General features: G+C 40.7%; 1 protein-coding gene, 3 long non-coding RNA genes and 92 other non-coding genes across 96 annotated transcripts in view; 41 read left to right on the top strand and 55 right to left on the bottom strand.

Annotated features, from left to right (window-relative positions):
• Positions 1–10428, top strand: part of LOC114139542 (uncharacterized) — a 19426-nt gene extending 8998 nt beyond the window's left edge. The window contains exons 2-3 of the long non-coding RNA XR_003594469.1: positions 6433–6435; positions 10416–10428. This is a non-coding gene — a long non-coding RNA (uncharacterized LOC114139542). The remainder of the gene's footprint in view (positions 1–6432; positions 6436–10415) is intronic.
• A 17310-nt stretch (positions 10429–27738) lies between these two features.
• Positions 27739–34564, top strand: LOC114138661 (uncharacterized). Its single transcript, XM_028008043.1, has 10 exons — positions 27739–27947; positions 28537–29726; positions 29831–30044; positions 30293–30874; positions 31033–31245; positions 31350–31612; positions 32089–32214; positions 32746–33008; positions 33252–33509; positions 33598–34564. Exons 1-10 carry the CDS (start codon positions 27830–27832, stop codon positions 34382–34384), a joined length of 4014 nt encoding a protein of 1337 aa, XP_027863844.1. The 5' UTR covers positions 27739–27829; the 3' UTR covers positions 34385–34564.
• A 1412-nt stretch (positions 34565–35976) lies between these two features.
• Positions 35977–36049, bottom strand: trnaa-ugc (transfer RNA alanine (anticodon UGC)). Its single transcript has one exon. It is a non-coding gene; the product is annotated as a tRNA-Ala (tRNA).
• Positions 36050–36172: 123 nt separating this feature from the next.
• On the top strand, positions 36173–36254 carry trnas-gcu (transfer RNA serine (anticodon GCU)). Its single transcript has one exon. It is a non-coding gene; the product is annotated as a tRNA-Ser (tRNA).
• Positions 36255–37288: 1034 nt separating this feature from the next.
• On the bottom strand, positions 37289–37361 carry trnaa-ugc (transfer RNA alanine (anticodon UGC)). The gene has a single exon. It is a non-coding gene; the product is annotated as a tRNA-Ala (tRNA).
• A 123-nt stretch (positions 37362–37484) lies between these two features.
• trnas-gcu (transfer RNA serine (anticodon GCU)) lies at positions 37485–37566 on the top strand. The gene has a single exon. It is a non-coding gene; the product is annotated as a tRNA-Ser (tRNA).
• Positions 37567–38600: 1034 nt separating this feature from the next.
• On the bottom strand, positions 38601–38673 carry trnaa-ugc (transfer RNA alanine (anticodon UGC)). Its single transcript has one exon. It is a non-coding gene; the product is annotated as a tRNA-Ala (tRNA).
• A 123-nt stretch (positions 38674–38796) lies between these two features.
• Positions 38797–38878, top strand: trnas-gcu (transfer RNA serine (anticodon GCU)). The gene has a single exon. It is a non-coding gene; the product is annotated as a tRNA-Ser (tRNA).
• A 311-nt stretch (positions 38879–39189) lies between these two features.
• On the bottom strand, positions 39190–39262 carry trnaa-agc (transfer RNA alanine (anticodon AGC)). Its single transcript has one exon. It is a non-coding gene; the product is annotated as a tRNA-Ala (tRNA).
• An 890-nt stretch (positions 39263–40152) lies between these two features.
• trnaa-ugc (transfer RNA alanine (anticodon UGC)) lies at positions 40153–40225 on the bottom strand. The gene has a single exon. It is a non-coding gene; the product is annotated as a tRNA-Ala (tRNA).
• Positions 40226–40348: 123 nt separating this feature from the next.
• trnas-gcu (transfer RNA serine (anticodon GCU)) lies at positions 40349–40430 on the top strand. Its single transcript has one exon. It is a non-coding gene; the product is annotated as a tRNA-Ser (tRNA).
• Positions 40431–41421: 991 nt separating this feature from the next.
• On the top strand, positions 41422–41503 carry trnas-gcu (transfer RNA serine (anticodon GCU)). The gene has a single exon. It is a non-coding gene; the product is annotated as a tRNA-Ser (tRNA).
• A 311-nt stretch (positions 41504–41814) lies between these two features.
• Positions 41815–41887, bottom strand: trnaa-agc (transfer RNA alanine (anticodon AGC)). The gene has a single exon. It is a non-coding gene; the product is annotated as a tRNA-Ala (tRNA).
• An 848-nt stretch (positions 41888–42735) lies between these two features.
• Positions 42736–42817, top strand: trnas-gcu (transfer RNA serine (anticodon GCU)). The gene has a single exon. It is a non-coding gene; the product is annotated as a tRNA-Ser (tRNA).
• A 310-nt stretch (positions 42818–43127) lies between these two features.
• Positions 43128–43200, bottom strand: trnaa-agc (transfer RNA alanine (anticodon AGC)). The gene has a single exon. It is a non-coding gene; the product is annotated as a tRNA-Ala (tRNA).
• Positions 43201–43808: 608 nt separating this feature from the next.
• Positions 43809–43890, top strand: trnas-gcu (transfer RNA serine (anticodon GCU)). The gene has a single exon. It is a non-coding gene; the product is annotated as a tRNA-Ser (tRNA).
• A 311-nt stretch (positions 43891–44201) lies between these two features.
• trnaa-agc (transfer RNA alanine (anticodon AGC)) lies at positions 44202–44274 on the bottom strand. Its single transcript has one exon. It is a non-coding gene; the product is annotated as a tRNA-Ala (tRNA).
• A 166-nt stretch (positions 44275–44440) lies between these two features.
• trnaa-ugc (transfer RNA alanine (anticodon UGC)) lies at positions 44441–44513 on the bottom strand. Its single transcript has one exon. It is a non-coding gene; the product is annotated as a tRNA-Ala (tRNA).
• A 609-nt stretch (positions 44514–45122) lies between these two features.
• Positions 45123–45204, top strand: trnas-gcu (transfer RNA serine (anticodon GCU)). Its single transcript has one exon. It is a non-coding gene; the product is annotated as a tRNA-Ser (tRNA).
• Positions 45205–45514: 310 nt separating this feature from the next.
• Positions 45515–45587, bottom strand: trnaa-agc (transfer RNA alanine (anticodon AGC)). Its single transcript has one exon. It is a non-coding gene; the product is annotated as a tRNA-Ala (tRNA).
• Positions 45588–45753: 166 nt separating this feature from the next.
• trnaa-ugc (transfer RNA alanine (anticodon UGC)) lies at positions 45754–45826 on the bottom strand. Its single transcript has one exon. It is a non-coding gene; the product is annotated as a tRNA-Ala (tRNA).
• An 848-nt stretch (positions 45827–46674) lies between these two features.
• trnas-gcu (transfer RNA serine (anticodon GCU)) lies at positions 46675–46756 on the top strand. The gene has a single exon. It is a non-coding gene; the product is annotated as a tRNA-Ser (tRNA).
• A 549-nt stretch (positions 46757–47305) lies between these two features.
• trnaa-ugc (transfer RNA alanine (anticodon UGC)) lies at positions 47306–47378 on the bottom strand. The gene has a single exon. It is a non-coding gene; the product is annotated as a tRNA-Ala (tRNA).
• A 123-nt stretch (positions 47379–47501) lies between these two features.
• On the top strand, positions 47502–47583 carry trnas-gcu (transfer RNA serine (anticodon GCU)). Its single transcript has one exon. It is a non-coding gene; the product is annotated as a tRNA-Ser (tRNA).
• A 310-nt stretch (positions 47584–47893) lies between these two features.
• Positions 47894–47966, bottom strand: trnaa-agc (transfer RNA alanine (anticodon AGC)). The gene has a single exon. It is a non-coding gene; the product is annotated as a tRNA-Ala (tRNA).
• Positions 47967–48132: 166 nt separating this feature from the next.
• On the bottom strand, positions 48133–48205 carry trnaa-ugc (transfer RNA alanine (anticodon UGC)). Its single transcript has one exon. It is a non-coding gene; the product is annotated as a tRNA-Ala (tRNA).
• A 609-nt stretch (positions 48206–48814) lies between these two features.
• On the top strand, positions 48815–48896 carry trnas-gcu (transfer RNA serine (anticodon GCU)). Its single transcript has one exon. It is a non-coding gene; the product is annotated as a tRNA-Ser (tRNA).
• Positions 48897–49684: 788 nt separating this feature from the next.
• Positions 49685–49757, bottom strand: trnaa-ugc (transfer RNA alanine (anticodon UGC)). The gene has a single exon. It is a non-coding gene; the product is annotated as a tRNA-Ala (tRNA).
• A 609-nt stretch (positions 49758–50366) lies between these two features.
• trnas-gcu (transfer RNA serine (anticodon GCU)) lies at positions 50367–50448 on the top strand. Its single transcript has one exon. It is a non-coding gene; the product is annotated as a tRNA-Ser (tRNA).
• A 310-nt stretch (positions 50449–50758) lies between these two features.
• trnaa-agc (transfer RNA alanine (anticodon AGC)) lies at positions 50759–50831 on the bottom strand. Its single transcript has one exon. It is a non-coding gene; the product is annotated as a tRNA-Ala (tRNA).
• Positions 50832–50997: 166 nt separating this feature from the next.
• Positions 50998–51070, bottom strand: trnaa-ugc (transfer RNA alanine (anticodon UGC)). The gene has a single exon. It is a non-coding gene; the product is annotated as a tRNA-Ala (tRNA).
• Positions 51071–51236: 166 nt separating this feature from the next.
• trnaa-ugc (transfer RNA alanine (anticodon UGC)) lies at positions 51237–51309 on the bottom strand. The gene has a single exon. It is a non-coding gene; the product is annotated as a tRNA-Ala (tRNA).
• A 123-nt stretch (positions 51310–51432) lies between these two features.
• Positions 51433–51514, top strand: trnas-gcu (transfer RNA serine (anticodon GCU)). Its single transcript has one exon. It is a non-coding gene; the product is annotated as a tRNA-Ser (tRNA).
• A 310-nt stretch (positions 51515–51824) lies between these two features.
• On the bottom strand, positions 51825–51897 carry trnaa-agc (transfer RNA alanine (anticodon AGC)). The gene has a single exon. It is a non-coding gene; the product is annotated as a tRNA-Ala (tRNA).
• Positions 51898–52309: 412 nt separating this feature from the next.
• Positions 52310–52382, bottom strand: trnaa-ugc (transfer RNA alanine (anticodon UGC)). Its single transcript has one exon. It is a non-coding gene; the product is annotated as a tRNA-Ala (tRNA).
• Positions 52383–52505: 123 nt separating this feature from the next.
• trnas-gcu (transfer RNA serine (anticodon GCU)) lies at positions 52506–52587 on the top strand. The gene has a single exon. It is a non-coding gene; the product is annotated as a tRNA-Ser (tRNA).
• Positions 52588–53136: 549 nt separating this feature from the next.
• Positions 53137–53209, bottom strand: trnaa-ugc (transfer RNA alanine (anticodon UGC)). Its single transcript has one exon. It is a non-coding gene; the product is annotated as a tRNA-Ala (tRNA).
• Positions 53210–53332: 123 nt separating this feature from the next.
• On the top strand, positions 53333–53414 carry trnas-gcu (transfer RNA serine (anticodon GCU)). Its single transcript has one exon. It is a non-coding gene; the product is annotated as a tRNA-Ser (tRNA).
• A 310-nt stretch (positions 53415–53724) lies between these two features.
• trnaa-ugc (transfer RNA alanine (anticodon UGC)) lies at positions 53725–53797 on the bottom strand. The gene has a single exon. It is a non-coding gene; the product is annotated as a tRNA-Ala (tRNA).
• A 362-nt stretch (positions 53798–54159) lies between these two features.
• trnas-gcu (transfer RNA serine (anticodon GCU)) lies at positions 54160–54241 on the top strand. Its single transcript has one exon. It is a non-coding gene; the product is annotated as a tRNA-Ser (tRNA).
• A 310-nt stretch (positions 54242–54551) lies between these two features.
• Positions 54552–54624, bottom strand: trnaa-agc (transfer RNA alanine (anticodon AGC)). Its single transcript has one exon. It is a non-coding gene; the product is annotated as a tRNA-Ala (tRNA).
• Positions 54625–54790: 166 nt separating this feature from the next.
• On the bottom strand, positions 54791–54863 carry trnaa-ugc (transfer RNA alanine (anticodon UGC)). The gene has a single exon. It is a non-coding gene; the product is annotated as a tRNA-Ala (tRNA).
• Positions 54864–54986: 123 nt separating this feature from the next.
• Positions 54987–55068, top strand: trnas-gcu (transfer RNA serine (anticodon GCU)). The gene has a single exon. It is a non-coding gene; the product is annotated as a tRNA-Ser (tRNA).
• Positions 55069–55379: 311 nt separating this feature from the next.
• Positions 55380–55452, bottom strand: trnaa-ugc (transfer RNA alanine (anticodon UGC)). The gene has a single exon. It is a non-coding gene; the product is annotated as a tRNA-Ala (tRNA).
• A 609-nt stretch (positions 55453–56061) lies between these two features.
• On the top strand, positions 56062–56143 carry trnas-gcu (transfer RNA serine (anticodon GCU)). The gene has a single exon. It is a non-coding gene; the product is annotated as a tRNA-Ser (tRNA).
• Positions 56144–56454: 311 nt separating this feature from the next.
• Positions 56455–56527, bottom strand: trnaa-ugc (transfer RNA alanine (anticodon UGC)). The gene has a single exon. It is a non-coding gene; the product is annotated as a tRNA-Ala (tRNA).
• Positions 56528–56940: 413 nt separating this feature from the next.
• trnaa-ugc (transfer RNA alanine (anticodon UGC)) lies at positions 56941–57013 on the bottom strand. The gene has a single exon. It is a non-coding gene; the product is annotated as a tRNA-Ala (tRNA).
• A 123-nt stretch (positions 57014–57136) lies between these two features.
• Positions 57137–57218, top strand: trnas-gcu (transfer RNA serine (anticodon GCU)). Its single transcript has one exon. It is a non-coding gene; the product is annotated as a tRNA-Ser (tRNA).
• Positions 57219–57528: 310 nt separating this feature from the next.
• trnaa-ugc (transfer RNA alanine (anticodon UGC)) lies at positions 57529–57601 on the bottom strand. Its single transcript has one exon. It is a non-coding gene; the product is annotated as a tRNA-Ala (tRNA).
• Positions 57602–58211: 610 nt separating this feature from the next.
• trnas-gcu (transfer RNA serine (anticodon GCU)) lies at positions 58212–58293 on the top strand. Its single transcript has one exon. It is a non-coding gene; the product is annotated as a tRNA-Ser (tRNA).
• A 310-nt stretch (positions 58294–58603) lies between these two features.
• On the bottom strand, positions 58604–58676 carry trnaa-agc (transfer RNA alanine (anticodon AGC)). Its single transcript has one exon. It is a non-coding gene; the product is annotated as a tRNA-Ala (tRNA).
• Positions 58677–58842: 166 nt separating this feature from the next.
• trnaa-ugc (transfer RNA alanine (anticodon UGC)) lies at positions 58843–58915 on the bottom strand. Its single transcript has one exon. It is a non-coding gene; the product is annotated as a tRNA-Ala (tRNA).
• A 166-nt stretch (positions 58916–59081) lies between these two features.
• Positions 59082–59154, bottom strand: trnaa-ugc (transfer RNA alanine (anticodon UGC)). The gene has a single exon. It is a non-coding gene; the product is annotated as a tRNA-Ala (tRNA).
• A 413-nt stretch (positions 59155–59567) lies between these two features.
• Positions 59568–59640, bottom strand: trnaa-ugc (transfer RNA alanine (anticodon UGC)). Its single transcript has one exon. It is a non-coding gene; the product is annotated as a tRNA-Ala (tRNA).
• A 123-nt stretch (positions 59641–59763) lies between these two features.
• trnas-gcu (transfer RNA serine (anticodon GCU)) lies at positions 59764–59845 on the top strand. The gene has a single exon. It is a non-coding gene; the product is annotated as a tRNA-Ser (tRNA).
• A 310-nt stretch (positions 59846–60155) lies between these two features.
• On the bottom strand, positions 60156–60228 carry trnaa-agc (transfer RNA alanine (anticodon AGC)). The gene has a single exon. It is a non-coding gene; the product is annotated as a tRNA-Ala (tRNA).
• A 412-nt stretch (positions 60229–60640) lies between these two features.
• trnaa-ugc (transfer RNA alanine (anticodon UGC)) lies at positions 60641–60713 on the bottom strand. The gene has a single exon. It is a non-coding gene; the product is annotated as a tRNA-Ala (tRNA).
• A 123-nt stretch (positions 60714–60836) lies between these two features.
• Positions 60837–60918, top strand: trnas-gcu (transfer RNA serine (anticodon GCU)). Its single transcript has one exon. It is a non-coding gene; the product is annotated as a tRNA-Ser (tRNA).
• Positions 60919–61706: 788 nt separating this feature from the next.
• On the bottom strand, positions 61707–61779 carry trnaa-ugc (transfer RNA alanine (anticodon UGC)). The gene has a single exon. It is a non-coding gene; the product is annotated as a tRNA-Ala (tRNA).
• Positions 61780–61902: 123 nt separating this feature from the next.
• trnas-gcu (transfer RNA serine (anticodon GCU)) lies at positions 61903–61984 on the top strand. The gene has a single exon. It is a non-coding gene; the product is annotated as a tRNA-Ser (tRNA).
• Positions 61985–62295: 311 nt separating this feature from the next.
• On the bottom strand, positions 62296–62368 carry trnaa-ugc (transfer RNA alanine (anticodon UGC)). The gene has a single exon. It is a non-coding gene; the product is annotated as a tRNA-Ala (tRNA).
• A 609-nt stretch (positions 62369–62977) lies between these two features.
• On the top strand, positions 62978–63059 carry trnas-gcu (transfer RNA serine (anticodon GCU)). The gene has a single exon. It is a non-coding gene; the product is annotated as a tRNA-Ser (tRNA).
• A 549-nt stretch (positions 63060–63608) lies between these two features.
• trnaa-ugc (transfer RNA alanine (anticodon UGC)) lies at positions 63609–63681 on the bottom strand. The gene has a single exon. It is a non-coding gene; the product is annotated as a tRNA-Ala (tRNA).
• A 123-nt stretch (positions 63682–63804) lies between these two features.
• Positions 63805–63886, top strand: trnas-gcu (transfer RNA serine (anticodon GCU)). The gene has a single exon. It is a non-coding gene; the product is annotated as a tRNA-Ser (tRNA).
• Positions 63887–64878: 992 nt separating this feature from the next.
• trnas-gcu (transfer RNA serine (anticodon GCU)) lies at positions 64879–64960 on the top strand. Its single transcript has one exon. It is a non-coding gene; the product is annotated as a tRNA-Ser (tRNA).
• A 310-nt stretch (positions 64961–65270) lies between these two features.
• Positions 65271–65343, bottom strand: trnaa-agc (transfer RNA alanine (anticodon AGC)). The gene has a single exon. It is a non-coding gene; the product is annotated as a tRNA-Ala (tRNA).
• A 166-nt stretch (positions 65344–65509) lies between these two features.
• trnaa-ugc (transfer RNA alanine (anticodon UGC)) lies at positions 65510–65582 on the bottom strand. The gene has a single exon. It is a non-coding gene; the product is annotated as a tRNA-Ala (tRNA).
• Positions 65583–66191: 609 nt separating this feature from the next.
• Positions 66192–66273, top strand: trnas-gcu (transfer RNA serine (anticodon GCU)). The gene has a single exon. It is a non-coding gene; the product is annotated as a tRNA-Ser (tRNA).
• Positions 66274–66822: 549 nt separating this feature from the next.
• On the bottom strand, positions 66823–66895 carry trnaa-ugc (transfer RNA alanine (anticodon UGC)). The gene has a single exon. It is a non-coding gene; the product is annotated as a tRNA-Ala (tRNA).
• A 123-nt stretch (positions 66896–67018) lies between these two features.
• trnas-gcu (transfer RNA serine (anticodon GCU)) lies at positions 67019–67100 on the top strand. The gene has a single exon. It is a non-coding gene; the product is annotated as a tRNA-Ser (tRNA).
• Positions 67101–67410: 310 nt separating this feature from the next.
• Positions 67411–67483, bottom strand: trnaa-ugc (transfer RNA alanine (anticodon UGC)). The gene has a single exon. It is a non-coding gene; the product is annotated as a tRNA-Ala (tRNA).
• Positions 67484–67853: 370 nt separating this feature from the next.
• On the top strand, positions 67854–67935 carry trnas-gcu (transfer RNA serine (anticodon GCU)). Its single transcript has one exon. It is a non-coding gene; the product is annotated as a tRNA-Ser (tRNA).
• Positions 67936–68245: 310 nt separating this feature from the next.
• trnaa-agc (transfer RNA alanine (anticodon AGC)) lies at positions 68246–68318 on the bottom strand. Its single transcript has one exon. It is a non-coding gene; the product is annotated as a tRNA-Ala (tRNA).
• Positions 68319–68484: 166 nt separating this feature from the next.
• Positions 68485–68557, bottom strand: trnaa-ugc (transfer RNA alanine (anticodon UGC)). Its single transcript has one exon. It is a non-coding gene; the product is annotated as a tRNA-Ala (tRNA).
• Positions 68558–69166: 609 nt separating this feature from the next.
• On the top strand, positions 69167–69248 carry trnas-gcu (transfer RNA serine (anticodon GCU)). The gene has a single exon. It is a non-coding gene; the product is annotated as a tRNA-Ser (tRNA).
• A 549-nt stretch (positions 69249–69797) lies between these two features.
• Positions 69798–69870, bottom strand: trnaa-ugc (transfer RNA alanine (anticodon UGC)). Its single transcript has one exon. It is a non-coding gene; the product is annotated as a tRNA-Ala (tRNA).
• A 123-nt stretch (positions 69871–69993) lies between these two features.
• trnas-gcu (transfer RNA serine (anticodon GCU)) lies at positions 69994–70075 on the top strand. Its single transcript has one exon. It is a non-coding gene; the product is annotated as a tRNA-Ser (tRNA).
• A 310-nt stretch (positions 70076–70385) lies between these two features.
• On the bottom strand, positions 70386–70458 carry trnaa-ugc (transfer RNA alanine (anticodon UGC)). The gene has a single exon. It is a non-coding gene; the product is annotated as a tRNA-Ala (tRNA).
• A 610-nt stretch (positions 70459–71068) lies between these two features.
• On the top strand, positions 71069–71150 carry trnas-gcu (transfer RNA serine (anticodon GCU)). Its single transcript has one exon. It is a non-coding gene; the product is annotated as a tRNA-Ser (tRNA).
• A 310-nt stretch (positions 71151–71460) lies between these two features.
• trnaa-agc (transfer RNA alanine (anticodon AGC)) lies at positions 71461–71533 on the bottom strand. Its single transcript has one exon. It is a non-coding gene; the product is annotated as a tRNA-Ala (tRNA).
• Positions 71534–71699: 166 nt separating this feature from the next.
• Positions 71700–71772, bottom strand: trnaa-ugc (transfer RNA alanine (anticodon UGC)). The gene has a single exon. It is a non-coding gene; the product is annotated as a tRNA-Ala (tRNA).
• A 609-nt stretch (positions 71773–72381) lies between these two features.
• Positions 72382–72463, top strand: trnas-gcu (transfer RNA serine (anticodon GCU)). Its single transcript has one exon. It is a non-coding gene; the product is annotated as a tRNA-Ser (tRNA).
• A 549-nt stretch (positions 72464–73012) lies between these two features.
• trnaa-ugc (transfer RNA alanine (anticodon UGC)) lies at positions 73013–73085 on the bottom strand. Its single transcript has one exon. It is a non-coding gene; the product is annotated as a tRNA-Ala (tRNA).
• Positions 73086–73208: 123 nt separating this feature from the next.
• On the top strand, positions 73209–73290 carry trnas-gcu (transfer RNA serine (anticodon GCU)). The gene has a single exon. It is a non-coding gene; the product is annotated as a tRNA-Ser (tRNA).
• A 310-nt stretch (positions 73291–73600) lies between these two features.
• trnaa-ugc (transfer RNA alanine (anticodon UGC)) lies at positions 73601–73673 on the bottom strand. Its single transcript has one exon. It is a non-coding gene; the product is annotated as a tRNA-Ala (tRNA).
• Positions 73674–74282: 609 nt separating this feature from the next.
• On the top strand, positions 74283–74364 carry trnas-gcu (transfer RNA serine (anticodon GCU)). Its single transcript has one exon. It is a non-coding gene; the product is annotated as a tRNA-Ser (tRNA).
• A 310-nt stretch (positions 74365–74674) lies between these two features.
• Positions 74675–74747, bottom strand: trnaa-agc (transfer RNA alanine (anticodon AGC)). The gene has a single exon. It is a non-coding gene; the product is annotated as a tRNA-Ala (tRNA).
• A 166-nt stretch (positions 74748–74913) lies between these two features.
• Positions 74914–74986, bottom strand: trnaa-ugc (transfer RNA alanine (anticodon UGC)). Its single transcript has one exon. It is a non-coding gene; the product is annotated as a tRNA-Ala (tRNA).
• A 123-nt stretch (positions 74987–75109) lies between these two features.
• trnas-gcu (transfer RNA serine (anticodon GCU)) lies at positions 75110–75191 on the top strand. Its single transcript has one exon. It is a non-coding gene; the product is annotated as a tRNA-Ser (tRNA).
• Positions 75192–75502: 311 nt separating this feature from the next.
• On the bottom strand, positions 75503–75575 carry trnaa-ugc (transfer RNA alanine (anticodon UGC)). The gene has a single exon. It is a non-coding gene; the product is annotated as a tRNA-Ala (tRNA).
• A 602-nt stretch (positions 75576–76177) lies between these two features.
• On the top strand, positions 76178–76259 carry trnas-gcu (transfer RNA serine (anticodon GCU)). Its single transcript has one exon. It is a non-coding gene; the product is annotated as a tRNA-Ser (tRNA).
• A 311-nt stretch (positions 76260–76570) lies between these two features.
• On the bottom strand, positions 76571–76643 carry trnaa-ugc (transfer RNA alanine (anticodon UGC)). The gene has a single exon. It is a non-coding gene; the product is annotated as a tRNA-Ala (tRNA).
• A 413-nt stretch (positions 76644–77056) lies between these two features.
• On the bottom strand, positions 77057–77129 carry trnaa-ugc (transfer RNA alanine (anticodon UGC)). Its single transcript has one exon. It is a non-coding gene; the product is annotated as a tRNA-Ala (tRNA).
• A 123-nt stretch (positions 77130–77252) lies between these two features.
• trnas-gcu (transfer RNA serine (anticodon GCU)) lies at positions 77253–77334 on the top strand. The gene has a single exon. It is a non-coding gene; the product is annotated as a tRNA-Ser (tRNA).
• A 22257-nt stretch (positions 77335–99591) lies between these two features.
• Positions 99592–128407, bottom strand: LOC114138806 (uncharacterized). Its single transcript, XR_003594309.1, has 3 exons — positions 128369–128407; positions 116533–116538; positions 99592–99709 (listed from the first exon to the last, which is right to left on the bottom strand). It is a non-coding gene; the product is annotated as an uncharacterized LOC114138806 (long non-coding RNA).
• LOC114138805 (uncharacterized) lies at positions 99596–117010 on the top strand. The gene is made up of 3 exons (XR_003594308.1): positions 99596–99707; positions 101652–101654; positions 116999–117010. It is a non-coding gene; the product is annotated as an uncharacterized LOC114138805 (long non-coding RNA).
• Positions 128408–135278: the final 6871 nt, after the last annotated feature.

Raw genomic sequence — 135278 nt, 5'->3', positions numbered from 1 at the left:
AGGGGATCAGAGAGGGTTCAGGTTTCTGAAGCCAATATGTTCCATTTGGGCTCCACTGGGTTGGAGTGTACAGCAGTATGGAGGCAGGGAGATGGAAAGGAAGCAGAGGGCAGAGAATAAGCAATTGACTAAATTCTATCTCCCATCTCGGAAACGGGCTCAGTGATAAGAGTCGTGTCTGGATTCAAACCGGGCAAATTTACACATCCTCTTGTGGACAAACCCTAAAGAACATCCGACAGGAGTGGAAACATCAGGTGCTTGCATTATCTAGGAGCGGGGGAGAAAGGAAATCAAAATGAGAAGTGACGTTATTTAAACGGCGAGTGCGATTTGGTGTATTTTACAGACGCTTGAGTTTTGGGAGTTAAACACTGATGAACAGTAATAGTCTATCAGGCGAGCAGTAGGAGGCAGAACTTCTTATTTTCTCTCTGGGACTTTGTTTGTATGCGAGCCTCAGACAACAACAAGCTCCTGAACATTCACTCCATTTTTCTGTGAGTAAGCTGAGACACCAGGCGCTGGTGTTTAACGCGTCCCCTAGGGAAACTAACAGAGGTGTACAGATCACTGCTTGTTCAAAAACTTTCCTTCCTTTCCACTCACACACGCACACGCCTGTGCATGTGTGTGTGTGTGTGTGTGACTCATGCTATTTGTGAACCAACGTGGAAGTGTTGCCACAGGTGTGTTTATAGTTTCTTTACCTACAGCATATATCAACCACCTGCTAGGAGCTTTTTTTTTTAAGTGTGTGTTTTCAGACTGAATATATTGTTTGCTTGCGTGCGTCTGTGGTTAGAACAGCCTGTGGCCCAGCGGGTGTGTGTGTGCGTGTGCGTGTGCGTGTGTGTGTGTGTGTAAAGAGAGGCATGTTTCGCCCCAGAGAGTGTTCCTGTGACTTCCTACTGATATGAACTCTTAGCGACACTCGTCCCCTTCCGGCTCCACTCCTCACTCCTCCACTCTCCCATCCAGTCGTTTCTCATCTCTACAATGAGTCATTTCTCAAGGTTGGCCTCTGTCCTGTATTGGTGTTAAAGCTATTTGCACAAATGGACATTCTAACATGTTGTTTTATGTCATGTGTTCATTAGATGCGTGTCTCACTAATTTAATATTTTGTGTCTGTTTAGTTTGAATAGAACTTTAAAAAAAAACCACATTTACCAACTAATTTCTCAGATGTTCACCATGGAGAAAGACCCAAAGCGTTACATTTCCTTTGTTAGCTACTAGGCTAACAATGACTTGTCCTTTTTTCCAGTTTGGTAGTTTTGTTCAGTTTGTTCATTTTATATTACTAATTAGTCAAATAATTAAATAACCTAATAAAATAAATAACCTTAGTTTTAAGGTTATTTTTTAGTTTTCTCCTCCCTTTATTAAAATACACTAGTTAATTGATTTTATTTTTGATTTTTAACCCTTTCCTCCATAGCGGTCACTGCAGCAGACAGCTATCTACAAACCATTTTCTTCTGTTTTTTTGTGGATTTTTATATTATAAATGCACACATAGCTCTGAAGTGGGCACTAAAGCGTCATACAATACACTGCCAACTACTGGCCATCCGCTGCAAGTGCATGACATTTTTTGTTAAATCCAATATGGCAGACGGACGAAAAAGCAACTCAGAAATATCCAGTCCCTCCTTCTACTGTAGACGACTCTTGCAGGTAAAAAAATAATAATAATTGCGACATCAAGTAACCCCCAAGGACTAATAATATTGATGTATTTTCCAAATAAGTATATTTGGAGAAAATTACAACTGATTACCTTTTATACAAATTTGTTTTCCCAAAGGAAGTGAAAGAAAATCCTTAAGAAAATCAAAAACACCTTGGAAATAAATCCTGGCATAAAGAATCATAATTCATGCATGAAAGGGTTAATTGTCTGTGGACTAGTTGATAAACTGCATAATTAATAGTTCTGGTATGGGAGATATTGGTTGAATATTTTGACTGAAAGTTAATCTGTATTCTCATGTTTATGACAGAATTTATTTGTGCTTATTCTGCTGTAAGTGTTCAGTGTTGACGATCCAGTGAGGCTGAATTCATTCCTTTATGAGAGACATTTGGCTAACAAATCCTGATTTTCCAATAATGCCATGACTTTTTTCTTTTTTTCTTTTTTACAAAAAGAAATCAAATAATCAAATAATAATGAATTCTTAATCATAATTATTATTAGTTACATAAGCCAAACATTGACGCAACCCCTGTTCCACAGAGCAACTTGGGTGTCAGTGCAGTTCATTTATACACTGAAAAATGAAAACAAGTGATCCAACCGGGGGAGGGGGGTCGTTAATTTGCTACAAGCAATCATGTTAAGTTTACTCAAGTAAATACATTAAGGTTATTAAGTTGTGTCGGAAAGAGCAGACGCTTCTTAAAGAGACAGAGGCCCAAGTTCATGGTGTCAAATTACAAAGTCAAACCTTTTTAAGTCATGTTTGATATATACATGACTTTTATAACAACTGAATGTAACATAGTTGCTTCATTGTGATGTAAAATGACTCTATGTGCCTAGAAAATGTGTAACGTTGCTTTTTTCAGCTGTTTTTATGCAAATGAAAACAAATACAAGATTGAAATTTATCATTCTGTCTGAAATGAGTTTCTATTATGAGTTTCACTTTTTGATACACTCTAATTTACCCAGATGGATCTGCAGCTGTTCTCTCTATGAAATAGTTTGGATGCAATCACCTTCTTTTGATTGACTGAAGCGAACAATCTTAATAAATGTTCTGTTCTGTCTGTCCTGAAATAAATTTCATGAGCACCTTTGAATCAGAAATGCTGTCATCAGAAATAACCAAAGATTGTGGCATTGTCTTATCTATAAGGAGACTTACTGTGTGTGTGTGCGTACGGGTGGGGGGGTGTGTGTGTATGTGTGTGTGTGGCCTACTCTCAGCGGGTGGTCCTGTGGATCACTTTGGGCAAATTTAAGACAGCAAAGCAGACTTCTGCATTAATCATCAAAGTCTCGCTCCCCTCCCTCTTGGCCTTCTTTGTATTTTTTTTTCTCTGCTGCTCATATTCACTCTGTTTTCTTCTCATTCTCTTTCACCTCCTTCCTCTCATTTCCTATATAGCTACCCTTCATCCCCTTAACTCCGACTGTTTCTGGTTATTGGAACAACATGGCTAATTTTAGCGAGACAAACAAGAGGGGTGGGGATGAACTCTTGAGTTTTGACACACGTTTCCCAGTTCTGATCTCAGCTCTGCGCAGAATGAGTCGGCAGGTTGGCGCGCAACGCTTTCCAAATGACAAATCCCCCCCTGCATGAATTTTGTTATCAGTGATGTCATAAATTCTTCCCCTCGTCTTTGTAACAAGATTACTGGAATCCAATTTTGTGGGAGCCATTATGAAATGCAAATGCGCGCGGCCGGTGAACTACCTCAGATTTCTTTTTTTTCTTTTTTTTTTGGCTCGGCCTTTCGTTTTTAGAGAATAATGTATGAGTGGGTCAAGCGCTGATTTGTTGGAGGTTGGCGGGAATCTGTTCAGGGGAAGGAGGGGCGGGGGGGGGGGGGGGCTAGAGCAGGGTTCACAATGAGGAAGAGGAACAGATAATGGAAATGACGAGAAGAATGTAAATGAGAAATGCAGACAAATGTGAGCCTATAATTCTGAGAGAAGCCTTACGCTGGTAATACCTTATAATGTCTATAAAACGTTCTCCTCCCCCTAGACATTTTACCCTTTTTGGGGGGATTTTACAAGTCAATGACGTCTAAAAACAAAAGTGAAAGTGTTTCCATTGCAGTTTTGATGCGGCTGAAGAAAAAAAAGACACCTCTCCCAAGCACCAAAACATTTTAGAAAAATCTTTTATCGAAATTGCCATGTTTCGATTAAGCAAATTTATTTTCGAAATATCAGATTGCACAATGGAAACACAGCTACTGTCAGCTCCGTAGATGATAGGCCACAGCGCCAGGCCTTTGGAGTTGTGGGAATGAGACACATGGGGGTGTGATTTAAAAAAAAAATAAAAATTGGTTGTGAGCTGAAGCTTACACCCTCAGTCTCTTTCTCTCCAGAGGACGGTTTATTTATAGGCGGGAATATGTCAGGAGGAAGGCAGAGAATGGATTAGGAGCATGGTGAACTGCCGAAAAGTTTTATTTTTATTGAAACTATGTAGCTGCGAAGAAAAATAGGATTTTATTCCTAACTTTCAACAATGCTAATAAGATTGTAACTTGCCTGAAATGAGAGTAAACCTTCAGCAGCCAGGCAATCGTCTTGTAGTGACTAACCGGATGCCTGTGTGGTCCTCTGTCTCTCACCGACTGAAACCTTTCAACATTTTCATTGGTTTATTGTTCATATCTCATGGTCCAGTGTGGGAGCCTCACTAAAGGCTTTTCAGGGAAGGAGCATTTTGGCAAACAATTTCAACTAATTTCATGTTTTCAGGTTTGTAAGCAGGTTTTTTTTTCATTAAAAAAAAAAAGGTGTGTCTCACCACCATGGATTGTGGGAGCCATTATAAAATGTGGTATGTTATTTACAATTTCATATTCTCAAGTCTGTTGGACGAGTTTTTTACATGATATATTGTTGTTCCAACGTTAGTGCAAACCAGTACACACAGCAAGGACCTCACCAGTATAGATGAGTAAGCTGGAAGTTTAAGAACTTCACACCTTCTGGTTGAATTGGAGCGAAGATTGTGAACAATGCCTTCTTGTCCAACATCAGTGTATTTCCTCACAAACACACTAATGGAAGAATGGTCAGAAATTGTCCTAAGCACAGTCATAACCCTTGTGTGGTACAATAACCTGATGAACTGAAGTGACATCCCGATCTTAATCCATGTGTGAGTGACAACAGTCAGCAAGTGAAGACTTTGGAAAGTTCAACCGAGGTCTTTTCAGCCACCCTGTTTGACAAGCTTGAAATGCTCAAAGGAAGCAGAGGTTTTATTTTTTGAATAATCTGTGGAAATGCTTTCATGTTAAACCATGAGAGTATAAATCCCATCATTGCCCCTGAATTTATGCAATATTAGTGCTCAGCTGCAGCGTAAAGTCCTCAGCAAATGAATGATTTCATCTTTTATCACCACTTTTCTTTCAACAGTCTGAAGCGGGATGAAATAAAATATATACGTATATATATATATATGAAGTTGAAAAAAGCCTAAGTATTTTTTTCAACGGGGGCATGTGTTCAAACAGATTATTCACTGATCATTTTACTTTGGAGCAGAGAAACCTTTAAGAAACGTATTAGAATTGTGGGCCACACTGAAGGAAAGCTTAATTTCCAAGCCTAATTAATCCTGGCACATATTTATAACCACTGTGACTGATTCTCTGCCAATTTTAATTTGTTTTTAAATAGGTCATTTTTCTTTTTTTTTTTTGTTGTAATTTTTCCTTATCGAGTTCATCGAACGGGCTAGGGTTGTCCTGGCCTCATTTGCATAGCAGGAGTTGGTAAACTGGGTGAATAAAGTAAATATTAGCCTCTGTTTTTCATAGAACTTAAAATCTATTGGGAAAAGCAATAAGCAGTGTTAGAGTTTCCCTGATGTTGGACAGTTACAGGATTCTACTTTACTCTTTCTTCCTCTCCAAGTCCAAAATTTGTGGGTTTTTTTTTTTTTTCAAATCAAGCTGTGAGACTATTCTCTATCTTTCCAGGTGTGCTATGGAATTGAAAAACAAATGTTGAATAAGTCTATATTTGGGGAAATCAAAGGAATATTTCTGAACATTTAGTCTTTTCACATGTTTGAAGTATTGCCATTAAACTTGTCTCTTTCTGAAAAGCGTGGGTGCATAAGTATCAAGGGTGTGGACTTCAGTGTTCTGCTGTCTCAAGATGAGGTCACATTGAGTTTGCTAAAATGTCAGTCTTATTTTATGTTTTTTTATTCCTATACAGTGTTCATACAATAAACAATACACTGAATGTCTAAGGACTTATTTGTCCGTAAGTGGTCGGAAACTTCTGAAAGGAAATATTCAGAAAGTAAGTCGAGTCTCATTTTCACTGATCGTTTCGAGCATCTGGCATCCTGAGGAGAGCGACTTTTCATGAGTGAAAAATACCACTATGCAGCATCAGCCTTTGTAATGGTATTATTATCATCTGGGGCATTAAGTTTCAAAAGTCGTTTTAAGAAGACGCTGTGGGGAGACTGGAAACTGGCAAGAAACCCATCAAACATCTTAGATTTGAAAGTGAGGATTGGGGTAAACATTCCTCAGACTGATGCTGCGTTCCAGTTACATTGGAAGTCACAGATGGGTTTGACTTCACACAAACTTATTTGTCCTTAAGTGGTCGGAAAATTCTAAAAAGAAATAACAGCGTTCCGGTTAACATAGTCAGAGTAGTTGGGATTTCAACATGGCGACGCCCAAGAACCCTTCGAGCACGTTTGAGAAATCTTTTAATCTCCGTGGCAACCATTCAGCTGCACCAAAGACCTGGTTGGACCTAGCTCTGTTGTTTGCAGAACCTGGTGTTCTAGGCTGTACTTTCCGAAAGCACCACCACTTTTAATTTGCTCAGTTTATAGTTGCAGGTGCTGCATGTTACATTGATTTTCAACGCAGTCTTACAGGTGTAAAATAGACATGTTTCCACAACTACTGTTGATGAGAGGAGCGTCCATATGGAAATGTAAAGTCGGCCTTAAAAATCCTGACTTGGGGGTCGTTGGAGTTTCTCCGACGTTCCAAGCCTGACGCAGGATTCAGTGGCGTTCCAGTTGATTTTTATCCAAATGGGAACTCAGAATTTGAGTTTCTACTGCAAATTGAAGGCAGCATAAAGTCAGAGACTGATAGATGGATACAGGAAGTTATGTCACTGATCCGTTTTTGTTTGTATTTTGTGTTTGATCAGTAAAACAAGATACATCTTGGATGAAAATGGCACCCATTTGGTGGAAGCAACCATATATTTTGTTGTTTGATTGCAAGTAAATCACCTTAGAACTACATGAAAAAAGAAGATCCCTCATCAACGTGTGAACATTTCTTTAAAAAGAACTGAAGAGTGGAGAAGTGACTTCAGGATCTCATTCTGCTGGTTTGTCAGAAGAATAAGGAACAACAATGGTGAGATAAACGATCAGGACTAATGAAAGGCTGCAATAAAAGGAGTTAGATTAACAAGTTGAAAAAGCAACATACCTTCATATAACATGTATATAAGTGGGAGTATTTGCATAGGGGGGAGAAAACAGCATGCTGGAGTCACGTTCTCCTTTTATTTTCCTGCTGTACTAAAAATAGCCACACCCAAATCACATTACGTACAGAAACAGACTCCATCACACCTCTTCGCCTTTGATTTAAGACCCACGACTGTTTGACAGCTTGGCCAGAGGGTCATTTTTCACCCTGAGTTTGCCATGTTGGGATATATATGCAAGTTTTTTAGCAAAAGCTCAACTGGGTGACACACATGATATATTCAGCAATATCCACCGTGATACAGAAATATTCTTTCCATTTTGAGGGCGAGATTGTCTATAACTGAAGACAAACACACACACACACAAAAAATATCTCTTTCTCCCATTTGTAAATGTTTGATCGTACGTCGTGCAGAGGTATTCCCAGTCTTCCCATTAAACCCGGAAGGGAATCACAACCCAGTCCTAATGAGCAGCAGGAATAACATCCAAACAGCTGAGAGAAGAAGAGAGTCTGCCCCAGCAACAGACTTGACATCCTACATCTCTGGGAAGTAAACAGTTGTGTGGGAGGCAGAGACACCGACGGGAGGTTTAGTTCTTACAGTCTTAGACCCTTGTTTTTGGGGTTTTTTCCCATTTCAAGAAAATGCAAGTAATTTTCTCTAATGGGACATGTGGTTTGAGGCGAGATGAGCTACACAATAAACTCTGAATCTGTTCAGTGAAACATACAAGCTACATGAAAGAAAACTCCCCTTTATGGGCGAGCGGAGCTTTTAGTCTCTACTCCACAATGAAATTACTGAAGCAGCGATCGTAATAAACTTTCTTGCTTTCACTCTCATTGGTGGCTCATTGGTGCTTTTGTTAAAATATCATTTGGCCTTTGAATGAAGCTGGAGCTGCTGCAGAGTGGATAGGCAAAACTCAGCATAAAGAAAATTGTTCCACAATTGTTTTTCCATTAGAAAAACAAAGTTATTATTATCTATTGGGATTTTATGTGATAGACGGATACAAAGTATAGCAGACCTCCTCACTATGAAACCCACTTGCAGGTATGAAGATGTTCTCTGAAGGCCTCAGCAGTTCGGTAGAGAACAAACAGCATCATGAAGACCAAGAAACTCAGCAGAAAGGTCAGGGAGAAAGTTGTGGAGACGTATAGCATAATAATCACAGAAACAACCAAGAGTCCTTCTGTAAACCTGAAGGAAGAAGAAGAACTCAGGAGGGGGAATCTGTTCTCAGGGCCTTGTGAAAGAACAGCAAGGAGAAACCTGCTCTGGTTAGATTATACTAATATTATCCTTTTTGGAAAATATGCAAAATGAAGAAGTTTGTGGTGGAAAACTACAATTAAAACAGAACATCACACTGAAGAGAACATTCCTGTCATAAAATATAACCTTTCTACTGTCCCACTTTCAAGTCTGTAACAGCCTTTCTTTCTGTTTAACTCTTAATGATTTTCTTTTCACAATGCTGAAATTTAAAGGGGCAGTAATATATAAAATCAACTCCTTCTTTTTTTTTAAAGCTTTACGTCGTTAGAATGTTGTTCCATCATCAAGAACATACCTGGAGTGTTGCCTTTATTTCTTCGTGCATGTTTGAGAAATCTTTTAATCTCCGTGGCAACCGTTCAGCTGCACCAAAGACCTGGTATGACCCAGCTTTCCCTTTAAGGACGAAACGTGTTTCTATTAAGCGTTTCGAGTCATACTGAATGAAGTATTGCACTTTGTGCTAAGTTACACAGCTTCTTTCCAGAAGAAGTTGGTTTTATAAGTTCTCCACCTGAATTTATCATTCTGCAGGAGCGTGGCCAGAGAGTAGTAGTTATAATTAATTGATCATGGGGCTCCTCTCCGCTCGCTGCCAGCTGTAGGTGGAGTCCATCTGCATGTAGAGATTGTGCCCTGAGCGACAGCAAGGCGCCAGCTGGCCGGGACTCACATGCAGCCCTGGACATCGCCCAGCAGCAGGAGAAGGAAAGGCCGCGCCGGGTGGTTGCATAGGCAAGCTCCTGATTTATGTGTTCATCGGTACGACTCACAAACCATCACTGTCACAGTCACACGCGCTCCGTCTTGGTTCAGCTCTTAATACCTGGTTTTATGTAAGCCACCTATACTGGCGCTACGGCCGTCTGAGAGCAGCCGGTTTGATTTGGATGTGTTGTGTTTTGACAGCGCGCCTCGGACGCAGCTGGCTTTGCGGCGTTGTTTTGTTGGTCCACAAGGGCCGTAACTGTGGAATTACAGACCTTCCAGTGTCTTACATGGATCAGCACTTTTGTTTCTCACCTCATCTAATTTCAAAAGATCCGACTCCCAACAAACCTCACAGTTATGCATTTCCACAACGTGATAAGGGAATTCTTCTGAATAGTTTTACTCAAACCCAGCAACAACATACAGTCAGATCAGAACATTAATAATGTTTTTTTTTTATTTTTTTATGAAAAGCAAGAGCAAGAGCAGTGTGAGGCTGAGTCCATATTTATCTCTAGGAGTTTAAAAAATTCCAAGAGAATGCTGTGAATGCCAAGTAGAGGAGCTAAACTTGCTGAATTCAGAGCAAACTTTGGGGCCAATGCCATTGATTTTTTTTTGCCACTGTTTTAGAATTGTGGGCCGCTTATGCAGGGTTGTAGTTTGACAACGGCAGCGGAGAAAGTGAATGAAAAGGTTCGGTCCACGTTGGCAACGCTCCCAATATCAAGCAATTAAAGTCGCAGCAAGAGGAATGCTTGGCAGGTTTTACTGCTGGCAACGATGTGGTGGCCTTACTCTCAACGGGGTTCTTTATAGCGCACGCAATTTCCGGTAAACTTCACAGTGTGGCTTCCTTCACAGTCTACCCGGCGTATTAAATATGTCACCACCAAACGTTATTGATTGGGTAAAATCAGATCTAGTCATTTCTAACTCCTACAAAGCAGTCGTTTCTCAATAGCAAAGCATAGTAGAAGGGCTACCACTATCCCTGGGATAATAGCGTAGTGACTGAGCGTGTGTGTATGGCGTTCATCCTTGTGTGTCTTTACATTGGGTGTGTGGATGTGATTGTCTGTGTGTGCATGACGGTGGGAACGTTTGGTTATTTTCCTTCAGCTTTACACCTATGCAAAAATATTGTGTCGATCTTTTACATAATCGATTTGATAGTCTCAACTCGGCAGAAGGGTAGGGTGTACATGTACAGCAGAGTCTGTGTGGGCTTTGATAGGTTTAGCTCGCTGTGAGTAAAGCAGCTGCGTAAGGAGAGCTGTCAGGGTTGTCAATCAGCCTAACCTCATTGAATTCATTAAGAAGTAATGAAGTAATTTGGGCATGAAGCCCTTGAGCAACACATCCAGCAACAAAGTGATGGCCCAATGGAACATCAACGCAATGTGAAGCAGCTGACAGATGCTAATATGAAGCTGTCTTCTCATTTGAAATCAAATAAGCTAAAAAATGTATGTGTTTTATGTAATATATGCCAAGTTCTTGCATGTTGGGTTTATGCTGATTAGCCAGTAACCAGATAACTACCTGAAATCTTTGTGATCATGTCGACTGGAATTATTAGTCCATGTTTGGACAAATTCTTGCACATAGCCAAAGTCCATCAATGGCTGATACCTGGGCATTGTGTCTGCTTTTCCAAAATTTGGTTGATAAACCTATGCTAAGGAGACCAACCTGTCGGCACTATCTTGTAAACCAAAAGCTAAAGGAAGTTATTAATGTGGTTGAATGTTGTGGTGGAAATAAGCAGGTAAATTTGATCAACCCAAACGTCACAGCAGCAGTCTGAACATGAGATCAGGGTTTGGTTTCTACAAGTGACCAGTAGGGGGAAAAAGTGTGTTTCCAAAAACAAAACCAATCGGAAATGGGAAAGAATAGACAACGTGAGCTGGCAGACCAGTTTGTTTTTTAAAGCAACTTGTTACTGTTTCAGGGAATTTTTTTTCTCTTTGGAGTATCAGTGGGTGCTGGCCACGTTACCCTCTTCTATTGCCGATGATTTTAAAGTAATTTTCTACCATTTATACATGCATGTGGTAAGGAAATGTGTTTATTTGAGGAGAGAGTCCTGGGAAGTGTTGTTGCTAGATTAGTGGCAGGTGTAGTAAACTCTAATGACTCAGAGTCTGTAGGAAGAGGAAATGACAGAACAAAATAATCAAAATATCTTCAAAATAACACAATAAAAAACTAAATACAATGTAAAATTTATTAACCATTTACATGTATATGAGTTGGCTTCTTCCAGAGTTCTGCATACCTAATCATATATAACATGGCTACTGGTAAATAGGCACAACTAGTTCTTGTGGTCTGGTCTCCACTAATACTTATGTTGATATTTTCCTGTGTAGAAAAGAAAAAAGGAAAACTTCAAATAACTGCATCATGGGAAAGGCTTCATGTTGCTGCTTGTTACCTGAAGCAGAAACATATTTGTACATTAACCTTGCTCTGAAGTGTAATTTGTTTCAGCTCGCCCCTTCCAAGCAGGACTGTTGAGTTGCACTTCACAGGCAGAATCACACACACTCACCCCGCTCACACGCCCACACACACCCCCACACACACACGCTATAGATCACTTTCTCTGGAGCAGTTGCTCGGTTTGCATCTTATTTTCCTTTGGTATTGAGCTCTCGCCTGGCACGGCGCCCCGCTCCTCCCTCGCCACGATGCCCACTCTGCCCCTGGACGAGGCAGGAAACCAACCAGCACAACTATTAGATCGGAGATTCTTTCTGTCCGGAACAAACAAGAGCTGGTTGGTTACCTAAAGCTGATGAAAATGTTCAAACAAACTGAAACCTTCCCTGTTTGCCCCCAATGTTTCTCCTCTTCCTCTGGACTAACAAAAAAAAAACTGTTTTGGTGGGAACTGAGCAGCAATAGAATCATAGAAATTAAATCCAGTCACATGTACACTGAGAAGGCCTCTGGTTACGGATTCTGAGCTGTTGCAGGCAGCAGTGTGTGAAACGTCCCAGGGGTAATTGCGGTGAAAACAACATGCTGGTGTTTTACACACACTGTAAATAAAAGAACAAACGCCAAAACTTGGCTTGCTGCTGAACAATCCACAGAATGTTACGGGCTGTGAATTACTGTGAATTTTGTCAACAAATATAAAATCAATCATAAGGCCATTTCAATATTTTGAAATGCACATTTGAGCAGAACACAACAATAATGACAGGCATATTCTCAAATTATTTTGCTATTCAAAGCAGGTTTATTCAGTAAGTGTTTACCATTGATGTGTTTTTCCATTGCACAATACTTTTACTGCAGCTTGTAACAGTCACCACAAGAATAAATGTAATATCTATCATTTCTGCTGGCTACAGTTTTACTAAGCTCACCTTAATTCAAGAGTGCTACTTAAAAACTACCTACGGCAGTAGTTGTAATTGAATGGCTGGTTTTACCCCTTCCCCATTAGTAAGATATGGATGGCGGTATTTCTTCAAAAAAGATATTCCGTAATGATACCTGGAGTCCTACAATTGTTATTTGATCTCACTAAAGGTTGCTTCATTACCCAGAGAAAGAATCATCTAACCCTGAAGGCTTCACTGAGTGAAGCAGGATTTCTGTTTTTTCAATCAGCTCAGCAGTTATTTCTGTCTGCTAACAGCCAGGAGTAAAACCTTTTTTTTTTCCTTCGGTGTTCAATCATACCTATGTGAAAATGCATACAGTGAAATGTGTAATTACATATTCGGGAATGTATTATCACACAAGAGCTGCAATTAACTGCCAAGACCCACGTTGTCACTCGGCCGTCTGTCACAATGAGAAGGCCTGAAGGTGGGCAGCCTGTCTCTGTTCACACATCCACCGTCTTCTTACTGGAGCAGGTAGAGAAGTCCTCTGAAAGCAGCTACAACTGCCTATTTTAATAGTTCAAACACCAAATATTGCCTCATGTGCATTGATGCACACAGTGGAAGTTGTCATAGCTGAAAACAAATACAACTTCATGCAGAAGACAAGTTTGGATGTGTTGTTGAGAGTTATTATCAGATCATAAACAAGGTAATAGGCATTAAATAAATACAATCAGTTTTACTGTTGATCAGAATTTTACTCGAACTTTGAGTCGGTGCAAACATCTTTTTTGTAAATGAACTGTGTGTCTTTGCACAAGTAATTGCATGTTTCTTTAGGTGATTATATTTTTAAATTTACTCTTTAATAAAAACTAAACAGTAATAGCTAATGGAGCAGCTTAATTTCACTGTTTTATGGACGTGCAGCTGCTAGCAGCTAGCTCATAGCTTCTGAAAAACACACAAATCAAAAGCACACAACTGCAAAAGTGGTTATTTTTGTTGTGAACATAGAAGAAAGTAAAAAAAGTATATATAAGCAATTTAAATGAATAATTAATGAATATTGATTTTCTAATAAAATACACCATAAACAAACATTGTCAGCATAAACAGTTCCAACATGTCACTTTCAGAACAGCTATTTATGGTTTACAGGCCGTAAATATGAACAACTTTTATCTCCGTCTGTTATTTGCTGTTTCCTTTAAAGGGAGCCGTCTGGACTCATCTTCATTTGTGCGGCTGATTGAAAATCTTTATTTAATCACTTTTGTATTTACTCTTCCTCCCCTGTGATATGTGCCAGCTGACAAAAGTCTAATTAGCTGAGTGGAGCAAGCAGTAATTGTTCTTTTTTTCCCCATTCTAACCTTAATAAAGATAAAGGGGCTTATAATGCGTTGAGACAAATGAACAACAAGTGCAGCGGATCAAACTAATTGGTATGAAGTTTTCTCTGCTGTATTGACTCAGAATTTCAGCTATGACCACTTCAGCAGTGTGTTAGCTTTCTTCTGACATTGTTGAAACCATAGTTCAGCCAATCAGAGGAGCAGTTGGCATCTTCTTCTGGCCTTGGCGCAACAAGCCTGAAGCATGTGTAGCCCTTGGGAGTGGCTACATTTTGGAGGAAACTGCAGTCGGCCACTTTACAGAAGAGCTGGATTCAACACATTCGAATGACACACAACTTTTTATGAGCTGTGACGCGGTGAGAGCTCTGGTGGAGCCAGAGGCATGTCGTCCAAAACAGACAAAAACAAACCATCATACTCCTAACACTTCCTGTAGTCTTCTTTGGCGTTTCATCCAGTAGTAACATCCGGCTGTTGATGGCGTGACTTGTGTGACGTGAAAACGGTTTTGCAGTTGCAGTTTTGAGAGATGCATCCATTTTGATAAGGCTGAAAAACCACTTCGTCCTCGCGCAGAAAACTTTTCATACGTTTTTTTCAAAATTGGGAATTTATTTTCATAGCTTCAATTTGTGCAATTTTGGGGTTAATGGAAATTCAGCTACTAACAGTTATGGCAATACGTGACATGGCAACCTGAATCCATGTGAACTTAACCCTGATATGAATTTATTCTCGTAACAATCTTATAGCTCAACTCCTGGGTAGAGAACGATAAACCAACCTCCTTCCTGCTGGACAGCAGAAAGGATTTTCACTTTACTGGAGCTGTTTCTTCATTATATTAGGATATAACTGGGAACTCTGAATTCAGACACGTCTAATTAAAACATGCGTGAGCTCCAGAGGGCTTTGAACTGTAAACATGCTTCTGGTATTCAAAGATTCTTACTGAACCGGCCCTACATGTCTGTGGGTGGCGCTTTGTGAGAAACGTGAACCCAGTGTTATGGGACATGCGTTCTCACGAGAGGCAACAAAGCAAGAAATTAAAGAAAGTCGGGCGTCAGTGTGAGTTCAGGGCTGGGATGAAACGTCCAGCTGTCACGACGACGCGAGACGGAACAGAGACAGAGTAGGAGGGACGAGAGGCATCGGCGCAGACCCAACTAAAACACCGGGGCTCGGGAGACTTCACGCAGGGAAGAATTAAAGACTGCTCTGTTGCTCAAGTCAGAATTCAAAGGATGATGAAAGGCCTGCCATTTTGTCCTTTTACTCCATCTTGTTCCTGCTTAGGATGTACTAACAGGAGAGTTAGAAAGGCTAATGAGGAGAGTCCTTAACCCTGCAAAAGCCTTTTTTTAGTCCCCACTTATTTTTAGCTCTGTCTATAATTGAACCCCTTGTGACACATGCCTCCTGAGGTTTTATGAAATCTATTTCTTGCAGTAACCTGGCGACAGTGAAACAAGATGAAAGAATTGTGACCGTGTGCAGCCTGAGCCACAGGGGGATTATTTATACCTAATCCTTTGCTGCCTATCAGCAAACTTTGGATTTTCACCTGGCTTGTCGTCCTCCTCGCTGCGTGGGGTGCCAAGTTATTCTTGGGTCTCCGTCCAGCTTTGTTCCAATTGTTTTAACCTTTTTAAGGTATTGCTGCAGCTGCGGACATGGGCAAAGTTAAGAACGACTTAAAGAGGTGCCGTCATTTTCATCCATGTGTTCATTTTGTTAGATCGAGTGTTGAACCACAGTTCAGCAGCAATGTCTGATTTTCATTGGTTAATTTTCAGTAAATCTTAACTTTTCTTGTTGGTTTCAAATTATTTCAGTGATCTATATGGGTTTTTTTGCATCATTAAAGGGGCAGTATTTTTTAAAATCTGTTTTTTTGCGCTTTACATCGTGTCATTCCCTCATTAAATGCATACCTGATGCGTTGCTTTGATTCTTTCATGCATGTTTCAGAAATCCTATAAACTCCCGTGGCAACCATTCAGCTGTGCAAAACCTCACAGAGCAGCCTGTCCCCGCCACTCCACTCCCCCACTCAGCTCCTCCAGACTAGCCAGCAGCAATTAGCAAACACCTGGTGAAACTGCACATCTGCTGAGCTCATTATAGGAGCTACTTTTCAATGCAACACTGGTCAAAACATTGTTTAACAATGTTAATATAGAAGAAATGTTGTCATGACTCCCTGAAGGCGGAGTTTCAGAAAGAGCAGGAGCTTCTTAAAGACACAGAAACCCAATTTCAAGGCGATAAATTGCACAGTCAAATTTCTTTTACGTCATATTTGACATATACAGCATTTGAATAACAACTGTATTTAACTGAATAGTTGCTTATGCTATAAAGTGACACTATATGCCTGGAAAATACACAACACTGTCCCTTTAACAGAGGCAAAGCAGCAGATTTTTTTTATATGTATTCTGGCCACAAAACTCTCTCTCACTAGGTATGTTTTTCTTTTTAGAACATAACAGAGAAGCAGTTTTCACATCACTGCATCTAGAACACTCCTTCAATATTTTTTGTTCATATTTTTTCTGCTTTTTTTTAAAACTCCAGCAAGACATCTTACCCAAATATCTCTAACTGCATTGAGTTGGTGACATATAATTATCTGATGCACTATTTGAGATAAATAATAAGAAGAATAAAATCAATTGAAATGGTGTATCTTATAAAATGGCCTGTGAGTGCATTTATTTTTAACTGAAGTTTATCTGCAGAGTAGAGCTTGCTGCTTCTCATCGGTCATTATGGAAATGACCTACTTAGGCTTGTTGTTTTATGTCATTAGGACCTGAGCCACAGAGATATCCGCACTCATTTACATGACCTGGCCAATTTTGCTTCTGATTCAGGCAGATTTTATTTTATTTCATTTATGAGGTGCCTCACCACTTTATTAAGAGAGGATTTTTTCCGTCAATTTCATCTCTGGTACTTTTATGCACACATTTCATAACACCAAGTCTTCTTTACACATATTTCTGTCATACTCTCCTAAAAAAAAACTACTTATTCATTTTCTACCTCCAGCTAAGACCTTTCAAACTCACACCACGCTGTGAACAGAGGTTTCAAGGCTTTAGAAAAGCCAAGTTGTCTTTATTTTTTAGTTTTATTTGTACTGCAACTTCCTCAATCGGCAGTGTGGTAGAGTTTTAGTGAGTGAAAAAAATGTACTCACAGAAGGTGAAGACGAATGATGAAAGTTGCTTTTATTGAGACTTTTCTGGCAAAAGTCTTCAGAAACAGAACCTTCCTTCAGTGCTCATCCATTCAGGCACATTTACTGAGATCGTTCTCAACTCTAAAAAGTGCAACCTGAGTTGTCTACATGGTTCAGTTTTTTCTTCCGAATACTCGTTGTCTCTCAAGCTGATCTTCTCATTTTGAATAGGTCCTCACCCAAGATTGTATTATTTACGCTTACACTGAAAACATAATGAGGCAATGAATTGCAGTTATTGCCTAGGTAAAATATCTTCTGGAACGTATTCTCCTTTGGTGAGAAAATGATTCACAAAAGTCTTGGAACGACAATGAATCAATGGTTCGCATTGATCAGGAGGATTCATTAGGATTCGGGACTGTTTATGATGATGATCATGGACGAGCCCGAACAGTAGATGAAGATTGAATATTTGATGAAGGCACTAAAACTGAATGGCTTTCCGACAAGGCTCTGTGAAAAGGCTGATCTCATTATTCAGCAGTCGGTTGAAAGAAAGGTACTTTCCAAAGGATTGATTGTTGCCCATTTCATTTATTTTACGGCTACGCAACCAAACAGAGACACACTTGGTGACATATGGTTGTGACTGACAGCAAATAGTTAAAGTGCCACCCAGATTTTTATGCTTTTTAATTGGAATCTTTGCACCGAGTTCAAATCCAGCTCTGGGTGGGCGTGGTTGCTTGTTGTGTGTCTGCAATGGAAATTTGACTTTTCCATGTCGACCTTTGGTTCATTAAACATTGATGACCCCTGACCTCGCACAACCAGGCCTGGGAGGGTGGAAGGTATAAACACTGCATGTATAATTATTATTATTAGGTTCATAAGAGGTCCCAAGGTGAAAGTGTGTTTATTTCATTGAAAGTATTTTTGATTTCTTTGTTTTCAAGAGTAGAGTAAAAATTTTCCACATCCCCAGTTCAGTTTTGAACAACATGTAAAAGTTTCAGTCCAGGTTTTGCTAGACCATATGTTGGATTTTTTTCCATTTTTAATGTTAATGTCCTAATAAGAAATTATTCAACATTTTCTTGTACTTCCAGAAATATAATAGAAGTTTCAAAAATATTCAGGAAGCAATCCAGTTGAGGTTGGATCCAGAATTTATCACTCAAGTTTATTTGTGTGGCACATGCCAGAAACACGGCAGTTCAAAGTGCCTTACACCATGAAAACATAAAAAAACATTTAAACACATCATGCGGTCACCAATTGTGAAAACCAATAACATACATTTTGTCATGTGCTATTATTAAAATCATCAATTCTAATCAAATATGTTGACCAATGTTCTGTTTATTATGCTTCAAATGCAACACGTTGGGTTTTGGTCTCGATTTAAAGGAGCTTCCAGCTGTTTTGTGGTTTTCTTGAAATTTGTTCCCGATTTGAGGTGCAACGTAAACATGAAACATGTTCAACTACATATAATCAAATGCAGCTTAGGTTCATTAAAAAAATGTAATTAGCTTTTTGATGAAGTTCAGATAGCAAGCAGATTCTAATGTTTGCACCACAGCATTTTTTCTTCTTTTGGTGTAAATAGTGCCATTTAAAAAAAAAAAAAAAGAACAACTGTGACACAGGTCTATGAATGAGGAAATTGAGATTTTAGTATAAAAACAATTCTTGTCATGTTTTTCAAGTATCTGTTTCTCTTTTGATTTTTGTGAAAACCTTCTTTATACAGATATTAATGGGTTTCAGTTCATAATGTTCTATGGCAGGATAACCGGGTGCCTCACTTTTCCCTGACTTGACTTTAGTTTTATGATCTGTGAGTTCCCCCAAGTGGTCTAATAATTATTAGCCAAATAAATCAGAATGGGACATAAATTAATGTTCACTCTCAGTTTCAACCATCTCGTGTTCCTGGAAGGTAAAGTGAGAGATTATTGGCTTGAGGCTCTCCAACACTTAATCTAATATATTGGAGATATTTATCAATATATCTAAGTCCCAACTTTTATAGTCAAAGTAGAGCGCTTGGCATGAATTGCTGACTGTTCACTTCCACAACACAAATTTTACAATTCACACAGAGTATCATGAGGGCTAAATCTTTGTGACAAATCAACAATGTGGCCCCTGCGGTTTTCTACATGCTAGGTCAAAGTTCGTCAAGTCTGTCCTCTGAAATCCTTGATTTAATAAGTTCTTACATTCTGCGAGTCTGGCGCTCTGAAACATCAAAGGGGGAGTCTTTAAATTAAAACCTGTAATTGCGATTAGCATACCTTCATGTGGGGCTTTCTGAATTAAAAATTTGACTGAGGGCCATGCAAATCCTGAAACAATCCACACAGCACCGCAGGTAGCAGTCAGGCAAAAACAAAAGACCAGCGACAGAAGGTATAAAAGTTTCTCTCCTGACAGAGCTATTACCATATGCTTAATTAAATATGAGTGCACTTTGAATTAAAACACTTAGTTACACTGTCTATTAACAAGCTTCCAGGCAAGAGACTGACAACACTGTGCAGGGTAATTTGACTTGCAAGTAGAAAAAGGCATAAAATCAGAAGAATGACAGAGTCGCTTTCCTTTCCACACAACTTCAGATAAGAAGCTGAACTTTTCTCTTTAGTTTTCTATTTTCATATATGCGTTAAATAAACGGAGTAGTGTGTGAATCGTTTAAAGTAAAACTTGCAAAGCTGAGCTGAGCTAAGTACAACTGGAGATAAACCCACTCGCTCATATAAGTTTGAGAACGAATTTGCCGCAGGCAATCCTGTGGGAGTTCCTAACTAGAAGGAGCAAAAACTTTTCATTTTCTGCTTCAGAAACGTGGCAGGCAAACATCAACGTAACCTCGGTGATGTAACAGCTGAGGTAAAAGGACAAAAATACATAAATAAATAAATCAAAGTTGGAAGGAAATTGCACCTTTAGGTTTCTCTTAAATAATTTCACGTTGCAGATTGATATTTTTCCAGAGAAATAGTTTCTTGTAAAGGAAATTAGCTTCATCATTACCCAATGCACGTTTGTCGGATTTAAAGTTTATCCTTACGATTTGCAAAACTGTCAAAGTAGCTCAGGAGGCAGAGGTTCATCCTGTACCTGGAGGGTTGATGGTTCCAACCCCTGCTAAGTCCGTCTGTTACCCTGACATCGCAGGCTGCAGTGACACTTACCGCTATCAGTGTGTGAACAAATGATCCAAATACCTCAGAATGAAAAGGTTCTGTAGTTACCTGCTGACAAACATTTATTGGTTCAGGTGTGCTGCATCTATGAAATAACTAAGCAATGCAGGCCCTTGAGGACTGACTTTGGACACCACTGCTGCCACACAGAGTAAAACAGTTTTGAGTTTCAGATTCTCTTTGTGGAGTTTAATGTTCTGCCCATCCATTACAGGGGGTTTCTTTGCACTTACTGCTCCAGTCAAGACTGTCAGATCTGACTGACAGCTTCCAACCCAAAAACAAAGTAAAACTGAGCCAACTCAAAAAAAAAACATCCCAAATCTCAACCTGTAATGAAACTCACATTAAAAGCGCCAAAATAGGGCGTGCCGTGGTGCCGTAGGGGTTGGCACGACCCATATTTGGAGGCCTTGTGTCCTTGACGTGGCCGTCGCGGGTTCGACTCCCGGACCCGACAACATTTGCCGCATGTCTTCCCCCCTCTCCTTCCCTGTTTCCTGTCAGCCTACTGTCATATAAGGGACACTAGAGCCCACAAAAGACCCCCTGGAGGGGTAAAAAAAAAAAAGCGCCAAAATAGACTTGTGATGTTTTTGATGGTCTGTGTGACGTTCTGACCGGAACCAGATCTGGGACTGCAAGGATTCTTTTAACACGAAACTTGAGTTTTTTGTAGCACTATGTGTTTTTAAATTATGATGTAAGGAAATGGTGCCTTACATCAGTTCACTGTGATGTCTAGGATTTGTGCTTTACAATACTAATACATAGTGACGCTTGATTAATCAATGGCTAAGCATTGATGATGCCACATTCAATGGCTAGACGTTTCAAAATGCATAAACTAATAAGATAAAATGCAATAAGACTACATTTTATTAAGTGTTTTCTGTTTCTCTGCCATACAGTGACAACTATTTTGAATGAATTTTTTGAACACTTTCTATAAACTACATCAAATGTGAAAAGCAGCCGAGATTTCAACAACTCACCCAAAGCGGCTTGTTCAAAACCAGCCCGATTGAGCAGAAACACACCCAATCTGGCAACACTGTGCTCTGGCTTCCTCTCACAATTAAAAAAAAATAAAATAAGGTATGTTAGGTCAGTCCTACACATAACAGGCAAGATCTGCATGAAAGATTACATTGTGCAACTCCCAAACTCAACATGTTGAAGTGAAAACCCATTCAAATGAAGTCATCATTACTGTCAAACCATCTTTAATCAAGTTGACTGTCAGCGTGACTTTCTTTAGGTTTAATTAGGACAGAATGTAAAAGCATAAAACTGTCAACTTTCATATTCTCATACCTGCCCTTTGTTCACATTCAGCAACAAAACATGAGTTAAGTTATTAGGAGCGATCGCTGGTGCCTCCCTTGGTTTTCGAATCATAACCCTCAGTGTTTTTCAGATCAATGCAATGTACTGGCATTGATCAGCAACAGGTGGGGGAGGGACAACACCATGTGCACAACACAGCTAAAAGGAACTCTGCTTACTTCGGTTTGTCCTCTGGCTTCTTACTGAAAGGTTTTTAAGTCACAGTAATGATCCATTCTGTGGATTTAACACCTTTGTATACCTTGATATGGTAGAGTCAGTTAGTGGACTAATCCTTTGCTATCCACTAAACTATCTGTAGTCGGTCAATAAAACATGCTGCAGAGATGGTATCTCATCAACATATGTGGGAATTGATAAGTTTCTTATGAAGTATTTGCTGACTTATCATAAAACAGAATAGTCCTTTGTACCAGAAAGCACATAGATTACATTTTAAACAACAGCTTATTACATAATTTTAGAAATCTTTCACTGTTCCTTCTGTAGCAATTTATTTATTTATTTTTGTTACAGTCTCAAACCTTATAAATCAAGTTCAATATGTTCTTCATCCCTCGTTGAACTTGGAACTCATTGACACTCAAAGTGAAAGAGCCATTTCTGTTTTACCTGTTTCCTTTTGGTCCTGCCGCTTTATGGGTTTATGAAGTACCTTTGCGTTTGTGAAAGCATAAGCAGCTCTCATGACACTCTGCACAATGCAGTGAAAACAGCTGATTTACAGCCATTTAGCTGCTGACTTGTTTAGCCAACGTGCTTGTGCCGACTGCGAACGATTTGTCCGAAAACAAGGTGGGGGCTTAGGCATCAGGAAAGTCATTAGTCAGGTAGTTATGTGCTTTATAAAGCAGCTAAATCTCAATATGCAGACATCCGCACTATCTGAATGTGCAGGTACTCTACAGCTTTCACACAAAAGCAAACATCATCATCAGCAACATCCTTTGGTGCTTAGCTGTTGAGGACGCACTAGCGTAGCATATCGAACAGCCCGGCGCAACTTTATTTAATGACTCTCCATTTTGTTTCTGTTTCCAACAGGCAGGTAAAGCTTCTCCGACGAGAAGCAACTGCTGATAACAGATCCCATGGCTACAATGCAGGAAATCACTCAACAGAAAGAACATATTGAAATGAATATTGAGAAGGATTGAGATGTCCATCGTTGGAAAACGAATGGTTATGAGCTGCACATGAATCTTACAGTGAGCATGCACGTGCATTTGTCTAGGAGGAAACATAAAGTGTGTACATTTTGCGTGCGGATGTGCCTCATGTCTGTGTGTGCCTCGCTGATGGATGCGGAACAAATCAAACATCACCGTAAACGATTAGGAAGTGTTTGCGGCCGACTGCCGTATGGCACGCTCACGCGTTTGAACAGCTTTGCAGAATAAACGAGGCTGCATTTAGCTGATGATGCTGAGAGACTGAACACAGATGTCTTAAAGCCTCTCCATTCAGGTGCCGTTAATCAACTCTGGCTTTAATATTAGTGTGGAAGTTGTGTGAAGCTCTGTGGCACAGCATACTGTACGTAGTGAACGCATTACAGCTGGTGCTTATGACTCCAGCGCATATGGCCGACACCATGCAGAGTCAGTTGTTTTGACATTTCGACTAATGACGGTGCACATTCAAGACCTTTTTCTCCCTTTCCTCGGCGGCGGTCTTTGTGATCATTTTTACCGCGCACATTATTGTGCTGTTCGGTCGTTTCATTACATTGAAACTCTGTTCTTTCTTGTATATGTTGAAAGGCCCTTTGAGAGTCTAACATCACTTTTCTTCTCCATGTGAATTCGCACAGTAGTTGTTTATCCAGGTAAAATACCAGCGCCGAAGCGGAAGCTAATTTTAGACACAATGCTAAGTCAGACGTGGTTCCAACATATTCAGGAAAATAACCACATTTAAAGAGCATCTGTGAGGTTCTTTTAAATAGCAGAAAAACATTGTTTGAGGTAAAACAGTATAACTTTTAGTTCTAAATACCTAGTAAGTATTTACAAATCTTAGTGGGACATGATTAGTTGTGAAAATAGACTTCATTTCAAAAAGATTTATTTCACTTAGAAAATGCAGTGCAGTAAAAGTATTGAAGGCTGTTTAATTTTTATAAATTCAAATAATAATTTGTTGTTTAATTTGCAGTGCATCCTGGGTAAATGACGTATGTGAGGTGCTAACGGCACTAGCTCCGACCAATCTTGAGACACTGCCTACCTTTGTTGCCACGGCGACGTAATAGGCGAAAAACTACGCCCCAAAAGAAAAACCCCAGGCACTCACTGAAGGCAAGATGACAGAAGCCGCTGCATGCACCCCCACAATTTGATATAAAATATGTTATCAAAGTGTGCAGCTTGATCTCAAGTGGGGTGCTATTAACTCTGTTGGCATTTCGAGTTACCCTCATGATGTAATAGGTGACAATAAACTATTAAACTATGCCACAAAACCCGAGTCAAGTCAATAGGGTCAGATTTTGAAGAATCCTGAAAATCCACTTTTTTTTAAGGACTCGCTGTGCCATCATGGCTTCACCTAGAAAATGCCATTCAACTTTTAGTTTGTAGATACGTCTGTGCTCTGTACAGACGTGAAGACAGGAACTCAGTACTGTTTACAATTTTTCCACAGCTTGCCTCTAAGTGCACCAAAGTTTTTGTTTTTTTCTTAAATTAGAGTGTAACTGCAGCTCAACTATGGGGTGAGACAGCCTGGATTTCTGACTGCTGAGGATTTTTCAACTCGCCCTCATACCTACAATTATTGCTCTCTTGGCCTGAAATATGTTTATGATTTTTTTGCCGAGGGTCTACTTTCATAAAATCTTTTTTAAAATTGCTCTAGGACTCGCATTTTTCTGTTAAAGTGCTTCAGAGTGTACTAAAGTCAGAGGGAAAACACTGAGACCTGCCATTCATTTTCTTCTCATTGTCAAAAATTCAAATGGGCGGTACACACACCCTTTCTCTCTCAACTGTGCTTTCACTGTGATTGAGATACAGATATGAATCTTGGTACTACTGAAGAAACCCTGGCACACGCTTCAAACTGTTTTTTGATCCGTCTTAAGCTTTCTGACAGGGAAGGACCTGTTCGGACTGCTTTTTTTCAGTGAAATTGGCTATTTTGTCTCCCTCTGTGTCTCACTCTCATGTCAGCTGGCTAATTGTAATTACCATAGCAACTCAGCACTGAGGAGGACAGCAGATCAAAGGAAGTCAGTTCCTTAGGATTAATGAGACTTGAAGCTCCTAAACTGACAACCACACTAGACCTACAAAGAGAGACACACACACACCCTACAAAATAAAAGCCTTGATATTTTAAACAACAGCAATTTGCTGATTTAGACTTTATAAAGTTAGTATAATCCAACAATCACTGTTACACATTAGATTGGTGTGGTCAAGTAAAATTAAGCTTACTGAAAATGTTAAAATAAAAGACTCGATGTTCTTTACATATTCTCTACATATTTAAAAGAGTTCAGTGGGCTATTGGCGTAGGACAAAAACTCCATAATTGTCATTCCACAGATCCAGCCACACTGGACTTTCAAAATAAGATCCACACATACTCTACGAAATAAAAGTTTTGATATTTTACACAACAGCTAATTGCATATTTGGCCATTATAAAATTTGTGTAAGCCAAACAGTTACACATTGGATCGGTGTGGCCTTTTAAAATCAAATAAACTTACTGAAGTTTTCAAAATAAAAGCCTCATTGTTACTTAACTGCTCTATTAAGCTGAGAAAAGAGTTCTATGGGATATTGGCTCAGGACAAAGACTCCATGATTGGCCTTGTACACATTCAACCACACTGGACTTTCAAAATAAGGCCCACACATGCCCTACAAAATGAAAGCATTAATATTTTACATGATTGGTCTTAATAAAATTTGTATAACAAAAACACTGTTACGCATGGTATTAGTGTGGCCTTTTAAAATCAAACTTACTGAAATTTTCAAAATAATAGCCGGATTTTTCCTCACCTACTCTGTATTTTACCATACCCATGTATGTATGATGGGAAAATTACAATATCTTCAGGTCCAATACCTTCAGCTAGTTGTTGGAAGACCAAACTCAGCAGTGGTCTTTTACTGCTGAGCTCCAGACAGATATGGTTAATACATGTTCATGTTGGGGTTGACAGTTTGTCTGGACATAGAGCTCATCAATTTTCAGCACAGAAAAAAAAATCAACATTTTTCTGGCTTGAAAGGGACTTGTCCAGCTGGAAAGGCAAAATTTCATTTGAAAATTGACATTTTGCAATTTGGAGTTAATGTCAACTAACTCCGTGATTTGCAGTGACAACTTCTGTGAGGAGAGTTAAAAAGGGGAGTCACGTGAAAGGACAAAAGATAGATTTCAGAGGAAAGTACCGAATAGGATTGAAATGCCCTGCAGCGGAAAGTGGAAAGAACGTCGCTGATAGAGAGCAGTGACAACAACAATGGGAACTCCTTCCTATCGCAGCTGAAGAAACTCCGGAGCATATTTCCATCTTTCTAACGATACATTTTACGCCATCTATCCATTTAAATTATTTAGTTGTCTGGTTTCATTTGTTGAATGCATACAGTTCACCTCTGTCAAATTAAACCTTCCATAGACTTACAGTGAACCCGTGAAGTTAAACTGAAAATGATTGAATTTTTCACATTGAAGATACGTATTCATCCTGGACAGGATAATATATGACAGAGTTAATGACAAAGACAGCAACCAACATCCATCTACAGCCAAACAATAAAAGATAACAAATTTGCATTAATTCAAATCTTTAATAAACAATGCCCAAATGAACAAACGTACAGGTATCAGAAAAACTTGTACATTAATTAGAATTCGGGATACAACTGTGTTGACTTAAAACTGTTTTGAAAGTCATTTCTCCCTAGTAAACACAGATGAGCTCTATGACTTTTCAGTACTTATATGGAACAAGAGCTTTATACATTTTTTTTAGTATTGACACAATTGTAAAAAGATTTTGTAGGATAAGCAGCAAAGGACACACAAGATAAGTTTCAACCAATGTCATCTGTTGTATTATCCTATTTGCATTTAGGATATTGTCAGTCAACAGGGTAAATATTGGCCAAACTCAACAAAATGGATACTGGGCCTAATACTCAGCTGTGCTCTGTGAGAGCAATAGAGCGTGGACAGCCAACTGATTAGTCAAGTGAAAAAAACTATGCATGATCTGGCCTTGAAGTTTAAAAGGAATACAAGTACAACATACTGTGAGCTGTGCAGGACATGAAAAAATCAAAACTGAGGCCAGTTTTAAAAAGAGGCTGATAGCACAATTATGTCTAGTTGAATTTAAGAAAGAGGTTAAAATTAGACCTTGAGCGAAGATGCTGAAGCTGATGAAGCTGGCAGAATGGCACAAGAGTATTTTGCAGACATTCTTTACCATTTCTATTTTGTCAAAAAACTATTGACTGGATCTTGGCTGGAGAATTCTCTCATGAACTGTTACAATGTCAAGAAAAGAGCAAAGAACACAAAAAGGATCAGAAAATCTCAGGATTTTAACTAGGATCCGTTCCAACAAACATCGAAAGACTTCTTTGCAAAACTTGATCATCTCCCCTTCACTCAATGAGGAAAGCAAGGACGAGGTGGCCCCCGCTGCCGACTGGCCGTCAATCCAGTTCCTAACAAATTTCTAACATTCCTAACAAATTCCTAACAGTCCTAACAAAGTCCTAACAAGTTCCTAACAAAGTCCTAACAATTCCTAACAAAGTCCTAACCAATCCGAACAAACTCCTAGGATTTTGCGTGTTACGTCATCACGTATGACATGCGCAGTGACCTGCGCGGAAAGAAACGAATGTTGTTGCTCCTCCGTCTCCTACTTTTTGACTGTTTAATCGAGGTAAAATGAGTATTTATGGTTAATAGTTTATTTATATGGTGGATAGTTACTGTCCACCATAAAAAGATACTGTTGCTTGGAATATTATTCTAACATCTGCTGTGATTTGTACAGTTTTAAAGATGACAAAGACAGGAAAACCGGACTCTTACTGGGCTGGTGTTATGCAGCTGTATGCTCAGGGCAAGTTCCGATTTACCACCGGGAAGAGACCTGGAGCCAGAAGATGGAAATCTGTCATCCAGCGGATAGACACATGCCCACTGACTCCTGCCTTCAACCAAAAAGTCAGGACAATCGACATATTTGGGAAAAAAATTCCCTGCAACTGTGGTTATCATACGGTAAGTTAATTTCTTTTATTGTATACAATAGATTAAAAAAGGCTATGTTGCATACCAGTGACTGTTGACATTTTTAAGTGTTTCACTTAAGTTTTTGTTATTATTTTGTTACCTATCTTAATATGTAAGACAAAAACAGACAATAATTCGAAATGGCTATAGAACACCGGAAAGAATTTAATGATTTATTACACAAGTTTATTCAATGTTGTTTTTCCACAGTCAGCTGAGCAGGCAAATACAACAGGGATTGAAGCAGAAAGCATGCCAGGTGCAGGGAGCAGCACAGATGTACCTAGGGCTGCTGCAGATTCAAGCCCACAAATCAGTTCAGCTTTAAAAACAGTTAATCCTGCTATGCACAGGAGCTCAAGCATAGTTGAAGCTGCAGCAGATCCAGCCACACAAAACATTTCAGGTGTAGGCACAGTTCCAGCTGACCAGACAGCGCAGAGGAGCTCAAGTTCAGGGAGCTGCCAACTTCCCACTATGTCAGTCAGTCAAACTCCAAATCAGATAAAGTGTGCATTATGTAGTGAAGATGTCAATGTGGAACTTTTCTCTGAACATTTGTCTGACTTTCATGCAGAGCAATGTTGTGAACATTGTGGGAAAAAGGTCATGGGTGCAGTTGGTTTGCTTCATCATATTGAAGAAGGTCATGAGCCACCAGGCAAAACATCACCATCTATGCCAGACCAACATCAAGTATTTAAACTACATGGGATACCAGCAACTTCACCCCATAAACCAGCAGCATCTCCCCAGAAACCAGCAATACTTCCCCAGAAACCAGCAGCATCTCCCCAGAAACCAGCAACACCTCCCCAGAAACCAGCAATACTTCCCCAGAAACCAGCAGCATCTCCCCAGAAACCAGCAACACCTCCCCAGAAACCAGCACTTGAGCCACAACAGTGCCTTGCAACAGTGCAACACCCCCAGCCAACTCCTTCAGTTGCTTCATCTATTCCCCACCTTAGGCCTCCGGAGGTGAATTGGGTCAGCTTTCTTCCCAAGCAGTTTTTGCGGGTCATCAAGCCAGCAGACCAGCAATGGATTGCACAGTGCCTTTATAATTCTACTGGACAGTTTAAACAACACTTCTCACAAAACTGGTTTCATCCACCCTCTCTACCAAAGATAATGAATGCACCTCCAGATCCCCTGGTCTACTTCAGGCAGAGGATGTTTTTATGGGCACCTATGCGGATGTGGGGTATTTCTCTTAAGTGTCATCAATGCAACACCAAGATGCATCACTCTGGGATCTACACAAAGGTCAGAGAAGTTATAGATCTTGATTCAAGATATTATTTGATTGGGGGAGATTATCCACGGTGCAGTAAATGCATGATTCCTGTTTGTCCATGGAGCACAGAGGTGCTAAATCAGTTAGATCCTGCCCATAGAAACAGGTTTCCAGCCATTCTCACCACACAACTGGCTCTGGACAAAAGGTGTGTGACTTTGCTGAAACCACGCACTGTTGGAAATAGCTCCAGTTACGTGCAGCAAGCATTAGAAGAACTGCACAGTGAGGAGTGGGCAAAACGCACCATCGATTATCTGACTGACTGTGAGCTTCACAAGAAGAAGAGCGCGTTAAGTAGGATCCATGAAGTGGTCTATCAGAATCCACCAGAGTTTAGCCCCCTTCCTCTTGCACAGTGGTTTGAGACTGTGCATGCCAATGAAATACTCTGTCACTTGTCCGAGATGAAGGGTGTCATCACGTCAACATATGGAAGGATTTTAAAGCTTGATTCAACCAAAAAGGTACAGTAAAACACCTCTAACATATGTTGTTATTCTGATTATAATTTGCATTCCAAATTCTAATCAGATTATAATTACCTTTTTTTTTTTTTTTTACCAAACAGATCACCAAGAAACTTGCTGGTGGAATTTCTGAGACCGCTACATGGATGACAAACATCACCAATGAATATGGCCAGGTTCTGAACTGTGTGCTGACCACAGGTGAAGGAGCAGGGTTGGAGGAACTGTGCCAAGGAATTGTCATGCGCTTCCGGAATGCTGGGGAACCAGAGCCACAAATCCTTTATGTTGACAGAGACTGCTGTAGTGAATCAGGTTTGTGATTTTTAGACCTCGTTGCACTTCACTGTAACATTTGTTTACAGTTCAAAGTTTAAAATATTTTAGGGTCACTTTAATTATTTTATTAAGAAATGTATTTTGAACAAGGTATTGTGATCTATGTAGCAGTTATGTTTTATGTAGCAACATTAATACAATCAGCTGTGAGTCATAAGGTAAATTAACTGCTGTAGAATTGATTAATTTGTGTTTTATTTATATATTTATTTTTGCTTAAACAGGTGTGCCTCCAGTGCTTGAGTGGTTTCGACCATGGAAAACTAAAGTGAGGCTTGACATCTTTCATTACATGAGACGATTCACAACCGGTCTCACCACAGAACATCATCCTCTTTATGGAACTTTCTGCTCCAAGCTGTCCTGCTGCATTTTTGAATGGGATCAAGATGATGTCAGCTGCCTTAAAGAAGCAAAGAGGTCAGAGCTGAAGAAAAAATATACTGGTCATCCTCCCACTGACGCCCAAGTTTTGGCCAACATTAATTCGAGTGAGCTTGCTAAACATTGCAGAAGAAGGACAAGAGGGGTAGAAGAAACCCGGAACCTCATTCAGGAATTATTAAACTCCATGTGGGAACTGACTGACACCTTAGGTCTCCGCCTGATCAACCCTGAGAGCATGACTCATGTGTGGCAAGTGCAGCAGAAGCACCTGCCATGCATCCAAGATCCACCTGGTGTTGAACTGTACACCAAGCTTCGCTCAACACAAAAGGGAGACAAAGAAGTTCAAACCTTCAGATGTAGCAGGGGCTCGTCTTCAGTTGAAAGCTTTCATCGACACCAGTGCTCCTTCATACCAGGTAAATTGTGAATTGGTATATTTGATGTCATTCATTTTTGTAACACCAGAATTTTAACCTTACATCTAAAAATGAGAGTAAGCATAATTTCTGAAAAAAATTCCATAGAAGTTATCATTTCATAAATGCTGCCAATCTTTGCAACTCTGTTTTTTAAGGATGGAGAAGCAATGCCATGCACACTCAAATGTATATGCTTGAGGGTGGATCCAGATGGAACATGAAAAGAACCCAAGAAGCTTTAGATATGAGTCGCAGATCGCACAGTAAACTCTATGATGTTCGTCTGATGTCCAACCTCAACACTCTGAGCAACAAAGTGCTGGGTCATGCCCTCTTGCCAGAGTTTGTTCCCCCAGGCTGTCCCACAGGTATTGGACATTTACCTAACAAATTCCACAAAAATGCTGATTTTTGTACAGCAAATTTGCCACTTTCAAATACAATTGTCAAATGTCCTTTATGTTCCTTGAAGGTGAGCGGATTGCTGTGGAGTATCTTCTTGCACAGTCAGACAGAGGAGACCTCTTAGGTCCCCAGCAGGACAGCGAACTGGGAGTTATTTTGCCAGAGATGCCAGCTAACGCTCAGGAGGACAGTCCTGATGTCACCATCAGTGACGTCACTGACATTCTCTCAGAGAGCCCCCACGACATCCTACAGTGTGAAAGCCAGTTGGAAATGCCATCCCCTAACATTCTTTTTCTCCAGGAAGAATCTTCTCCCATGTCATCTCAGGTAATGCTTTAATTACATTACACTTGTATTTAGTGAGTAATTTGTCTTATTAACAGAGCAAATTACCCTCATGTGTTCCATGCTTCTACATTGGCATTTACAATCTATTGTTATAATTTATGAGATTATCATCAGTAACTGAAGATGGTTGTTATTGAATAGTTTGGTGATGATCATGTAAATGAGATGAACAAAAGCAAAAAAAAAAACATTTCAAACTTTTATGTTATAAATACTGTAAGAGCCAAAAATTTCAGTTTGTAACATTGTTTATTATTGTGTACGCCATTTTCATATTTAGATATTTTCTTAAAAATAAGATTCCATTGTCACGTTAATATAGTGGTTTACACTGAAACAAATAAGCAGCCACTATAAATACCTTGCCATCATGAGTGCAGAGAAAAAGGTTTTTTTGGGGGGGTTTTTTTGGGGCGATATAAGGAACATTTGCTGTCGCTTCTGTGTGTTTACAGGAAACCAGTATCGACTCAACCCCTGCCTCTCCCACTCATGCTGCTGCTTCAGTCGGAGGTCAGCTTACTGATGACCACTCCTTTAGTGGACCAAGTAGCTGTTCCCAGGTGGACCAAGTATCCCAGGTAGAGTGAGACCTATGTGGGTTCATTTTGTTTCATTACAGCATGCAACACTTTGTTTGGTTGCTGGATTATGTTCAATAGACAATTTTGGGATGTAGTTGTTGTTATAAAATCATATTTCCAGATTAGGCTTTGGCTTAGCTTGATTTACTTTCCCTTTTCCATCTTTCTCAGCATCTAAACATTTTTTCTTAATAAATCTGAAACAGTACTTGATTTTATGCTTTAATCTACTTTATTTAAACCAGTAGTTCCCTTACCTGGTCCTCATGTACCCCTTCCCTGCATGTTTTTGGTGTCTTGCTTGCAAACAGCTTATTTAAATGATTAAAAGGCTTCTGCAGCACTTGTTTGGGACCACTGTTTTAGACTAAATTATTTCTCTCTTTTTCTTTTGTGGCATGTTGGCCTTTTTCTTTGGTAGAAATACGGATTATCCAATCCGATCAACCATCAGTTCCAGGAAATTGTTTCAGATAACATAAAGAAATGACTGTGTGCATATCTGTATCTATGTATTTTTCTTTTAAGGAGACCCGGTGTGACTACAGAGGTTTTCCTGGATGGGAGGCAGTTGACAGCTTGGCAGAGTACCTTTTGAGCCTCAACAGAACAATAACTGCATTGTCAACAACAGAGGTAGAAAATGTCTTGCAGCTGTATTCTAACCTGCATGCTATGGACAAGCAGCCTGCCAAATACACCTTAAAAACCAAGAAGAGCACGTTACCAGGACCTTGGAGGGCTTCCCGGAAACGAAGTGGCTCTGCACCTGGTCAGCAAGCAGCTGAAAGGTAACCTGTCTAATATTTGACACAATGGATAACTTGATTGCATATTCACTGATGGAAGCCAAGTCATGAATTGCAAATACAATATTTTTTTCTCTTAGCATTAAGCTTAGGAGATTAATATGGGTTTGCTGAACTCATCAAAATGAGAAGAACTTTTCTACTGCATTTCATTACTGCTCCAATCAAATCAGTGTTAATGAGCTTGTGTTTTTCTGCTATTTGAATGACCTGTTTGTTACACAGACTCTTCATGACCCATGGCCAGGCTGCCCAGAGACCTGACGCAAACAGAGTGTCTGAGTGCGTTTGCCTCAAGCTGTTGAAAGAATATCAGCAAGCAAGAAACCGACCAAAAGACAGCAAGGGGAAGGTTTTACCCATCCCACAATCTATTGTTCAAACGTACTGCCACTTTAAACAACTACTTGAGGACTCCAGGCCCATACAGGACCAGACCAACTTGTTGTTGGTCACCATCAACAATACCACTGTGTGTGCTTGGTAAGATGTCCTTTATTTTTAACAGATATTGCACTTTAAAGATGGCTTGATTTTGAAAGGAAACAATTTATGTTGTATTATCTTTCAGGCTACATGAGCGGCAGAAGAGAACAGACAGGGACACTCTTCTCCAAGGTGTGAATCTTCCTCCGAAGGTGTCCGTGGCTGACGCCTCCTTTCCAGAAGCGAGACAGCTCCCCTCCCTTCCTGTGGAACATGGACATAAAAGCATGGAGTTTAAGGAACCTGAAAACAGAGAAGGCGAGGCACTGATCCGTCAACGGGTTGGTGGTAAAGCTGGCTCCGCCCAGCAATGTCCTCCTTCATACCAGCCAGGACTCTTTTCACAGGCCCCAGTTCCTGCCAGCTTCCTGTGTCCACAGACTAACCAGCCACCATCATCTGCTTGGTCCTACTGTGAGCAGAACCAGATGCCACAAGCGCCATCCACTTCTTTGGGTTTCTGCTACGGTCCACCAGCTCCAGTTTTGACCTCATTTGGACAAGGACAGTTCCCACCCCTGCCATCTCCTCTGGGTCCATTATATCAGTACTATAAACCACCACTTCACTCATCAATCCCAGCAGCTGCTGCTGGTTCAGCATCATCATCACCATCAGATCAGGCTCCAGCCAACATGAATCGCTACAGGAAGTGGAGACAGAATAGGGCAGAATTAGAAGACCAGGAACGCCTGGCAAGAGGGGAGCCTCCCAAAAAGCGCCAATGGAAGCAGGACTACCACTATCAGTGTTCAGTTTGTGGCCAGGCGAAAAACAAACGCACTGGCCATACACAGATTAAGGGAAAATGGTACTGTCCAGCCTCTGGACAGACCATTTTGGAATGGAAAGAGTCTCTTGGGAAGCAGTGACTGTTTGAAAGATTTTCTTTTTAGTTTTCATCTTTTAATATCTCATCATTTTTGTTCTCTCTGTTGCTATCTGTATGTTTTTAGTGAGCCTTTAGGTGCTGCTTTATACATGTTGAGGTATATTGTTAGTCCTCTGTGAATGTAGTTGTGTAAGAGTGAATAAATGTCACTGATCATTTATTTGTGTGTTCTATAATTTTGTTGGCCCTCTCAAAAGTGATACTATCAACAGTATAGTAATTCAGTAATTCAGAATTAACAGTAATGTGGATGTTATGCTATATTGAACTTGAAATTAGTGTAAAAAATGCTTTGTGGAGCATAAAACAGGTATTATTACTACAATAATACAATAATATCTGAAGCATGAACTTAAGAAGAAGCTTCAGATATTTCCTCTCTCTTTTTTCTTTTTCCCCCCCTTTCTTTCCCCTCTCCTTTCTTTTTCCCCCACCTCTAGCAGTCCCTTTTGCCCCATTTTTGGCCGAGTGGTTAAGGCGATGGACTGCTAATCCATTGTGCTAAGCACGCGTGGGTTCAAATCCCATCCTCGTCGGATACTTTACCTTATGAAATACTGTGGCATAAAACAGACATCAACTCTGCTGTCTGTGTTAATAGCCTACTTTGGATACTTTAAAGACTATCTCAAGGGAATGTACGCTATTGGTGAAGGCTGCATTGCTAGTTCTATTAATTCTCTCATGAACTGTTACTATGTCAAGAAAATTGCAAAGAACCCAAATTTGATAGCATACATTGTGGGTCATGAGTCTAGACTCTTGAGGAATACCCCAGTACTTCACGACATACTCAATCTTCATTGATGGGACTGATAAATGTAAAGGAGGATAGTAAAGGACATTCTGGAGAATGCGGGTATCGATCCCGCTGCCTCTCACATGCTAAGCGAGCGCTCTACCACTTGAGCTAATTCCACACATGCTTGCATAAAAAACGATCAGAAGATCTCAGTATTTTACGTAGGTTTCATTCAACACAATATGAAAAGAGCTCGTTGTAAATCCTTGACCCAATCTACGTCAGATTGTGGTACTTGAAAAGTTACTCGATCTTAAGAGATAGTTGCCTTGAAAAGCACTTTCTGGAGAATGCGGGTATCGATACCGCTGCCTCTCACATGCAAAGCGAGCGCTCTACCACTTGAGCTAATTCCCCACATGCTTGCATAAAAAAACGATCAGAAGATCTCAGTATTTTAAGGAGGTTTCATTCAACACAATATGAAAAGAGCTCGTTGTAAATCCTTGACCCAATCTACGTCAGATTGTGGTACTTGAAAAGATACTCGATCTTAAGAGAAAAGAGTAAGTTGCCTTGAAAAGCACGTTCTGGAGAATGCGGGTATCAATCCCACTGCCTCTCACATGCAAAGCGAGCGCTCTACCACTTGAGCTAATTCCTCACATGCCTGCATAAAAAATGATCAGAAGATCTCTGTATTTTAAGGAGGTTTCATTCAACACAATATGAAAAGAGCTCGTTGTAAATCCTTGACCCAATCTACGTCAGATTGTGGTACTTGAAAAGTTACTCGATCTTAAGAGAAAGTTGCCTTGAAAAGCACTTTCTGGAGAATGCGGGTATCGATCCCGCTGCCTCTCACATGCAAAGCGAGCGCTCTACCACTTGAGCTAATTCCCCACACGCTTGCAAGAAAAAGGTTCAGAAAATCTCAGGATTTTAACTTGGGTCCATTCCAACAAACATCGAAAGACTTCTTTGCAAAACTTGATCATCTCCCCTTCACTCAATGAGGAAAGCAAGGACGAGGTGGCCGAGTGGTTAAGGCGATGGACTGCTAATCCATTGTGCTAAGCACGCGTGGGTTCAAATCCCATCCTCGTCGGATACTTTACCTTATGAAATACTGTGGCATAAAACAGACATCAACTCTGCTGTCTGTGTTAATAGCCTACTTTGGATACTTTAAAGACTATCTCACGGAATGTACGCTATTGGTGAAGGCTGTATTGCTAGTTCTATTAATTCTCTCATGAACTGTTACTATGTCAAGAAAATTGCAAAGAACCCAAATTTGATAGCATACATTGTGGGTCATGAGTCTAGACTCTTCAGGAATACCCCAGTACTTCACGACATACTCAATCTTCATTGATGGGACTGATAAATGTAAAGGAGGATAGTAAAGGACATTCTGGAGAATGCGGGTATCGATCCCGCTGCCTCTCAAATGCTAAGCGAGCGCTCTACCGCTTGAGCTAATTCCCCACATGCTTGCATAAAAAACGATCAGAAGATCTCAGTATTTTAAGGAGGTTTCATTCAACACAATATGAAAAGAGCTCGTTGTAAATCCTTGACCCAATCTACGTCAGATTGTGGTACTTGAAAAGTTACTCGATCTTAAGAGATAGTTGCCTTGAAAAGCACTTTCTGGAGAATGCGGGTATCGATCCTGCTGCCTTTCACATGCTAAGCGAGCGCTCTACCACTTGAGCTAATTCCCCACATGCTTGCATAAAAAACGATCAGAAGATCTCAGTATTTTAAGGAGGTTTCATTCAACACAATATGAAAAGAGCTCATTGTAAATCCTTGACCCAATCTACGACAGATTGTGGTACTTGAAAAGATACTCGATCTTAAGAGAAAAGAGTAAGTTGCCTTGAAAAGCACTTTCTGGAGAATGCGGGTATCAATCCCGCTGCCTCTCACATGCAAAGCGAGCGCTCTACCACTTGAGCTAATTCCTCACATGCTTGAATAAAAAACGATCAGAAGATCTCTGTATTTTAAGGAGGTTTCATTCAACACAATATGAAAAGAGCTCGTTGTAAATCCTTGACCCAATCTACGTCTGATTGTGGTACTTGAAAAGATACTCGATCTTAAGAGAAAGTTGACTTGAAAAGCACTTTCTGGAGAATGCGGGTATCGATCCCGCTGCCTCTCACATGCAAAGCGAGCGCTCTACCACTTGAGCTAATTCCCCACACGCTTGCAAGAAAAAGGTTCAGAAAATCTCAGGATTTTAACTTGGGTCCATTCCAACAAACATCGAAAGACTTCTTTGCAAAACTTGATCATCTCCCCTTCACTCAATGAGGAAAGCAAGGACGAGGTGGCCGAGTGGTTAAGGCGATGGACTGCTAATCCATTGTGCTAAGCACGCGTGGGTTCAAATCCCATCCTCGTCGGATACTTTACCTTATGAAATACTGTGGCATAAAACAGACATCAACTCTGCTGTCTGTGTTAATAGCCTACTTTGGATACTTTAAAGACTATCTCACGGAATGTACGCTATTGGTGAAGGCTGCATTGCTAGTTCTATTAATTCTCTCATGAACTGTTACTATGTCAAGAAAATTGCAAAGAACCCAAATTTGATAGCATACATTGTGGGTCATGAGTCTAGACTCTTCAGGAATACCCCAGTACTTCACGACATACTCAATCTTCATTGATGGGACTGATAAATGTAAAGGAGGATAGTAAAGGACATTCTGGAGAATGCGGGTATCGATCCCGCTGCCTCTCAAATGCTAAGCGAGCGCTCTACCGCTTGAGCTAATTCCCCACATGCTTGCATAAAAAACGATCAGAAGATCTCAGTATTTTAAGGAGGTTTCATTCAACACAATATGAAAAGAGCTCGTTGTAAATCCTTGACCCAATCTACGTCAGATTGTGGTACTTGAAAAGTTACTCGATCTTAAGAGATAGTTGCCTTGAAAAGCACTTTCTGGAGAATGCGGGTATCGATCCTGCTGCCTTTCACATGCTAAGCGAGCGCTCTACCACTTGAGCTAATTCCCCACATGCTTGCATAAAAAACGATCAGAAGATCTCAGTATTTTAAGGAGGTTTCATTCAACACAATATGAAAAGAGCTCATTGTAAATCCTTGACCCAATCTACGACAGATTGTGGTACTTGAAAAGATACTCGATCTTAAGAGAAAAGAGTAAGTTGCCTTGAAAAGCACTTTCTGGAGAATGCGGGTATCAATCCCGCTGCCTCTCACATGCAAAGCGAGCGCTCTACCACTTGAGCTAATTCCTCACATGCTTGAATAAAAAACGATCAGAAGATCTCTGTATTTTAAGGAGGTTTCATTCAACACAATATGAAAAGAGCTCGTTGTAAATCCTTGACCCAATCTACGTCTGATTGTGGTACTTGAAAAGATACTCGATCTTAAGAGAAAGTTGACTTGAAAAGCACTTTCTGGAGAATGCGGGTATCGATCCCGCTGCCTCTCACATGCAAAGCGAGCGCTCTACCACTTGAGCTAATTCCCCACACGCTTGCAAGAAAAAGGTTCAGAAAATCTCAGGATTTTAACTTGGGTCCATTCCAACAAACATCGAAAGACTTCTTTGCAAAACTTGATCATCTCCCCTTCACTCAATGAGGAAAGCAAGGACGAGGTGGCCGAGTGGTTAAGGCGATGGACTGCTAATCCATTGTGCTAAGCACGCGTGGGTTCAAATCCCATCCTCGTCGGATACTTTACCTTATGAAATACTGTGGCATAAAACAGACATCAACTCTGCTGTCTGTGTTAATAGCCTACTTTGGATACTTTAAAGACTATCTCAAGGGAATGTACGCTATTGGTGAAGGCTGCATTGCTAGTTCTATTAATTCTCTCATGAACTGTTACTATGTCAAGAAAATTGCAAAGAACCCAAATTTGATAGCATACATTGTGGGTCATGAGTCTAGACTCTTGAGGAATACCCCAGTACTTCACGACATACTCAATCTTCATTGATGGGACTGATAAATGTAAAGGAGGATAGTAAAGGACATTCTGGAGAATGCGGGTATCGATCCCGCTGCCTCTCACATGCTAAGCGAGCGCTCTACCACTTGAGCTAATTCCCCACATGCTTGCATAAAAAACGATCAGAAGATCTCAGTATTTTAAGGAGGTTTCATTCAACACAATATGAAAAGAGCTCGTTGTAAATCCTTGACCCAATCTACGTCTGATTGTGGTACTTGAAAAGTTACTCGATCTTAAGAGAAAGTTGACTTGAAAAGCACTTTCTGGAGAATGCGGGTATCGATACCGCTGCCTCTCACATGCAAAGCGAGCGCTCTACCACTTGAGCTAATTCCTCACATGCCTGCATAAAAAACGATCAGAAGATCTCTGTATTTTAAGGAGGTTTCATTCAACACAATATGAAAAGAGCTCGTTGTAAATCCTTGACCCAATCTACGTCAGATTGTGGTACTTGAAAAGATACTCGATCTTAAGAGAAAAGAGTAAGTTGCCTTGAAAAGCACTTTCTGGAGAATGCGGGTATCAATCCCACTGCCTCTTACATGCAAAGCGAGCGCTCTACCACTTGAGCTAATTCCTCACATGCTTGAATAAAAAACGATCAGAAGATCTCTGTATTTTAAGGAGGTTTCATTCAACACAATATGAAAAGAGCTCGTTGTAAATCCTTGACCCAATCTACGTCAGATTGTGGTACTTGAAAAGTTACTCGATCTTAAGAGAAAGTTGCCTTGAAAAGCACTTTCTGGAGAATGCGGGTATCGATACCGCTGCCTCTCACATGCAAAGCGAGCGCTCTACCACTTGAGCTAATTCCTCACATGCCTGCATAAAAAACGATCAGAAGATCTCTGTATTTTAAGGAGGTTTCATTCAACACAATATGAAAAGAGCTCGTTGTAAATCCTTGACCCAATCTACGTCAGATTGTGGTACTTGAAAAGATACTCGATCTTAAGAGAAAGTTGACTTGAAAAGCACTTTCTGGAGAATGCGGGTATCGATCCCACTGCCTCTCACATGCAAAGCGAGCGCTCTACCACTTGAGCTAATTCCCCACACGCTTGCAAGAAAGAGGTTCAGAAAATCTCAGGATTTTAACTTGGGTCCATTCCAACAAACATCGAAAGACTTCTTTGCAAAACTTGATCATCTCCCCTTCACTCAATGAGGAAAGCAAGGACGAGGTGGCCGAGTGGTTAAGGCGATGGACTGCTAATCCATTGTGCTAAGCACGCGTGGGTTCAAATCCCATCCTCGTCGTATACTTTACCTTATGAAATACTGTGGCATAAAACAGACATCAACTCTGCTGTCTGTGTTAATAGCCTACTTTGGATACTTTAAAGACTATCTCACGGAATGTACGCTATTGGTGAAGGCTGCATTGCTAGTTCTATTAATTCTCTCATCAACTGTTACTATGTCAAGAAAATTGCAAAGAACCCAAATTTGATAGCATACATTGTGGGTCATGAGTATAGACTCTTCAGGAATACCCCAGTACTTCACGAGATACTCAATCTTCATTGATGGGACTGATAAATGTAAAGGAGGATAGTAAAGGACATTCTGGAGAATGCGGGTATCGATCCCGCTGCCTCTCAAATGCTAAGCGAGCACTGTACCGCTTGAGCTAATTCCCCACATGCTTGCATAAAAAACGATCAGAAGATCTCAGTATTTTAAGGAGGTTTCATTCAACACAATATGAAAAGAGCTCGTTGTAAATCCTTGACCCAATCTACGTCAGATTGTGGTACTTGAAAAGATACTCGATCTTAAGAGAAAAGAGTAAGTTGCCTTGAAAAGCACTTTCTGGAGAATGCGGGTATCAATCCCACTGCCTCTCACATGCAAAGCGAGCGCTCTACCACTTGAGCTAATTCCTCACATGCTTGAATAAAAAACGATCAGAAGATCTCTGTATTTTAAGGAGGTTTCATTCAACACAATATGAAAAGAGCTCGTTGTAAATCCTTGACCCAATCTACGTCTGATTGTGGTACTTGAAAAGATACTCGATCTTAAGAGAAAGTTGACTTGAAAAGCACTTTCTGGAGAATGCGGGTATCAATCCCGCTGCCTCTCACATGCAAAGCGAGCGCTCTACCACTTGAGCTAATTCCCCACACGCTTGCAAGGAAAAGGTTCAGAAAATCTCAGGATTTTAACTTGGGTCCATTCCAACAAACATCGAAAGACTTCTTTGCAAAAGTTGATCATCTCCCCTTCACTCAATGAGGAAAGCAAGGACGAGGTGGCCGAGTGGTTAAGGCGATGGACTGCTAATCCATTGTGCTAAGCACGCGTGGGTTCAAATCACATCCACGTCGGATACTTTACCTTATGAAATACTGTGGCATAAAACAGACATCAACTCTGCTGTCTGTGTTAATAGCCTACTTTGGATACTTTAAAGACTATCTCAAGGGAATGTACGCTATTGGTGAAGGCTGCATTGCTAGTTCTATTAATTCTCTCATCAACTGTTACTATGTCAAGAAAATTGCAAAGAACCCAAATTTGATAGCATACATTGTGGGTCATGAGTCTAGACTCTTGAGGAATACCCCAGTACTTCACGACATACTCAATCTTCATTGATGGGACTGATAAATGTAAAGGAGGATAGTAAAGGACATTCTGGAGAATGCGGGTATCGATCCCGCTGCCTCTCACATGCTAAGCGAACGCTCTACCACTTGAGCTAATTCCCCACATGCTTGCATAAAAAACAATCAGAAGATCTCAGTATCTTAAGGAGGTTTCATTCAACACAATATGAAAAGAGCTCGTTGTAAATCCTTGACCCAATCTACGTCAGATTGTGGTACTTGAAAAGTTACTCGATCTTAAGAGATAGTTGCCTTGAAAAGCACTTTCTGGAGAATGCGGGTATCGATCCTGCTGCCTTTCACATGCTAAGCGAGCGCTCTACCACTTGAGCTAATTCCCCACATGCTTGCATAAAAAACGATCAGAAGATCTCAGTATTTTACGTAGGTTTCATTCAACACAATATGAAAAGAGCTCGTTGTAAATCCTTGACCCAATCTACGTCAGATTGTGGTACTTGAAAAGTTACTCGATCTTAAGAGATAGTTGCCTTGAAAAGCACTTTCTGGAGAATGCGGGTATCGATACCGCTGCCTCTCACATGCAAAGCGAGCGCTCTACCACTTGAGCTAATTCCCCACATGCTTGCATAAAAAAACGATCAGAAGATCTCTGTATTTTAAGGAGGTTTCATTCAACACAATATGAAAAGAGCTCGTTGTAAATCCTTGACCCAATCTACGTCAGATTGTGGTACTTGAAAAGATACTCGATCTTAAGAGAAAAGAGTAAGTTGCCTTGAAAAGCACTTTCTGGAGAATGCGGGTATCAATCCCGCTGCCTCTCACATGCAAAGCGAGCGCTCTACCACTTGAGCTAATTCCCCACACGCTTGCAAGAAAAAGGTTCAGAAAATCTCAGGATTTTAACTTGGGTCCATTCCAACAAACATCGAAAGACTTCTTTGCAAAACTTGATCATCTCCCCTTCACTCAATGAGGAAAGCAAGGACGAGGTGGCCGAGTTGTTAAGGCGATGGACTGCTAATCCATTGTGCTAAGCACGCGTGGGTTCAAATCCCATCCTCGTCGGATACTTTACCTTATGAAATACTGTGGCATAAAACAGACATCAACTCTGCTGTCTGTGTTAATAGCCTACTTTGGATACTTTAAAGACTATCTCACGGAATGTACGCTATTGGTGAAGGCTGCATTGCTAGTTCTATTACTTCTCTCATCAACTGTTACTATGTCAAGAAAATTGCAAAGAACCCAAATTTGATAGCATACATTGTGGGTCATGAGTCTAGACTCTTCAGGAATACCCCAGTACTTCACGAGATACTCAATCTTCATTGATGGGACTGATAAATGTAAAGGAGGATAGTAAAGGACATTCTGGAGAATGCGGGTATCGATCCCGCTGCCTCTCACATGCTAAGCGAGCACTCTACCACTTGAGCTAATTCCCCACATGCTTGCATAAAAAACGATCAGAAGATCTCAGTATCTTAAGGAGGTTTCATTCAACACAATATGAAAAGAGCTCGTTGTAAATCCTTGACCCAATCTACGTCAGATTGTGGTACTTGAAAAGATACTCGATCTTAAGAGAAAAGAGTAAGTTGCCTTGAAAAGCACTTTCTGGAGAATGCGGGTATCAATCCCACTGCCTCTCACATGCAAAGCGAGCGCTCTACCACTTGAGCTAATTCCTCACATGCTTGAATAAAAAACGATCAGAAGATCTCTGTATTTTAAGGAGGTTTCATTCAACACAATATGAAAAGAGCTCGTTGTAAATCCTTGACCCAATCTACGTCTGATTGTGGTACTTGAAAAGATACTCGATCTTAAGAGAAAGTTGACTTGAAAAGCACTTTCTGGAGAATGCGGGTATCAATCCCGCTGCCTCTCACATGCAAAGCGAGCGCTCTACCACTTGAGCTAATTCCCCACACGCTTGCAAGGAAAAGGTTCAGAAAATCTCAGGATTTTAACTTGGGTCCATTCCAACAAACATCGAAAGACTTCTTTGCAAAAGTTGATCATCTCCCCTTCACTCAATGAGGAAAGCAAGGACGAGGTGGCCGAGTGGTTAAGGCGATGGACTGCTAATCCATTGTGCTAAGCACGCGTGGGTTCAAATCACATCCACGTCGGATACTTTACCTTATGAAATACTGTGGCATAAAACAGACATCAACTCTGCTGTCTGTGTTAATAGCCTACTTTGGATACTTTAAAGACTATCTCAAGGGAATGTACGCTATTGGTGAAGGCTGCATTGCTAGTTCTATTAATTCTCTCATCAACTGTTACTATGTCAAGAAAATTGCAAAGAACCCAAATTTGATAGCATACATTGTGGGTCATGAGTCTAGACTCTTGAGGAATACCCCAGTACTTCACGACATACTCAATCTTCATTGATGGGACTGATGAATGTAAAGGAGGATAGTAAAGGACATTCTGGAGAATGCGGGTATCGATCCCGCTGCCTCTCACATGCTAAGCGAACGCTCTACCACTTGAGCTAATTCCCCACATGCTTGCATAAAAAACAATCAGAAGATCTCAGTATCTTAAGGAGGTTTCATTCAACACAATATGAAAAGAGCTCGTTGTAAATCCTTGACCCAATCTACGTCAGATTGTGGTACTTGAAAAGTTACTCGATCTTAAGAGAAAGTTGCCTTGAAAAGCACTTTCTGGAGAATGCGGGTATCGATCCCGCTGCCTCTCACATGCAAAGCGAGCGCTCTACCACTTGAGCTAATTCCCCACATGCTTGCATAAAAAACGATCAGAAGATCTCAGTATTTTACGTAGGTTTCATTCAACACAATATGAAAAGAGCTCGTTGTAAATCCTTGACCCAATCTACGTCAGATTGTGGTACTTGAAAAGTTACTCGATCTTAAGAGATAGTTGCCTTGAAAAGCACTTTCTGGAGAATGCGGGTATCGATACCGCTGCCTCTCACATGCAAAGCGAGCGCTCTACCACTTGAGCTAATTCCCCACATGCTTGCATAAAAAAACGATCAGAAGATCTCTGTATTTTAAGGAGGTTTCATTCAACACAATATGAAAAGAGCTCGTTGTAAATCCTTGACCCAATCTACGTCAGATTGTGGTACTTGAAAAGATACTCGATCTTAAGAGAAAAGAGTAAGTTGCCTTGAAAAGCACTTTCTGGAGAATGCGGGTATCAATCCCGCTGCCTCTCACATGCAAAGCGAGCGCTCTACCACTTGAGCTAATTCCCCACACGCTTGCAAGAAAAAGGTTCAGAAAATCTCAGGATTTTAACTTGGGTCCATTCCAACAAACATCGAAAGACTTCTTTGCAAAACTTGATCATCTCCCCTTCACTCAATGAGGAAAGCAAGGACGAGGTGGCCGAGTTGTTAAGGCGATGGACTGCTAATCCATTGTGCTAAGCACGTGTGGGTTCAAATCCCATCCTCGTCGGATACTTTACCTTATGAAATACTCTGGCATAAAACAGACATCAACTCTGCTGTCTGTGTTAATAGCCTACTTTGGATACTTTAAAGACTATCTCACGGAATGTACGCTATTGGTGAAGGCTGCATTGCTAGTTCTATTACTTCTCTCATCAACTGTTACTATGTCAAGAAAATTGCAAAGAACCCAAATTTGATAGCATACATTGTGGGTCATGAGTCTAGACTCTTCAGGAATACCCCAGTACTTCACGAGATACTCAATCTTCATTGATGGGACTGATAAATGTAAAGGAGGATAGTAAAGGACATTCTGGAGAATGCGGGTATCGATCCCGCTGCCTCTCACATGCTAAGCGAGCACTCTACCACTTGAGCTAATTCCCCACATGCTTGCATAAAAAACGATCAGAAGATCTCAGTATCTTAAGGAGGTTTCATTCAACACAATATGAAAAGAGCTCGTTGTAAATCCTTGACCCAATCTACGTCAGATTGTGGTACTTGAAAAGTTACTCGATCTTAAGAGAAAGTTGCTTTGAAAAGCACTTTCTGGAGAATGCGGGTATCGATCCCGCTGCCTCTCACATGCAAAGCGAGCGCTCTACCACTTGAGCTAATTCCCCACATGCTTGCATAAAAAACGATCAGAAGATCTCAGTATTTTACGTAGGTTTCATTCAACACAATATGAAAAGAGCTCGTTGTAAATCCTTGACCCAATCTACGTCAGATTGTGGTACTTGAAAAGTTACTCGATCTTAAGAGATAGTTGCCTTGAAAAGCACTTTCTGGAGAATGCGGGTATCGATACCGCTGCCTCTCACATGCAAAGCGAGCGCTCTACCACTTGAGCTAATTCCCCACATGCTTGCATAAAAAACGATCAGAAGATCTCAGTATTTTACGGAGGTTTCATTCAACACAATATGAAAAGAGCTCGTTGTAAATCCTTGACCCAATCTACGTCAGATTGTGGTACTTGAAAAGTTACTCGATCTTAAGAGATAGTTGCCTTGAAAAGCACTTTCTGGAGAATGCGGGTATCGATACCGCTGCCTCTCACATGCAAAGCGAGCGCTCTACCACTTGAGCTAATTCCCCACATGCTTGCATAAAAAAACGATCAGAAGATCTCTGTATTTTAAGGAGGTTTCATTCAACACAATATGAAAAGAGCTCGTTGTAAATCCTTGACCCAATCTACGTCAGATTGTGGTACTTGAAAAGATACTCGATCTTAAGAGAAAAGAGTAAGTTGCCTTGAAAAGCACTTTCTGGAGAATGCGGGTATCAATCCCGCTGCCTCTCACATGCAAAGCGAGCGCTCTACCACTTGAGCTAATTCCCCACACGCTTGCAAGAAAAAGGTTCAGAAAATCTCAGGATTTTAACTTGGGTCCATTCCAACAAACATCGAAAGACTTCTTTGCAAAACTTGATCATCTCCCCTTCACTCAATGAGGAAAGCAAGGACGAGGTGGCCGAGTGGTTAAGGCGATGGACTGCTAATCCATTGTGCTAAGCACGTGTGGGTTCAAATCCCATCCTCGTCGGATACTTTACCTTATGAAATACTGTGGCATAAAACAGACATCAACTCTGCTGTCTGTGTTAATAGCCTACTTTGGATACTTTAAAGACTATCTCACGGAATGTACGCTATTGGTGAAGGCTGCATTGCTAGTTCTATTAATTCTCTCATCAACTGTTACTATGTCAAGAAAATTGCAAAGAACCCAAATTTGATAGCATACATTGTGGGTCATGAGTCTAGACTCTTCAGGAATACCCCAGTACTTCACGACATACTCAATCTTCATTGATGGGACTGATAAATGTAAAGGAGGATAGTAAAGGACATTCTGGAGAATGCGGGTATCGATCCCGCTGCCTCTCACATGCTAAGCAAGCGCTCTACCACTTGAGCTAATTCCCCACATGCTTGCATAAAAAACGATCAGAAGATCTCAGTATCTTAAGGAGGTTTCATTCAACACAATATGAAAAGAGCTCGTTGTAAATCCTTGACCCAATCTACGTCAGATTGTGGTACTTGAAAAGATACTCGATCTTAAGAGAAAGTTGACTTGAAAAGCACTTTCTGGAGAATGCGGGTATCGATCCCGCTGCCTCTCACATGCAAAGCGAGCGCTCTACCACTTGAGCTAATTCCCCACACGCTTGCAAGAAAAAGGTTCAGAAAATCTCAGGATTTTAACTTGGGTCCATTCCAACAAACATCGAAAGACTTCTTTGCAAAACTTGATCATCTCCCCTTCACTCAATGAGGAAAGCAAGGACGAGGTGGCCGAGTGGTTAAGGCGATGGACTGCTAATCCATTGTGCTAAGCACGCGTGGGTTCAAATCCCATCCTCGTCGGATACTTTACCTTATGAAATACTGTGGCATAAAACAGACATCAACTCTGCTGTCTGTGTTAATAGCCTACTTTGGATACTTTTAAGACTATCTCACGGAATGTACGCTATTGGTGAAGGCTGCATTGCTAGTTCTATTAATTCTCTCATCAACTGTTACTATGTCAAGAAAATTGCAAAGAACCCAAATTTGATAGCATACATTGTGGGTCATGAGTCTAGACTCTTCAGGAATACCCCAGTACTTCACGAGATACTCAATCTTCATTGATGGGACTGATAAATGTAAAGGAGGATAGTAAAGGACATTCTGGAGAATGCGGGTATCGATCCCGCTGCCTCTCACATGCTAAGCGAGCGCTCTACCACTTGAGCTAATTCCCCACATGCTTGCATAAAAAACGATCAGAAGATCTCAGTATCTTAAGGAGGTTTCATTCAACACAATATGAAAAGAGCTCGTTGTAAATCCTTGACCCAATCTACGTCAGATTGTGGTACTTGAAAAGTTACTCGATCTTAAGAGAAAGTTGCCTTGAAAAGCACTTTCTGGAGAATGCGGGTATCGATCCCGCTGCCTCTCACATGCAAAGCGAGCGCTCTACCACTTGAGCTAATTCCCCACATGCTTGCATAAAAAACGATCAGAAGATCTCAGTATTTTACGGAGGTTTCATTCAACACAATATGAAAAGAGCTCGTTGTAAATCCTTGACCCAATCTACGTCAGATTGTGGTACTTGAAAAGTTACTCGATCTTAAGAGATAGTTGCCTTGAAAAGCACTTTCTGGAGAATGCGGGTATCGATACCGCTGCCTCTCACATGCAAAGCGAGCGCTCTACCACTTGAGCTAATTCCCCACATGCTTGCATAAAAAAACGATCAGAAGATCTCTGTATTTTAAGGAGGTTTCATTCAACACAATATGAAAAGAGCTCGTTGTAAATCCTTGACCCAATCTACGTCAGATTGTGGTACTTGAAAAGATACTCGATTTTAAGAGAAAAGAGTAAGTTGCCTTGAAAAGCACTTTCTGGAGAATGCGGGTATCAATCCCGCTGCCTCTCACATGCAAAGCGAGCGCTCTACCACTTGAGCTAATTCCCCACATGCTTGCAAGAAAAAGGTTCAGAAAATCTCAGGATTTTAACTTGGGTCCATTCCAACAAACATCGAAAGACTTCTTTGCAAAACTTGATCATCTCCCCTTCACTCAATGAGGAAAGCAAGGACGAGGTGGCCGAGTGGTTAAGGCGATGGACTGCTAATCCATTGTGCTAAGCACGTGTGGGTTCAAATCCCATCCTCGTCGGATACTTTACCTTATGAAATACTGTGGCATAAAACAGACATCAACTCTGCTGTCTGTGTTAATAGCCTACTTTGGATACTTTAAAGACTATCTCACGGAATGTACGCTATTGGTGAAGGCTGCATTGCTAGTTCTATTAATTCTCTCATCAACTGTTACTATGTCAAGAAAATTGCAAAGAACCCAAATTTGATAGCATACATTGTGGGTCATGAGTCTAGACTCTTCAGGAATACCCCAGTACTTCACGACATACTCAATCTTCATTGATGGGACTGATAAATGTAAAGGAGGATAGTAAAGGACATTCTGGAGATTGCGGGTATCGATCCCGCTGCCTCTCACATGCTAAGCGAGCGCTCTACCACTTGAGCTAATTCCCCACATGCTTGCATAAAAAGCGATCAGAAGATCTCAGTATCTTAAGGAGGTTTCATTCAACACAATATGAAAAGAGCTCGTTGTAAATCCTTGACCCAATCTACGTCAGATTGTGGTACTTGAAAAGTTACTCGATCTTAAGAGAAAGTTGCCTTGAAAAGCACTTTCTGGAGAATGCGGGTATCGATCCCGCTGCCTCTCACATGCAAAGCGAGCGCTCTACCACTTGAGCTACTTCCCCACATGCTTGCATAAAAAACGATCAGAAGATCTCAGTATCTTAAGGAGGTTTCATTCAACACAATATGAAAAGAGCTTGTTGTAAATCCTTGACCCAATCTACGTCAGATTGTGGTACTTGAAAAGTTACTCGATCTTAAGAGAAAGTTGCCTTGAAAAGCACTTTCTGGAGAATGCGGGTATCGATCCCGCTGCCTCTCACATGCAAAGCGAGCGCTCTACCACTTGAGCTAATTCCCCACATGCTTGCATAAAAAACGATCAGAAGATCTCAGTATTTTACGGAGGTTTCATTCAACACAATATGAAAAGAGCTCGTTGTAAATCCTTGACCCAATCTACGTCAGATTGTGGTACTTGAAAAGTTACTCGATCTTAAGAGATAGTTGCCTTGAAAAGCACTTTCTGGAGAATGCGGGTATCGATACCGCTGCCTCTCACATGCAAAGCGAGCGCTCTACCACTTGAGCTAATTCCCCACATGCTTGCATAAAAAAACGATCAGAAGATCTCTGTATTTTAAGGAGGTTTCATTCAACACAATATGAAAATAGCTCGTTGTAAATCCTTGACCCAATCTACGTCAGATTGTGGTACTTGAAAAGATACTCGATTTTAAGAGAAAAGAGTAAGTTGCCTTGAAAAGCACTTTCTGGAGAATGCGGGTATCAATCCCGCTGCCTCTCACATGCAAAGCGAGCGCTCTACCACTTGAGCTAATTCCCCACATGCTTGCAAGAAAAAGGTTCAGAAAATCTCAGGATTTTAACTTGGGTCCATTCCAACAAACATCGAAAGACTTCTTTGCAAAACTTGATCATCTCCCCTTCACTCAATGAGGAAAGCAAGGACGAGGTGGCCGAGTGGTTAAGGCGATGGACTGCTAATCCATTGTGCTAAGCACGTGTGGGTTCAAATCCCATCCTCGTCGGATACTTTACCTTATGAAATACTGTGGCATAAAACAGACATCAACTCTGCTGTCTGTGTTAATAGCCTAGTTTGGATACTTTAAAGACTATCTCACGGAATGTACGCTATTGGTGAAGGCTGCATTGCTAGTTCTATTAATTCTCTCATCAACTGTTACTATGTCAAGAAAATTGCAAAGAACCCAAATTTGATAGCATACATTGTGGGTCATGAGTCTAGACTCTTCAGGAATACCCCAGTACTTCACGACATACTCAATCTTCATTGATGGGACTGATAAATGTAAAGGAGGATAGTAAAGGACATTCTGGAGAATGCGGGTATCGATCCCGCTGCCTCTCACATGCTAAGCGAGCGCTCTACCACTTGAGCTAATTCCCCACATGCTTGCATAAAAAACGATCAGAAGATCTCAGTATCTTAAGGAGGTTTCATTCAACACAATATGAAAAGAGCTCGTTGTAAATCCTTGACCCAATCTACGTCAGATTGTGGTACTTGAAAAGTTACTCGATCTTAAGAGAAAGTTGCCTTGAAAAGCACTTTCTGGAGAATGCGGGTATCGATCCCGCTGCCTCTCACATGCAAAGCGAGCGCTCTACCACTTGAGCTAATTCCCCACATGCTTGCATAAAAAACGATCAGAAGATCTCAGTATTTTACGGAGGTTTCATTCAACACAATATGAAAAGAGCTCGTTGTAAATCCTTGACCCAATCTACGTCAGATTGTGGTACTTGAAAAGTTACTCGATCTTAAGAGATAGTTGCCTTGAAAAGCACTTTCTGGAGAATGCGGGTATCGATCCCGCTGCCTCTCACATGCAAAGCGAGCGCTCTACCACTTGAGCTAATTCCCCACACGCTTGCAAGAAAAAGGTTCAGAAAATCTCAGGATTTTAACTTGGGTCCATTCCAACAAACATCGAAAGACTTCTTTGCAAAACTTGATCATCTCCCCTTCACTCAATGAGGAAAGCAAGGACGAGGTGGCCGAGTGGTTAAGGCGATGGACTGCTAATCCATTGTGCTAAGCACGCGTGGGTTCAAATCCCATCCTCGTCGGGTACCTTACCTTAAGAAATACTGTGGCATAAAACAGACATCAACTCTGTTGTCTGTGTTAATAGCCTACTTTGGATAGTTTAAAGACTATCTCACGGAATGTACGCTTTTCGTGAAGGCTGCATTGCTAGTTCTATTAATTCTCTCATCAACTGTTACTATGTCAAGAAAATTGCAAAGAACCCAAATTTGATAACATACATTGTGGGTCATGAGTCTAGACTCTTGAGGAATACTCCAGTACTTCACGAGATACTCAATCTTCATTGATGGGACTGATAAATGAAAAGGAGGATAGTAAAGGACATTCTGGAGAATGCGGGTATCGATCCCGCTGCCTCTCACATGCTAAGCGAGCGCTCTACCACTTGAGCTAATTCCCCACATGCTTGCATAAAAAACGATCAGAAGATCTCAGTATTTTAAGGAGGTTCCATTCAACACAATATGAAAAGAGCTCATTGTAAATCCTTGACCCAATCTACGACAGATTGTGGTACTTGAAAAGATACTCGATCTTAAGAGAAAAGAGTAAGTTGCCTTGAAAAGCACTTTCTGGAGAATGCGGGTATCAATCCCGCTGCCTCTCACATGCAAAGCGAGCGCTCTACCACTTGAGCTAATTCCTCACATGCTTGAATAAAAAACGATCAGAAGATCTCAGTATTTTAAGGAGGTTTCATTCAACACAATATGAAAAGAGCTCGTTGTAAATCCTTGACCCAATCTACGTCTGATTGCGGTACTTGAAAAGATACTCGATCTTAAGAGAAAGTTGACTTGAAAAGCACTTTCTGGAGAATGCGGGTATCGATCCCGCTGCCTCTCACATGCAAAGCGAGCGCTCTACCAGTTGAGCTAATTCCCCACACGCTTGCAAGAAAAAGGTTCAGAAAATCTCAGGATTTTAACTTGGGTCCATTCCAACAAACATCGAAAGACTTCTTTGCAAAACTTGATCATCTCCCCTTCACTCAATGAGGAAAGCAAGGACGAGGTGGCCGAGTGGTTAAGGCGATGGACTGCTAATCCATTGTGCTAAGCACGCGTGGGTTCAAATCCCATCCTCGTCGGATACTTTACCTTATGAAATACTGTGGCATAAAACAGACATCAACTCTGCTGTCTGTGTTAATAGCCTACTTTGGATACTTTTAAGACTATCTCACGGAATGTACGCTATTGGTGAAGGCTGCATTGCTAGTTCTATTAATTCTCTCATCAACTGTTACTATGTCAAGAAAATTGCAAAGAACCCAAATTTGATAGCATACATTGTGGGTCATGAGTCTAGACTCTTCAGGAATACCCCAGTACTTCACGAGATACTCAATCTTCATTGATGGGACTGATAAATGAAAAGGAGGATAGTAAAGGACATTCTGGAGAATGCGGGTATCGATCCTGCTGCCTCTCACATGCAAAGCGAGCGCTCTACCACTTGAGCTAATTCCCCACATGCTTGCATAAAAACCGATCAGAAGATCTCAGTATTTTACGGAGGTTTCATTCAACACAATATGAAAAGAGCTCATTGTAAATCCTTGACCCAATCTACGTCAGATTGTGGTACTTGAAAAGATACTCGATCTTAAGAGAAAGTTGACTTGAAAAGCACTTTCTGGAGAATGCGGGTATCGATCCCGCTGCCTCTCACATGCAAAGCGAGCGCTCTACCACTTGAGCTAATTCCCCACACGTTTGCAAGAAAAAGGTTCAGAAAATCTCAGGATTTTAACTTGGGGCCATTCCAACAAACATCGAAAGACTTCTTTGCAAAACTTGATCGTCTCCCCTTCACTCAATGAGGAAAGCAAGGACGAGGTGGCCGAGTGGTTAAGGCGATGGACTGCTAATCCATTATGCTAAGCACGCGTGGGTTCAAATCCCATCCTCGTCGGATACTTTACCTTAAGAAATACTGTGGCATAAAACAGACATCAACTCTGCTGTCTGTGTTAATAGCCTACTTTGGATAGTTTAAAGACTATCTCACGGAATGTACGCTATTAGTGAAGGCTGCATTGCTAGTTCTATTAATTCTCTCATGAACTGTTACTATGTCAAGAAAATTGCAAAGAACCCAAATTTGATAGCATACATTGTGGGTCATGAGTCTAGACTCTTCAGGAATACCCCAGTACTTCACGACATACTCAATCTTCATTGATGGGACTGATAAATGTAAAGGAGGATAGTAAAGGACATTCTGGAGAATGCGGGTATCGATCCCGCTGCCTCTCACATGCAAAGCGAGCGCTCTACCACTTGAGCTAATTCCCCACATGCATGCATAAAAAACGATCAGAAGATCTCAGTATTTTACGGAGGTTTCATTCAACACAATATGAAAAGAGCTCGTTGTAAATCCTTGACCCAATCTACGTCAGATTGTGGTACTTGAAAAGTTACTCGATCTTAAGAGATAGTTGCCTTGAAAAGCACTTTCTGGAGAATGCGGGTATCAATCCCGCTGCCTCTCACATGCAAAGCGAGCGCTCTACCACTTGAGCTAATTCCCCACACGCTTGCAAGAAAAAGGTTCAGAAAATCTCAGGATTTTAACTTGGGTCCATTCCAACAAACATCGAAAGACTTCTTTGCAAAACTTGATCATCTCCCCTTCACTCAATGAGGAAAGCAAGGACGAGGTGGCCGAGTGGTTAAGGCGATGGACTGCTAATCCATTGTGCTAAGCACGCGTGGGTCCAAATCCCATCCTCGTCGGATACTTTACCTTAAGAAATACTGTGGCATAAAACAGACATCAACTCTGTTGTCTGTGTTAATAGCCTACTTTGGATAGTTTAAAGACTATCTCACGGAATGTACGCTTTTGGTGAACGCTGCATTGCTAGTTCTATTAATTCTCTCATGAACTGTTACTATGTCAAGAAAATTGCAAAGAACCCAAATTTGATAACATACATTGTGGGTCATGAGTCTAGACTCTTGAGGAATACTCCAGTACTTCACGAGATACTCAATCTTCATTGATGGGACTGATAAATGAAAAGGAGGATAGTAAAGGACATTCTGGAGAATGCGGGTATCGATCCCGCTGCCTCTCACATGCTAAGCGAGCGCTCTACCACTTGAGCTAATTCCCCACATGCTTGCATAAAAAACGATCAGAAGATCTCAGTATTTTAAGGAGGTTTCATTCAACACAATATGAAAAGAGCTCATTGTAAATCCTTGACCCAATCTACGACAGATTGTGGTACTTGAAAAGATACTCGATCTTAAGAGAAAGTTGACTTGAAAAGCACTTTCTGGAGAATGCGGGTATCGATCCCGCTGCCTCTCACATGCAAAGCGAGCGCTCTGCCACTTGAGCTAATTCCCCACACGCTTGCAAGAAAAAGGTTCAGAAAATCTCAGGATTTTAACTTGGGTCCATTCCAACAAACGTCGAAAGACTTCTTTGCAAAACTTGATCATCTCCCCTTCACTCAATGAGGAAAGCAAGGACGAGGTGGCCGAGTGGTTAAGGCGATGGACTGCTAATCCATTGTGCTAAGCACGCGTGGGTTCAAATCCCATCCTCGTCGGATACTTTACCTTATGAAATACTGTGGCATAAAACAGACATCAACTCTGCTGTCTGTGTTAATAGCCTACTCTGGATACTTTAAAGACTATCTCAAGGGAATGTACGCTATTGGTGAAGGCTGCATTGCTAGTTCTATTAATTCTCTCATGAACTGTTACTATGTCAAGAAAATTGCAAAGAACCCAAATTTGATAGCATACATTGTTGGTCATGAGCCTAGACTCTTCAGAAATACCCCAGTACTTCACGACATACTCAATCTTCATTGATGGGACTGATAAATGTAAAGGAGGATAGTAAAGGACATTCTGGAGAATGCGGGTATCGATCCCGCTGCCTCTCACATGCAAAGCGAGCGCTCTACCACTTGAGCTAATTCCCCACATGCTTGCATAAAAAACGATCAGAAGATCTCAGTATTTTACGGAGGTTTCATTCAACACAATATGAAAAGAGCTCGTTGTAAATCCTTGACCCAATCTACGTCAGATTGTGGTACTTGAAAAGTTACTCGATCTTAAGAGATAGTTGCCTTGAAAAGCACTTTCTGGAGAATGCGGGTATCGATACCGCTGCCTCTCACATGCAAAGCGAGCGCTCTACCACTTGAGCTAATTCCCCACATGCTTGCATAAAAAAACGATCAGAAGATCTCTGTATTTTAAGGAGGTTTCATTCAACACAATATGAAAAGAGCTCGTTGTAAATCCTTGACCCAATCTACGTCAGATTGTGGTACTTGAAAAGATACTCGATCTTAAGAGAAAAGAGTAAGTTGCCTTGAAAAGCACTTTCTGGAGAATGCGGGTATCAATCCCGCTGCCTCTCACATGCAAAGCGAGCGCTCTACCACTTGAGCTAATTCCCCACACGCTTGCAAGAAAAAGGTTCAGAAAATCTCAGGATTTTAACTTGGGGCCATTCCAACAAACATCGAAAGACTTCTTTGCAAAACTTGATCATCTCCCCTTCACTCAATGAGGAAAGCAAGGACGAGGTGGCCGAGTGGTTAAGGCGATGGACTGCTAATCCATTGTGCTAAGCACGCGTGGGTTCAAATCCCATCCTCGTCGGATACTTTACCTTAAGAAATACTGTGGCATAAAACAGACATCAACTCTGCTGTCTGTGTTAATAGCCTACTCTGGATACTTTAAAGACTATCTCAAGGGAATGTACGCTATTGGTGAAGGCTGCATTGCTAGTTCTATTAATTCTCTCATGAACTGTTACTATGTCAAGAAAATTGCAAAGAACCCAAATTTGATAGCATACATTGTGGGTCATGAGCCTAGACTCTTCAGGAATACCCCAGTACTTCACGACATACTCAATCTTCATTGATGGGACTGATAAATGTAAAGGAGGATAGTAAAGGACATTCTGGAGAATGCGGGTATCGATCCCGCTGCCTCTCACATGCAAAGCGAGCGCTCTACCACTTGAGCTAATTCCCCACATGCTTGCATAAAAAACGATCAGAAGATCTCAGTATTTTACGGAGGTTTCATTCAACACAATATGAAAAGAGCTCGTTGTAAATCCTTGACCCAATCTACGTCAGATTGTGGTACTTGAAAAGTTACTCGATCTTAAGAGATAGTTGCCTTGAAAAGCCCTTTCTGGAGAATGCGGGTATCGATACCGCTGCCTCTCACATGCAAAGCGAGCGCTCTACCACTTGAGCTAATTCCCCACATGCTTGCATAAAAAAACGATCAGAAGATCTCTGTATTTTAAGGAGGTTTCATTCAACACAATATGAAAATAGCTCGTTGTAAATCCTTGACCCAATCTACGTCAGATTGTGGTACTTGAAAAGATACTCGATTTTAAGAGAAAAGAGTAAGTTGCCTTGAAAAGCACTTTCTGGAGAATGCGGGTATCGATCCCGCTGCCTCTCACATGCAAAGCGAGCGCTCTACCACTTGAGCTAATTCCCCACATGCTTGCAAGAAAAAGGTTCAGAAAATCTCAGGATTTTAACTTGGGTCCATTCCAACAAACATCGAAAGACTTCTTTGCAAAACTTGATCATCTCCCCTTCACTCAATGAGGAAAGCAAGGACGAGGTGGCCGAGTGGTTAAGGCGATGGACTGCTAATCCATTGTGCTAAGCACGTGTGGGTTCAAATCCCATCCTCGTCGGATACTTTACCTTATGAAATACTGTGGCATAAAACAGACATCAACTCTGCTGTCTGTGTTAATAGCCTACTTTGGATACTTTAAAGACTATCTCACGGAATGTACGCTATTGGTGAAGGCTGCATTGCTAGTTCTATTAATTCTCTCATCAACTGTTACTATGTCAAGAAAATTGCAAAGAACCCAAATTTGATAGCATACATTGTGGGTCATGAGTCTAGACTCTTCAGGAATACCCCAGTACTTCACGACATACTCAATCTTCATTGATGGGACTGATAAATGTAAAGGAGGATAGTAAAGGACATTCTGGAGAATGCGGGTATCGATCCCGCTGCCTCTCACATGCAAAGCGAGCGCTCTACCACTTGAGCTAATTCCCCACATGCTTGCATAAAAAAACGATCAGAAGATCTCTGTATTTTAAGGAGGTTTCATTCAACACAATATGAAAAGAGCTCGTTGTAAATCCTTGACACAATCTACGTCAGATTGTGGTACTTGAAAAGTTACTCGATCTTAAGAGATAGTTGCCTTGAAAAGCACTTTCTGGAGAATGCGGGTATCAATACCGCTGCCTCTCACATGCAAAGCGAGCGCTCTACCACTTGAGCTAATTCCCCACATGCTTGCATAAAAAAACGATCAGAAGATCTCTGTATTTTAAGGAGGTTTCATTCAACACAATATGAAAATAGCTCGTTGTAAATCCTTGACCCAATCTACGTCAGATTGTGGTACTTGAAAAGATACTCGATTTTAAGAGAAAAGAGTAAGTTGCCTTGAAAAGCACTTTCTGGAGAATGCGGGTATCAATCCCGCTGCCTCTCACATGCAAAGCGAGCGCTCTACCACTTGAGCTAATTCCCCACATGCTTGCAAGAAAAAGGTTCAGAAAATCTCAGGATTTTAACTTGGGTCCATTCCAACAAACATCGAAAGACTTCTTTGCAAAACTTGATCATCTCCCCTTCACTCAATGAGGAAAGCAAGGACGAGGTGGCCGAGTGGTTAAGGCGATGGACTGCTAATCCATTGTGCTAAGCACGTGTGGGTTCAAATCCCATCCTCGTCGGATACTTTACCTTATGAAATACTGTGGCATAAAACAGACATCAACTCTGCTGTCTGTGTTAATAGCCTACTTTGGATACTTTAAAGACTATCTCACGGAATGTACGCTATTGGTGAAGGCTGCATTGCTAGTTCTATTAATTCTCTCATCAACTGTTACTATGTCAAGAAAATTGCAAAGAACCCAAATTTGATAGCATACATTGTGGGTCATGAGTCTAGACTCTTCAGGAATACCCCAGTACTTCACGACATACTCAATCTTCATTGATGGGACTGATAAATGTAAAGGAGGATAGTAAAGGACATTCTGGAGAATGCGGGTATCGATCCCGCTGCCTCTCACATGCTAAGCGAGCGCTCTACCACTTGAGCTAATTCCCCACATGCTTGCATAAAAAGCGATCAGAAGATCTCAGTATCTTAAGGAGGTTTCATTCAACACAATATGAAAAGAGCTCGTTGTAAATCCTTGACCCAATCTACGTCAGATTGTGGTACTTGAAAAGTTACTCGATCTTAAGAGAAAGTTGCCTTGAAAAGCACTTTCTGGAGAATGCGGGTATCGATCCCGCTGCCTCTCACATGCAAAGCGAGCGCTCTACCACTTGAGCTAATTCCCCACATGCTTGCATAAAAAACGATCAGAAGATCTCAGTATCTTAAGGAGGTTTCATTCAACACAATATGAAAAGAGCTCGTTGTAAATCCTTGACCCAATCTACGTCAGATTGTGGTACTTGAAAAGTTACTCGATCTTAAGAGAAAGTTGCCTTGAAAAGCACTTTCTGGAGAATGCGGGTATCGATCCCGCTGCCTCTCACATGCAAAGCGAGCGCTCTACCACTTGAGCTAATTCCCCACATGCTTGCATAAAAAACGATCAGAAGATCTCAGTATTTTACGGAGGTTTCATTCAACACAATATGAAAAGAGCTCGTTGTAAATCCTTGACCCAATCTACGTCAGATTGTGGTACTTGAAAAGTTACTCGATCTTAAGAGATAGTTGCCTTGAAAAGCACTTTCTGGAGAATGCGGGTATCGATACCGCTGCCTCTCACATGCAAAGCGAGCGCTCTACCACTTGAGCTAATTCCCCACATGCTTGCATAAAAAAACGATCAGAAGATCTCTGTATTTTAAGGAGGTTTCATTCAACACAATATGAAAATAGCTCGTTGTAAATCCTTGACCCAATCTACGTCAGATTGTGGTACTTGAAAAGATACTCGATTTTAAGAGAAAAGAGTAAGTTGCCTTGAAAAGCACTTTCTGGAGAATGCGGGTATCGATCCCGCTGCCTCTCACATGCAAAGCGAGCGCTCTACCACTTGAGCTAATTCCCCACACGCTTGCAAGAAAAAGGTTCAGAAAATCTCAGGATTTTAACTTGGGTCCATTCCAACAAACATCGAAAGACTTCTTTGCAAAACTTGATCATCTCCCCTTCACTCAATGAGGAAAGCAAGGACGAGGTGGCCGAGTGGTTAAGGCGATGGACTGCTAATCCATTGTGCTAAGCACGCGTGGGTTCAAATCCCATCCTCGTCGGATACCTTACCTTAAGAAATACTGTGGCATAAAACAGACATCAACTCTGTTGTCTGTGTTAATAGCCTACTTTGGATAGTTTAAAGACTATCTCACGGAATGTACGCTTTTCGTGAAGGCTGCATTGCTAGTTCTATTAATTCTCTCATGAACTGTTACTATGTCAAGAAAATTGCAAAGAACCCAAATTTGATAACATACATTGTGGGTCATGAGTCTAGACTCTTGAGGAATACTCCAGTACTTCACGAGATACTCAATCTTCATTGATGGGACTGATAAATGAAAAGGAGGATAGTAAAGGACATTCTGGAGAATGCGGGTATCGATCCCGCTGCCTCTCACATGCTAAGCGAGCGCTCTACCACTTGAGCTAATTCCCCACATGCTTGCATAAAAAACGATCAGAAGATCTCAGTATTTTAAGGAGGTTTCATTCAACACAATATGAAAAGAGCTCATTGTAAATCCTTGACCCAATCTACGACAGATTGTGGTACTTGAAAAGATACTCGATCTTAAGAGAAAAGAGTAAGTTGCCTTGAAAAGCACTTTCTGGAGAATGCGGGTATCAATCCCGCTGCCTCTCACATGCAAACCGAGCGCTCTACCACTTGAGCTAATTCCTCACATGCTTGAATAAAAAACGATCAGAAGATCTCAGTATTTTAAGGAGGTTTCATTCAACACAATATGAAAAGAGCTCGTTGTAAATCCTTGACCCAATCTACGTCTGATTGCGGTACTTGAAAAGATACTCGATCTTAAGAGAAAGTTGACTTGAAAAGCACTTTCTGGAGAATGCGGGTATCGATCCCGCTGCCTCTCACATGCAAAGCGAGCGCTCTACCAGTTGAGCTAATTCCCCACACGCTTGCAAGAAAAAGGTTCAGAAAATCTCAGGATTTTAACTTGGGTCCATTCCAACAAACATCGAAAGACTTCTTTGCAAAACTTGATCATCTCCCCTTCACTCAATGAGGAAAGCAAGGACGAGGTGGCCGAGTGGTTAAGGCGATGGACTGCTAATCCATTGTGCTAAGCACGCGTGGGTTCAAATCCCATCCTCGTCGGATACTTTACCTTATGAAATACTGTGGCATAAAACAGACATCAACTCTGCTGTCTGTGTTAATAGCCTACTTTGGATACTTTTAAGACTATCTCACGGAATGTACGCTATTGGTGAAGGCTGCATTGCTAGTTCTATTAATTCTCTCATCAACTGTTACTATGTCAAGAAAATTGCAAAGAACCCAAATTTGATAGCATACATTGTGGGTCATGAGTCTAGACTTTTCAGGAATACCCCAGTACTTCACGAGATACTCAATCTTCATTGATGGGACTGATAAATGAAAAGGAGGATAGTAAAGGACATTCTGGAGAATGCGGGTATCGATCCTGCTGCCTCTCACATGCAAAGCGAGCGCTCTACCACTTGAGCTAATTCCCCACATGCTTGCATAAAAACCGATCAGAAGATCTCAGTATTTTACGGAGGTTTCATTCAACACAATATGAAAAGAGCTCGTTGTAAATCCTTGACCCAATCTACGTCAGATTGTGGTACTTGAAAAGTTACTCGATCTTAAGAGATAGTTGCCTTGAAAAGCACTTTCTGGAGAATGCGGGTATCAATCCCACTGCCTCTCACATGCAAAGCGAGCGCTCTACCACTTGAGCTAATTCCTCACATGCTTGAATAAAAAACGATCAGAAGATCTCTGTATTTTAAGGAGGTTTCATTCAACACAATATGAAAAGAGCTCGTTGTAAATCCTTGACCCAATCTACGTCTGATTGTGGTACTTGAAAAGATACTCGATCTTAAGAGAAAGTTGACTTGAAAAGCACTTTCTGGAGAATGCGGGTATCGATCCCGCTGCCTCTCACATGCAAAGCGAGCGCTCTGCCACTTGAGCTAATTCCCCACACGCTTGCAAGAAAAAGGTTCAGAAAATCTCAGGATTTTAACTTGGGTCCATTCCAACAAACGTCGAAAGACTTCTTTGCAAAACTTGATCATCTCCCCTTCACTCAATGAGGAAAGCAAGGACGAGGTGGCCGAGTGGTTAAGGCGATGGACTGCTAATCCATTGTGCTAAGCACGCGTGGGTTCAAATCCCATCCTCGTCGGATACTTTACCTTATGAAATACTGTGGCATAAAACAGACATCAACTCTGCTGTCTGTGTTAATAGCCTACTCTGGATACTTTAAAGACTATCTCAAGGGAATGTACGCTATTGGTGAAGGCTGCATTGCTAGTTCTATTAATTCTCTCATGAACTGTTACTATGTCAAGAAAATTGCAAAGAACCCAAATTTGATAGCATACATTGTGGGTCATGAGCCTAGACTCTTCAGGAATACCCCAGTACTTCACGACATACTCAATCTACATTGATGGGACTGATAAATGTAAAGGAGGATAGTAAAGGACATTCTGGAGAATGCGGGTATCGATCCCGCTGCCTCTCACATGCAAAGCGAGCGCTCTACCACTTGAGCTAATTCCCCACATGCTTGCATAAAAAACGATCAGAAGATCTCAGTATTTTACGGAGGTTTCATTCAACACAATATGAAAAGAGCTCGTTGTAAATCCTTGACCCAATCTACGTCAGATTGTGGTACTTGAAAAGTTACTCGATCTTAAGAGATAGTTGCCTTGAAAAGCACTTTCTGGAGAATGCGGGTATCGATACCGCTGCCTCTCACATGCAAAGCGAGCGCTCTACCACTTGAGCTAATTCCCCACATGCTTGCATAAAAAAACGATCAGAAGATCTCTGTATTTTAAGGAGGTTTCATTCAACACAATATGAAAAGAGCTCGTTGTAAATCCTTGACCCAATCTACGTCAGATTGTGGTACTTGAAAAGATACTCGATCTTAAGAGAAAAGAGTAAGTTGCCTTGAAAAGCACTTTCTGGAGAATGCGGGTATCAATCCCGCTGCCTCTCACATGCAAAGCGAGCGCTCTACCACTTGAGCTAATTCCCCACACGCTTGCAAGAAAAAGGTTCAGAAAATCTCAGGATTTTAACTTGGGTCCATTCCAACAAACATCGAAAGACTTCTTTGCAAAACTTGATCATCTCCCCTTCACTCAATGAGGGAAGCAAGGACGAGGTGGCCGAGTGGTTAAGGCGATGGACTGCTAATCCATTGTGCTAAGCACGCGTGGGTTCAAATCCCATCCTCGTCGGATACTTTACCTTAAGAAATACTGTGGCATAAAACAGACATCAACTCTGTTGTCTGTGTTAATAGCCTGCTTTGGATAGTTTAAAGACTATCTCACGGAATGTACGCTTTTGGTGAACGCTGCATTGCTAGTTCTATTAATTCTCTCATGAACTGTTACTATGTCAAGAAAATTGCAAAGAACCCAAATTTGATAACATACATTGTGGGTCATGAGTCTAGACTCTTGAGGAATACTCCAGTACTTCACGAGATACTCAATCTTCATTGATGGGACTGATAAATGAAAAGGAGGATAGTAAAGGACATTCTGGAGAATGCGGGTATCGATCCCGCTGCCTCTCACATGCTAAGCGAGCGCTCTACCACTTGAGCAAATTCCCCACATGCTTGCATAAAAAACGATCAGAAGATCTCAGTATTTTAAGGAGGTTTCATTCAACACAATATGAAAAGAGCTCATTGTAAATCCTTGACCCAAGCTACGACAGATTGTGGTACTTGAAAAGATACTCGATCTTAAGAGAAAGTTGACTTGAAAAGCACTTTCTGGAGAATGCGGGTATCGATCCCGCTGCCTCTCACATGCAAAGCGAGCGCTCTACCACTTGAGCTAATTCCCCACACGTTTGCAAGAAAAAGGTTCAGAAAATCTCAGGATTTTAACTTGGGGCCATTCCAACAAACATCGAAAGACTTCTTTGCAAAACTTGATCGTCTCCCCTTCAGTCAATGAGGAAAGCAAGGACGAGGTGGCCGAGTGGTTAAGGCGATGGACTGCTAATCCATTATGCTAAGCACGCGTGGGTTCAAATCCCATCCTCGTCGGATACTTTACCTTAAGAAATACTGTGGCATAAAACAGACATCAACTCTGCTGTCTGTGTTAATAGCCTACTTTGGATAGTTTAAAGACTATCTCACGGAATGTACGCTATTAGTGAAGGCTGCATTGCTAGTTCTATTAATTCTCTCATGAACTGTTACTATGTCAAGAAAATTGCAAAGAACCCAAATTTGATAGCATACATTGTGGGTCATGAGTCTAGACTCTTCAGGAATACCCCAGTACTTCACGACATACTCAATCTTCATTGATGGGACTGATAAATGTAAAGGAGGATAGTAAAGGACATTCTGGAGAAAGCGGGTATCGATCCCGCTGCCTCTCACATGCAAAGCGAGCGCTCTACCACTTGAGCTAATTCCCCACATGCTTGCATAAAAAACGATCAGAAGATCTCAGTATTTTACGGAGGTTTCATTCAACACAATATGAAAAGAGCTCGTTGTAAATCCTTGACCCAATCTACGTCAGATTGTGGTACTTGAAAAGTTACTCGAGCTTAAGAGATAGTTGCCTTGAAAAGCACTTTCTGGAGAATGCGGGTATCGATACCGCTGCCTCTCACATGCAAAGCGAGCGCTCTACCACTTGAGCTAATTCCCCACATGCTTGCATAAAAAAACGATCAGAAGATCTCAGTATTTTAAGGAGGTTTCATTCAACACAATATGAAAAGAGCTCGTTGTAAATCCTTGACCCAATCTACGTCAGATTGTGGTACATGAAAAGATACTCGATCTTAAGAGAAAAGAGTAAGTTGCCTTGAAAAGCACTTTCTGGAGAATGCGGGTATCAATCCCGCTGCCTCTCACATGCAAAGCGAGCGCTCTACCACTTGAGCTAATTCCCCACACGCTTGCAAGAAAAAGGTTCAGAAAATCTCAGGATTTTAACTTGGGTCCATTCCAACAAACATCGAAAGACTTCTTTGCAAAACTTGATCATCTCCCCTTCACTCAATGAGGAAAGCAAGGACGAGGTGGCCGAGTGGTTAAGGCGATGGACTGCTAATCCATTGTGCTAAGCACGCGTGGGTTCAAATCCCATCCTCGTCGGATACTTTACCTTAAGAAATACTGTGGCATAAAACAGACATCAACTCTGTTGTCTGTGTTAATAGCCTACTTTGGATAGTTTAAAGACTATCTCACGGAATGTACGCTTTTGGTGAACGCTGCATTGCTAGTTCTATTAATTCTCTCATGAACTGTTACTATGTCAAGAAAATTGCAAAGAACCCAAATTTGATAACATACATTGTGGGTCATGAGTCTAGACTCTTGAGGCATACTCCAGTACTTCACGAGATACTCAATCTTCATTGATGGGACTGATAAATGAAAAGGAGGATAGTAAAGGACATTCTGGAGAATGCGGGTATCGATCCCGCTGCCTCTCACATGCTAAGCGAGCGCTCTACCACTTGAGCTAATTCCCCACATGCTTGCATAAAAAACGATCAGAAGATCTCAGTATTTTAAGGAGGTTTCATTCAACACAATATGAAAAGAGCTCATTGTAAATCCTTGACCCAATCTACGACAGATTGTGGTACTTGAAAAGATACTCGATCTTAAGAGAAAGTTGACTTGAAAAGCACTTTCTGGAGAATGCGGGTATCGATCCCGCTGCCTCTCACATGCAAAGCGAGCGCTCTACCACTTGAGCTAATTCCCCACATGCTTGCATAAAAAACGATCAGAAGATCTCAGTATTTTACGGAGGTTTCATTCAACACAATATGAAAAGAGCTCGTTGTAAATCCTTGACCCAATCTACGTCAGATTGTGGTACTTGAAAAGTTACTCGATCTTAAGAGATAGTTGCCTTGAAAAGCACTTTCTGGAGAATGCGGGTATCGATACCGCTGCCTCTCACATGCAAAGCGAGCGCTCTACCACTTGAGCTAATTCCCCACATGCTTGCATAAAAAAACGATCAGAAGATCTCTGTATTTTAAGGAGGTTTCATTCAACACAATATGAAAAGAGCTCGTTGTAAATCCTTGACCCAATCTACGTCAGATTGTGGTACTTGAAAAGATACTCGATCTTAAGAGAAAAGAGTAAGTTGCCTTGAAAAGCACTTTCTGGAGAATGCGGGTATCAATCCCGCTGCCTCTCACATGCAAAGCGAGCGCTCTACCACTTGAGCTAATTCCCCACACGCTTGCAAGAAAAAGGTTCAGAAAATCTCAGGATTTTAACTTGGGGCCATTCCAACAAACATCGAAAGACTTCTTTGCAAAACTTGATCATCTCCCCTTCTCTCAATGAGGAAAGCAAGGACGAGGTGGCCGAGTGGTTAAGGCGATGGACTGCTAATCCATTGTGCTAAGCACGCGTGGGTTCAAATCCCATCCTCGTCGGATACTTTACCTTAAGAAATACTGTGGCATAAAACAGACATCAACTCTGTTGTCTGTGTTAATAGCCTACTTTGGATAGTTTAAAGACTATCTCACGGAATGTACGCTTTTGGTGAACGCTGCATTGCTAGTTCTATTAATTCTCTCATGAACTGTTACTATGTCAAGAAAATTGCAAAGAACCCAAATTTGATAACATACATTGTGGGTCATGAGTCTAGACTCTTGAGGAATACTCCAGTACTTCACGAGATACTCAATCTTCATTGATGGGACTGATAAATGAAAAGGAGGATAGTAAAGGACATTCTGGAGAATGCGGGTATCGATCCCGCTGCCTCTCACATGCTAAGCGAGCGCTCTACCACTTGAGCAAATTCCCCACATGCTTGCATAAAAAACGATCAGAAGATCTCAGTATTTTAAGGAGGTTTCATTCAACACAATATGAAAAGAGCTCATTGTAAATCCTTGACCCAATCTACGACAGATTGTGGTACTTGAAAAGATACTCGATCTTAAGAGAAAGTTGACTTGAAAAGCAATTTCTGGAGAATGCGGGTATCGATCCCGCTGCCTCTCACATGCAAAGCGAGCGCTCTACCACTTGAGCTAATTCCCCACACGTTTGCAAGAAAAAGGTTCAGAAAATCTCAGGATTTTAACTTGGGGCCATTCCAACAAACATCGAAAGACTTCTTTGCAAAATTTGATCGTCTCCCCTTCACTCAATGAGGAAAGCAAGGATGAGGTGGCCGAGTGGTTAAGGCGATGGACTGCTAATCCATTATGCTAAGCACGCGTGGGTTCAAATCCCATCCTCGTCGGATACTTTACCTTAAGAAATACTGTGGCATAAAACAGACATCAACTCTGCTGTCTGTGTTAATAGCCTACTTTGGATAGTTTAAAGACTATCTCACGGAATGTACGCTATTAGTGAAGGCTGCATTGCTAGTTCTATTAATTCTCTCATGAACTGTTACTATGTCAAGAAAATTGCAAAGAACCCAAATTTGATAGCATACATTGTGGGTCATGAGTCTAGACTCTTCAGGAATACCCCAGTACTTCACGACATACTCAATCTTCATTGATGGGACTGATAAATGTAAAGGAGGATAGTAAAGGACATTCTGGAGAATGCGGGTATCGATCCCGCTGCCTCTCACATGCAAAGCGAGCGCTCTACCACTTGAGCTAATTCCCCACATGCTTGCATAAAAAAACGATCAGAAGATCTCAGTATTTTAAGGAGGTTTCATTCAACACAATATGAAAAGAGCTCGTTGTAAATCCTTGACCCAATCTACGTCAGATTGTGGTACATGAAAAGATACTCGATCTTAAGAGAAAAGAGTAAGTTGCCTTGAAAAGCACTTTCTGGAGAATGCGGGTATCAATCCCGCTGCCTCTCACATGCAAAGCGAGCGCTCTACCACTTGAGCTAATTCCCCACACGCTTGCAAGAAAAAGGTTCAGAAAATCTCAGGATTTTAACTTGGGTCCATTCCAACAAACATCGAAAGACTTCTTTGCAAAACTTGATCATCTCCCCTTCACTCAATGAGGAAAGCAAGGACGAGGTGGCCGAGTGGTTAAGGCGATGGACTGCTAATCCATTGTGCTAAGCACGCGTGGGTTCAAATCCCATCCTCGTCGGATACTTTACCTTAAGAAATACTGTGGCATAAAACAGACATCAACTCTGTTGTCTGTGTTAATAGCCTACTTTGGATAGTTTAAAGACTATCTCACGGAATGTACGCTTTTGGTGAACGCTGCATTGCTAGTTCTATTAATTCTCTCATGAACTGTTACTATGTCAAGAAAATTGCAAAGAACCCAAATTTGATAACATACATTGTGGGTCATGAGTCTAGACTCTTGAGGCATACTCCAGTACTTCACGAGATACTCAATCTTCATTGATGGGACTGATAAATGAAAAGGAGGATAGTAAAGGACATTCTGGAGAATGCGGGTATCGATCCCGCTGCCTCTCACATGCTAAGCGAGCGCTCTACCACTTGAGCTAATTCCCCACATGCTTGCATAAAAAACGATCAGAAGATCTCAGTATTTTAAGGAGGTTTCATTCAACACAATATGAAAAGAGCTCATTGTAAATCCTTGACCCAATCTACGACAGATTGTGGTACTTGAAAAGATACTCGATCTTAAGAGAAAGTTGACTTGAAAAGCACTTTCTGGAGAATGCGGGTATCGATCCCGCTGCCTCTCACATGCAAAGCGAGCGCTCTACCACTTGAGCTAATTCCCCACATGCTTGCATAAAAAACGATCAGAAGATCTCAGTATTTTACGGAGGTTTCATTCAACACAATATGAAAAGAGCTCGTTGTAAATCCTTGACCCAATCTACGTCAGATTGTGGTACTTGAAAAGTTACTCGATCTTAAGAGATAGTTGCCTTGAAAAGCACTTTCTGGAGAATGCGGGTATCGATACCGCTGCCTCTCACATGCAAAGCGAGCGCTCTACCACTTGAGCTAATTCCCCACATGCTTGCATAAAAAAACGATCAGAAGATCTCTGTATTTTAAGGAGGTTTCATTCAACACAATATGAAAAGAGCTCGTTGTAAATCCTTGACCCAATCTACGTCAGATTGTGGTACTTGAAAAGATACTCGATCTTAAGAGAAAAGAGTAAGTTGCCTTGAAAAGCACTTTCTGGAGAATGCGGGTATCAATCCCGCTGCCTCTCACATGCAAAGCGAGCGCTCTACCACTTGAGCTAATTCCCCACACGCTTGCAAGAAAAAGGTTCAGAAAATCTCAGGATTTTAACTTGGGGCCATTCCAACAAACATCGAAAGACTTCTTTGCAAAACTTGATCATCTCCCCTTCTCTCAATGAGGAAAGCAAGGACGAGGTGGCCGAGTGGTTAAGGCGATGGACTGCTAATCCATTGTGCTAAGCACGCGTGGGTTCAAATCCCATCCTCGTCGGATACTTTACCTTAAGAAATACTGTGGCATAAAACAGACATCAACTCTGTTGTCTGTGTTAATAGCCTACTTTGGATAGTTTAAAGACTATCTCACGGAATGTACGCTTTTGGTGAACGCTGCATTGCTAGTTCTATTAATTCTCTCATGAACTGTTACTATGTCAAGAAAATTGCAAAGAACCCAAATTTGATAACATACATTGTGGGTCATGAGTCTAGACTCTTGAGGAATACTCCAGTACTTCACGAGATACTCAATCTTCATTGATGGGACTGATAAATGAAAAGGAGGATAGTAAAGGACATTCTGGAGAATGCGGGTATCGATCCCGCTGCCTCTCACATGCTAAGCGAGCGCTCTACCACTTGAGCAAATTCCCCACATGCTTGCATAAAAAACGATCAGAAGATCTCAGTATTTTAAGGAGGTTTCATTCAACACAATATGAAAAGAGCTCATTGTAAATCCTTGACCCAATCTACGACAGATTGTGGTACTTGAAAAGATACTCGATCTTAAGAGAAAGTTGACTTGAAAAGCAATTTCTGGAGAATGCGGGTATCGATCCCGCTGCCTCTCACATGCAAAGCGAGCGCTCTACCACTTGAGCTAATTCCCCACACGTTTGCAAGAAAAAGGTTCAGAAAATCTCAGGATTTTAACTTGGGGCCATTCCAACAAACATCGAAAGACTTCTTTGCAAAATTTGATCGTCTCCCCTTCACTCAATGAGGAAAGCAAGGATGAGGTGGCCGAGTGGTTAAGGCGATGGACTGCTAATCCATTATGCTAAGCACGCGTGGGTTCAAATCCCATCCTCGTCGGATACTTTACCTTAAGAAATACTGTGGCATAAAACAGACATCAACTCTGCTGTCTGTGTTAATAGCCTACTTTGGATAGTTTAAAGACTATCTCACGGAATGTACGCTATTAGTGAAGGCTGCATTGCTAGTTCTATTAATTCTCTCATGAACTGTTACTATGTCAAGAAAATTGCAAAGAACCCAAATTTGATAGCATACATTGTGGGTCATGAGTCTAGACTCTTCAGGAATACCCCAGTACTTCACGACATACTCAATCTTCATTGATGGGACTGATAAATGTAAAGGAGGATAGTAAAGGACATTCTGGAGAATGCGGGTATCGATCCCGCTGCCTCTCACATGCAAAGCGAGCGCTCTACCACTTGAGCTAATTCCCCACATGCTTGCATAAAAAAACGATCAGAAGATCTCAGTATTTTACGGAGGTTTCATTCAACACAATATGAAAAGAGCTCGTTGTAAATCCTTGACCCAATCTACGTCAGATTGTGGTACTTGAAAAGTTACTCGATCTTAAGAGATAGTTGCCTTGAAAAGCACTTTCTGGAGAATGCGGGTATCGATACCGCTGCCTCTCACATGCAAAGCGAGCGCTCTACCACTTGAGCTAATTCCCCACATGCTTGCATAAAAAAACGATCAGAAGATCTCAGTATTTTAAGGAGGTTTCATTCAACACAATATGAAAAGAGCTCGTTGTAAATCCTTGACCCAATCTACGTCAGATTGTGGTACATGAAAAGATACTCGATCTTAAGAGAAAAGAGTAAGTTGCCTTGAAAAGCACTTTCTGGAGAATGCGGGTATCAATCCCGCTGCCTCTCACATGCAAAGCGAGCGCTCTACCACTTGAGCTAATTCCCCACACGCTTGCAAGAAAAAGGTTCAGAAAATCTCAGGATTTTAACTTGGGTCCATTCCAACAAACATCGAAAGACTTCTTTGCAAAACTTGATCATCTCCCCTTCACTCAATGAGGAAAGCAAGGACGAGGTGGCCGAGTGGTTAAGGCGATGGACTGCTAATCCATTGTGCTAAGCACGCGTGGGTTCAAATCCCATCCTCGTCGGATACTTTACCTTAAGAAATACTGTGGCATAAAACAGACATCAACTCTGTTGTCTGTGTTAATAGCCTACTTTGGATAGTTTAAAGACTATCTCACGGAATGTACGCTTTTGGTGAACGCTGCATTGCTAGTTCTATTAATTCTCTCATGAACTGTTACTATGTCAAGAAAATTGCAAAGAACCCAAATTTGATAACATACATTGTGGGTCATGAGTCTAGACTCTTGAGGCATACTCCAGTACTTCACGAGATACTCAATCTTCATTGATGGGACTGATAAATGAAAAGGAGGATAGTAAAGGACATTCTGGAGAATGCGGGTATCGATCCCGCTGCCTCTCACATGCTAAGCGAGCGCTCTACCACTTGAGCTAATTCCCCACATGCTTGCATAAAAAACGATCAGAAGATCTCAGTATTTTAAGGAGGTTTCATTCAACACAATATGAAAAGAGCTCATTGTAAATCCTTGACCCAATCTACGACAGATTGTGGTACTTGAAAAGATACTCGATCTTAAGAGAAAGTTGACTTGAAAAGCACTTTCTGGAGAATGCGGGTATCGATCCCGCTGCCTCTCACATGCAAAGCGAGCGCTCTACCACTTGAGCTAATTCCCCACATGCTTGCATAAAAAACGATCAGAAGATCTCAGTATTTTACGGAGGTTTCATTCAACACAATATGAAAAGAGCTCGTTGTAAATCCTTGACCCAATCTACGTCAGATTGTGGTACTTGAAAAGTTACTCGATCTTAAGAGATAGTTGCCTTGAAAAGCACTTTCTGGAGAATGCGGGTATCGATACCGCTGCCTCTCACATGCAAAGCGAGCGCTCTACCACTTGAGCTAATTCCCCACATGCTTGCATAAAAAAACGATCAGAAGATCTCTGTATTTTAAGGAGGTTTCATTCAACACAATATGAAAAGAGCTCGTTGTAAATCCTTGACCCAATCTACGTCAGATTGTGGTACTTGAAAAGATACTCGATCTTAAGAGAAAAGAGTAAGTTGCCTTGAAAAGCACTTTCTGGAGAATGCGGGTATCAATCCCGCTGCCTCTCACATGCAAAGCGAGCGCTCTACCACTTGAGCTAATTCCCCACACGCTTGCAAGAAAAAGGTTCAGAAAATCTCAGGATTTTAACTTGGGGCCATTCCAACAAACATCGAAAGACTTCTTTGCAAAACTTGATCATCTCCCCTTCTCTCAATGAGGAAAGCAAGGACGAGGTGGCCGAGTGGTTAAGGCGATGGACTGCTAATCCATTGTGCTAAGCACGCGTGGGTTCAAATCCCATCCTCGTCGGATACTTTACCTTAAGAAATACTGTGGCATAAAACAGACATCAACTCTGTTGTCTGTGTTAATAGCCTACTTTGGATAGTTTAAAGACTATCTCACGGAATGTACGCTTTTGGTGAACGCTGCATTGCTAGTTCTATTAATTCTCTCATGAACTGTTACTATGTCAAGAAAATTGCAAAGAACCCAAATTTGATAACATACATTGTGGGTCATGAGTCTAGACTCTTGAGGAATACTCCAGTACTTCACGAGATACTCAATCTTCATTGATGGGACTGATAAATGAAAAGGAGGATAGTAAAGGACATTCTGGAGAATGCGGGTATCGATCCCGCTGCCTCTCACATGCTAAGCGAGCGCTCTACCACTTGAGCAAATTCCCCACATGCTTGCATAAAAAACGATCAGAAGATCTCAGTATTTTAAGGAGGTTTCATTCAACACAATATGAAAAGAGCTCATTGTAAATCCTTGACCCAATCTACGACAGATTGTGGTACTTGAAAAGATACTCGATCTTAAGAGAAAGTTGACTTGAAAAGCACTTTCTGGAGAATGCGGGTATCGATCCCGCTGCCTCTCACATGCAAAGCGAGCGCTCTACCACTTGAGCTAATTCCCCACACGTTTGCAAGAAAAAGGTTCAGAAAATCTCAGGATTTTAACTTGGGGCCATTCCAACAAACATCGAAAGACTTCTTTGCAAAATTTGATCGTCTCCCCTTCACTCAATGAGGAAAGCAAGGATGAGGTGGCCGAGTGGTTAAGGCGATGGACTGCTAATCCATTATGCTAAGCACGCGTGGGTTCAAATCCCATCCTCGTCGGATACTTTACCTTAAGAAATACTGTGGCATAAAACAGACATCAACTCTGCTGTCTGTGTTAATAGCCTACTTTGGATAGTTTAAAGACTATCTCACGGAATGTACGCTATTAGTGAAGGCTGCATTGCTAGTTCTATTAATTCTCTCATGAACTGTTACTATGTCAAGAAAATTGCAAAGAACCCAAATTTGATAGCATACATTGTGGGTCATGAGTCTAGACTCTTCAGGAATACCCCAGTACTTCACGACATACTCAATCTTCATTGATGGGACTGATAAATGTAAAGGAGGATAGTAAAGGACATTCTGGAGAATGCGGGTATCGATCCCGCTGCCTCTCACATGCAAAGCGAGCGCTCTACCACTTGAGCTAATTCCCCACATGCTTGCATAAAAAACGATCAGAAGATCTCAGTATTTTACGGAGGTTTCATTCAACACAATATGAAAAGAGCTCGTTGTAAATCCTTGACCCAATCTACGTCAGATTGTGGTACTTGAAAAGTTACTCGATCTTAAGAGATAGTTGCCTTGAAAAGCACTTTCTGGAGAATGCGGGTATCGATACCGCTGCCTCTCACATGCAAAGCGAGCGCTCTACCACTTGAGCTAATTCCCCACATGCTTGCATAAAAAAACGATCAGAAGATCTCAGTATTTTAAGGAGGTTTCATTCAACACAATATGAAAAGAGCTCGTTGTAAATCCTTGACCCAATCTACGTCAGATTGTGGTACATGAAAAGATACTCGATCTTAAGAGAAAAGCGTAAGTTGCCTTGAAAAGCACTTTCTGGAGAATGCGGGTATCAATCCCGCTGCCTCTCACATGCAAAGCGAGCGCTCTACCACTTGAGCTAATTCCCCACACGCTTGCAAGAAAAAGGTTCAGAAAATCTCAGGATTTTAACTTGGGTCCATTCCAACAAACATCGAAAGACTTCTTTGCAAAACTTGATCATCTCCCCTTCACTCAATGAGGAAAGCAAGGACGAGGTGGCCGAGTGGTTAAGGCGATGGACTGCTAATCCATTGTGCTAAGCACGCGTGGGTTCAAATCCCATCCTCGTCGGATACTTTACCTTAAGAAATACTGTGGCATAAAACAGACATCAACTCTGTTGTCTGTGTTAATAGCCTACTTTGGATAGTTTAAAGACTATCTCACGGAATGTACGCTTTTGGTGAACGCTGCATTGCTAGTTCTATTAATTCTCTCATGAACTGTTACTATGTCAAGAAAATTGCAAAGAACCCAAATTTGATAACATACATTGTGGGTCATGAGTCTAGACTCTTGAGGAATACTCCAGTACTTCACGAGATACTCAATCTTCATTGATGGGACTGATAAATGTAAAGGAGGATAGTAAAGGACATTCTGGAGAATGCGGGTATCGATCCCGCTGCCTCTCACATGCTAAGCGAGCGCTCTACCACTTGAGCTAATTCCCCACATGCTTGCATAAAAAACGATCAGAAGATCTCAGTATTTTAAGGAGGTTTCATTCAACACAATATGAAAAGAGCTCATTGTAAATCCTTGACCCAATCTACGACAGATTGTGGTACTTGAAAAGATACTCGATCTTAAGAGAAAGCTGACTTGAAAAGCACTTTCTGGAGAATGCGGGTATCGATCCCGCTGCCTCTCACATGCAAAGCGAGCGCTCTGCCACTTGAGCTAATTCCCCACACGCTTGCAAGAAAAAGGTTCAGAAAATCTCAGGATTTTAACTTGGGTCCATTCCAACAAACGTCGGAAGACTTCTTTGCAAAACTTGATCATCTCCCCTTCACTCAATGAGGAAAGCAAGGACGAGGTGGCCGAGTGGTTAAGGCGATGGACTGCTAATCCATTGTGCTAAGCACGCGTGGGTTCAAATCCCATCCTCGTCGGATACTTTACCTTATGAAATACTGTGGCATAAAACAGACATCAACTCTGCTGTCTGTGTTAATAGCCTACTCTGGATACTTTAAAGACTATCTCAAGGGAATGTACGCTATTGGTGAAGGCTGCATTGCTAGTTCTATTAATTCTCTCATGAACTGTTACTATGTCAAGAAAATTGCAAAGAACCCAAATTTGATAGCATACATTGTGGGTCATGAGCCTAGACTCTTCAGGAATACCCCAGTACTTCACGACATACTCAATCTTCATTGATGGGACTGATAAATGTAAAGGAGGATAGTAAAGGTCATTCTGGAGAATGCGGGTATCGATCCCGCTGCCTCTCACATGCAAAGCGAGCGCTCTACCACTTGAGCTAATTCCCCACATGCTTGCATAAAAAACGATCAGAAGATCTCAGTATTTTACGGAGGTTTCATTCAACACAATATGAAAAGAGCACGTTGTAAATCCTTGACCCAATCTACGTCAGATTGTGGTACTTGAAAAGTTACTCGATCTTAAGAGATAGTTGCCTTGAAAAACACTTTCTGGAGAATGCGGGTATCGATACCGCTGCCTCTCACATGCTAAGCGAGCGCTCTACCACTTGAGCTAATTCCCCACATGCTTGCATAAAAAAACGATCAGAAGATCTCAGTATTTTAAGGAGGTTTCATTCAACACAATATGAAAAGAGCTCGTTGTAAATCCTTGACCCAATCTACGTCAGATTGTGGTACATGAAAAGATACTCGATCTTAAGAGAAAGTTGACTTGAAAAGCACTTTCTGGAGAATGCGGGTATCGATCCCGCTGCCTCTCACATGCAAAGCGAGCGCTCTGCCACTCGAGCTAATTCCCCACACGCTTGCAAGAAAAAGGTTCAGAAAATCTCAGGATTTTAACTTGGGTCCATTCCAACAAACGTCGAAAGACTTCTTTGCAAAACTTGATCATCTCCCCTTCACTCAATGAGGAAAGCAAGGACGAGGTGGCCGAGTGGTTAAGGCGATGGACTGCTAATCCATTGTGCTAAGCACGCGTGGGTTCAAATCCCATCCTCGTCGGATACTTTACCTTATGAAATACTGTGGCATAAAACAGACATCAACTCTGCTGTCTGTGTTAATAGCCTACTCTGGATACTTTAAAGACTATCTCAAGGGAATGTACGCTATTGGTGAAGGCTGCATTGCTAGTTCTATTAATTCTCTCATGAACTGTTACTATGTCAAGAAAATTGCAAAGAACCCAAATTTGATAGCATACATTGTGGGTCATGAGCCTAGACTCTTCAGGAATACCCCAGTACTTCACGACATACTCAATCTTCATTGATGGGACTGATAAATGTAAAGGAGGATAGTAAAGGACATTCTGGAGAATGCGGGTATCGATCCCGCTGCCTCTCACATGCAAAGCGAGCGCTCTACCACTTGAGCTAATTCCCCACATGCTTGCATAAAAAACGATCAGAAGATCTCAGTATTTTACGGATGTTTCATTCAACACAATATGAAAAGAGCTCGTTGTAAATCCTTGACCCAATCTACGTCAGATTGTGGTACTTGAAAAGTTACTCGATCTTAAGAGATAGTTGCCTTGAAAAGCACTTTCTGGAGAATGCGGGTATCGATACCGCTGCCTCTCACATGCAAAGCGAGCGCTCTACCACTTGAGCTAATTCCCCACATGCTTGCATAAAAAAACGATCAGAAGATCTCAGTATTTTAAGGAGGTTTCATTCAACACAATATGAAAAGAGCTCGTTGTAAATCCTTGACCCAATCTACGTCAGATTGTGGTACTTGAAAAGATACTCGATCTTAAGAGAAAAGAGTAAGTTGCCTTGAAAAGCACTTTCTGGAGAATGCGGGTATCGATCCCGCTGCCTCTCACATGCAAAGCGAGCGCTCTACCACTTGAGCTAATTCCCCACACGCTTGCAAGAAAAAGGTTCAGAAAATCTCAGGATTTTAACTTGGGTCCATTCCAACAAACATCGAAAGACTTCTTTGCAAAACTTGATCATCTCCCCTTCACTCAATGAGGAAAGCAAGGACGAGGTGGCCGAGTGGTTAAGGCGATGGACTGCTAATCCATTGTGCTAAGCACGCGTGGGTTCAAATCCCATCCTCGTCGGATACTTTACCTTATGAAATACTGCGGCATAAAACAGACATCAACTCTGCTGTCTGTGTTAATAGCCTACTTTGGATAGTTTAAAGACTATCTCACGGAATGTACGCTATTAGTGAAGGCTGCATTGCTAGTTCTATTAATTCTCTCATGAACTGTTACTATGTCAAGAAAATTGCAAAGAACCCACATTTGATAGCATACATTGTGTGTCATGAGTCTAGACTCTTGAGGAATACCCCAGTACTTCACGAGATACTCAATCTTCATTGATGGGACTGATAAATGAAAAGGAGGATAGTAAAGGAGATTCTGGAGAATGCGGCTATCGATCCCGCTGCCTCTCACATGCTAAGCGAGCGCTCTACCACTTGAGCTAATTCCCCACATGCTTGCATAAAAAACGATCAGAAGATCTCAGTATTTTAAGGAGGTTTCATTCAACACAATATGAAAAGAGCTCATTGTAAATCCTTGACCCAATCTACGTCAGATTGTGGTACTTGAAAAGATACTTGATCTTAAGAGAAAGTTGCCTTGAAAAGCACTTTTTGGAGAACGCGGGTATCGATCCCGCTGCCTCTCACATGCAAAGCGAGCGCTCTACCACTTGAGCTAATTCCCCACACGCTTGCAAGAAAAAGGTTCAGAAAATCTCAGGATTTTAACTTGGGTCCATTCCAACAAACATCGAAAGACTTCTTTGCAAAACTTGATCATCTCCCCTTCACTCAATGAGGATAGCAAGGACGAGGTGGCCGAGTGGTTAAGAGGTGGGGTGGGTTCAAATCCCGTCTTAGTCGGATACCTTACCTTAGGAAATAATGTGGCATAAAACAGACATCGTCTGTGTTAATGGTCTACTTTGGATAGTTTATAGACTATCTCCCAGGATGTACAATGTTGGTGAAGGCTCCATTGCTAGTTCTATTAATTCTCTCATGAACTGTTATAATGTCAAGAAAAGAGCAAAGAACCCAAAATCAATATCATCCATTTTGGCAAGTGGGTCATGAGTCTAGACTCTTCAGGAATACCCCAGTACCTCATGAGATACTCAATCTTCATTGATGGGACTGATAAATGAAAAGGAGGATAGTAAAGGACATTCTGGAGAATGCGGCTATCGATCCCGCTGCCTCTCACATGCTAAGCGAGCGCTCTACCACTTGAGCTAATTCCCCACATGCTTGCATGAAAAACGATCACAAGATCTCTGTATTTTAAGGAGGTTTCATTCAACAAAATATCAAAAGAGCTCGTTGTAAATCCTTGACCCAATCTACGAAAATGTTATTTCCCGCATACAATACTTGGCACATTTGTTTATCTCTATTTTTGTTTTTTTTTTACAAATTTTCTCAAGAACAGACTATGAGAACAGAACAATTACTCATAGTTATCTTGCGTCAAAGGGGAGCGGGAAGGGAAAATAACACTAGGGGAGGGGGAGGGCGGTCTACAATATGGGATATTTACGAGAAAATAATAATATGGGAGCATGGCGTTGAAAGGGGGTACACAAGTGTAAAACATGTTGGAAACAACATAACTCTTAGCAAGCCAAGGTTACAAAAACACTGCATTTCTACTTGGAAAAAGCCATTGAAGTTTGCTCTTTTTACTTACCATAAACAATAATGATGGGTGTTCTTGGCAAATCCAGAAAACATCACCTTACAACTTGCTTACACGCAATTAAAAATATATTTGGGTTCATTACGATGCAATCTGCAATACAAAACACAAGCTTTCAAATGCATCATCGACACAACACAGCTGTGAGGTTAGCTAACTTAAAGCTTCAACCTGATGTCAATCAAGGCAGAAAAAAAAATCAGGCAACACTTATTGGACGGTTCACGTTAACAAAGCTGTCTACAGACATTCACCACTGGGTAAGAACGCTGCTGTGCCAGGCAGGAGATAAAAGTAACACAATTTGTACTTCACTGTCTGCAACACAACAATTGTGATATATAAACAAACTTAGATAATATTTTTACCGTGACAACTGTAGAGGCGCTGTGGATGAGGCTAAATCACAAGAATAGAAACAACTTTTGCTTGACGGGGCTTTGGATCCCGCCTTACAAATACGATGTACATCGTTAATTGTTAGCTTTGGCAAGCCCTGCAAACACCTACTGTAAAATGACATTTTTAATAGACCGGAAAAAACCGAGCCGCTTTTCCCCAAACACGGAAGCAAGGAGCCCATTCAGGCGCCTTGATGTGAGACGCTGCTTCAGACGTCAGAGGGAAAAAATGCTCACTTTTGAGATTAGATGTTTTAAAAGTCATTCAGTTTTATTTTCTATCAAAAAACAAATTTTGTCTCCATATGACAATAAAATAAGAGCTAATAGAACACTAGACTATTTTTATCCTTTTATGATTTTTTTTATGATTATTGAAACTGTAATTCATTGTATGAAAATATTCCCCCACGAAAAAACATTGTAATATTACCGCATACATTCATTACCAGGCACAAATATGAAGTGAATTAAAAGCTGTACTATTATCGATAAATAGATGTAAAAATTACAAAGTTTGACCATTCTGAACTTTCTGAAAATGTTAACTTAAAAAAAACACTGCAACCGCTGCCTTATGGTATGTTTAGGTATATTTCTCAGAGAAAAATATTACAAATCACTGTTTTCACTGATTAATTTATTTATGTTCTGATATGTTCATCTAATCATCATTTGTACACATCTGTGCTCTTATTTTGATTATCTCTTTGGCAATGCCATGTTAGTGTAGTTTAAGTTTTCAGAGTTCTTCCTCACAGTAACTTCAGCGTCATGCTTGTGTAAAGGCTCAAAGTGAAAAACAAACTGAATCTAATAAAGTCTCAGATTCTGGACCCATCTCTGAAACCACGGTCACATCTCCATGAATAAGGGATTACATCCGCTACTTATTAATAATTAATGATGGCTTAGCAGGCTGGGAAACTAATATGCAGAGCAAAGTTTGAGCTCTCATCTAGGAGACATTTTTGATTCTTTCGCCTGTAAATGTGACTGTGCATATGTGTGTGTGTGTATGCATGTGTGTGTCTGGACAACTAAAGGTTATATTTGCCATTTGTCTGGGTTTTGAGAGAGGCACGGCAACAGTGTGGAGTATCAGAATACTGATGGCCACTGTAGGGATTCTAAAACATTCACTGGCGCAAAGAAATATGTTTATTGAGAATTTATTTAAATGTCAAAGTGGCTGCCGTCTCACTGGGAATCCACAGGAATCCTAACCCTAATCTCAAAGGAAAACCTGGATTCATAAAAAGTCAACCGATTACTATTAACACAGAGGAATTACCTGGAAGTGAATTCCAGGTAATTCACAACAGTTTTAGAACAACTGAAGTTATTCAAAGCTAATTTTCAAAGTTGCAAAAGCGGCTTTGAAAATGAACAAATTTAAAGAATGCAGAGGTCATGTTTGTTTATTTGTTTGTTTGCCTCCTACTCTCTCCTACTTCTAAAACATCAAAAATCTAAATCATTTCTCTAGCATCTTGTAAAAGTATCCACGCGTTAAAATGTCATCCCTGCTATGCACCATTCATTTTCCTTGGCACGGATTCCCCAAATGATGAGGAAAACTTTGGATGTAAGCCTCTGTGGTAGTGCCAAGATGGTTTCCACTGTGTGTAATAAAGCATATTAAGGCATATTTGTTGTTTGTGTTATTAAAATAAGCAGTCATAAGCAGCTTATTGGTGGAGGTTGTTCTGGGCATACACTGCTTATAGATCAATTCCTCAGAGACTTGTGTTTTCAAGCTTTTATTTATGATTATTATGATTTATGCTTACAGCCAATGAAAACATGACACTTAAGATTACAATATTACACCAGACCAACACATTTCTAACACAGAAATGTGGACTGAAACCTAATTTTGTATTGCGTCTTTTTTTTTTCCACACCTGCCTAAAACTTTGACACTACACTCTGGTTTGGGTACTGTTTCTTCTTCTCATTAAAAGCTTTATAGATTATAAAAATCAGACATGAAGTGAATATTTTTCAGACATCCAGCTAATGGTTTCGGTACTTCAGCGTCTCGGAGGAAATGAGGTGACGCTCTGGCTTTGAAGCGCCTTGTAACTGAAGGCAATTGGCTGCGTGAATGAAGTTCTTAAGATGTATTTTTCATCGCTTTTGATCCAACTCTCTTTGATGCCTATGGTCACAGACTGCTGACGGGTTGATATGCTGTAGACTGTCATTCTTTTATTTTGTTGGGCTCTATTTATAGAACGGGGGAAGGAAGGGAAAGGTTGACAAAGAGGCACATTCAAGTCCTTACATGAAGCTGAAGCCAACATTTTGCTTGGTCGGTTTAAACCAAGAAAGCGTTTTAGGCTCCTGAATATTTAGAGAAGTGTTGGCTAGTATGAGTCCACTAGCACCCACGTTGACAGTAAAAAATAAATGAATAAAACAATCCACTGTAATATCCCAATAAACTGGAATGGACTATGAAAACAGTCGCAGTGGAAATGAATATAATTAATGGTAACTACACTAAAAGACTACAGTAATTTAACCACATAGTTTATGAAAACTACCAAATCAACATACAATTTCCATAAGTTCTAGTGCAATTTCCTTACTTTATTCTCATAGACTGCTTACTTTGTAAACAGTTGCTTTAAAGGGGCAGTATTATTTGTTTTCCTGGCACATAGTGCCATTTTATAGCACAATCAAGTAACTATGTTAACTTCAGTTGTTATAAAAATGTTGAATATATCAAATATGACTTAAAAGAAATTTGACTTTGATATTTGACGCCTAGAGATTGGGCCTCTCTCTCTTCAAATCTCCTGCTCTTTCTGAAACTCCGCCTTCAGGAAGTCACCCACAACTATTTCACACAGCTCAATGGTTGGCACGGGATATTCAAGGATTTCTTTAACCTGCAAGAAAGAATAGGGCATGCCGTGGTGGCGGAGGGGTTAGTGCAACACACATTCAGGCAAACGTAGCCTCGACCCGGCTGTCGCGGGTTCGACTCCTGGACCCGACGACGTTTACCGCATGTCTTCCCCCGTCTCCTTCCCCCTTTCCTGTCAGCCTACTTTGAAAAAAGGGACACTAGAGCCCATTAAAAGATCCCTTGCAGGGCGATAAAAAAAAATAACATGCAAGAAAGAATCAAGGCAACACTGCAGGTATGCTTTTTGATGAGGGAATAACATTATAACGTGATGTAGAGGTCAAAGAAGTTAAATCATTGTTGGCCATGCAGTTAAAAAGAGCAGCGTAGATGAGTGGGAAATAATAAATGAGGTACAACAACACTGTGGGATATTGTAGCAAGAAAAGTGATAAAGAGTTAACTGGAAAAAAACTGGAGTTTTCTTAGTTAGCTTATGTAGACCATAATTATGACCACGATGTTGGTTGAATTCTCCATAGTTCGCCGGTGTGCAGCATATAGTCAGTACTTTTGATTTATGAACGAGGCTGTAGAACAGATTTAAATGTAGCTGAAGCTCATTAGAGATTTTAGAAAGCAAGGCTAAGCAAGGTTTCAGCATCGTTGTGAAGGTTATGTAATATCAGCATAAGGGCTAAGCACTGAAAACCAATTTTTGCTAGGCTATTAGTTCAAACCATGAACTGCAATGCTGATTTTAGCAACTTAAAAATAGCGCAAAATGAAAGTGTTCATATCCTTGAGGTACACCTGTTATGCTAGCAGATGTTAAATGTCTACACTTTCACAGAAACGTTTGAATGTTGTTGCTGATTTCTCAGCTAAACGGATGTCTTGCTACACTAATTGACAATACTAGTTGTATCAATCTGCCTTATGAGCTGCAACTCGTCAGACCACTGCAGCTGGGCCACAAAGACAATCCTTGTGGTCAGAAGACAAAGTACTGATATCTTGGGAAAGTCTAGATGTTTAATATCTGCTGACATAGCAATGTATCCCTTGTACATCATTTTGTGTTTCAGTTTTAATTTAAGGATATCGTCTGAAACAGAGGATTTGCTTGGCTAGCTGTTAGCCTTCCACTTCTCTGAGGATTTTTTTTAACTATTCTATAAATTCATAGGCATTGTTGAAATCATATTTACATACACTAAGAAGACACAAACATGTTTTTTCTTGGTGTCTGATGTTAAATCAGACCAAAAACTTCTTGGTTTAGTTTTCTGGCATTTTGCTAAATGGTGAGATTTTTTTTTTTGACTTTTTTGATACTGTCCTTGAATTCTACCCCTTTAAAACATGTTGTTGCCAATTTGTTGGGCGTTTATCAAATATAAATAATTTTGATAGTTCTAACCTAGCTAAAACAAAAAAAATGTGTCCTAATTTATACATGTCTGTCTTTTTAAACAATGTTTGTATATCTGGTTTCAACTGTGTATGATATTCTCTACAGGTAAGGAGGCTATTTCCAATAATAAAATACCTTCACCACTTTAACAAACCTGATCAAAATGGGGCTCCACAAAAATAATGACAAGATCTTAAAATAACTTTAGAATCAATTCTCATCGTTTCATATAGTTCAGTACTTAGTTAATGTGGAGTTGGATATTAGCTAAAAATGTGAGGATTAAAGACGTGCTTTATTGTTTGTGAATGGAACAGCAATTCCAACTAGGGCTTTTCAGTAGTTATATATATATATATAGGGAGGAATCACCAGATTTACAAATCAGTGTGAGCCCAGAAAAAAAAATCTCTGAAAACAAATGAATTATTCTCTTTGGAAATCATTTATTCTTCATGCTCTGGCCTACAGTCACAATTAGACTTTCAGTATCGGCGTTAGAATTGGAAACTTTTATTACTTTCTTCCATGTGGAATGATGTGATACACATACAAATAAGATGAGTATGAAACTAGTTTGAATTTGCAGAACTTTGAATTTGTTATCTTACCAAGTATTTTTTTTATTTAGTTTCTAGTGAAAATATATTAGTTTTTAAGAAATATTAGGGCTACTCAAAGAAGATAGTAAAAAGTAAAATTAGAATGAAGTAATGAAGACTAAAGTAATTAACTCACCTGGTTACAGTTGATTTTGATCCATAACCACTGCAACGTTGACCAACATATTTGATGGATGAATTTACTGATGGCACTTTACAAAATGTAATGTTTGTTGCTGGTTTCATAATTGTGTGTGATGCGTTTATGATGTTTTTTTATGTTGCTAATTGTTGGAGATTTATCCGTGAGATAACTTTTGGTGCATCTAGGGGCTCTATTAAAAGAATGAGAGGTATTAAAAAATACATCATTGTTGGTGTTAAATATTAACAGTATAATAGCAATACAAGATCTGACTATGGTTAAAATAAATAGAAAAACACCCAAAATATGCAAAACACAAAAAGACTTTCCTTAAAAAAAAAAAAAACGCATTACTCTAAAAGTCGTGCTGTGTGGATTTCTAGTTCCTAGATCTTTCTGCGCCCTGATGTATGAGGCAATGGAGCAGCGATAAACAGGCCCATGTTTTTACTGAAGCGTAACATTTCCTCCATCTCCAAACTGCCACCTATGTCTGCCGTCTTCTGTGTTGTTCCTGCCTCTCCTCAGGTGCTCACTGCAAAGCTTCCCCCGTCGCTCAGCTCAAAGGACAGAACCTTTGTGGAGAAGAGAGGCAGAAGCACAGCAGACTCCCTGCAGCACACACACAGCATCAGCCAGCGAGGGGAGGAGAGTAACGCAAGACCAAAAGAAGAAGGGATGGAAAAGGGAAGGAAGAGAAAGGAGCGTCCTGTGGTGAGGATGGGTAAACTATACTGCACAGTTCAACAGTCGGGGAAAGCAAGAACAGGCAGATTCTTGCGGATCCCTCCTCGAGCAGCAACACAAACTCGCCTCTTTGATACGCAGCAACGTGAATCCTGGGGAGGACGCACCGAAATGAGGCAGCGCACTTTGCTACTAATGTCGAGGCAGAGCGCTCATGTGTCCCATCAATTCCTTCATAGCAAAAGCAAAAGCGCTCCAGTTTATTCTAAATCGAAGCATGCAAAATGAAGGAAACAAGAGCTCTGAGCGCCTTTTAGCTCCATTTTTCACTTGGAAACCTTGAGACACCATTTCTCCATGCGTGTTTGTGTAAACTCGCCCTGGCAGTCACGCCGCTGAATGTGAACCGGTCGTGGATGCCTCCGAGTTTCTCTCATTGTTATTGTGGATGTGCGTCTCTGGCTGTGTTTGTGCTCCGTTTGGAATTGCGGCCGACTAAAGGTGCCGCTTGAGGGTAAGGGCAGGATTTTTGGGGGGAAGAAAACGGTGAAGAGGGCTTAAGAAGAGAAAGTGCTACAGAATTATAGCAGGGAGACGAAAGGCCAACGAGCAACAACTGAGAAACTATAGAGACTCTTCAACGTTTCTTAGCCTCCACCTCATTTCTCCCATTACTCTCTTTTGACCAACTTGCATTAGTTTAGATGGAACTCGGAACAGAACGCTGTCAGTCTTGCGGTGTTGTATAACTACTGGAAATTCTTGGATTGTTTTCTCTAAAAATACATAACATTACATAAGAGTTCTTTGTGCTGTAAGCGAACGTTGGAAATGTATCCTTCTGAGAGAAAAAGTTCAGAGAGAAAAGTTTTTGAAGATTCTGAAAGACAGTAGAAAGTTTTTCCTATTGGTGTCTTTTTAAAGTTTAATTTCCAATTTCCCAATCCAAGTCTGTGGCCTTGTGCTGGAAAAAGGGGACTTCAAGCTTCTCCTGTCGAAAGGTGTTTGGAGTTTCCTCACGTTGGATTCTGCAAAGACGAATTGCTCAAACGTTACTGTAGGTTTGAAAACACATTTGAGAGGTGAAGAGCAAGTCTTGGATAGCTTCTCTAAAAAGACACAAATTACAGTAGAAATTTAAATATCAAAACAAAGCATTGCAGTAGATGCAGCTTCAAAGGTTCTGTCTCAAACTCAGAAACTCCCGTTCCCATATGAAGCAGGCCTGCTTGGCAGCGAGCCAATCAGAAGTGGACTCGGACTCGGGGTAACTCAGTAAATATTTGCAAATGATTAAGAAAAAATTTGCATCCAAGAAAGGATTGCAGCACCACTGAAAGTATTAACTATGCTGGGCCTATTGGTGGCGCTGTGACCCTGCCACAGAACCATGTTTGTTGTCATGCAAGACAGAGAAAGAGATGAAGCTAGCACTGCTTTGTTTCTAAAGGGGCAGTATTATGTAAAGTTGACCTTTTTTCCAGCTTTAGTTCATGTTATAATGTCGTTCCATCGTCAAAAATATACCTGGAGTGTTGCTTGGATTCTTTGATGCATGTTTGAGAATTCATTTGGTCTCCATGGCCACCATTCAGCTGTACAAAACACCCGGGTGGCCCTAGCCCCGCCTTCGAGGACGAAGCTCCTCCTTTGATCTCCAGTTTCCAAGCTTCCATCGGTAAGAGCAGCTCTCCATTACGACTCCTCCACTCAGCTCCTTCAGACGAGCAATTGGCAAACACACGATGGAACTGAGCATCTGCTGAGCTCAACGTGCGAGTTACGTCTCAGAGCAACGTGTTGTTAAAGGGTTAATAGAGGAGCCATTTTGTGATGACTTCCTGAACACAGAGTTTCAGAGTTTTAAAGAGACAGAGGCCCAATTTCAAGGTGTTGAATCACAAAGTCAAATTTCGTTTTAAGTCATATTTGATATATAAAGCATTGGGCCTCTGAAGGTAACATAGTTATTTTATTATGCTATAATATGACACTATGGGTCTGGAAAAAACATAATACCATCCAAAAATACCCAAATAAATATAGCTTGTATGGGCACATAAAACCGTAAATGTATCCACTCTGGAACCTGGTTTCTTCTGTTCTGTTCTCTCAAGACATCAGATCTGCGAGAACGCGCAACGTAAACGACAAAAACCTTTGGGGATGAGCCTGATCTCGTCTCCATGTTGACGGGGACTTAACTAGAGTTATTTGATGTTATAATACATGAGCTGAATTGTCAAAGATTAGCCAATCAAAATAGGTCTTCCTCAGTCACTTCAGAAAGTTGCAATATTTTAGCAAAAACAAATGGTGTGGTGACCGAACTGGAGATTAAAAGTCAAATTTCAGGAACTGGTTCATGCTTCAGGGCATTTTACATCCAACAACAGCTACAACGCACATCTAGTTGAATAATGTCACATTCATCCAGTTTAATCTCCCACTCCAGGTCAGTCCAGTACTGACTGACATCTTTTTTCTACATTCGGGCTCTTAGTTTCATTGGACGTAAAACTGTCATCCTGAAAAAAAAAAAAAAAAAACATCTCTAAATATTTGTGAGGGGTTTCAAATTACAGCTCAGTCAGACATTTGCTACGTTCGAGAGGATGTGCAATTTAACTCTGTTTCAGCTCCAATTAACGTTTGCTCGCTTTAATGTTCATATCAAAGAGATAGTGGGAGGAAACAAACGACATCATCATCGATGCCGTGGCTTCCGAACAAAGGCTGCGGGGGTGAAACGCTGCAGAGACACTCAGACAGGTAGCATTGTCACTATGCATCAGAAAATGAAAAAGCAAGAGGTTAGAACTGAGACAGCGTCAGAGGAGGAAAAGGTGAAGATGTGTGAGGCGTGAACACGAGCTGGCACACACACGACGCCACACCCTGTTTGTTAGATGAGGAGCGTCTAATGTTAATAATGTTAACGAGTCTGACATGAATCTGAACTATGTTGGTGATAACGTTGCCTTTTGGCAATATGTACAACCAGGAAACAACAGTCTTGGTTGCGCCAGTTTCTGTGAGACTGTTTTCAGCCAGAATGTCCAACTGAAGCCGCAGACGATGGAAACCCGGTGGCCAACCCAGACCACAAGATGCTGCTTCAACAGTTCCCATAGACAGTTAAGCCTTTCAGGGGCAATGTCATGTAAAATCCACTTTTTGAGCATTATGTCATGTTATAATTTTGTTCCCTCACCAAAAACATACCAGGAGTGCTGCCTTGATTCTTTTATGCATGTTTAAGAAATCCTTTAATCAGGCATTCAGCTGTACAAAATACCTGGGTGGACTTAGCTCCGCCTTCAAGAACAAAGCTCCTCCTCTGGGCTGAAGTTTCCAAGCTTCCACCTCGCAGAGCAGCCGTCCGCCACTCAGCTCCTTCAGACTAGCCAGAAGTAATTAGCAAACACCTGGTGGAACTGAGCGTCTGCTGAGCTCATTAAAGGAGCTTACCTCTCAGAGCAACGCTGGTAAAAATGTTGTTAAAGGGTTAATAGAGGAGCCATGCTGTGATGACTTCCTGAAGACGAAGTTTCAGAAAGAGCAGGAGTTTTTAAAGAGACAGAGAATTTCAAGATGTCAAATTTCTTTTTACTTTGATTTGTACAGCGTTTTTATCACAATCACAACAGAAGGTAACATAGTTACTTGATTGTGCTACAAAACGGCATTATGTGCCTGGAAACCATAACTCTGTCCCTTTTCAGCTTTATTTCTTCCATTATGACTGGTGACATCATGCTGGTGTGTTTGGGACATCCACACATAAAAATAGTAGTGGAATCATTCCTCAAGCTCCCTGTGTAATTGGCTCGGTGTGGCTGATGCACAAACCTTTCAGACTTGCATAACTGACTCTGATTAGACAAGGTGTTTTTGCAGAACAAGACATTTTTCCCATATTATAAAATAAAATGATTATTTTCACCGACAGTTTGTTTCACTTAGAAATAGCACTTTTACGTCAATATTAAGACATTATTGATTTAAACTCCTATTTCTTCTGAAAAGTTACTTAGAATAAGACAAAACTAACGTCTAAGTGGACTGAGATATATGTACTAGAAACTAAACCAAAAATACTTGGTAGGGTTTTGTGTTTTTGTGATGTACAGCACTTATAATTCAAGATGTGTGTGTGTGTGTGTGTGTGTGTGTGTGTGTGTGTGTGTGTGTGTGTGTGTGTGTGTGTGTGTGTGTGTGTGTGTGTGTGGGCATGTGTTTGTGGATCAGCTTCTACTCAAGTGACTGGATTCATAAATTAGATGGAGCATTAAAATGCCTGAATGATCAGAATCTACATCTGCAGACAGAGACACAGACGCTGTGTGTGATCTGGGAAACCTTCCACACAATAACAATATGGAGACATTATTATAAAACAGATTCCCAACGTTTCTTTGTGCCCGGCATCATATTTTTAATTTAGGGAATGGAGCTTGTGGGTATGATTATCTATCAATTGAAAGATTTTCTTTTCCTTTTTTCCCCCAATTAAACTCTCCTGAGGTTTTTATCTATTTTTCTTCCTCTGCCATTTATTGTTGTCTTCTTGGGTTTTTCATGTCTTTTTCACTCCCCCCTTCCTCTCTCTCTCTCTCTCTCTCTCTTTTTCTCTCTCCTCACATCTTTTACTCCTCCTGCCCTACAGCATGTCTCTTCCCATTTCTCCCCTTTTGTTGTCTCTCACTCCACTTTCTCCTCACTTCACCTCTCGCCCTCGCTGTTTGCTCTCACGTTTTTCATCTCTGACTCCGTGTTTACTCCACTTCGTCTCTATCTTATTGTCTGCCACCGACACACCGCTTTTATTCACACACACGCGCACACACACCCGGTTTACCCTTTCGAGACGCGGCCGGTGCGCCATCCGCCGCACGGGGCCTGCAAATAAGCGCGTGTGAGTTGTTGGTTCCAGCAGCGGTAAAAGGCAGCAGCCTCTGTTTTTTTTTCCTCTCTGCCAACTCACTTATATAAATTAAAAACATTAATCAGATTAAGGCTGGAGTGTCAGGTGTGGCACTGGGCCAGCGACTCCATTTTCCTTCCCAGGAAAAGGACAGAGATTGCAGGAAAGAGAGAGGGAGGGTGGGGTGAAAAAGAAAAAAAAAAAGCCCAACCAAGCTTTAAAGGGCAGGAGGAGAAAAAGAAAATAATTCTGTTTCCAGTTTTTTTTTTTTTTTATCCATGCTCTCTGATGCATCTCAAAAGGGTGGTGTGTTTCTTATTGTACACAGAAAGCAGTTTTCTTAAAGCCGGAAAGGTTAGCCACATCTTTTTCATGCTTTAATGTGACAACACGTCTGTCAAAACGTCAAAGACAAACACAAACACAGTCCAACGTCCTATTTTAATAGTTCAAACACAAACATACCTTAACATGCATTAATGCACACAGTGGAGAAATGTCTTAGCACTACCCAAGAAGTTAATGTCTAATATCTACAGATACTAAATGTAATATTGACAGAAGAAAATATCTACAGTCCACTGTTGGGGGTTCAGCCAATCAGAGCCAAAGAAAATGAACAATCAAAGTGTTTTTTTCTAAGTTTACTACCTTAGAAGTTCACTCTGACCACTGTAACATTGTAATAAAACACACCTCGGTGTTCAGCATGAGTTTTAACACCCAACTGAAAAACGAACAAGGTTGTCATGTAGTGATGAGGAGAGGAAATGAAACACGGACACCAAGCTGCAAAAAATGTGAGTCATAAATTTCACATGTCACAAACTAGGCCAAACCCATCAATGCTCATCAGCACCAACAGGAGATCACAACCTAGGTGTCTCATCTGAAGCGCGCTTCCGCGGGCTGTTCAGGGATCAAGCGGAATTGAAGAGTCCTGTCGGGTCCTCTGTGGCCGTCCGTCAGTCCCAGCCGCAGACAGACGGTCCGCCTCAGCGCCGATCTCATGGAATAACGAGAACCAGATGTACAGAGCGGAGCACAACGCCGACCTGCTAAACGTTCCTTCCTCTCAGTGAGACCGACGGCACCTTCAGCTCGGTCCAAATCAAATCTGCTGTTGCTAGGATTCCCAGCACAGCACAGAGAAAGCGTTCCGCTACATCACTGTGGATCAAAAAATACATTTTTGTCAAATCGGTCCGCACATCGGCAACACAACTGGATTTTCCAGAACCTTCCAGGTTGGAAAGCAAAGCTACTTGTTCTCACCTAAAGCCGATGTGGAAACTCAGCAGAGCATTCCTGTTTCACAAATTAGCTCATAATGTGGACAGGAACAAAAACCTGTTCAATCTGTATTCTCAGTCCTGCGTAGAAACGCAGCTCCCATTTTAGATGAGTCAATTCGATGAGTTCTGTTTGTGACAGAACTCATCGAATGATGAGAAGGCTGTAAGCGAGGGACCTTTGCGGGTGACCTTACCATCAGATATCTGACATCCTTTGCATATGAATGATGACATGATTAAACTCGCTCCGCCGCTCCTTTAAATCCCCTCGTCACCTCGTCTTTGAGATGCAAATAATCCTTAAACCCTGACTTCTGTGTCACATACCTACCACTGATGATAATTGCTGGTAGCGTCCACTAAATATCTCACACTCCCTCTGGCAGTTTGATGGACTTCTTGGAATAATTCTTAGTAGTGATAAGTTATACATTTTTGGTCAAACTTAAAGGTTACAGATCAAAATTTAATACAGTAAGACGAAGATAACCAGATCCACTAAACCTTAGAACTTGTTGTGCCATCTAATATAATACATTTACATCATGTATTTTTTTTATTTTAAATTTTTTTGCAAAACTTTGGTGTTCGTGTGTAGAATTTTGATAAAATATATTCATTTACAGGGGCAGTATGATGTCATTCCCTCATCAAAAACATACCTGGAGTGTTGCTTTGATTCTTCCACGCATGTTTGAGAAATCCTTTAATCTCCATGGCAACCATTCAGCTGTGGAAAACGCCTGGTTGGATCTAGCCCCGCCTTCGAGAACAAAGCTCCTCCTGAGAGCTGCAGTTTCCGAGCTTCCATCTTACACAGCAGCTCTTCCTCACGACGCCTCCACTCAGTTCCTCTAGACTAGCCAGCAGCAATTAGCAAACACCTGACGGAACTGCACATCAGCTGAGCTCGTTATATTAGCTACCTTGCAGTGCAACGCTAGTAAAAATGGCGTTAAAGGGTTAACAGAGGAGCCATGTTGTGACGACTTCCTGAAGGCGGAGTTTCAGAAAGAGCAGGAAGCCTTAAAGACACAGAGGCCCAATTTCAAGGCATTCATTGATAAATTCAAATTTCTTCTAAATCATATTTAATATACATAGCGCAGTTGATGCTAACATAGTTACTTGATTGTGCTGTAAAATATCACTATGTGCCTGAAAAATATAATACTGTCCCTTTAGTAGATATTAGAATAAGGCTGTAACCAAAAACAGGGGAAAAGTGAAAACTTTCCAGATGCACTGCGAATCTGTCAGTTCAAAAAGTTATGCTAGAGTTGTACATGAAATCTTAATTTTATAACAGAAGCCCCTTTCATTTTTTTTTTTCTGAAAGATTCGCTGTGGACGCCCTTCCTTACATCTCACTCCCTCACGTTTCCTTTGTCGCCTTTTCCTCTCATTTATTCAGATACATTTCCAGCAGCTTGTTTTGTTCTTTGGAAGACAAATTAAAAAAAAAAAAAATCTGAACTCGTAATCATCAGTCTGAACGGTGCTCCCACATGGCTTCCTCTGTGAAATATGTATGAACGTGTTTTTGTTTTTTAGACGTTTCACAGATCCAGGGAAGTGTTTTGGAGAGTTTACGACAGAGAACACACACACACACACACCTACAGATAAATAACCAGGAGAGTGCACGGATACACACCATCTAGCATTACCATAGGATGAGGCTGCTTTATCAGCCCCTCCTGAGAGACAATGGAAATGAGATAAAAGCAGTGATGGGTGGTAATGGAGCCCCCCCCCCCCACACACACACACATTAAGAGCCTTTAACGTTGTGAATAAAAAATGTCCTTGGTAAATAATCAGAGTGCCAGTTTGCTTTTATGCATCAACTCAAGTGTTTCTTCATCACAAAGGAGAAATCTTCCTCCACTTTAGTCCACTATTCATACGTCTCACAGAGTCGTCTGTTCTTGTATCTTAATTGGACGCATCAGCCTGCCAAGAGCTGACACTTAAAGAGTATGAAGCAAATTTATGAAGCAAAGGAGAGAGCAGCATAGGACGTACACAGGACTCCACTGTTTCACCTGCTCCTCACGTCCTGCTGGAGGAATCTGCATTTGTTCAAATACATATTTAGACATTGAAAATGAGGAATTTGCTGTTGCTTCTATTGCCGGTTGTTAAAAATCGGACCCCGTCTTCACGCAAACCGCTATGAGTGCTGCACTAGAGGTTAAGCTAAGCATGTTTTGTTCTTTCCAGCCTTCATAGACAATAAAAGAGAAGAGTACTGCTGCGTCCTTCTGTCTGTTAACTCAATTCAAAAATACTTTATTGATCCCAAAGGGAAATGAAACAATGATGTCACAGGCCCGGCAGTGGTTCAAGCTAACTGAGACATGATCAGATAAATGTCAAACAGGCGTTTAGATATATATATATATATATATATATATATATATATAAAAGACGATTGTTATAAGTTTGATCAAGCTCTTTGCGACGCTCTCACCCAGTTAAACCTTGGAAAAGAGTTTTCTTCCCTTGGACTGTCTCCAGTCGCAATGGGAGTTTCAACCCTTAGTGTTTTTTTTCCTCCCTGTGTCTCCACATGGTAGATCCTGCCAGTGGAAAAGAAGCATTGCCCTCCCATCAGAGTCCATCGATCAGCGCCAGGCAAGACGCCGCTACACGTCTCCTTGTTTGACATTTAGCTCCCCTCAACTTTCTCGCTTCTTTCCTTCCAATTGCTTGATCTATTCGGTTTCTTAAATGAGTCATGCTTTGCATTTTTTATGTAAATCTCCCTCCTACTCGTCTCTCCTTCCATTCCATCCATCCATCCATCCATTTTCCGTTCACCCTTGTCCCTAATGGGGTCGGGAGGGTTGCTGGTGCCCATCTCCAGCTACGTTCCGGGCGAGAGGCGGGGTACACCCTGGACAGGTCGCCAGTCTGTCGCAGTCCTTCCATTCTCCTATGCATATTTACAGTTTACATCCGATGGACTCTGGGAGGAGTCGACAAAAGGTACAAGAGAAAACCATCTCTCTGCCTTTGCATCTTTGGGGTAATCTTCAGATCTTCAGGCACATCCATGACGATACGTTTTTTTTAATATATATATATATATATATATATATATATATATATATATATATATACATATATGCAGCATTTTCCAATTTCTGTAAAAGTTTTATTTCTGCCGAGATCACATTTCACAAAGCATCGCAAATCAAAGCAACCTCTTCACTACCCAGCAAGTTGAGCTTTTATTAAAGAGGAATAGACTCGGCGTTTGATCCAAAAAAGCAGCCGGTCGGGGCGATATGCAAAGATCCTCATTACCGGCAGAGTCGTGTCAGTTTCCAAATGGCTATGTTGCAGACTCTCTGGCGAAAGCACCTAGTTAGAGTCTGTCTGGGCCACGAAAAGCAAGCAATCATGCTGTTTTGCACACACAATCTTGAGCTGTTGATAGAAAAGCATCTAGCTTCTGTCTTTCTGAGTTTCCAGGAGCCAGAGGTTAGTTAGCTTGCCATTTAGACGGACTCACAAGCAATCTTTAAAGCGCACTAACTAATCACGTTGAAGCTCATTGGGATTGTTTCCTGAGTGACTCCCGACAGTCTCACACTGACGGCACCGCGATGAGAGGAAGAGAATTACTGTGATTTAAACTGTGAAACATTACACATTAACCACATGAATGTTTTCTGGGAAGCCTCCACACTTATCTTTGAGGACGCAGCACATTTTTGAGGCCGATTTATTTATCATTTCACATTTTCGTCAAGCTTGACCTGTCGGCAGAGATTTTACTGGATTTGAAATTATCTTTGAGAATTACAGTTCTTTAAGTTGCAGCGAAAGACATCTTGTGGTGAACAGGCAACAGGTTTTAGATTACTACAATTTCTACTGCAATGTGACGTTGCCTTGCCTAAGACTAGCACTGGGTGCTTGACAGACCAGTTGAAGGGTCAACAAAATGCAAAAACCACAACAGCAACAACAGAAATTATGCTAAAATGTAAGTAGTGCAAGCAGGTACATTTTTACATACATTTTCTTTTAGCATAATTCTGTTTTAGCATAACTACTGTTGTGGATTTTATTGTTGAGTTGTGGTCTTCTCTTTGTTGACCCTCCTGGGCCACCACACCACATGTTGCTATAGAACAGTATTTCTGAACAAAAACAAGACAGAGATATCTTAAACTGGTTTTAGCATGTTCTATTAGCAATTAGCACAGCTAACATCAGTACAGCTAGCATCATCCCTTCTGTTTGCAAATCCTGTGTCATGTAAATTTGGATTCTTCTTCCAATGCTTAGTAGAGAGAGAATATACCAGCTCATTACTGCCCCCATGAGGCTGTAATGAAAACACTATCTGTGAATGCGCAGCAGTTGTTGTGGTTGAGCCAAGATTAGTGTGAGTCAGACAGTGTGTTTGTCCACATCCTTCAAGCAGCTTGTGGACATGAACCGTGTCAAACTCCTAAAACATGTATTATTTTCACATACACTCACATATCAGTTAAAATGTGTGTTTGTTTTTTTTAAGTCTTCCACTAAAAGCCTACCAAGATGATAATCGTCCCATTTCTGCCACCAGCCAGTTTCTAGTCTCATCTACATTTTTTACATAACGCCATCACGGTTTCCATGACAAAGTGTAGGTTGGCCTTGATGAGCATCAATGGTTCATTTTCTTTTCACTAAAAAAACAACCTCAAATGTAAACATGAAAACTAATGTTGGATTATTGGATTTTTCATGTTGCAGTAAATATTTATTAAAACTTTTCCAGTCCGTTTGCATGAACTGCATTTTTCTCATGGCAAAAATCACAAAAGTTTGAGTAACTTAGATGATTTTTCATAGAGTCTGAAATGGAGAAGCTAAAAGAAGGTGTTAGGTCTGAGTGGCTTTTATGCTGAGCTTCCATGATGTTTCACTGTGTACTCCGCTATCCTCCCACAGTCCAAACACACTCATGTTAATGTAATTGAAGACCCTAAGTGTTTGACTAGGCTTCTATCTAAAGTGCAACATCCCATTATTAAAGCAGCATCATGCAAAATTGACTCTTTTTTTAGCTTTACATCAGGTTAAAATGTTATCCCTCATCGAAAACGTACCAGGAGTGTTGCTTTGATTATTTTTCTGCATGTGTGAGAAATCCTTTAATCTCCATGGCAACCATTCAGCTGTGCAAAACGTCTGGGTGGACATAGCACCGCCTTCAAGGACGAAGCTCCTCCTCAGAGTTGAAGCGTCTGAACTTCTGAGTTTCCGTCTCACAGATCACCCCCCTCCCCCCGCGACTTTCCCACTCAACTCCTTCAAACTAGCCAGCAACAATTAGCAAACACCCGCTGAACTCACAGGAGCTACTTCCCAGTACAATGCAGGTAAAAATGTTGTTAAAGGGTTAATAGAAGAGCCATGTTGTGATGACTTTCTGAAGGCGGAGTTCCAGAAAGAGAAGGGAGTTTTTAAAGAGACAGAGCCCCAATTTCAATATGTTAAATTATGAAGTAGAATTTCTTCTTAGTCATATTTGATATATGTAGCATTTTTATAACAACTGATGCTAACATGGTAAATTGATTGTGCTATAAAATGACATTATGTGCCTGGGAAACACATAGCACTGCCCCTTTAATGATGCCCTGTGGCCCTGAGTAAGTTTGAGTGGATGAATATCTTTTCCACGATCCACTTGCTTTATTGTGCCTACTTACCCATGACACCAGCTGCATCTGTCAGTTTAACACTACGGTTTGATGTGTAAGTCAGAAAGCCATAAGCTCCAAACAATGTATTTTACTATAGTATGGAAACATAAAATCAATAGGTCCCTTTCTAATAGACATTAATTAGCCATAAATCAATTTTTTTTATCTCAACAGCAAATTCATTTACTCTATGAAGGATATTACAGAGTCCAGGAAACTGACAAATATGCCGGTCCTAAGGAAATACTCATTTGGACCTTTGCCATGTGGCATATTCACTCACAGTAATTAGGCCCTATGGAGAGAGAAAAAAACTAGGTTAGAGTGTCTTGATTATATTTCATCTTTTCCATTATTGGAATAACCTCCACGATATTCCACATGACACATATTCCTGTGGGTGTGCTGCAGTATTTCCCAGGACTTGGCTCTCTGCCAGCTTGTCGCTGTGCTTCTGGCTGGGCCGTACAATGTGCACAACACAGAACCTCCTGCTTCTGGACCGCATCGCTTCACATTGTTGCGTCCACACTTGCGTGCTTTGTAATCACGTTTCCTTTTTTAAAAAAAAAAAAGACTCAATGAGCAACAAGTATCTCGCTTCTAATCTTTGAAAGCACGACTGATGTGATTGTTTTGCTCGACTTTGTTGGGCTCCAGGGTTTCCCTCCCCGCCCAACACTGAGCTGAGAGCCAGCACCCGCTCTGTAAACCTCAGAGGTAACCAACATTTAGGACAGATGGCATCGTATCTTCATTACCTGTTTTGGCTCGCTGCCCTTGAATGGATACTGGCGAACTGCATCGCGCTGCGGCCCCCGATGACGCTCCTCAGAAACCCGTTCAAATCGGGATGACGCTCAGTCCTCCTTTTGGGACGCGTTGGAAAGATGAATGGTCTATAAAGAGAACGGGTCTTTATTAACCTTCCTGTAAGTCTCTGTGCTGGGACGGGCCATGTATGAATCACCGGGATAAGGTTCAAAACTCCGGTGAGAGTTAATTGTCCCCAGCCTTCTAATTGGCTCTAATTCAGTAGGAATAATAAAGTCTCGGTGTTCTATTAACTTAAAAGGTCATTTGTAACATTCTTAATGCTCCTAATAACGGCTCAATGCATTTCAGCTGCGGTCATGCTTTTGTGGCAGATGGTCCTGACTAATTATTCTATTTAACCTGAGGCAGAGGGGGGATTATTGGGCAGGAGAAAAGGTGCATATGTACACAGAAGTTTTCAAATTTATTTTTACATTTTGCCACATCAGGACCACAGACTACACTGTGTTTTACTGGGATTTCATGTGATAGGCCAACACAAAAGTAATAGATGGTTTCAGATTTGCTACAAAAAGAAAAAACATGTGTTTGAAGTTGAAGATGTAATTTAAGCTATTTAATTATTCTTTGGATGGAGGTTTTTCTTCCAGGATTGTGATATATTTATCTCTAAACATCTTCCATATAGCATGTTTAATTTATTTAGTTTATTGATGAGTAGATTAGAAATGTATCATAAATTGTTTTGGACAGCACTATAACTGGAGATTTATATATATATATATATATATATATATATATATATATATATATATATATATATGTTGAACCGATAACAAGTTGCAAATGAGATGGTGGATAAAATATTTTAGTCATTTGTGTTGGATACATTTCTTATCACAGAGTCGATGTAGCCACCCACCGGATGTCACCACTTTTTTTCATTAATGACTAATTAATATTTCCAAAACCAGTAATCAGATTAAAGTTAATTATCCAAATCACTGAGTTACTATTTTTGTAATTTTCCTTTGTAAAAAGATAAATTTGTTCTCTTCCTCAATTAACCCACGTTAACTGGGCTTCATTTTGCTGAATGGTGTGGTAAACACGCTCACTGGCTGTAATGACGGTATTATTACTGGACCCAAACAAAAAAAGTAACTTGTTATCTAATTACTTAAGAAATAAAGTCATCAGTAAAATAACTAGGTTACTTGTTAAAGGATTCATCAGTAGTCAATAGTCCTATTACTCTTTCAAGGTTACCATGGCAACACTGCCACCAACAACAACATAAACTAGGCCCTGAATGTTAAATGACACAGTAGTGTTAACTTGAAATAAACGTTTGAAGCGGTATTTGACCAGTAATCATTTGTAACTTACTCTGGTTTTACTGTAGAATGTTATTAGTCATTAAGCATTTAACTTTTTAAACGCAGTTCAGAATCAATCTTATCAGTTTACGGTCATCTGGAGTTATGGGCTTTTAAATCTGTGTGAAACGTGCTGCTTATTTGGACTCAACACAAAACAAGTTCAGAATAAAACCAGACAAACCCCAAGACCGCTCCATGAGGGACACCACAACTTAGAGAGTTGATGTGTTTCATCTACTAAGCCACAAAAGAATAAGCCAATCATTTACATTTATTTCAAATGAATATTACTAATGGGTTTCTTATGCCAAAATGAAAACAACAACAACAACAATAATAATAATAATAATAATAATAATAATACAGACCTTTGGGCACGTAAATAACTTAAAAACAACATAATATGTAGGAGAAAACATAAGATACAGAAACCCTTCAGCTGTGAGTTTGACAATGAGGAACAGCAAAAACAAGTCTATGATTTTAACTAAAATGTGCAGATTCATCATACTGTGAGGATTTTAAAATGTCTGCTGGAGCTCAAACATTTCACCCAGCTTTCACGTTGTCAAAAGGAGGAATAAAAACGGCTGAAAGGCTTTCAAAAGGCCAGTCTCGCTCGCACAGCGTTTTATTTACAGAGTCTTTGAATATCTCATTGGTTCAGAGATTTTCCTTCCAGCACCATCTGGATCTCTCTGGCGTCCAGCGTTTCGTACGCTGGACGCCAGCGTACGAAACGCTGGCGTCTGCGGTCGTGACTTCATGTAGTTGAAGTCACGACCGCACAGCTCAAAGAACTCAATCAGCAGGATGCCCAGGTTAATGTTGGTGCGCCGTGTGTCAATCTGAGGATGCAACTGCAAGAAGCTGATGGCCATTAGTATAAGGCTGTATGAGCTGATGCCTCCAGTAAAGACTTCGTTCAGATCCCTTTGCAAGAGAAACTGCTTCAGAACGAAGATCCAGGGTGGAAGAACTGTGTATTTCTTAAGGTAGCTTTTGATGAACTGTGCTGCTTTCACTGCAGTCTCCACATTAAAGCTAATCTATACGATTAGCTTTGTTAGCATGCTATTGCTAACATATGAAGCTTCAACTTCTGATTTTCAACATGAAACGGAGAATTTGAGTTTGTTTTTTTTTACTTTAAGTCAAAAGGGGAAAAAATACTTTCCAAGACACTGTTGTCAGGTGTAAACATTTTTGGCTTGGTCATAAGTGGTTACAGTAACACAGAAAATACTCCTGGATAAAATCAAGTTTGTGTCGCAGAGCTTGACCCCGTATTTATGAAGACAAACGATGTGATTCCAGCCAGAACAGCAAAAACCCCTCAGCCCATCAGCTCAGATTTAGGGACAGCCGTCGCACAATTAGGAACTGCTCAGGTAACGGTCAGAATGCAAACACAGCTGGCCACCCAATCCACTGCTTAGTGCCTCTGGGGAAATGCAGCACAATGAGTGAGTGAGAGAAAATTGCTATTACAACTATAGCAGGAACAGAGAAAAAAGCCAATAAAGAAAGAAGCCAGGATGATTAATCATCATGGAGACGCTCGTTTTGTACGTATAAGAGACAAGAAAGAAAGTATGTAATCGTCTGGTGTAATTATTTTATTTACTCAGACAGAAACATTGCGTTATTTTGTAACTAAAAGCAGGTCATGATAGTGTTTCCACTCTCTTTTGGCGGGAGACAAAAGGGAAAGTTAATTATTCATCATTACGTCTCGTTGTTTTCCTGGATCTGATGTTTCTGGTGCAGAGATCAAGATATGAGGAGAGTGTTTTCTCCTAATGTGGTTGTTCAGTAACATTTCTTGCTCAGACGTCGTCCATTCGACTAACCCAGTTGAACGGGAAGAATAAGTTGCGCTAAAACAGATGTAAATAATACATTAATGGTAGCATGGCTTTTCCCTGCTGAACGCAAATCTGTACGATCTGATGTTAAATGTTTAACTTGGTTCTGCCAGGCTCTGTGTATAATTTATGGATGCATTTGCAGACAGAATCCTATCGCTTTTTATATAGTGCTAAAGTAATCAAGTGCTGAAAATGCAATAAAATTGATGATTGTTTGGAAAGTATTTCAGCAGCAGTCCTTACCAAAGTGGTCATTTTGTCACAAGGAGCTGGATTTAATCAAATGTGAGAGTCAACTTTTTACGTTAAGTTTCACCCTAAAGCCAAACAGCCCTAACTTTTTCTGAGCAGAGTACGGTTGTAGGAGTAATAAACTGCCCACATCTCTCTTTTGTATTCCTTTTCCAATCCGACTGCAGGCAGCTTCTGGTGATAAATAAATCATTTAGTCCCTTGTATGTAGTCAAAGAACGTTGTTAATTCGACGTTGTGCTCGGACTCGGAGGCTGTCCTGCTCCCCTCTTGATCAGCCAGAGCAACTTTTTAATGAGTTGTTGCTCTGACCTTTCAAGTTCTTTCCTGGCGCAGCCTTTTGCCAAAGGTAGTTCAAGGGAACACAAGTTAATGGAGAGAGTCATACTGCAATAGTTATTTGACAATAAATTTCAGGAACCACAAGCTGTAAACAAAGACGAAGGAAACGAGCTCTTTAACCGACCGTAAACGTCAAGACTAACAGGTGCAAAAAAGCCCTGCTGCCGTTCCGAACGGATACCGAACGGATACCTAATGGATACCTAACAGATATCTAACAGATACCTAACAGATACCGAACGGATACCGAACGGAAACCGAATGAGCAGGAGGAGAGGCAGTGGAACGATGTGCTAAAACCCCTCAAACATACTAATTATTGCTCCGTCTTGGATCTCAGATCTAAGCTAATATTCTTAACCAGAAGCAATTAAGAAATATAAGCTCAAAAAGCATCATCTTTCATCTATAAACAGAAACTAAATTCTGAATACTTCTTTCATTTAGGATATGTATATGAGCTTGAAACTGCAAATTGTCTTTTAAAGAATCAATAATCAATGTGGAACATTCCAGCCCAGGAATGCCAAGTGCATGTAATGTTCTTGTGCTTGTTCTTGAGCGATCCAGTTCAGAGTTAATATGTTGGTTTTTTAAAAATTATTATTATATTTAAATCTGGAGATGATCTAAAGAAGTGGAGAGTCAATAAAAACAGTGAAGTTTCCGTTAGGAGGACCTGCTGCAGATGAGAGCTCTGTTAGCGGCTAACGGTTGTGTTCCAATATTTACAGTAGAAATGTCACAATGGGGTTTAGAATAAAATATTTTGTGTTTATTAATATTATTATTATTCTTTGTTTTGGTACTTTGGAATTGTGTTTTAAAAAGCATCACAAATCCATATATTACCTCTTCATAATTCTGTGTAATGCTCAGCCAGGCTGCAATCAGCAATATTATTTCCAATCAACGTCACGGCAGTAAGTTGTGTTTGGTTTTGCTTTTCTTTACATAAATAGATCACAGCCTCATGCGTCGGCCATATCAACCTTAATCGCCGTCTCTTTTTGACGACTCACCGAAAACAAAGCCTGCAGCCTTGGTTACCGTCGTGCACGTCGGCCATAGCAACAGTGCTACGAAGTGAGAAAATGTAAAAGATCAAAACCAGATTCCCTTGTTTGAGGAATCCTTTCCCTCAGATGACCTTCTGCTGCTCGACTGCCAGACGTGTTGCGTAAAGCGAGAAGATATGCAGCTCCCAGAGTTTCCTGCTTCATTCTTCTTTAACGAGTGTTTCTCTCAGCCGACCTAATCTGACTCCAGATCTCCTCCCTCCCTATCCCACTGTCTCTTCCCTCTCGTGGCTCTCGTAAAGCTTTGAGTCCAATTTCATACACTCTGTTTCCTTCTTTTTTTATAACCTTCCCTCACTTTCTCACTCCGTCGCCGGCTTCGACTCGATATCTCTCTAAGCGTCCCCGTCCCCTTCATCACAGCATGCGGACTGGCGTTAATAACCTGGGCTGTCGACAACAAATCACCTCCTCGGATCCAAAGGTTCACTGCGTGATGCACGGTGACCTTACGCTCGGGAGCAAATGGTAGAAAATGAGAAACCTGGTGGCTGGAAATTGCAGATGTCTTCTTTCCTTGCGAGCAGCGGTGATGCATCGGTGCGGCGACGTGACGTGCGTCTCGTCTTTAAGCCCGCCGTTTCAAATAGAAATGACTAATGGAATATTTAGGGTATTTGAATTTCATGGACTTAAATTGAAAACTTAGGGTGTGTCTTGTAAACCTTATATTTGCTCTTTTGATCAAGGTTGTCTGTTAAAACTTGGCCTGCAGTCAGTACTGCTTAGCATTGGGCGATAGAGATAACTGCCTGGCATTGTCACTCCAACGACCAGATAGAGTTTTTGGTTCAGAAATGGGACTTTGGTCCCTCCATGCTGAAAGTATAGGAACACAGGAAACTATGTTAAACATCATTTTTTACAGGAATTGACAGTCTTTGTTTATCTCTAGTAAAATACCTGAATGGGTCAAACCCAAGGATGTTTTCACACCAGATAGTCCAACAGACTTGGATCGTTTGGGGATCAAAATTGCACCATTGTTGTCAAACAAAGCAAATCCTGTGTGTCAGTTTTGTGACTGAGCGCCTGACTAATTGTTGTGTTTTTCTCCTTATAGCTGATTGGTTGGAAGGGGTTTAAAATGAATGATCTCCACCCACCAGGCGAGCGATGTGGTCAGACCAGTACCCATCATTAGTACCTGAAGGCCACGCTGCTAGTCTGGGAGTTTTAGTCTTTGCTGGTTTTCTGGTTTTTGGTTGTGGGCTGAGATCCGGAGGCAGGGTGAGAGACTTGTCCAGACGTAGGTTTAATTAAACCTCTCTTGCTAAAAACACAACCTGTTTTGGACTCTGTATGTTGGTTGTCCTGTGTGGCGACACGAGGAAATCACTTTTTCTTGACTCGTGCCATCATTTTAGGGAGGTAGCAATATGTTGTTTAATTAGTTTTATGCACAGATTGATCGTGCCTATTTGGCATCTGTTATTGGCAGTACAAGTTAATGCTTTATTAGCATAAATAAGCATTAGCACCAGTGAGGTCGGCCCCCCAGGCTGTATGATTCTCTAATAGACGTGAGCAGACGTTCTCCTCGGTCAGGTTCCTCCGCTCATCTCCGGCCAGCTCAGCCCGTCGTTACGAACGCAGTCGCTTGCAAAGATGTTTGGCACGTTTTGTGGTTCTGAGATGTACAGTAAGGGCTTGGCAGCAGAAATGCTTCGTGTTCAGATTGTTTCTTGGAGCCCTTGCCAGCTAACTTGATGGGTTTTCTTTTTCCTTTCTTGCTTTGATGTGTGTTTCATTACGGCGCTGGCTAATTAAGTGGATGCTCCTAAGTGCGGAGGTGGAAGGGCGGGAAGAACGGGCTGGTCCAAAGTCCCAGACCCGCCAGAACCAGAACAGTTTGCGTCTCTGATCCACAGGAAGCTGGACTCAGGGTCCCCAAAGCGGTGCACCTCGTTATCCGGCACTTCCGAAGCTTGCGACTTTGAATGTGAAAGAAGCTACCGGCGAGGAATGTGTTGTTTTTGTGACAGAGCTGAACATCGCTTCTAAAGTTGTATAATAAACTAAATACAACGGAGTGTTTGTCATGTGGAAGATGGTTGGTTCAGCGTACTGCTGTGATTTGCATATCGACTGTAATATTAGTCTTCATGTCTTTGATTTATGGGGCTCTGGTAGCCAGTAGCCAAAACTTTCAGACAATAAAGTCATATATCCGCCTTCAAAACAAATTTAAACCCACCTACACATCCAAAATGATTCTCATATTAACTGGATAAAAAAAAAAAGAAAAGAAGATTGATGTTGCTGTCAGTCTCTTGCAGGACTGAAACATACAAACCAATGGGGTTGTGTTAAAGTTTGAATTACTCTGACAAACTGATGAGTTCCTCAAATTTGAAAAGTAAGTCAAAGTTTTAGTTTCGACTTGAAGTGAGCTTCTTTACTGTCCAAAACAAAACACAGGCAGAGTAATCATGCAGTTGAAATAATATGTATTTGTGTAATCCTTTACAGTAAGTGATAGACTAACTAAAGTGCTTTGCAGTGAGTAAAATAAGATAAAACATGATGAAACACACGAGACAGTGGAATGAATTGAAATGATAATAAAACATGTTGCACTACTGAAAGATTACTGTTTCTCTAAACAGTGAGGGAAAGCCCAGATGATGATGTCATGGCTTTGGAAACGTTTGATAGGTTATCATGTTGTGGGGCTGCAGGATGAACTGGTGCACTTCATAAGTTGCAAAATTGGATTTTAAGTTGCTTAAGAACAAAATCAACACTTCAACATGGCCTGATCTCAGACCTGATGACATGCCTACTCTGTGACTTCTTGTCGTGAGCACACTTGCTAATAACAAAGCTAATTTTTTTTGTTTTGTTCTTGCTCATTTTGAAAACATTTAGTTCACCTAGCTTCCCCTAAGCTAAATTTTCTGGATAAATTCTAAAGCGCAAATTTACCTGGCTGTTTTATAAACTTTCAGTTTTGAAGTGTTTTCTAAAGCAATTGACTTTTAATAATTCTTTAAGTAGTTAGACATTTATGCTCTTATTTTGAAATGGTTGAAGCCTGTTTGCAGCAGCTGTTTCCTCTCCTCACATTTTATCTATATTTTTTAAAAGAAACTTTATTAGGCATGTGCCAAGTACACAACACACAAAAAAATAGGTATGTAGAAAAATAAAACACTTATGTGAACAAACAAGTAGCAGTGTAAAAACAAAGACATAAAAAAATATGTATACATATATGATTTTTTTTTAGTCTTTTTCTTGGTACTCTTCATGTTCTCGATGCAGAATAAATAATGTTTAATCTGTACCCAGAATGCAACGCTGTGGAATAGTTCTACAGTAAACAGTTTAACATTTATACTGTGTGTTTTCTGGCCTAAAGTCTATAGCTACTGTGGTCAATTGGGCAAAATCAGCAACAGAGTGAGCAACACGCAACAGCTCTAAAACTGAAACTCCAGGTGAAAGAATGACTTCTTTAAGAGCTGCTGTAAAGGTAGATGTGAAATAACAGTTTTGATCCTGTGGAGGGCCTGTTGTGTCAACCGCACATGTGGCAACATGACGCTTTAGCATTAGCTTCATCTGAATACCAACCTGAGCTTCTGCTAAGGAAGCACTAGCTTCTAGAACAGAAGCTAATGCTCAAGTTGGTTCTCATGATTTAGCTTTAGCGGAGTTAACGTTTATAATTAGTTCTTTTAGGGCTAGTGTAACTAACGTTTTAGCTAGCAGTACCCACCACTGGTGTATTTTCTCCCTGTGTTAATAAGTAATTTAAAGTCCCATTGAAATATATGGAAGATTGTGGTTGTAACATGGCAAAGTGGGGAAAAAGCTACTGGGAGAGTTTGACACAGTTAGCAGTTAGCTTCCTTTCTAAATGACTAGCTGCTAACAAGCAGCTCTGAGTGACATTCATAGTGAAGGAGAGAGAGCTGTTTTGAAAATACTTTATTAGAATTTGCTGTGACAGCTCCCATAATACAAATCAAACCGAAGTGATGTCCTAAAATCTGAAGACAAACATCTATTTAATGATTCTTAATCACAAGTAAAGACGGGAGATTTTAATACACAAAAGGCACTTTTCATTCGCTGTGTAATTTATATATATTCGCCTCTCAGTGGGAAAAAAAAATAAAATTAATGCGATCATTGAAGTACTGCATGATTAAAATGTTTTTCATTTAATTATTTTAAAAAGTTAAAAGTTGTTTTGAAAGACTCCACTTTCTTCTTTTGTTTTATTGCCTCCGGAGCCGTTCGTTTCGAGCTCGGATTTGGTTTCCAGACCAGAAAGAGGAGAAAATCCGATGACTCTGCTGCAGGGAAACGGCAGAGAATAGATCAAACTAAAACAATCTAAGCACCATGCACCACAAGAAGCTGTGGGGGTAGAGAAAAAAAAAAAAGATCTGCAGGAAGAATCAAGGAAGACAAACTTGAGAACGGCGCCAATTTGTGTCATGATGACCATATTACACCAGCAGAGGTTGTTTTCTCTGCTGTCTCCACAGAGGAATTGCGCCTAAATGGTGAAGAAGTGCTCTAAGGAGGCTGTTTGGACCGGGTCCTGGCAGAGCAACAGTCTTCTAACCTCTAAATAAAAGGCTCACAGACTTTCAGGGCAGCTCACGCTGCGGTATAAAATGAGTCGGGGCGATTCTTTCTGAAGTGCTGATGGAGTCCTGTTGGCCTCTAAGTGATTTCTGAGGCTCTGCTGGTTCAAATGGACAGCAGCTCCTTCAGATCACTTCATCTCTCCTGCAGCGGCCACTCAGCAGCATCTCTGTCTTTGTCCGTTTTAAAATGTCACTGGAAACCTTAACTCGTCACCCGCTACACATGAACTTTTCCATTACGTTTTTTTTTTTTCAGCCTTTTTACTTCGGCAAAATGTTTGTGCGACTGATAGTAATCGTCCAGTTTTGTCAATAAATTCTCCTTGTTACAGTACGGCCCCACTTTACTCGTTCGCTTTTTTATTTCTCTCTGAAATAATCATTTTTGCTATCGAGTTGAAGTCATTCCCCATCTTTGGGAACATTTCGTTTACATTCGCCGCAGAAAATGGGGTGACTCATATGTTACGGATCACCGGCGACATTCCGCTCACCGTGGCTGAATAAATAAACATGTTCACGGGCCGCTGAGTGCGAATCGCAAACGGAACCTGATTGGCTGTAAATTTATTTTGCAAAAAAAATAAAGACCTGTTGTAATTTCAATTCAATTTCGGTTTTGGGTCAGTCCATTACGAATTTGCAAAGCTCCACTACACCTGCGTCACTGCAAATCATTCCGGCTGGTTCTGAAGTGTGGGGTTTTCTCCAGGTTGGTGGACAAATTGGAGCACAATTTGGAAATAAGTTTCTTTAAAGTTTTTTCGTATTTGGTTCTTTTGACTTTTACACATCTCTGACAGCGGCCACTATGGAAATATGCTTTCTGGTTGCTCAATCTCAACCATGAGTGTAAACTACATCTTATGATATTTGTCAAAAAATCATCCACTTTGACACAGGTCAAATCTTAGTGTTTGGTCAGTAGCATTACAAGGACACATTTGTCCCTTACTTGCAACTCAGCATTGAAGCAATCACTGATCAAAATTCAGCTTCTTTTGTTTTTAGTGTGTGGCATTATTTCTCCGCTTGATATCTATATGAAACTATGTTAGAAATGTATTTGGTGGTTAAGCACAACCCACATAAGGAGACCTTAGTTCTCAACGTGGCCGTCGCAGGTTCGATTCCCGGCCTGGTGACTTTTGCTGCATGTCTTCCCTCTCTCTCATTGCCCTACTTTCCTGTCATAGCACTTTCAAATAAAGGCCATTACAGACAAAAAACCTTATTAAGAACATTTCTTTGGGTTTACTTGAAATGTAATGTACACAGAGGAGGGGAAAAATGTTTTAACACTAGAACTACCAAAGATTCCCAAAATGGGAATCTTCGTCCAGGTACCAGAGAGGGGCCAGTTTGGCCCTGTCCCTAGAGCTACCAGAGAGGGGCCAGTTTGGCCCTCCAAGAGAGGGTGTGAAGAGGCGCCTTTGTTATGTAAATAAGGCCATTACTATCCTGTTCCAAGGACAATCAGCGTGAAAGTTGATGTAGTGAGTTTGGCTCTCCTCCCCCCTGCTCATCTACAGGGATGCTAATTGCTAATGCTTTTTCTGTGCAATCCTTTCTGTGGTATCGGCTGCTTCAACCCAAATGCAGTATATTTCAAGTCCCATGCATAGTTTCTCTTTGCATGGTAATTCTTACAACAAATCCTGATGTTGTTTTCTAAGTTTTATCCCTCTAGTATCTTGTCTTGACTCTCAATTTCTTTTTTAAACATGTTAACCAGTTTAATAGCAGATGCGCTCTAAAACTTTGTATATTTTGCATCCTTTGTTTACGGCTTTTTTTTTTGCAAACTTTACAACAAAATTAAATGTCTTTTCTTAGTGGTTAAATTATCAGCTAATAAACTGTTCATGATCTACTGCATACGTTTTGTTAGGTCAGTTGTTAACCTAACAAGCAACAACAACTGCATCATTTAATTGATTTTAAATGTGTACTATAGGCAGAAATGTCTGTCCACTAGCCTATATTAATTATTTAGTAATAAGCTGTTGTAGTGACTGGTGGATGGTTATGGTCTTTTCTATAATTTCTTCTCTGAAATTGCAATAGAGGACTGGGGTTTCACAGCACACTATGGTGAAAAGTCAATTTAAAGGGGACGATTTCAAGAGAATATAAGTCTCCCTATATAACCTTATGTAATGGATTGGGTTAGACACCCTAGAGAGAAAAACAGAGCAAAACCAAGAGACCACGGCAACAAACTCTGTTTTTCAATGGCTTACATGATGGCAGCGGTTGGTACGTGTTTTGGTGCCTACTGATCCTAACAGGTTTTAGTGGTAAATTATTTTCGGTTGTGTGAAATATGTGAGTTTTTTGAGGAGTTCAGCCGCATGATGCAGCTACAGGCAAGCCCTGCAGGAGCTCAGGCAGCAGACCTGGCTGATGTCCACATGCCAAAGTAACTGTGTATTCTCGTAAGCTGAAGTAAAATGGTCATGTAAGAGTGTTTTCAGGTTTTGGTTTAGTGGAAGTTATATGAAAAATTGCTATTTGCATTTAAAGTACCATTTACTTTGAAAAATATATGGACTCAAATGGTAAAGTAGATACCATATCATGCTATTTAATGAATTTGTGACTTCCACTGATGGCAACACTTCTGCTAGCGCGCCAATAATGGAGTTCATTTTTTTGTTTTTGCTAACTTTTAAAACGTCTAGCGCACTTCAGCGCCCCTAAATAATTTTTTCGGATAAATTCTGAAGAACAAATTTACTTGACTGCTTTATAAACTTTCAAGTATTGGTTACTAGCTAATACGCCAATAGCAAAGCTCATTTTTTGCTTACAGCTTTTAACATTTTTGCTAACTTTGAAAATGTTTAGCACACTTGGTGTCCCTCAAATCAATTTCTCCAGACAAATTCTAAAGCACTAATTTACTTGGCTGTAAATGTTCAGGTGAAAAAAGTTAGTGTTGAAGTTTCTGTCATTGACTTTTAGCAATTCTTCAAGCAGACATTTGTATTCATGCTCTTATTTTGAAGTAGGTGAAGACTGTTTACACAGTATTTCTGTTTCCTCTCCTCAGATTCTCTTTCTCTTTTTTAAAGAAATTTTATTGAGCGAGTGGCAAGCATAAAACAAGCTAACAAATGAGGTATATGAAAAAAACACAACACTTACATGAACAAACAATGACAGGCCTCCATGTATCTGTTTTTTGAATCTTGAATCCCTTGTTTTACTGCAGCTGGATTGTTGTGTAAAATGTTTTCCAAAGGTTTCCCAATGCTACCAAGTCCTGGAGTCATTAGTGGCCGATCAATGTGAGAGAACCAGATCTCTTGCTTCCTGAAGCAGTCTTTTACTGTTTGAGCCGGATGATTCACAGTGTTGCTGTTTAATGGGAGGCGGCAGCTTAAACAAGCCTTTCTAAGGGCTTATTTAATGAATAATCACAAAACAACACTGATTAGCGCCAGCTGAAGCTCACTACATCAGCTACGGTCGAATAACTTGTTGCCAGATGAAACTTATTAGTCATAGCAGCTCTTTTCCAATGGGAGGTTCGAGTGTTTGCTCTCTGAAACCCAGATGGTGATGTTTTTTAAAGACAGGCAGTGTTTGGGAGTACTAACTTAATGACTATGGAGAATAATGTCTTGTAGCGGTTCATTGGTTTAATTCATTAGATTTTCTCAGTTTTTTTTTTTTCTTGGATGATTTGAATTTTGTGAATTAAGTTTTGTTATTATTATTATACGGTACCTTAGCTGCTGCAGTCAGAAATTGTAGGTTTGTGGAGAAAAAGGATAAATTCTTGGGAACAGAATTGGTATAGTCCACCAGTTCCCCGTCATAAAACACAACGGATGCCAGTTTTTCAGACAGACTCAACATTTAGAGCTACCACGTCTCTTAAATTCTTGGTTTTTAATGGGTTCTTTCATTTTCCAAAGGTATAAAAATAATCCTTGCATCATTAGTACCTTTCTATAGGGGAAATTATATTCAAATATAGCATGAAAAACATAAAAGTGCTAAAGCTAGCCCCTTTTTTACCTTTATATTTGGAGGGCCTAAACAGAGCTGCAGGTGGCAGATCCCTGTTCTATACCACTGAAATGAAAAGCAGTTTGACAGGGTAAACTTTCTTCTTCCCTCAGTAGCAGCATCCTCACCAATGAGGAAAACCTGGTAGCTTTTATCCCTTGTTTGTTTTTGGGTCATTAAAACACAGAAAGCTCAGATTTTTTTAGTTACTGACACTCTGCTCACTTTTCTGGGCTCATCAAACTGAAAATGATCTGATTCTGACCAACACACTCCTTTATGCCTCCAGGAAATGATCTCTGCTTCTTTTTTTTTCTCCGTCTACTTCCAGGAAGGTAACGAATTCTCCAGCTGCATCACAGAACTTTACTCTGGAAAAAGGGAAAAAGAAAGCCTTTCAATAAATCTTTTATATGTCCCCCCCTTGTCTTGGTGTATGTTCGGTTACATTTAAACCCATTATACAAGTCCATAAATATGTTTGTAGGTCGTTTTGTGCTTTGGACATGTGTTTCCCTCCACGGGTTTATAGTACATACAAGGTCGATTTACAAATGTATAACAAAACCTTAAAAAGTGCTCATTATCCTCCACAACAAGCGCTTTTCTGTTGTGCATATTCACCATTAAAACATACAAGCAGGCTGTATTAGGTATGACCTTTGTGGGTCTATTAACACAGGGGAGAGATCTGGCTGCAAATATTCGTCAGCAATGCAGTGGTAAAGTCCCGAAAACACACAATATAACCTCAGTAATGAGAAAGAGAGAGAGAGAGAGGGGGGCAAAAAAATGTGAATTTGCGAAAATAATGAATCTGGGTGATTACTGTGGGACTGCTGCAGCTAGGAGAGCCTCTCCAGACGAATGAGTGAGGTTCAAACCTCTGTGTCAGCAGATAGCCGCCCTGCTGGAGTGTCCTTCAGCACGAGTCAACACATGCTCTGCTGGGGCTCCGTTGACCCCAAATTTCCCTGCCCCACCTCCCCACGCCCTACCGGCACACACATAATCGGAGGTCCTTTAGAAAACAAGCAGGAAGGAAGTAGGAAGTACATGAGGGGAGGAAAAAAAAAACAGAGACAGAATCAAGCAAATGATCCGACCAGCCAGCATTACCGCTGACCTTTCCCAGTGGACTCTCAGAGCCAGCCGGGGCCGAAGCCGGGGAGTCGCTGTTACTCCGCTAAATGCTAACATGTCACAACCTATCTCATCAAGTCCTTAATTCAACCTTTCTCCTGCCCCGATGGGCTGCGAGTGTAATAAGCAATATCTTTATAGCGCAAAAAGGCCAACGTACCAACAAGGTTTTGTGTGAGAAAAATCAGAGTGCAGTGTGTATGTAGGCGGGGGTGGGCGTGTGTGTGTGTGTGATGGATTTGTAGCACTCTCTCAAGTATAGAAAGCGAAAGGATATCAAATAATATCTTGAAAGAAGTGTGGCATTAAAAAAAAAAAGAACTGAAAAAAAATGAAGCAAGTAAGAGGGACAAAAAAAATACACTCACTCACCTGGCCTGCGGGACTTTACAGCTGTATGAGACTGCTTTATTTCGGCTTCACATCATATGACCTTAAAGAGACAGAACACCCCGAGGCGGATTGCACATGAGCTAAAGGAACGCAGCGAAGCCGCATCTTATCGCTGTTAAAGCTGAACTGTTCAGGAACGGCGGGGACGGGAAGGCGAAGCGGATTAGTCCTGTGTTCACGTCCCTGACGTTTGAGTGTGATTTAATTTTCTTCCGTGCAAATCTCTGCTTGTGAAAACGCAACCAGAGTAAGGTTAGGCGGAGGGAGCCCTGCCGCGGTTTGATATAAAACGCACAAACTGAATGTGAAAGGTTTTTTTTTAATGGGGAACATTTTTTAATGAGGGAATAATATTGTTTTGGGACAGTAATTAATTACCAAAAGCCACTTTATTTAAAAATAAATATTTCATTAATATTACATATATCAAATGTGACTAAATGTTATGCTGTATTTATGTTCAAAACTGTCTACGTTTCTACTTTGTAATTCAAAATCTTTTCACTGTGTGCATCTATTGCGTTTTGTTGTTCACTAAACCTCTAAAATCAATTTACGTTTTTGTGTTTTCTTCATTTTAATTTGATGAACCATACTTTTAATATAGTGCAAATTGTAAATAGCTGCTAGATATGGGAAGTTCCAGTTATTATGGAAACATTGGCAAAATTATTTACTCACAGGACGTTTAAAGAACTTTTTAGGATTAAAATACTCAAAAATATCCAGGAGGAGTTTTGAGACTTAGTCCTGTTTAAATGATTTCTCATTTATAAAGAATCAGGGATACATGCCAGCTAGTATGTTTTTGGTGAGGGAATAACATTATAACATGATTTAAAGCTCAAAAAAGTCGATTTTACATTTTACCCTTTAAAACATGCTAAGTGTGACTAAGTCCACCATTTTTTATTTTCTTTACTGTACAGGATTGGTCATGAAATTCTGCCATATTAAAACACCTCTATGGGTCCCTGTCCAAAGGAAAGTCTGTTGCGTTGTTTTTGACTTGCCAATCTGATTCTGATGACAGTAATGACAAATGAAAAAGTTTCCTTCTTTCCGCATCGCTCTGGAACTGGATGTTCCTCATTTTGTTGATACAGTGAGTGAAATAAAGTTGCTTTATATTGTTATCAAAGGACATCCTGGTCAGGATCGCTTCACGGTTCGTTACAGCTGCACAGAAGGCCAAGGAACGGGCGTCAGGAACGACTCAGCGGCTGAAGGAAATGAGTTTGTTTCCTTTTGTAGCTGTAAGTTATTAACAAATATATTTTTGGTGTGTTTTCCGTAGCGACGGTCATTTGTTCAAGCTGAAAACCTGGATCGCACAATGAGACGTGACCTTGCGAATTTGAAATTGAAATGTGGACATAAAACACACCAGTATTCATCCTGTCAGCCCAACATGTCAACACACTTTATTATCCGCGAGGTAGACTTCCACCTCACAGTCCTATTTCTGTAATCACACCAGAGGAGACACAATGGACGAGTTATTGGCCTCTTCATAGAAACCAGTTCAACAATGTTATTAATCATTGCAGAATAAAACCTTTTTTCTGACTCATTTGTTTCAGGTGTGAAATTACCTTCAAATAGAAAGAAAAGTGCAGAAAGGAAACAGAGTTGTTGCTGGGAATGGGAAAATTCAATAGAAAAAGCAAATGACAAATCGTTATTAAGTTCCAGATTATTACCTGAAATTAATTGAAACCTCTTAGAGGAAATATGATATTTTAGAACCACCAAAATCTAGAAATGTCCAAATGACACATATGTACAGTAGATCATCAATGGTCTTTGCATTTTTCTTCACAGAACAAAAATTCTATAAAAGGTGATGGTCTCTTCATAAAGAGCTTTGTAAGAATATGTAAAATGTGGCAACTCAGAAAAAAGTGATTTTTGTAACAAAGGTCATCTATAGAAAAACCTCCATGAAAGTAAACAGGTGAAGATGTTTCCTTTCCACCTAAAAACTCTTTTTGCCTGAAAGTCTTGTTGTTTATACAAAGGGGAACCCAGAATCTGAGGATAGACTGCCGTTCATGCCGTTGCTACAACAGATAGCTCACTCAGAGTCACCAGTCAGACTGGTATGGTGACCTTGGGAGTCGTTTGTGAGTCTAAAGTTGATCAGGTTAAAAGGAAATACATCATAAGGGTTTTTACTTTTTGTGCTTTGTGTTTCTGCAGACATCATATCACATTAAGTCAGTGACCACAGTTTCTTAGCTTAATTATTCAGCTTCGGCAAAACCAAATGAAACAGTGTCTGACTGCAGACCTTATTCTCCTTTCCCACGTAAGCAGAATTATTCTGGCCGTGGCCTTCATAACCAATTCCGCTTGATCTGGTTGAATTTCAACTAGGCCAATCAGAGAACAGGAGGAGTTGTGAACGATGATGTTGAGTTTCTGCTCTGTTTTAGAATTGTAGTCTGCCTGTTGCAGTTTGGCAATGGCAGCAGAGGAAGTGAAAGAAGCCATGCAGTCTGTATAAATTGATGGCTACAATATTGAGCAATTAAAGTCGGAGGGAAAAGAATGTTTAATATATTTTATTGCCAGCAAAGACGTGGTGGCTCTACTCCCCACAGGATTGTTTAAAGCACACGCAATTTCTGGTACGCTTCAGAGCCTAGCTAGTGCATCACATACATCACATCCAAACGCTCGCGATTCAGTAAACCTCTGATGTCATCATTAGATGATGTTTGGATCGTCAAGTGATGAGACCCAAACATTCGACCTAACGGGGGGGAGAGGGGGGCCAACGACTCGTGACCTTGGCAGTTCAGTTTGTGACAACAATTGATGGGATTGTTCAGACTACAATTTATAAATTTGCAACTTCCGACCAATGTTTGGAACTGAACAAGCTATTTGGATGAGCGGTGAGATAAGAGGTGGTCCAGTTAATCTGACCATGTCTTGGACAAATATCAATCCACACATTACTATCACAAACTTTGAACTGGGAAATGTCTGAAACAAAATCCTTTGAATGTTAAGGCAGTTCGAAATGTTAATATTTGTTCGGGATAACTCTACTCCGGTCACGACTGTCATGTAGTTTTACTAATGTGATATAAGCCAAGATTCTTACACCAGAAATGACTAAAACTCTAACCAAATTCCCAGGAAAGTTCCAGGTCGTGGAAATGGAGTTTTAACTTTTACATATACAACTACATGTTTTCTGTTCTTGAAGCCTTTTGTTCCTACAGACGACCTTTCAATATGCCAACAAATCCAACAGTGGATACTTCTTAAATAAAAAAATTTAACAGTGTAAAGTCAGCTGTGGGTTTCTCTTTTTTCTTTTTTAACAACCGTTCTCAGTTTCAATCACTACTTACTGTACGTTCCGTAACTCGGGTGCAAACATGAAATCATGAAAGAGATCAAGAAAAATTGCGTGCCCATCCTGTTATAAATTAGAATCTTTACTGCATATAATGAGGATTTTAATAGCCTGTTTAAAAACAAATCTTCTCTCCTCTGTTTTAACTCCCACCAAGAGCGAGTCTTCGTGACATAGCTACCTATCACTCTCCTTCTCTCTGTGGGCCCATTAAAACCAGCATGGGGCGTTTTCTTAAGTATGATTAGTGGAGCTCAAACGCACCGCATCAACACAGAACTATTAATGTTACATGAGCCGCATAAAAAAAAAAAGCTATTAGAAATCCAGTCTGTTCATTTAACAATTTAACAAGCTCATTTAAAAAGAAAAGTTAAGGATTATCTAACCTATAGCAAAGAGAGGCTCAATATACATAAAAAGAACAAGCAAGACTTGTTCATATTCATGTTAGATTTTGGAGATTCAGTTCTGCTAACAGACGCCATATTTGTAATGAATAATGTTTTTGTTTTAAATTAAAGAACAAAAATCTAAACATTTATTAATGCTGAAACTAATACAGTGTGCAAAAAGTGCCAACGTTCTCACACCATTTGACATTTTCCACAGTTTAAAACATAGCAGATATTTAAATTGGATTTTTATGTGATATACTAAGATATCACTCAGTCTCATTAATGCTTACAACTCATACAATACAATAGCTGATTTTTTTTTGGTTTTAACTTTGAATGAGCAGACAGGACACTGTCGTGATGATGTCGGTTCCTCACTGTAGAATCTATTACTTTGACAATCTGAAAAACAATATTCTGTAACATTTCCTTTTTCGTAAGCAGAAACCTGATGTTTATCATTCCACACTTTACATTCTTTCACACACAAATCCATGGTAGCATTAAAGACACCAAGATTATTACAACCAGGATACCACAAAGAGCTAAGACTTGCACAATTACAATTATATTAATGCTGTTTTCTGGACAACTGAAATTGTGTATGAGCCCTAAAACCAGGAGGATTGAGCTGACTGAGCATTTGACTCCATGACAATCAAATGTAGTTGTCCAGTCACTTTGGATGAGTGTCTATGAGCTTCCCACTGGAATTTTTGCCCATCACACAAGGCAAAACTACTTCAGTTCCTTCAAGTTCAATTGTTCCCCCTGGTGAACAGCACACATTCTCAACTGGACTGAGATCTCAGCTTTGACTAAGCCATTCCAATACAGTGACACGTTTCCCCTTTAACCACTCAAGTGTTACTCTAGCAGTGCGCTTCGGGTCGTTGTTCCGGTGGAGCGTCAACCTCCATCCCAGTCTCGAGTCGTTACAAAAAGTTTTTTTCAAGAATATTCCTGTATTTAGCACCATCCATCTTTTCCTCGACTCTGACCAGTTTCCCACATTGCATTTTGCTAAATATATCTGGACAAACAACCTGACATAAAAGCAATTTAGAGTCCAACTAACCATGCATATGTTTAAAATGTGGGAGGAAAGCTGATTACCAGGACAAACTAACTAACTAGCAGCTGAACCACCATGTAAGGAGTGTTTAACACCTGATGCTACTATAAAAACGATTTTAGCTCATTTAAACTGTAAACATAATCATTTATTCACATGCTGGATAGAGTATGAAAGGACAATATTTGTTTTTGCATTCTTCAGAGTTTTCCCAGTTCTCATAAGACGGATGTACAATGTGTTGTTTTAATGGAGCTCTGTGGGTGTTATCTCCTCTATTCCTGTCAATATTCATCATCTTTGTGAAAGCTCAGGGAAAATCTATTGTTCTTTTGCCATTGTTACACCGTCGTTATCCTTCATCCTTCAAACGTCGGTGACAGACGCTCGCCGCGTTTTAGTCCCCGTCACTTCTGGCAGCGACTCCACGGCGATTTAAGGAAGGGAACGACGGCGCGCGCGCACTTTGCGGCGCTGACCTGAATTTATCTCGGCCTGTGGGTGGTGTGTTGTGTAGCTTGTTCCAGCCCAGGTTCAAATGCGCAGTCAGATGCGGAGAACAAAGACGTGACGGAAGCCGGGGTTAAACAGATCTCTGTGTCATTAGAGCTGAAAACGCGCGGGAACGTGGGAGGGGCGGTAGGTGGGCGAGAGGAGATAACAAGAGGAAGTGTTTACAGACCTTTTTATTTTCCCGTCATCTTCCGCGGTGGCAGGAAGAAGAACATCCAGCGTCGTTGTGACAACAAAGGGGACAAAAAAACAACAACCATGTAATCACAGCCTGTCAGGTGGATAATAAAGTCAAATTTATTAATATCCGCACATGCACTCAGCAAAGCAGTGACAAGCCACAAACAAAAATACACACCCACATGCACAAAAAAAAACAACCCATCGAAGACCTTTAATCAAAATGGCCGTTTGTTTATCTCTCAGCACACACACAAAAGAGAAAAGCTATAAAAACAACACATGAGACGCTGCAGCACAATATGAATCCATTCCCTTAATTTAGTGGAAATGGTGCCAACGGTGATAAAACTTTTCCAGGCAATAACCAAGTGCTTTACAACCACTGCTAGTGTCAGCGTACTTCAGGTCCTGGACTCAGAGGAAGTTGACGCGTAAATAGTAATTAACAGGAACGATGTAGCATGTAATATGTATGTGGAGGACATAGAAGAGGGAAGATCATAGTGTTGGGTTAATGATAGCGAGGCTGCAGGTTCATTTGTGGTGGTTCGTAGAGTAATAGGTAAGGAAGTTGGCATGGCATAGCGAGGAAGAATCACATTTTATTTCACTACTATACCTTAAAGCAGAGATCTCCAGCTTCAGTCCCGTAACGTTACCCAACAACCTTTGTTCCAGCACTCAGAAATGTGACTGGACATGGAAAAACCAGGAACAAATCACCTGGGGGGAGTTTTGAATTATTTTACAGATTCTGAAAGTGTGAATTCTAAGCTTTCCAATGATGTCTAATACGTGGAAAGCAAAAATAAATTAAATAGATGTGGTTGTTTGAATGTTGGCACTCTGGAAACCAGATCTCTGAGGAAACAGCCCTCAAAGTTGTACATGTTGTCCCCAAAACAACAACCTGGGAGTGCCAACAAATGCAGTGCATTTACACACATACACACTGTCATGTTTTCATGCATTGTGGGAAGTTTGTTTTCATTAACTTCCATTCATTTTCTACACTCTAACCCTTACTCTACCCGTAACCATCACATACCTAACCCCTAACCCATAAACATTTCTACTCATGGGGACCAAGAAAATGTCCCCACAAGGAGCAGAGGTCCCCACAACCCCACATTGTATACAGAAATAGGCCCCCATGAAGATTTAAAAACACCCTTTTTTTCCCCCCTTTTTTCTTTACTTTTTCTAATTCCAATGAGAGACCCATCCAATATGAAAAATAAGGAGAAAACCTGCTATAGACAACCATAAAAAAACAGCCATGGAAACATACCAAAGACCAGTTGCATAGAGCCTCTGCAGTTGTCCAAATTAATTCCCCTGCATTAATTCCCCAACACTGGACACAATCACACTGATAAAATGAAACAAGATACAATATATTTTTAAATGAGACCCACATTATTTAAAGAGAAACTCACTCCAACGACTTTTCTGGGACACAACAAGGTTAAATAATCCACCTTGTTTATGCTAATATTGTTCGCCATGGCTCCTTCTCAGTCTACGCCAAACCACGCCCACACACTCCCGAGCTCGAGGAAAGTCCATCCTGATTGGATGAATCCTGTGGACGCGCGCTGGCCCTGGGCAGACCAAAATTAGCCCCAATGAGCCGCAAACCGAGGGGGCGTGGCTAGACGGCTGCCAATCATTCTGAGCCCTGAGAGACAGAGACGCTGAATGGGGCTGTCAGAAGTTAGCACTTTGGAAAGACCCCGGGAAAAAATCTAATCTATGATTGGACGAAGCAATGTTGAGAATAAATAATTCTGTGTTTTTCCTCTATCTCTTTCAGATAGTTGCAAAGCTAAAATTAAAGGAAATGACATGTTATTAACACCCTCAAAGCTAAGGTTAAGGGATAAGGAATCATTAGGGAACGCCGTCTTTAGGCCGTAGCTTAGATAGAGGCTAACAAAGGAGATCACCAACTGTTCTTGGATGCCATTTTGTCCTGCTAACTCCTAAAGGTAGCATGAGGAATGGACCAGCTGTATCTTGGTATTAATAAATGTAATTCATGAATTCATCTCACTGACTCTTCTTCATCCTCACACATCAAGAACTTAGCATGGAGAACAGATAGATTCTCCACAGCAGCAAGAGAAACACTGAGATAAAAAGCTTCATAAATCTAGAGTATCAACAGTAGCCTGTGATCCAAGAATGTCAAACGATTGTGGAGCCCCAGTCGATCAGCATGAGTAATAGAAGGACAAAATATCACTAAGGCTTTGGCTGAAAGCAGTCAACCAAAGTATGTGGACTGTTGGAGTGAGTTTTCAGTCTATCGGAGATTCTGAAAACCTCCTCAGAAAACCTTTTGCTCTCCAAGCGTCCATTGTTGTGTAGCAGGAGTTCTGGGGCACCTGGTTTGATATTGTGCATTCCATTCATATTTAGCATAGTAACACCGGACAGCTTACTGTTGAATAACAGTAATCGCTACAACACATTTTGAACTTACCAAATGTTCATTCACCGTGTTTGTTTCCCACATAGTGAACGATGTTCAGTCTGGACTCACCCTCCCTTTCCTCCATGCCTTCCAGGGGTTCAGCCTGCCATGACTGAGCAAAACCTGTCTACCACTCCGTTGAGCCTGTAGACATCACTGCTCCTCTGGCTGCACACACAGCTAGCATCCACGGTGCGTGGAGCTGTCAGGTGTGCTGCTGGTGCTGTCCCTGTTAGCAGCCGTCTTCGCACTGTAGGCCGTCTTTGCAGTGTGTGGTTGGATAATGTGTATTTTAATTGTGCACCTGGAGTCATCTTGTGTGTGTGGGTTTTTTTGCGTCTGAATGATGAGTGTGAGGTTTTTAGAGATCATTGCTTTTTTTTTTTTAGCTTCTTCAGAATCTGAAGTCCACATACATTTCTTTTAGTATCTGGTAGAAATGCCTCATAAACTGCATGAATTGGGTCAAACGTTTTGGATTTTCTTCCCACAATAGTTTACTGGAGTTTTGACCCATTCCTGACTGAACTGATGGAACTGAGTCATGTTTGTAGGCCACCTTCTTCTTCACGCATTTTTTCATTTCTGCTCATGAGCTTTGAGGTGACCACTCCAATGACCGTACTTTGTAGCTAATTTGGCCGTATTCTTGGCATCATTTTGGAAGACCCATTTGCACTCAAATTTTAAATTCCAGGCAGATGAACGGAGATTTCTTTATCAATACTTCCACTTTGCTTTCCTCATGACACTCTTTGCCCCCTCAACCAGGCTTTAGCTTTGTTGTTAACGCACAAGCTATGTTTCCATCCAGTTGTCGTGGAAATTTTGAGCAATCTTTTAAAATGTCACATAAAAGAAAATACTAAATAGACATGCTTCCATTGGAGCGAATCAGCCAGGCTACGGAAAGTGGAATTTCATCAGATGTTGACGTATGTGTGACAGAATGGACATCGGAAGTAAGTCCAACTTTGTCCCTTTTCTTATTTACATTGAAGACTTCTGCTTTACTGTAGAAATGTAAACTGAAGACTTCTGTTTTAACATGGAAATATTTTTTTTATTTGCACTTCTATTGGGTACTTCAAAATGCAGAAAAATAAAAACAGTGATGGAAACATGGCTACACACGCCATTTCCTGGACATTCCCATGATGTAATACTTACGAGTCATTGTTCTTCAAGATCTAAGAAGGATAAACCAGAAATGTGGAGGTTCATGATACTAAGCCTGATATCTTGGCTGATTTTTATTTTATTTTATGTATTTACACAAGAATGCAAAGTATGAAGTTTTGCCATAAATACATCAACAACTGTGCCAAATGTTTAAGTTGGAGGTTATTAAATATCTAATCGTTCCCAAATCATTTAAAGAAATAGAAATCTTAAGCTGTTGAATTTAAAGACTTTTAAAAATCAGCTTTTGGTCATTCTAACTGACCTAAACCGGCCGTCAACAAGAGAGAAAAACAGAGATCGTGCATTTCTACGCGGTCCATTCAAATATCTGGTTCTGGTTTTATGTAGTATGGAATGTAGAACACCACATTTTAAGGCCTGGAATGATTTTTATGCAGTCATTTATTATGTGCGAGCCGAATAAAGACAGATCTTTATTTACAGCAACAGCCCAAAGGACCAACTTTATCTGTCTGGTTAATTCTGGCTTGTTGTGCCAGTGGTGGCGAATGCACTAAGAAACCCCACTGCTCCTCAGATATTTGGCTCTGAGCTAATTTACATACATTTGCATGTTAAAGAGATGCCTTAAATAAGGGCAGAATAAAATTAAATTGCAGAAGAAAACTCTGCAGCTCTTTTATTTTTGGCTCCGATTATCCGAGGCGTCAGTTTCAATCAGTGGGCAACAGCTGATTGGAGCTGTCACTCCGTAGAAATGATTGAAGTTTGGGAGCTACAGACGTAGCGTGAAAACGGTTTTAACATAGACAGAAGGAAATTCTGTGACATACTTCTGTTCACTCTGTTTCCATAGCCATTTAAACCTGTGTGGGGTCACAGAGGGGCTGGTGAAAGACTCTGGAGTACAACCTAGAAAAGTCACTAGTCCTCAGATCCAACACAGAGAGATATGAAAAAGACAACCATTCATTTCACACTTCATGCCCTATTTTTATACTCATGATTTGTTATTTAATTCCTTTTCATTTTGTACTTATAAAGAAACCAGTTCCCTAAACCATTATGCAACGTAGGTTCATCAGTCATCTTCATTGGTGTACCTCAAGGCTCTGTCTTAGGGCCACTGACATTCCTGGTTTACAATCACCTTTCCTGATGATTTTCATCACTTTTCATCTCATATCATTGCTCTGCAGATGACAATGCGTTCTACATACCATTCATGCCTCATAAGATCTTTTGAACTGAACATCTTAAGTTAGTGCTTAGACTGTGTAAGAAATAGATGGCTGCAAATATTCTCTAGTGCACTGAAGAAAAAGTGATAACCAGAACAACTGGAAACCCCTACAAGTTTATAAATTATGGACTACTTATTACTATTAAACATGGGGAACCAATATCTACATATTTTATACTTTTACCTTTTTATCTTTCTTTTGGTTTGTTTGCATTTCCTTACCCTCTTTTTGCTGCAGGAAAACACACAACGACGGCCTCTTCCATCAGGAGACTTGAGGTAAATGTTGACTTTACAACGATCTCCCCAGTGACAGCAGAACAGTTTCCTTCCTGGGTCCAGCTCCTTCTATATGAGCTTGTCAGCAAGTAAACTGAGGGAAACATTCACCACAGCTTTACATCGGAGTGTGGTCTCAAGTGCGAAAATCCCCTCGTTCACAGCCTTACCGACTTCAATTGGAGAAATGTTATTTACATTTAGCATTAAAATATTTGGCGGAAGAGGTGATTGTAATCCCAGTGTAGCACAGAGCGGAGATTCATCATTCAGATCAACTTCAAAACCCTGAGATTGAGATTATGATTATGTACAACTGATGCAGACCAGGAAGTTGAGATATTCATTCAGGATACCGCAGATAAATAGTTCATAATTTAGATGCAAACATAAAATTGCATTATTTATATCCAGACTATAGTGGGACACAGTCAGTGTAGGTTTTTTTTTCCTCTCACTGCGGGAAAAAGTTGCATATTTATCTGTTTAATCTGGTGACATGATGTGGATCGTTCGCTCCGCTTGTTTAAAATTATTTTAACCAAAAGAAAATAAAATACAATTGAATATTCTGTCATTATCATTTAAAAACTTACGGGTCAGAATAGATTATGACGGCAATTTTTTGACACCACATGTTAAAATGACAGACTGACCCAGAGATCTGGAAGACGACTCGTCTTTGTCCCGCCTCCGCAGCCAATGCACCAATCAAAGGCTAACTCCAAACCAGCCCCGTCTGGCCGGCCCGACTGGAACCGCAGCTCTTGGGGTTCCAGGGAGCGGGATGGTACCGGGCCGGAAGTGCTAATGCACAAACAATCAGCCCTGCTTTGAAGCCAGACCGGCCCGGGTCGGTCCGGGTCTGGCTGTGCAGTGCAAAAGGTGCTTAAGTTAGTAATATTATCTTTACAATCCAAATTGTAAATTGTTATTCATGCATTTGCTTCTTCAAGATTGGATAATTGTCACTAAGTATCAAGCTGTATAAGTGATACAGCATAACTGCAGGTTGTACAAAACGCTGCTTCCTCATGTCGCACCGTTCCACATCTACCCGAGAGTACGTTACAACATCTAAAATGTTCTTAGTACAGTTGACAGTTTGCGCACATTGTGAGGCATGATTGGACGGTGGGAGGAACCAGAGAATCTGAAGAAAACCAAAAAATAATATGAGATGTAGTCCAAACGAAGACGTTTGGGTTCAATATGCATTTGAAGGAGGTCTGAGAGAAAAAATCATGCCTCACTTCCTTGTGGAACCTGGATCAAAAAGGTGTGTGAGGAAAACATGATCATTTTAATAACTTTATTTATAAAGCGCTTTCTCACATGATGTTTGATGTTAGTGTAACATCAAAAAATAATTCCGTCTTGAGTAATTCCCCAGGTACATTCCTGATCTACTGCTTTCGGGAATATTTTAGAAGAGATCATTTGTTTTCCTCTATCTACAAGACTTTTAGACATGTTTTCCCTTTTTCTTCCAAATTAGGGTGAACGAATAGCTGGCTGCATCACATGTAGACACCAAATTTAAAAAAAGGACATAGATTAGAGTAAATCTTCTTCATGCAGACAAATCTCCTTAGGCAGGGACTGCTTTTTTAAGTGTGTGTTCTTCGCTGTGTGTCTTACACGTCATGCTGCTTTTGGGCCTCTCCTCGGGCGAGCCACAGCAGACTCTTTCCTTTGGCTAGGACAGTGAATCACTGGGATCTCCAGCAAATATTGGGTCTGGCACGCTACTGAAGTCGTCATTAAATTCCTGCCATTACTTCATCATTTTCAGCCAAAAGAGCAAGCTTTTAAACATCTTAGGAAAATGTATTTCCCGGAAGTTAGCTTCTTTCTGATCATTCTTTAGGGTTTACAAGTCAACCAGCTAATACTCTAAAGCGGGGGTCTTCAGGGGCTGGCGGTGGTCCAACACAGTCTGCCATGTTCAGAATGAAACATGGCAGCTCCTTGCTGCCATGATGTCACCACAACAGTCGAACAATAAGGTAGTGCAGGAGTGCGAAGTCAAAGGAACTCGTTATCATACTCTGTGGAGCTGAATCACTGCTGGTGAGAGAATTCAGATATTTGGTTCAGGGCTGATGGACTCAGACTTTGACCTTCAGAGCCCCATAAAGACAGTTACAAGGTCAGCCTTCTTTTCTTTTACTGAAGAACATTTCCAGAATTAAAGGACTAATGTCTCAGCAAAATCTAAGGACTGAATGCTGAATGGCTCAGCACCACAACACATCAAAGATCTGCTGGCGTTGCACCAACCTTCCAGGCCTCTCAGGTCTTCTGGTTCTGGGGATGCAGAGCAGAACCAGAACCAAACGTAGAGAAGCAGCATTCAGCTTCTACGCACCACAAATCTGGAACAAACTTCCAGAAAACTGCAAAACAGCCCAAACAGTGAGTTCCTTTAAATCAAGAGTAAAAACCCAACTTTTCAGAATAGCCTTTGATTAGCAGTAAGTAAAACATTGATCAACACATTTGATGACTTTGATTATGACATTTGACAAAATGTACCAAAACCATTACCTTTTGGTAATTGTTATTGTTTGTTTCATAATTGGTGACTGTATGACGTGTTTGTGATGTACAGCACTTTGAACTGCCTTGGTGCTGAAAACTGCTATGCAAACAAATGGAAACATTTATGGAGCTACAGTATGTAAACGTTTTGATTGTTAATACCCAGCACTCTTAGAAGTTTTGATCATGTTGGAAGAAACTCTTAGACTGCTCAACCTTTATCTCTTGCTCAGCATAGTGCTAATAAAAGAATACATTACTTATTAAATCATTACTCACTGTTTGACTCTATTTTTATAAACTAAAGGTAAGCAAGGCTAAAAAAAACCAGACATATAGAGATATCAGTTTCTTTACACTGTGCAATCTGTAAAAATATTCCAGAAATAAACGCATGCCCTTCTGTAGCGGCAACAGGGAGGCATGTAAATATTGCACATTTGTGTGTCTACAGAAGGTTTTACATGAATAGAAAATGTTCTGCTGGGAAAATGTGTCATTACTCCCTTTAAGTGCACTTGGCATCCATGCAAATGAGCCTTAATACAGTCGTAGCTGCTGGCAATGCAAATTTACATTTCTTAGAATGGGACTCTGGGCTCTGTAGCTTTTAAAATGGGGTCTACTCAAAATGGGAAAAGATATGGATTGGATAAAATTGGTTGTTAAAAACGTAGAGATTGTTTTTCTTGGTTGCTTTCTGGTGACACAAAATTTCCCTAGAAAAAAAAAATATGGTTTAGCATTTTTCTAGTCTCATCTAAATTTATTGTAATTACTAAAGCACCAAAACTGCATTCATGATGAAATAATGAAAGCAGTGATTGAGATGGAAATGCTGATCATGGAATCGTTGCCGTATGTGGACTTTCTGGTGTACTGAAAATGAAAGACGCAGCTAACTGAAACATAGACTGAAGTGTCAGACATTTCTAATTAATTGTTCTAATGAAATTCACCTTGGGTTAATGATGTGGTTGAGAGACGCACATTTGCATCAACAGTACTGTTGGGAAACTCTTCATTATCCCAAACCCTGTTGGAAGTTGCACGTGGTTCAGCCCACATCTACAGTCAGTCAGTTCAACTAAGCTGACATTGGGTAAGAATATTTATTAATTACTGTCAATAATTCATCACCATAAGAGTTAGTATCACCTGCCACTCCGGTTTCACTTTATGATATTTTAGATCTTTCTCAGGGATCAACAACGGGACATTTGGTATTGAAGTATTCCATGTAACCTCAATCATAACACCAGCTGTTGAGCAGAATGCTAGATAAATCTAATGTTGATACCAAACAATCTACCATCATTTTTACAGATGGTTTCAGTTGGTTAAATAAAAAAGCAGGTTGTGAGTATTCTAACTTCTTGGACATAATAGAGGACCTATTGGTGCATCTGAGTCCTACTTGATGCCGAAATAAAAAAACTTCGATTTTAAAAAGTGCTGTATCCAGAACTAACTGGGAAAGTCCGACTTTCCAGTCGGAAAAATCAACTGGAACATTGAATTTTCCACTGGTAAATCCGGAGCAACACAGACCAACCTCCCCAGTTACGACTTGTAAAGCCCCTCGTAGCGTTTCAATATGGCCGCATCAATAGTAAGCTGTGGTACCACAGAAATGTGCATTTTGTTCTTGTCTCTTTGTTTTAGAACTAGGCTGACTACATCTGCACTAATGTTTCGTTCCATTAGTAGTTGGTAATTGGAAACTCTCTGACTGCAGCAACTACACAGTTACGACGTGTCAGGCCGACTTTGTGTTTCAATATGGCCACTGAGGTGGAAACATATTTGTTTTACAGCACATAAGGGTGCGTCTAAAATGTTAGTGATTGTTACTCTAAATCAGGGGTCTCAAACTCCAGTCCTGGAGGGCCGCTGTCCTGCACCTTTTAGATGTGCCTCTGCTGCACCACCTGAATAGAATAATTAGATCATTAAGACTCTGGAGAACTGATCTACACAAGAAGGAAATTAAGTCATTTCATTCCAGTGTTTTGTACCTGTGGCACATCTAAAAACTGCAGGACAGCAACTGGAGGACTGGAGTTTGACACCCCTGCTCTAAACTGAACAAATTAAAAGTGGTGGAAAGTACAGCTAAAGATAATCATTGTAAAAGGTACAAACAACATCAACTTGAGCGTCGCCATGTTGAATACTGACTTCTCCGACTGTATTAACTGGATCGTTGTGACTTTAAGCTCAGTTCCGAGTTCTGACTTCCAATGTACAGTACAGACCAAAAGTTTGGACACAACTGTGTGTCCAAACCTTTGGTCTGTACTGTACATGCAACGCAGTATTGGGCCAGCAGGGGTAGACCTGATTTAAAACAGCCCCACTTTTTTGGTTATTCTTGTATATTTACTACAGTCCAGATTTTGCCATTGTGCAAGAAATATAAGCTCAATTGCTTTTCACTTTGAAAGAATTGTATTTCATGCCAAAAACGTCAAAGATGACAAAAAAACATACATTTCAAACAACTAAGAGCTAAAGTGTTGTGTGACGTGACAACATTAGATATCCCTTTTTGTAGGATTTTGTCTTTGGATCCTACTAACACTTACATCAAGTAGCTTTATGCTGTATATTCAGGTTGGACTAGACTTGTGTCCATGGGGTGTGTGTAGAAGAAAGAGAAGGACGATGAGAAACAAGCGATGCGAGTAAAGAGGGAAGGTGACGGTTGATCTAAAGGGTGTGAAGATAATGAAGAGAGGTGAGAAGAGGAAGGAAAATGGTGAGAGACTAATGCTGGCAGTACTTTCCTTTTTCATGCCACAGTTCAGTATTTCTTCTGTTTTGACAAAATTTGATGCACATCAGCTATTTAACTAGCAACGTATAGGCTGACAATGTGCTAATGATTAACGATGGAGAAATTAGGTGTGCAAGCAGACATTCTGCTTTCCAAATGAGCCGATTTTTTTTTTTCTTTACCCAAATGTGTGTCGTCTGAAGTTTTGTCACAGCTCTCAGGCTGTCGACTTGGACGACTAACGAAGCCCTCTCGCAGGCCAGCTTTTGGGGCTTAGCCCAGACTTGTTTTCAGTTCATAGTCCCACAAATGCCAGCAGAGCTGTCCAGGTCTCACTGACCGGAGCAAAGAGGTGGCAGAGTACTTTCTGCCTGGAGCAGAAAGCCAGCGAAATGCCAGAAGTGCTGCACTCCAAAGCCCCAAACCTTGTGGCAGATCGCTCAAGAGGTCCACACTGAGTCACCGACTCTGCCCCGGGCAGGCGCTACTTCGCTCCCCCGTTAGTGAGAGCAGGCTGTCTTTGCCAGTGTCTCTCTGAATAAAAGTGAGTACAAGCAGCCTGTCTCAAACAGAATGTTTTTCATTCATTTCAGTCATTGAAACATTGAAGAACGTATTTGGGGAAATAAAATGAGTTTACAGAGAACTGTATGGCTACAGCTCTCTGTAGGCATACAGTTATAACTCTGGGGGTAAAAGAACTTTATGCTTGAAGTTTATTAATGTTATTGCTTTAGGAAAGTAATAACTCCTAGAGACGTGGGCAGCAATAGTTGAAACGTGGAATTATCATTCCAGCATGTTCAAGTTAAACTGTTTGATCCCTCCTTCCTTTCTTCCAAGCCCCAAGCATTGGGGAGAGTTTAGTACAGCACACAGTTCCTCACGGCTTTGGACAAATGCTCCTCAAAACTGTCCATCCTGCTCTTTGGCTAAGAAACCAGCTTCTGGAAGTTGAGGTGCTGAGGATGTTTTCCACATAAACAGATGCACTCACAAGATGCTGACCAACCACATAACAGTTTCACATGTAAAGAGGGGGGTGAAAAGTTAGCCAGTGGGGTTGTGGGGTATAAAATGAGCAATTTTCATCACTCAACCATGCAAGGCCCTTAAGAATGTCTTCATCTGCTTATTGAATGAGTCCAGACTCTAAAGATTCTGGCTTAGAAACCAAGTAGGCTCATTCCAATCTCAAGGATCGCTAAATGTTTTCAAAGTCAGCAAAAACACTAAAGCACTGAATAAAACTAATATCCAGGTCCAGATGGCTTCCTGAAGCACAATTGAGTTTTATAAATAGTGGATGTCTTCCAACGTGACATGTATGTGGTCTTCCTCTGAGAGAATCCTGCAGGAACTGCTGATGTCCTTCATCCATCCATGGGGCGTTGGGGTTATGTGATGACTCCTCCTATAGCTTTCTCCAGTTTTGCTCAGTTTCTGCTGTCAGTGGTTACTGACTCATGTTTGTACCTCTTAGAGTTCTCCTTTGATGGCACCTCTTGAGGCAGTTGGCCAGAACCGAGAGGCAATGGACTCTAATGTCTCTGGAATGAACAGGTTCGAGTATTTTCTGGGCTGTTCGGTCTTATTTCAGCTCGTCTGGCACTTCATACTCATTCCTTGAGATTCTCAGTTCTAAACTTTGTCCTTTAGAAATACTGCACATTGGGGAGGCCTTAGTCCTCAACGCGACCGTTATGGGTTTGAGTCCCAGTTCATGACCTTTTGCCGCACGTTACCCCTCTCTCACAACCTGCTTTCCTGTCTCACAGCTAACAAATAGGGGCCACCAGAGCCAGCAAAGCCTTTAAAAACAGTACTCACTATTATATTCTCAGACTGAATGGGTTGTCATGGTCTTTATTTTATGGCATACTCTTAATGCCACGTCTTTCTGTATATTTTTTAAAATCCAGATGCATTTTTGTAGTTTTAAAGACATTCAGAGAGGTATTCAGGAAGCATATGACAAGTACTGCAGGCTTTATTCACAATTAAAAAGAATTTCAGATATCTGCACCGTCTCCTGCTTCTCCACCCCTCAAAATACCTTGAAGCTTTGATTTGTGGGGGGGGGCAATATGACAGCGAAGTGGAAGTCTTGTCTCAGTGCTGGGGAAGCCGCGGTGTGAGAACAGCATGACACCAGTTCTGTGCTGCTGCTTTCTCTTCGCACATGTAAGTCCATAAGCCTCTGTTCCCATACAGACTCGTAGGGCTGTGAATGTGAATGTGCTGCATTCTTGTTATGCCTGCCCAGAAGCCCTGCACCTTGAGGACAAATAAACAGACATCCAAGTTTGAATAGCTCTGTCTCCCTACCTTAAATCACCTGGTTGCCTCAGCTGTGTTTGTGTTTATGTGTGAGATTCTTTGGTGTTTGCCCAGGTTGCTAAAATAGCTTTACTTAATCCCCCTTAGGTTTCAATAGCTGTCACCAAACCTTATGTCACCTGAGCCATGAAGAGGGAAACAAGAAGCAGGAAATCAAACAGGAGTGAGGAGCTTTATGCAGAGAACAGGCAAAAGTAACAGAAGGCAAATTATTTGGAGGTAATACAAAAGCTAAAGCTAAATGATAAATCCTGAAGAGAATACAAAAGCAGATTCGTCGGACAGTCAGTCAGTCCGCCCTTTGAACGGCGCATCTCCATCAAACATTCCGACTCCGCTCTTGTACCTTCTGCTACAGATCGCTGGCTTATTGTTGAGCCCTGTAAGCATGGCTCTCCTGTGTTGGGGCTAAAACACGTCCTAACAACACAGCATCTAAAGCGACGCCATGTTATGATGTCAACACCTGCAGGGTCAGCCATCCCGGCGTGACTCAGCCACTCTTTCCTAGGCTTTAAAATAGCTGGTATCAGCCTGCAGAAAGGCCTTTTTAGGAAAGTCAAACATAGAACAACATGGTGGATTTGTTTGTTTACAATCCAAACCACAAACCTCTGACTATTTTGTTGAAGTTTTCCATCACGCAACACAAATTAGTTCATAACTATATGACAGATAAATGTCATATAGTTATGCATTTTTAGTTATAGTTATAGTGTTGCATTTTTGTTAAGCAACACTAGTGAAAAAGGTTGCCTAAAAACTGTCACGCTGAGCCCTTTAAGGGGTGGAGCTTAGAGCACCGGTGAGCAGTAGTGATGGCCAAATGAAGCCTCATGAAGCAATGAAGCTTCCGGCCCATTGCTTTGCCCAAAGGTTCGTTACTCTGTGGTTCATTCATTTCTCACTAGTGACATCTGCTGTCCAAACTGTGGCAGCCTTGTCACTCAGACAGACATATTTAAAAACAATTAGTAAATGCAATATTGTCACAAAATATTTGTCAAACTCATGTTTAGTAACAGGAGAGTCAATTAAATCCTATTTAACTCATCTTTTTTAGTTATTAAAATGATTTGTAGTCAATCCTGGTATATGTTGACTGTCGGTGGCTGTTTTCTTTTGTCATCGACTGATTGGACAATAGACGTTTGTTTTAGTGTACTCAGAGTTCAGCTTGTTGGGGCAGACAGTTTTCTTTGAGTTTTGATTTGCCTACTAAAAACTAAAATTCTTCAAAAGTTCTCTTTTTCTTGGATTCCTATTGGCTCTCTGATCTGATCCCTTATATTTTTACTCATCAGGCCAGAATTTTACTCTTCCAGCAGCTTTAGTCTGTTTCTGCTGTTAGAGACTGATATATTTTTGCAGAACAAAGAAGTGGAAATTTCAAGAAGGTGAGAATTTTGGAGGTGAAGGGGTTCATTCTTTTTTATTTAAGAACCTTGTGAATGATCATCTCAAAGTGTTCGCAGATGTCAGATTTTTTCTTCTCGCTGGCTCCTTTTCAATCAAGTTCATTTGTGCAGCACATTTCAGCAACATTGCAGTTTCAAAGCTTTACATAATAAAAAACACACAAATATAAAGTCATAAAATATACCTTAATCAACAATTGAGAAAATCAATAACAAACATTACATTTTGATGAGTGCCATCATCAAAATCATTAATACACATGAACTATAAAAGGTTCCTTTTATTTCGGCCACTGCTGAAGACAAATACTCCCCTGATGCGATCAAATACAATAACCCGAGAAGCAGCGGCTCATCACGCCTTTATTTTGAAAACCGACACGCAAAATGAAGCAGCCACGTGACCCATGCACTGCGAGGCCTCGTTTGTTGCCAGTCACGTGGTTTTCAACAAGCCGACACAAGCGGGCCAATCACTAGTGAGCAGCGTGCAGACGAAGAAGGAAGAAACGAGCTGTAGGTTTTACCCTTCACATTTTGTACAGTTTAACTTGCTGTTCGCAGTTTGTTGTCCCTTTCCTTTGATTTGTGTGCGTGGAAATGCAAGTAAGTAACATCAGAAGTTAAGGACATTGTTTATTTAGCCAAATATTTAAGTTTTTTACCCTTAATTGATAGCATGTTTTGTTCACGTGCACATTTAATAAGAGCTACACAACGTGGGTTGTCCTGTGTCATATATATTTAGGAACGGGACATTTGTAACCATTAATATTGTAATTATTTAGTAATTGTGATATTATTTAGGTCACTTATTTAGGGATTGTTCAGACACTGATGCTCTATTATTATTTGCTCTATTATTATTTATCTTTCTAGAACTACACAGTTACGTCAAATTATCCCGTTGGATAAAACTCACCAAACTTTGCTCAAAATTGTCCCCAGCATGAAATTAAATGATTTTAATGGAATCCCAAGTGGGCGTGTCCAAACTGCTCTACAGCGACCCCTAATGTGCGATAGGACAAACTGTACATCACAGAGATCTGAAAGCTGTTAGTAGGTAGATCCCCCCCAAATGATGAAAAAAAGTATCTTGCAGGTTTGCCCTAAAATGTATAGGGAAGCGGCCATTTTGCGTCAAAGGGCAAATCTTTGCATTTTTTACGTTTACACACCTTGAGCTATAGGCTTACTTTTTGGTCAGTATGCAGATAACGTGTGGGGTATTAGAGCATGCCCCTAAACTGACAACCACGTCAAAATAAAAGCATCACATATCCTACAAAATAAAAACCTTCATATTTTTCACATCAGGCAATTGCTGCTTTGGACTTTTTAAAACTGGTTTAACCCAACCGCTGTTACACATGAGATTAGAGTGGCCTTTTAAAATGAAGCTTACTGAAAGCTTCAAAATAAAAGCCTCGTCATTACTTTTCCTACTAAGCTGAAAAATGACTATAACGGGACATTGGATTAGAACAAAGACTGACACGCTTGTGACAGAACGCATTCTCTTGGCAGCGTCAACATGCTGCCAAGAGATGTTGGCACCAGCATAGCCTCCACCAGAGAGTGCTAACGTTAGCGCTAACATTAGCAGTGCAACGCCTCTCACAGTGCACTGCTTTGCAAGGCAGAGCACTAGTATTAGGCTTTTCCCTTTAATAAGCACTTTAGCTATTGTTTTATTTGTTATGTTTAGTGTACTGAAAGGAGCAAGTTAAAGTAAGACAACATACCACTGACAGCCTCTAGGGTAACATTAGCATTTTGGACAATTTTAGCTTACACGCTTATGTTTGCATACTGAATGGATTCAGTTCAACGCAACATTGATACTCCACATGCTATTTCTTACATGTTAGCTAAGTTTAGCTAACATGTAATTTTTAGCATCAGAACGCTGGGTTCCAACCGACTGGCACACTTCGGCAGGCTCCGTTTAAATTTCTTCAGAAATTTTCTAGTTGACTATTAAGAATTCTTCAAGTACTTGGACGCTTATATTTATGCTCTTATTTTGAAGTGGTTGAAGACTGTTCACATAGGAGTTCCTTTTCCTCTAATCTTGTTCTTTCCCTTTTATCCGCCAATAACTTAGTTTAAAACAATAAACATACAAGAACAAATAAAAAGACGCACAGTGGAGAACAAGACATAAACATAAATGCAATATCCAAGTGCATCATATAGTATGTCAATTATAATGCCAAAAGTTGCATTATAATCTTTCAAGGACATATTTAACATGAATTGAAGTTAGCACTTTAGCCTTAGCTTCCGCAAAATACCATGTTGGTGTAGCGCTTTAGCATTAATGATACCTGTGATTAATACTTTATGTCAGGATCTGTGTTTTCTGTGTATTTATTTCGAGTTTTCTGTGTCCTTGAGTCTCTTCGTTGTCCTGTCCTCCCCTTGATTGTTCCCAGGTGTGTCTCGTTCTGTGATTACCCTCCCGTGTATTTAACTCCACCTGTGTTCCTTGTTCCTCGTCTGGTCCTTGTCAATGTCGTTGTCAATGTTGCTTGTCCATTCGTGTAGCCTGTTGCTACAAGTGCTGAGCCCTAGCCTTCTGCTCAACTGTGCTGCCAGGTTTTTGGACTTTTGTGG

The sequence above is a fragment of the Xiphophorus couchianus genome, chromosome 23 (genome assembly GCF_001444195.1).
Source record: "Xiphophorus couchianus chromosome 23, X_couchianus-1.0, whole genome shotgun sequence".
Classification (NCBI taxonomy): domain Eukaryota; kingdom Metazoa; phylum Chordata; class Actinopteri; order Cyprinodontiformes; family Poeciliidae; genus Xiphophorus; species Xiphophorus couchianus.
This window is presented reverse-complemented; position numbering and strand designations above follow the sequence as displayed.

Coding starts and splice junctions, on each gene's coding strand:
- LOC114138661 (XM_028008043.1), top strand. CDS start 27,830: ATGGAAATCTGTCATCCAGCGGATAGACACATGCCCACTGACTCCTGC. Junction 31,246..31,349: donor TCCCCCAGGCTGTCCCACAG/GTATTGGACATT, acceptor TGTTCCTTGAAG/GTGAGCGGATTGCTGTGGAG. Junction 31,613..32,088: donor CTTCTCCCATGTCATCTCAG/GTAATGCTTTAA, acceptor GTGTGTTTACAG/GAAACCAGTATCGACTCAAC.